The sequence below is a fragment of the Scomber scombrus genome, chromosome 18 (assembly GCF_963691925.1).
Source record: "Scomber scombrus chromosome 18, fScoSco1.1, whole genome shotgun sequence".
Taxonomy (NCBI): Eukaryota; Metazoa; Chordata; class Actinopteri; order Scombriformes; family Scombridae; genus Scomber; species Scomber scombrus.
The window spans coordinates 13,841,443-13,985,301 of NC_084987.1; the positions used below are offsets into that span (position 1 = coordinate 13,841,443).

At 39.5% G+C, this 143,859-nt stretch overlaps 9 protein-coding genes and 1 pseudogene across 10 annotated transcripts in view; 2 read left to right on the forward strand and 8 right to left on the reverse strand.

The window, feature by feature from the left end:
- Positions 1–1,303: 1,303 nt before the first annotated feature.
- On the forward strand, positions 1,304–59,956 carry LOC133999607 (ras-related protein Rab-26-like). Its single transcript, XM_062438849.1, has 9 exons — positions 1,304–1,641; positions 3,298–3,408; positions 22,636–22,677; positions 24,286–24,352; positions 30,667–30,719; positions 57,541–57,606; positions 58,423–58,479; positions 59,387–59,463; positions 59,851–59,956. Exons 1-9 carry the CDS (start codon positions 1,456–1,458, stop codon positions 59,948–59,950), a joined length of 759 nt encoding a protein of 252 aa, XP_062294833.1. The 5' UTR covers positions 1,304–1,455; the 3' UTR covers positions 59,951–59,956.
- Positions 59,957–61,784: 1,828 nt separating this feature from the next.
- On the reverse strand, positions 61,785–74,798 carry LOC133999313 (arf-GAP with dual PH domain-containing protein 1-like). The gene is made up of 11 exons (XM_062438505.1): positions 74,555–74,798; positions 71,387–71,517; positions 70,426–70,517; positions 69,548–69,630; positions 65,095–65,207; positions 64,556–64,702; positions 64,038–64,121; positions 63,472–63,534; positions 63,292–63,363; positions 62,923–63,151; positions 61,785–62,830 (listed from the first exon to the last, which is right to left on the reverse strand). Exons 1-11 carry the CDS (start codon positions 74,643–74,645, stop codon positions 62,802–62,804), a joined length of 1,134 nt encoding a protein of 377 aa, XP_062294489.1. The 5' UTR covers positions 74,646–74,798; the 3' UTR covers positions 61,785–62,801.
- Positions 74,799–75,747: 949 nt separating this feature from the next.
- LOC133999580 (RNA-binding protein with serine-rich domain 1-like) lies at positions 75,748–81,501 on the reverse strand. The gene is made up of 7 exons (XM_062438809.1): positions 81,453–81,501; positions 80,237–80,383; positions 77,658–77,843; positions 77,438–77,543; positions 76,542–76,695; positions 76,300–76,441; positions 75,748–76,173 (listed from the first exon to the last, which is right to left on the reverse strand). Coding segments are annotated over exons 1-7 (843 nt in total). The 5' UTR covers positions 81,455–81,501; the 3' UTR covers positions 75,748–76,067.
- A 95-nt stretch (positions 81,502–81,596) lies between these two features.
- On the forward strand, positions 81,597–86,913 carry LOC133999703 (uncharacterized). The gene is made up of 4 exons (XM_062438972.1): positions 81,597–81,733; positions 83,600–84,263; positions 84,422–84,535; positions 85,022–86,913. Exons 2-4 carry the CDS (start codon positions 83,622–83,624, stop codon positions 85,937–85,939), a joined length of 1,674 nt encoding a protein of 557 aa, XP_062294956.1. The 5' UTR covers positions 81,597–81,733; positions 83,600–83,621; the 3' UTR covers positions 85,940–86,913.
- Positions 86,914–87,853: 940 nt separating this feature from the next.
- On the reverse strand, positions 87,854–90,879 carry LOC133999536 (cytochrome P450 2K1-like). Of its 2 annotated transcripts, none has more exons than XM_062438745.1 (9): positions 90,682–90,879; positions 90,081–90,243; positions 89,846–89,995; positions 89,588–89,748; positions 88,952–89,131; positions 88,714–88,855; positions 88,380–88,564; positions 88,132–88,273; positions 87,854–88,041 (listed from the first exon to the last, which is right to left on the reverse strand). In XM_062438745.1, exons 1-9 carry the CDS (start codon positions 90,877–90,879, stop codon positions 87,854–87,856), a joined length of 1,509 nt encoding a protein of 502 aa, XP_062294729.1. The 2 variants fall into 2 exon arrangements, with proteins under 2 accessions (XP_062294729.1, XP_062294730.1); XM_062438746.1 differs by having other exon boundaries at positions 89,588–89,742; positions 89,840–89,995.
- Positions 90,880–91,642: 763 nt separating this feature from the next.
- On the reverse strand, positions 91,643–97,403 carry LOC133999534 (cytochrome P450 2K1-like). Its single transcript, XM_062438743.1, has 10 exons — positions 97,099–97,403; positions 96,256–96,503; positions 95,614–95,776; positions 95,266–95,415; positions 94,690–94,850; positions 94,243–94,422; positions 94,007–94,148; positions 93,637–93,821; positions 92,791–92,932; positions 91,643–92,702 (listed from the first exon to the last, which is right to left on the reverse strand). Exons 2-10 carry the CDS (start codon positions 96,466–96,468, stop codon positions 92,515–92,517), a joined length of 1,524 nt encoding a protein of 507 aa, XP_062294727.1. The 5' UTR covers positions 96,469–96,503; positions 97,099–97,403; the 3' UTR covers positions 91,643–92,514.
- Positions 97,404–100,608: 3,205 nt separating this feature from the next.
- Positions 100,609–103,645, reverse strand: LOC133999535 (cytochrome P450 2K1-like; annotated as a pseudogene).
- A 2,497-nt stretch (positions 103,646–106,142) lies between these two features.
- LOC133999577 (cytochrome P450 2K1-like) lies at positions 106,143–109,532 on the reverse strand. The gene is made up of 9 exons (XM_062438806.1): positions 109,323–109,532; positions 108,998–109,160; positions 108,586–108,735; positions 108,056–108,216; positions 107,631–107,810; positions 107,386–107,527; positions 107,053–107,237; positions 106,522–106,663; positions 106,143–106,425 (listed from the first exon to the last, which is right to left on the reverse strand). Exons 1-9 carry the CDS (start codon positions 109,530–109,532, stop codon positions 106,238–106,240), a joined length of 1,521 nt encoding a protein of 506 aa, XP_062294790.1. The 3' UTR covers positions 106,143–106,237.
- A 9,733-nt stretch (positions 109,533–119,265) lies between these two features.
- LOC133999578 (cytochrome P450 2K1-like) lies at positions 119,266–122,547 on the reverse strand. Its single transcript, XM_062438807.1, has 9 exons — positions 122,338–122,547; positions 122,026–122,188; positions 121,614–121,763; positions 121,084–121,244; positions 120,659–120,838; positions 120,414–120,555; positions 120,081–120,265; positions 119,550–119,691; positions 119,266–119,453 (listed from the first exon to the last, which is right to left on the reverse strand). The coding sequence occupies exons 1-9, from the start codon at positions 122,545–122,547 to the stop codon at positions 119,266–119,268; spliced, it is 1,521 nt and encodes a 506-aa protein (XP_062294791.1).
- A 1,851-nt stretch (positions 122,548–124,398) lies between these two features.
- abca3b (ATP-binding cassette, sub-family A (ABC1), member 3b) overlaps positions 124,399–143,859 on the reverse strand; it is a 26,903-nt gene continuing 7,442 nt past the window's right edge. Inside the window, exons 5-31 of the mRNA XM_062438805.1 lie at positions 142,753–142,918; positions 141,402–141,661; positions 141,191–141,307; positions 140,869–140,989; positions 139,212–139,385; positions 138,912–139,093; positions 136,904–137,050; positions 136,639–136,768; positions 136,384–136,538; positions 135,750–135,905; positions 135,436–135,646; positions 134,994–135,144; positions 134,478–134,576; positions 133,076–133,274; positions 132,632–132,938; positions 132,271–132,544; positions 131,763–131,967; positions 131,418–131,637; positions 130,931–131,089; positions 130,053–130,225; positions 128,778–128,912; positions 128,462–128,656; positions 128,129–128,316; positions 127,851–128,021; positions 127,504–127,700; positions 127,262–127,335; positions 124,399–126,806 (exon numbers count right to left, since the gene is read on the reverse strand). Coding sequence (XP_062294789.1) covers positions 126,675–126,806; positions 127,262–127,335; positions 127,504–127,700; positions 127,851–128,021; positions 128,129–128,316; positions 128,462–128,656; positions 128,778–128,912; positions 130,053–130,225; positions 130,931–131,089; positions 131,418–131,637; positions 131,763–131,967; positions 132,271–132,544; positions 132,632–132,938; positions 133,076–133,274; positions 134,478–134,576; positions 134,994–135,144; positions 135,436–135,646; positions 135,750–135,905; positions 136,384–136,538; positions 136,639–136,768; positions 136,904–137,050; positions 138,912–139,093; positions 139,212–139,385; positions 140,869–140,989; positions 141,191–141,307; positions 141,402–141,661; positions 142,753–142,918 — 4,698 coding nt within the window. The 3' untranslated portion in view covers positions 124,399–126,674. The remainder of the gene's footprint in view (positions 126,807–127,261; positions 127,336–127,503; positions 127,701–127,850; positions 128,022–128,128; positions 128,317–128,461; positions 128,657–128,777; positions 128,913–130,052; positions 130,226–130,930; positions 131,090–131,417; positions 131,638–131,762; positions 131,968–132,270; positions 132,545–132,631; positions 132,939–133,075; positions 133,275–134,477; positions 134,577–134,993; positions 135,145–135,435; positions 135,647–135,749; positions 135,906–136,383; positions 136,539–136,638; positions 136,769–136,903; positions 137,051–138,911; positions 139,094–139,211; positions 139,386–140,868; positions 140,990–141,190; positions 141,308–141,401; positions 141,662–142,752; positions 142,919–143,859) is intronic.

Sequence of the window (143,859 nt, forward strand, 5' to 3'; positions counted from 1 at the left end):
GCACCTACCGTTAACAATTGTTTGTTTGTCAGGGACAATACAAAAGAACAGTGAAACAGATGTGTTGCATATAGGGTTTCTAGCCAAGGCTAATTTGTGACCCCTTCCCCCTAGTGAGGCTTTTCTACTTAAAAATGGTCATAACATATCATCATTACCAAAAGTACATTAGTTAAATTGAGCTAATAATAAACAGTGACATTATCATACATGTGACATGATCATATCAAAATTGCAAATTTACATCTACATATACAAGTATGTGTGTGCACTTAAGCACCCTAATTACATTAGGGAACATACACACAAACATGCACTAATAAAGATCTACTGGATATGTATATAATAATTGAATTAAACTTATGTGACATGTTTCTCTAATATCTTTATCCACATCTTTTGTTGTTGTTGTTGTCACTTCTCTCAGGACTGCAGTTTCTTTTCAGTTTACTATAAAGCCATCTAATCTGTTCATATTCCTGTTTCACAAAAATCATTATCTTTTATGATAATTAAATGCTTAATGCAACTGCAATTAAGGAGACTACCGTAAACTGTTTTACAGTTCAACAGTTTTAGCGGTTAGGTTCATGTGACAATAATCCTACATTCTTATGTTGCCCTCTTGTGGTGAATTATTGAAATCACGTCTCCATCACGTTCCACAGGTGGCTGAGAGATATGACGTGATCTCTCTCCCCTTTATGTTTTAATTTATTTAGTTTTTCGTTCTTCTTCGGCTCCACCTTATAAATGCACAAATACAGATTTTATTGAATTCAACGTTTCACTTCCAGATAGAAGAAAATACGCTACTTTCAGCACAGTATTTGTACAGATGCAGCTGCTTTTCAGCACCATGGACAGTTTCGTGTGCCCTTATGATTATTTAGGCTACAGTCCTGTGATATCCATGTGATACAGATGCATGGATGCCTTTAAGTATCATGGAGATGTTTCATCTATAAATGTTTCCACTTTCTCTACAATAGACCAATAATATCAGCCTTGAGTAAAGAGGATGTTTAAAATATGAGGGGAAAGGGCTGTTGCTTTTTCTGAAGGTTCCTCCGAGCTGTGCACACAGTAAAGTGCAGTGCCCCTGCGCCCTGATTGATTTGCGCTTAAGGTGGATTTGTCTGCCACACCACATCTAATTGCTGCCGCTACAGCTCGCAGTACTGAAGCTGCTGCCCTGAACATAGCAAGCTGCCGGGAGCAGGAAGCGGCTCAGCAACAACGGAAGGGAGAGCGTTTCACATCTCGGGACAATTTCACTCCTACACAGAGCAGAGAGGTTTCTTTGAACATGCGTAAAACGCGCAGGTGAAAAACAAAACAGAAATTAAGTTCTTAGCTGCTGCAACTTTTCGACACTAGATTACGCAGATTCGGAGAAGATTTATTTGTTTGCTTTAGCTCCAATTAACAGATATACTTTTGAAATTTTGAGAGATGTCTCGCAAGAAGGCTACCAAAGGCAAAGCCGCAACCAGCAGCCCGTCTGCAGCCAGCCCCACCGGGAAAGGGACCGTGAAAGCTGCGAGGAGCAGCCCGGGTTTTGTTCAGATGAACGGTGTGGTCCATCCCAGCAGACCCTCCATCAGCAACAGCAGCGAGTTTTATGACATCGCTTTCAAGGTAAGCACCTGCTGTTTGGATACAGTTACACCAGTGCTAAGAAAGACAAACTCAAATCAAAGTAAGCTGCATTTTTACATTTTTAATGAAGAAATCATAATGATGATAAAATGGTATAAACTGGTGTACAATAGTGCCACAGAGGTCACTACGCTCACCATGAACCATCATACCAAGTCATGTGGACACTTCCTTTTTTGGCAAATAGTATCATAGACAGAAGAGCAACATACACCAAATAAATCTATTTGTGGTCTACTTTATTCTTTGCCAGGGTTGTTTTCGTGTTTAGCCTCGTATGTCTTCTGTTTTACAACCACCGTTATTCATTAAACAGCAGCAATCCCCTGACACCAGCTGTGTCAATAGACGATCGATGAGGTGCACACCGCCCGACACACAGCCAACAAACAAATCATTTGCTCCCGCGGTGCAGCTGGTTGAATGTATGATTGTCTCAGCAGTGCAGGTTATTGGGTTTGCATCTAGCCTGCGCTGAGATATTTTACCATAATGTGAGCACTTGTGTGAGTAGAGAGAACTGTCACCTCAGCACAACACAACACAAACACAGATTCACACCCACAGATTCTCCGTGTGTACTCCCAGCGTAGCTTCAAGGGACTTGTGCCACCTACTCCATTTTTTTGAAGCAGCTGTTTGATGTGAGTGCATGATGGCTTTGTGTTGCTCTTTTCTGTGCAGAACAATTGAGTTGTTCCAGCCGTTCCACTTCACTTGGCAATGGAAACTGTAGACATTGCTATCTATTTGTTATTTATTGGGTGCATGGATACCCCAGCAACCATAAAAATTTGAAAAAGCTGCATGCTCCAGTTTCTATCTGGCTTCAATCTTAATTTTTTGCGCTGACCTTTTCTTTTTCTTCTTTAGCACCATATTGATCCAATTACATTCCCCTTTAATTACTTCTAAAGTTACAACATTGGATTAAAATCCACCTGTAGCTTTACAAGTGTAGAACTGACTTTGACATCTGTTCAGCAACCTTGTAACATCCCTTCATTCTTCTTCCTCTGTCTTTCATCTCCTCATTGCTCTACTCTGTGCACCCAAAAGGCACTTTTTATTTCCCTGGTCTAAGGCCCACAGTCCCTCTGCAAACCTGATAACAATAATCACATCAGACCTTTAACGTCATCACATCTTGGAATAAAAAGAGAAATGCACAACAGTGTGCTCAGCAGGAATCAGTCCCAAACATGCAATTGTGATGTCCGCTAACATGCATACACAGAGCTGTAAGGTGGTTATATGGTGACACATACTAGTAGAAAGGATCTAAGGATGTTCACTGGCAATAATGATCAGTCAAAACACTCGTTCACATACAGTACACTGTCTACACTGGCCAGGCACCAAAATCACAGGACTAATTTAGATGAGTGATTCAAATGTTCTTTTCTCTGAGTCTGAATCAGACACTGATATAGCAATGGGTCCCTCTTTTTCATGCTTTCCTTGCTACTTATTTTAGTTTTGTCTGACATTTACCTTTTGTAGATCAGTCAGAGAGTCTGAAGCTTTCTTCCTCACACCTCTGGTTGTGCATTTTTTGCGCTTCTTAGTTCAGCCCGTCAGCCATTCCTGGCAGCTCCAGCTGGCTGACTTTTCCCCTATTGCTTTCCTGTGCAGGTGATGCTAGTTGGAGACTCTGGTGTAGGAAAAACCTGTCTGCTGGTGCGTTTCAAAGATGGAGCATTCTTGGCCGGCAGTTTCATCTCCACTGTGGGCATTGACTTCAGGGTGAGTTTAAATCAATAACACCAAAACCAAACGAGCACCCACAGACAAATCCTGCACATACATGCTCGCACAAACACACCTGCAGGTACACTTTGTAAAACAAGGTCATATGTACTAGTGGGATCTTTTCAAAGCTATTCAGTGTCTCTATATGCCCCGGAGCTACATCATGAATACTCACAAGATAAGATATTGATTTCTTAAATTAGTTTGACATGCTTTAGTTTTTTAGGCTCCCTCTGTGATAATCGTGTCTGTCATGTGCCAGTTTCATGGTCCCACATGGCCCAACCAGGAATGAATTTGACCATCTTTTTATAATGGTCCCTATCGGTTGTGTCTGTGAAGGTAGTCAAGTGACCCCTGAGACCCAGGACAGCAGAGAGAAAGAGAGACCTGACTCCAGCTCTCCAGTGGCTGCAGTTACAGCCTTGGGTGTTGGCTGAACTACTACTTTTAATTAGCAGGCCTTATGAGAGCTATATACCCTAGTAGCCCCATATCTGCAATGTTGGTCTCTTCCTCTCTTTTCTGTGTTAAAACAGCCTTCCTTTGTGTTTATTTTATCTATTTATCTATTTTTTTATCTTCTGTGAGCACTGTGTCTGAGAGGTGTTAAATGAACTCTTTGAATGCACATGAACATGAACATTTTGAGTGCCATAGTTTGTGGTTTTGTTGCATTCACTGTTTTTACTTCTGTTTACTTCATGTTAATGGGAGAAGTCAATGTTAACCCTAAAGACATTTACAGTTTTAACAATGATGAGCCGCTTATTTTATAGCCGCTTTTATTATGCAATCATGTTCTTGCTTATTTGTTGCACTGATGCACTTTATAGTCACATTCATATTTATTTCTTTATCTTTGCACTAAAATTTACCTGATTTTTTATTGTTTGATGTACTGTTGTCGTGTTTTTGTGCTTTGTAAGGTGTCCTTGAGTGCTTTGAAAGGCGCCTTTAAATAAAATGCATTATTATTATTATTATTTACCCAGTCATTCATTAAAAGGATGCATCTTACATCTTTCTTTCCCTCACCACTTTTACTTAATGTGTGACAGTTACTGACTTGTTCCCCCACCAGTCTTTATTAGGAAACTATTGTAAGGTTATTTTTTTAACTTGTTCCTTCAACCATCTATTAACTACCTGATTTGATTGGGTGCGTACGAAATCATTGAAAGTTTTAATGGTAAATATCCTTAGAAAAGTAACTTATTTTTAAAATGCTGTTTAAAGTTCCAAGGTTAACACATTACATAGAGTGTAAGTGCAACATTAGATCCTTCATACTCTTGGGAGGCATATTCGCATGGACTGTGTGTGTGTGTGTGTGTGTGTGTGTGTGTGTGTGTGTGTGTGTGTGTGTGTGTGTGTGTGTGTGTGTGTGTGTGTGTGTGTGTGTGTGTGTGTGTGTGTGTGTGTGTGTGTGTGTGTGTGTGTACTAAAGTATCCAACCATTGTATAGCCCTGTGTGTGGGTTGGATGAGTTTGTGGGTGGTTGAGCAGTTGATTTATTTACTTATGTAACATCTCTTATAACACTGTGTCTGTAGTCCCAATGTACATTTTGGGCCTATCTAAGCAAAGCAGAGACCCTCATCAGCTATAGTTGCCCATAGCATTTATTAATAATGGCGGGAATAGTACACAACTCATAAACCTCATTGCTTAGTCTTCTCTTATGTCATATTGACTTATTTAATTGGTGTGTGGCACAGAGCTGTGTGCCAGAAATTATTTCATTATCTTCCCCTAAGCTCCCATTCTCTCCTGGATGACTTATTGTCAAATTGTTCAGTTTTGAAATAGATCTTCATGTATTCATGAGGATATTTGCTGAGTCATTCTGTGGGCCAGTAATAATATGGCAATGATTTTGTTCTGCTAATTAGAATTATGGCTGAACAATTGATTGAAATTTTATCGAAATTAAGCAAAATGGCCTACTGCAATTTTCAAATCACATCTTTGTTTGGTAAAGGTCCCAGAAAAAAATCACAACATGATCATTTTAATATGATTTTAATGAAAATAAGACAAATTATGTAAAACTTATAATTCCCTCTAATATTACAAATGATATTGCAATAGGAATATTGGCACATCAGCATATCGTATAACAATTGCAATTATGTTTTTTTTTTTCAAAATCATTCAGCTGTAATTAAAATACAGACATAGTGTCATTTTTTTTCTATTTTGGTATATTTATTTTGTTTGGGTTACCTTTTGCCTGCAACTGAGAATCCATAAAGAATTAAAAACACACACATAACCACACATAGAAGACATAGCATCCACTTTATGAGTGCATACATGTGTTTATGTGGCTGCAGAAACCGCACAAGCAGCATGTTTGTTTGAGAAGTTGAGTGACCAGGACTGTTGTGTAGGAGCATATGAAAGTCCTTGGTGTTTGTCTTCCCATGGGAAATACCGAGAGAGAAACGGAGAGATGGAGACTGATCATTATTTTTAGGAAAAGACAGTTTTGATCCCTTTAGTTGGTGGGAAAGAAAGGCAATTTGCTTCGTATGGGGATTTGATCCGGTTCCCACTTCAAAGCTGCAGCAAGATGCCATGTTTTTTCTCCCTCTTGTTTATTGTAGTCTCATTTTGTTTAAGCCTCAGCATGTTCTCAGGATTACAGAGCTGTACTGGTGCCTTGTTAGACTTGAAAAACATTGAGTCAAAATATAAAACACAACTCCACACAAATTGCATTTAATTAAAAAATTACCCTTTAATTGGGATTATAAAGGGATCCACCTCTCTGGTTCATTCACGCAAGATTAAAGATGAGGCAGGATGAAGTTCTCTCATCATGTGAATTTGGTTGCATATTAAACAGATTTAGACATGCAAATAAAATGTAAAACTTTATAAGTTAAGGTCAGACTTCACACAACTAAGTACTACATTTAAACTGAAATATTTTCACAAAGCAATGATAAAGATGCATCATAAGCAGGGTTTTATTTCAACCAAATTTGGCTCTAGTAAACCAGAAAAATACAACACACTTTTCAATGAACACGATTCAATGCATCCAGGTCATCAGTAACCATAGTAATGCAGGTGCTAACTGATGGGCAGGTAATTGGGACTGGCAAAGCTGTCCTTGTTCTCGATTGCGCAGCCTCTAAAGTTCTTGTCTTGTGCAAGTCCGAGTGCTGGTGATTTTCTCATATTTTTAGTTTTTTGCTTCAATCAAGAGGTCATAAGCAGTATGTGACCGGCATAGGTGGGTGTAAATGACTCCTGCCGCTGTCAGTGCTCTCTTGAAGAAAAAGGACCTGAAGTATTCTTAATGCTTCAGCTTGCTGTTGAGTGTTTAAATGCTCCTCCATTTTTTCAGTTTCTCTCTGCAGTCTAACACACACAATCACCTCATGTAACCTCGCTGTCTTTTGACTCCTTCCATCTCCAAGGGATACTGGGTTGGGTTCATGTCCTGTCTGTGAGACAGCTGCCTGTCTCCTCTGTAAAATGAACCAAAAGCAGCTCTGTAGGACTTTTTAAAGAGAAACCAGCAATTACCTGTTAGAAGAGACCTCCAAGCTTGTTTGTTTTTTTAGAAGTTTTGGCACTGCAGGGTACAGCAGATTCCTGTCCCCATCACAGATAAAGACAGATAGTGTAGAGAAACTGAAGACTTATTCGTCGACCGGGATATTTGCTTCTTAGACCTTCTTAGTTATTGATACACATTAGATGAATTACGCATTAAACTCATTCAAATCAGATAAAGTGTTATCCAAATGGTCACAGAACAAATCAATCACATGTGTAATTAACTGTATTGAAAAGTTTTCAAAATGAGTGAATATATTTTTTGCTACAGCAGAAATCTTTCCATTCTGAAAGATGTAAACAGGTTGATACAAGTAATGACTGGACATTTTTTCCTTGTGAGATCAAAACCACAATACTTCTGCAAATAATAAAGATAATAAATAAATAGACAGTAATTTTACGTTCATTAGTTTCCCCATTAGTCTGACGAAGAAGAGGAAACTATTACTTTATTTTGGCTGGACGTTCATGCTTCGGGGTCTATTATAATTATTAAGGCCCAAACTGTTATTCAGTGTTTCTCCCACTGTCAACAAATCCCATGAAAATAACAAAACCACTAGTGTATCATTCTGACTCATTAATTCACTACTTCCATACCCAGTCTGTGGTACTCAGCATCAAGCCCACTGGCTCCTACTGAAATCTTTAAAACAGCTCGTAAATATAGTGTCATTATTCAAAAAGCCAAATCATTTCCTGAAACAGCTTGGCACTGTAGTTTTAGCAAATGTTACTTAAACAGAACTAAATATTGTCGTCAGCTGCGGATTAATGCACATTTGGTGCTCTGAGTATTTACAGCCCCAGGGTGATGTGAGTGGGACTGATTCAAAGTAAACTACAGTGCCAGTGTTTATTGTAAGGAACGACAATCTCACTGAATGCGATGCAGCTTATTGATGTGTTTTATCAGTCTTTGGGCAACAATGGACCCCTATGGCCGAGAGAAATAAGCTATATCAGGCTTTTGTTACAGAAGCATTACTTGTTAATAGGATCTACTGAAATTTGCTGACAAAAGAAAAATATAGAATATCATTATTCTATTTAGCAGTAAATATGTGCATATACCACACGTTGCTATTGGGTTTTAGGCTGAAAAGTCATTTATCTTAATTTCCCTGAAGCACCTGAATGCACCGTCAGTAAGTAATTGGTACTAACTAATGCCAAGAAATTTCAACAGGATGTTTAATGATCCTATGAAATTATAATGTTGGTTGGATTTGATATTCATTCCTGCAGATGGGCAGGGATGTTAATGTATATAGTGAGTGCTGTCCTTGGTGCTTGATGAATAAAAACTGCCAAGTGTGCCAATACCATTACCAAACTCTTGAAATATTTTATTCAGACAGTCCATCTCAATCTTCTGCAATCAGATTTCACAAACTAAGGGACCAATTTCAATTTTCCACTCTGTAATTCTTCATATCTATCATCCTTTTAGTTTGCTTCATTTGTCTGTCACTTTCCTCCCTGGCATGCATTTTTGCATATTCTCGCCAAAAATAATGTGTTGTTTATTCTTTTAAATGTTATAGCCTGAAGGTAAACATTTTTTCTCACTTTTAACTAAATCCCACAGTTACAAATAGCAGCAGGGAAGTTGGTAGATTTATCTTGGCTGTAAGCATAATTATAATAGAGTCCTAAATGTTATCTACTGAAAAATGATATTGTCATCTTCAGAGGGGATTCTGTTTCTGTTATCGTCTGGGTCAAAATGTCTTAAATTGGGGGGGAAAGGATTGAATGACTTTATCAATCATCAAGAGGAAAATAAGGAAGAAGAGAAAAAGAAAGAAAGGAATGCAGGGAACAAAGCAGAAAAGCAAAGATGCTTGGAGGCAACCCAATTAACCATAACTCCACACAACATGCCTTACTCTAATTTCCACCGTGGTAGAAAAACAGTCTTTCCTCCTCTTTTCCTCTTATCAATCACCTCATGACACCAGTGAGGAGATAAATGCAGTGGTGGAGAGAAGAGCAGCACTTCTCACCTCCACTGAGAGACAAGGGAGCCGCTCCCAGCTGTCAGTTGTGTCTTCTGTGCCCCGAGTGACAGACCTCTTATGCAACCAGAGATTTCACCTCCCTGCATCCCGGGAAAACATCGCTCATTTGACTCAGGGAGACAGATCTTGAAATAAATATGTGATGATGGATTATCAAACTTATGGCTTGTTTGCCTCTACAATGTCAGTCTTCCGGTCAGTTGTTCCATGACTATGGTCCAGACTGAAATATTTTAACTATGAGTTGAATTGACATGATTTTTTTGACTAACTTTTTCTCTTATGCTACCCACAGATAAAGGTTTTCATTTATTCTGTAAAATACCTCCAATACCTGCAATTACATCTCAGATAATGTTTGTTGCTTATTCAACCTTTTCTCATTTTCAGGTCCTTTAGCGTCTATATCAGACACACTGACAGAGCAACTGTCCAGACATCCATTCATACCAACATTAACTGACCGCGGCACTACACACTTGGACAAAATTTTTGGTACCCCTCTGTTAATGAAAGAAAAACCCACAATGGTCACTGAAATAACTTGAAACTGACAAAAGTAATAATAAATAAAGATTTACTGAAAATTAACCAATGAAAATCAGACATTGCTTTTGAATTGTTATTGAACAGAATAATTTTAAAAAACAAACTAATTAAACAGGCCTGGACACAAATGATGGTACCCTTTACTTAGTATTTTGTTGTACAACCTTTTGAGGCAATCACTGCAATCAAACGATTTCTGTAACTGTCAATGAGACTTCTGCACATGTCAACAGGTATTTAGGCCTACTCCTCATGAGCAAACTGATCCATTCTCAGGTTTGAATGGTGCCTTCTCCAGACGGCATGTTTCAGCTCCTTCCACAGATGTGGGACCGAGGATTTAGATCCGGGCTCATAGAAGGCCACTTCAGAATAGTCCAATGTCTTGCTCTTAGCCATTCTTGGGTGTTTTTAGCTGTGTGTTTTGGGTCATTATCCTGTTGGAAGACCCATGACCTGCGACTGAGACCAAGCTTTCTGACACTAGGCAGCACATTTCCCTCCAGAATGCCTTGATAGTCTTGAGATTTCATTGTACCCTGCACAGATTCAAGACACCCTGTGCCAGATGCAGCAAAGCAGCCCCAGAACATAACCGAGCCTCCTCCATGTTTCAAAGTAGGGACAGTGTTCTTTTCTTGGTATGCTTCATTTTTGCGTCTGTGAACATAGAGCTGATGTGCCTTGCCAAAAAGCTCCAGTTTCGTCTCATCTGTCCAAAGGACATTCTCCCAGAAGCTTTGTGGCTTGTCAATATGCATTGTGGCAAATTCCAGTCTCGCTTTTTTATGATTTGGTTTCAACGGTGGTGTCCTCCTTGGTCGTCTCCCATGAAGTCCACTTTGGCTCAAACAATGATGGATGGTGCGATCTGACACTGATGTACCTTGACCTTGGAGTTCACCTTTAATTTCTTTGGAGGTTGTTCTGGGCTCTTTGGTTACCATTCGTATTATCCGTCTCTTCAATTTGTCATCAATTTTCCTCCTGAGGCCACGTCCAGGGAGGTTGGCTATAGTCCTGTGGACCTTACATTTCTGAATAATATCTGCAACTGTTGTCACAGGAACATCAAGCTGCTTGGAGATGGTCTTATAGCCTTTACCTTTAACATGCTTGTCTATAATTTTTATTTCCAATCTCCTGAGACAACTCTGTCCTTCGCTTTCTGTGGTCCATGTTCAGTGTGGTACACACCATGTCACCAAACAGCACAGTGACTACTTGAAACCCTTTAAATAGGCAGACTGACTGATTACAAGTTTTAAGACACCTGTAATGCTAATTAGAGGGCACACCTTAGTTTAACATTTCCCTATGGTCAAATTATTTTCAATCTTTTCTAGAGGTACCATCATTTTTGTCCAGGCCTGTTTAATTAGTTTGTTTTTTTTAATTATTCTGTTGAACCACAATTCAAAAGCAATGTCTGATTTTCCTTGGTTAATTTTCAGTAAATTTTTATTTATTATTACTTTTGTCAGTTTCAAGTTATTTCAGTGACCATTGTGGGTTTTTCTTTCATTAACAGAGGGGTACCAACAATTTTGTCCACGTGTGTATAAGGTGTTTTAAGCATTAGTCAGCTGGGTGGACTGAAGGACTGAGATACATAACCACTCTTGACCTCAGAGACTGTTCCTTCCCTGCTCCTGGCTGATGTGTAAGCAAACTGTGTCATAGCTCAACTCATGTTGGCATACGCACCACAATATTAAAATTCGTCCATTGAGTTAGTCACCAATAATTTCTCCCCTGAGGATGGACATGCGTTTTATCTTACACTCTGGCAATGAAATCACTCAGCACCGACCACACTTTGCAGCTCAGGATAGATAAAACATCTCAACACTGCCTGCCTTCTCCTGAAGATTTACTACCAACACTCTATCCAGGAGTGGTCCATAAAATCTCCCAGACAAGTTAAAGACACATGGATCACATCTGACATACTCATTCATCTCACCCCTGTATCTTGCTGATTTACCTTTGCATTGCTACATTAAGGAAATTGTCTTTTTGTGCCATAATGAATGGGCTTGAGTTCATTACTGATTAATGGGTGGCAAAATCTGAACCATATAATGATATGGAAAATACCTTTTCATGTTTAGCAATTCAAAAACGAGTTACAAAGTGGATTTAAGTTCAGGAAAATGCAAAATATAAAATTTCAGCAAAAGCAAATGAAAATCCTGCTTATTAACACTTGTAATACCCTCCTCCTCTATGCGCTGTGCTTTTCTCAAGAGGTTGCCCTTCAGGTTCACATGTACATTAATGACACTCTGGACCCAGTGTGTCACATGTCCAATCAGAAGTTTCACGTCTCGTTGATGGAGTTGAAGCATGTAAAATCAAGCTTCCATTTTTAAGCACAGCAGGGTAGTTTCACACTTACCAGACAGCCTCATTGATTCAGATTTCACTTTGTTCTGATGTTATTTTTGGGTCTATTTATGGGTGGCGAGCGAATGAATCAGGCAATTGAAACATTTCATTAAAAAAAACCTTAATCGTTTGATTTTAAGATAATGTGAAGAGGAAATGCATTTCACCACTCTGCTGTTATTTAATAGCATTACAACTGTAACGCTGAGGGATGCATTAAAATAAATGTAAAAATCTTCGACCTTTACCCTCCACTGCCCTGGGGAAGACAACCTGCGCAACACTCTCCTCCTAATTAACCTTGATCAAAGCCAAATAATGACGCTGATTAGAGGATTTCCCACATTAACAGAAAGAACCCTTGCTATATTCTTGTATTTTTGTACACTAATGAGACACAGATCCCCATTTATTTGTGCACTAAAAAGTGAGTCAGTAGCTAGCGTTACAGTTACATATGTATCCAATGCCCTTTGTTGTCTTGGAGGAGCTGTCCAATACAGTTGCATCAACCATCATCAATTACTGATTTAAAGTTTATCCATCTATCTGTCTGTGCTGCTTCTCCACCATTGAAGCTCTACTCTACTCAGAACTAATGAGCAGCACCTGTTGATCTACTGTAAGACTGCCTTACATAATCTGCTTTTTCTTTTATGAGCCATCAAACATTGGAATATGCTTCCTGCTGCGCTTAAAACGTGCACACGTGGGGCAAAAAAAAGGATTAATTTGAGAATGATTCTGATTTTTTATTGTAATGAATTGCAATTTACCAGTTGTACTAGATGAATGTGCTGGTGTGCTTGTAGATTTGTCTTTATTATTGTTAGTGTGATAGAGACACATGGTTATATATTTGTTATATTGATATGGTGTTGCCTGTACTGAATGTTTTAGTAGCTGTTGACTGTTCTATGTGCACCTGCCCAGGTGCTGATGGTGGAAATCAACTAACGGCTACATATGGCATAGATCATAGCGGAGAGAGGATGGCTGTGTTCCAGAGATGAGACATTGGCAGCAGTGAGGTGGCAGGACAGGTTAATCGAGTCACAGAGGCACAGAATCAGCTGTCAATCTTACAGTCTAATAACCAAAGAGGAACCATAAAGTTGGCAAAGGGACAACACACACCAACACACACTTAACACACTTGCCGCACATGTTGCACGTTTTTGAAAATATAATGAGTTCAAAGTGTTGAGAATGTTCCTGCAAAAATTGTGCTGTAATGAAGGCCACAGTCACCTGAAAAGATGTATGATGAGGTAGCAGCTTCTTTCTATGTATCTCATCTGCTGGGGAGATTTTAATTTAGTTGTGAGTTTGTGTAGATCCATCAACACAGTGGAGATTGTGGGAAAAGATGCTTCCTCATATAATGACACAGGAGGAGTTACTGTGAATCCCACATTCGCTCCATGCAAATAAATGTCTGCAGTTGATATTAAGAATTCAACCCATACCCTCTTGATTTTTCATCAGATTTAAAATAACCACAGATATACTGGCATGAGACAGTGAAGTTTACTGTTTCACTGCATTGATGTCATTTTATACAATAAAGTCAATTGTTAAACTGTAAAAAATATCATAGGCTCCTTTACAAATCTTTGTCAAGTGTTTGATATCCACATTTGAAGGATCATTGCAAAAAAATGTGCATGTGTATTTGTATAGCACCTTTCATACAAGAAAATGTAGCTCAAAGAGCTTTACCACAAAGGAAATTACACATGCACCAGTTAACAAACTGATAACATTACCAGCCAGTATGAGAATCTTGTTATTACATAATATTGCTATCAGCCCCAAACATCTAGTATCAGTTAAGCCTATTGATTTGTCTATAATGATGAATGCTTTCACATTTGCTGGTTTTTCCTTTCCCATGATAAAATCGGAAAAAGTAGTGATACATTTTATGTTCAAAGAGGCAATAAAAGTCTGTTTGAAGCTGTATCTCCATATTGCTCCAAGATTGTTGATGTTCTTTGTCACACCAACTGAAATTGAAGCTGTAAATATTGATTTCTTGGCTGACCTCTGACCCCTATAATGCCAAGCCAATCACCGCAACTAGACATGCGATTTATCATGAAGGTTGTATTTTCTGTTGTTTGGTCATCCTCCAGTAAACAGTGTTTCATGGTTGCAGTGGAAACTCTTATTGTGTGGTCAATAGCACTGAAAGCAGCTTAGTAGTTAAATCGGCTGAAAACATGACCTCAGCTGAGCCCACAGCTGGACATGTTGATGTCACTCCAGGAACTGTGCATATGTGTAAACTTATATTTGTAAAGTCAGAAAATTAAACTTTAAAAGTCTCATATGAAAAATTAATCTGTAATGATTGGGTGGGGGCTGGGGGTGGTTTCCCTTCAATTTTATTTGGCCACACATTCAGCGGCACATTTGCTGTCACTAACATACACACACACAATAAATCACACTGATAACAATGCTCAGCAGATGTGCAAACTGTTAATGATACAGGGAACAGCCCGCAGCTTGTGTTATGCATCTGTCTCTTCTTTTCCTGTGTCTGTCTTCAGACTGTTGTCAGACATTGTCTCTCTTACATCACTGCTGGCATAAACATTTTGTGAACACAGGCACAGTCTGATTCATCTTGTTTTGGGATGCAGGCGGTGTGTTCAAATGCTGACAGTTTCTCTGTAAAGCTCAGAAGTTATTTGCTCCACTGCGTAAAGTATTGAAAAGGATTAAAAAATAAGAAACATGCTGTTAACTGAGTGCACACTGTTTACTGAGGTGTGGTCATGTGTGGACCTCAAACACACACACACAACACACGCATACACAGACTCTCTAGCAAGCTGATCGGCCTTCATCCTTTGCACCACTGACTCATGAGTAAGTCTATCCCTTGCAATGGCGCTCTAAAATAGATTAAATGACAAAAAGCATGATATGAATCACTTTCTCTTTTCTTTTTCTTTTAAATCTCTGACTGGAAAAGAGTGTGTGTGTGTGTGTGTGTGTGTGTGTGTGTGTGTGTGTGTGTGTGTGTGTGTGTGTGTGTGTGTGTGTGTGTGTGTGTGTGTGTGTGTGTGTGTGTGTGTGTGTGTGTGTGTGTGTGTGTGTGGTGATGGTAGACTTTTTAGAATACCTTATGTATACCTAGCATTTTGAAGTATCTGTGTTATGGCTGAAAAGCTCTTTGTTCAGAAGAGCATGAGGTCATCATCGCCAGACAGCATGTTTTTGAGAGTGACTCATGCAACAAGTGGACATTAGTCATCGTGTAATTGCTGCAAATCAGACGAAGGCAAAAACTAGATGTATTTAATTTTGTTTCAGCTGTAAGATTAAACACCTTAATCTGACTCACAGGAGGGTTTGTTACACAGAACCATCTGAGAAGTGCCCCTTATAAAAGGGAAGGCTCTTTCAAAAAGTACTCGGGCTTGTGTTTGAACCACAAGCGTGGTTCAGACACAAGCGAGTACCTTGAATCATGATGGATTGTCATGATCTTGCAAATCCAGATGCCTCACAAGGTAATAATAAGCCAGAGGTTGATTTCCCTTTTCAAGAAAAACACAGTTGAGCTTTTTTTCTCTCTTTAGAATCACCGTTGAGAGTACAGATCAGCAAGAGTCAAGACAAAGCTGATAACAGAAGTAGAGAGGTTGAGGTTGCTGCTTTGACAAGTTGAAGTACCCGTATGAAACAGTGTGTTGGAGTCCCTCCCACTATTGACACATGACTGGTCCAGTGATTCATCTATTCATTTATATTAGGAATGAGTGTGGAAGAAATGTGACTGCATGTTTTTAATTGCCTGAAGCCTTTCTGTTAATTTAATAAATTGTAGAGTTTTACAGATACATACATATAGAAATTAATGCAATTTTACATGTCTATCCATGATTTTAGCACTGCATGTTGACTTAAATTAATACTTTGTTTAGAATACATCACAATTTCTGACCCTTACTGCCATTAGCAATGTCTGCCATCAAAGTTTTTTACAACCAGCAAATTTCTCCTCATGGAACAATAAATATTGACTCTCCTATTTCTTCCAGTAAGTTCCAGTAAGAATTTAAAAAGTTGGACGTGCCTCTCTAAAAGCTGCATGATGCCATGAAATGAGTCTGTGTGTGTCTCTGTTGCGCATGTTGTAGAGAGAAACAGCAAATATGAAAAGAGATGGAAAATAAGGCAGCAGGGAGAGAGGCAGTTCTGGCATGTGAGAGAACGATAACGGGCCCATCATAAAAATCAAGCTGTGACATGATGATTACGTCTCCTTCGCTGAAAGCTTTCGCTCCTCTTTGATGCTTCCTCTGTCATTGTGGATGTCACTGACAATCCATCGTCTCACTTGTGACATTCTTTATGCATCTATCTTTCACTTGTTTTCAATTTCTAAACCTTCTTTATAGTTGGGGGAGAGATAGATGACTGATTTGTTCATTATCCACTCTCCTGCCTGCCAACCTGCCTGACTGCCTGTCCTTTCTGAGTGGGTGCAATTAAAGTGCCAAGCGTAATAATGCCAGCAAGTGGCAGTAATGGTTTTTTTTCCTGCTTGAAAAATGAATTGAATTAAGATGAAGCAGGAGCTACAGTGCAATGCAGAACTCAATATGTGTGTTTTATGATGTTGCATTACCTTCCAGCTATTTTTTTCCATCTCTCTTTTGTGTCAAGTACTATATTTACGGACGAGCTCTTTTGATGTGTGGATATGAAAAGCACACCCTGCAACTGTTGCTATATTAAAACTTGTTGGGCATTCAGCTTCAACTTAGATGATGGCTTTTTTTGTCCATGTGTGTGTGATGCATGTGTAAACTTGTGAGTGTGTGTGTGTTGGGTGTGGGTTGACTTCTGCCTAGAGATGTGTTTGTAATTAATGAAAGGCAGCTTCGCCACCTGCTACTTTAATGTCACTGGGATCTAGAGAGGCAAGCCCTGAGGAGCAGCATGAATATTTAACCGTGGCATGAGAGGTGGAAAGTGAGTTGTTGTAACATGGAAGCATCGCTGGACGAAGCTGATGAGAGATGGTAAAGAAACATAAAGCTACCCTTAGCTTTATGTTCCTTTACCATCTCTCATCAGATGGACATTTTCCACAGAGATGCAGAGAGACAGAAGATATAAGCAAGCCAAAAAATAATTTGAATGGATGAATATTCTGCAGATTTGGACACAGTTTAAATCATAAGAAATAATATTTAGCTATATAACTAGATTTACCAAAAGAAAAAAAAAAGGCCTGATCCTGTCATTTCATCTTATGAAACAGATAATGTGTCCCATTTCATTTTTATATTGGAGTTATTTATTCAAATATTCTCTAACAAATTAATTTCACAGCTGCAACTACAAAAGGCAGTGATCCAAGCTAAAACAAGAAAATGGAGAACATATTTTTCCATTAGCCACTACAACTGAAAACAGCTCTAAAACCATTTAATCTGCTACCCAAAGAAGATTGAGCTCCAAAAACCTATTAACACATTCACACATATTTGATTTGTTGTTTTTGTTTAAAATTTTGTGCAAATGCTCAAATACCTTTTATACATAAAAATTTTGCACCAACTGCTCGTTAAGTAAACATTAGCAGTCAGTACGGTCATCACACCCTAAACTCAATTAACACTAAATTCCACAGTTGTAATGCACTGGTATGGACATATCAGTGGGATGGATTCCCTTGATGCCTGGTCAGTATTTACGTCACATGTGATGTATCAGACTTCTGTGGCCTGACCCAGAAGACAGGACGTTGGTGAAGATGAAGTAGTGTGCTGTAATTTTTTATTTTTTTGTTGCTTACAGTTGTTGACCCTGTATAATTTATGGTGTCTTTGCTGAATATTCCTTTAGTGTTTTGAATTATGAGAGTCTACAGTCTGTGTATTTGATTTACTTCTGTGTGCCATCTGAGGGCAAGATTTGATTTAGGTGGAAGAGACTGTTTTTTGATAGAGTGCATACGATTTAAGTTTGAAGTTTGCACAAGTTAATGTGCTTTTCTTTTCTTTTGTGTTTATAGTGTCAAGAAAATGATGAATAATTTCTGTAAATGTGTTTCAGTAGTTGAGAAAAACTGTAATAAATCTGAGCAGCGTCAGATATTCCTCTCCAAGTTTGTGATGATATTGGAGCAAAATAAATAAATGTGCCTCTGAGAAAAATGAGGGATGGCAGAGGAGAGAGAGGAGAGAGAGGAGGAGACTTTGAATTTGGCCATCCTTATAGTGGTTGTTTTTGCTTGTGTTGCACGTGTGTGTTTCTTTACAGTGTAAGACATACTGCATACTGCATTTTGTACTGCACACCAGGGAGGAAAACTGACAAAAATTTGTTTTTGAAAATTGAAAGACAGGCCAGAGTTCCAGCCAACAGCTTGCCCTACAGCCTGCTCTGTCCTCTGAATAAGCCACAGAAGATTATTCACCACCGCACATGGTCACAACAAACACAACATATACTGTTATGTTACCATTTTGATTCGTATCACGCTGGTGTGAAAAGATCCTGGGCAAGCACTTCACAGAGGTCAAGGCAGCCTTCTCATGGCATTCAGCTTAATAATGGATATTTGATTACAAAATGCTGTTTTTTTGTGTATGTCTGTGTGAGTGTGTGTGCACATGTGTGTGCACATGTGGATGTACTGCCTACGGGCGTTTTTTGGAAGGTCTGCGTTGGTGTGAGTGTGTTGCTACAGGTTACAGGTAAAAGATCCAACACAAACTTGTTCAAAGAAGCAGCTTTAACTGAAACATGATTATATAAAAATATATTTTAGGTTTTGCATGGTTATCCAGGTATATTAGAGATCCTGCTTTAGGGAAGAGACCACTTCAAATTCGAATGCTTTATACAACCTGCAGCATAATTCTAGAAAGTTAACATGGCACCCAGCAAAATAGTAAGCACAATGCCACAAAGTGCACACTGCAAGGTGTTTTACCTGAATTGCGCCCTTGTATGTTTATATGTATCCATTTAGCTAATGCATGTGTGTTGACATTTTCAATGTAAAGAACTAGGACCAGTTTTTGTCCCAACCCTTTTCCTTCTCTCTGCATTTTAGCAGCAGTGCATGTTGGTGTGAAAATGCCCGAAGACCCACTGCTCTTTCAATTAGTCTCTGTTTTTAACTTCACCGGGTCACCCAAGTGAGAAAGTCAATAACAAGAAGGTTTCCAGCTATTACTGCACACAAGTTTCCAGGAAGCAGACTTTGCTCCATCAGTCAGCGCTGTGACAGATGAAATAAAACCTTCTTCTTTTGCCCCGCACATCCTCCCAAAATCCAGTTATGTTTGTGTTTTTAGTCATTTATTCAACTTATTTCCAACCAATTGAGTACATGGGCAATTATATCCAAGTGAAATAATTGTTACCACATGAGCTATGGCCTCTGTGCTAACTGTGCTGGGTCAGCAAATATCATCATCAATGACTGAATCCCACAGTGTCTATAGGTAGCATTATGTGTGTGTCTGGTGTAATGTGATTTATTGTGCTATCTCTGTCTCTGGGAGAATGTCCAGTGCATCTTAATGGAGAGTATTTGTAAAAGAGTGTCTTGTGATTTGAAAATGCTGATGAAGCAGAATAGGAAAGAAGAGAGAAGTTATCACAGGACAATATGAACAACTGATAGAAATGTCTGTAATCAGCCTCTTAAACTGCAGAGGTGGTACAGAGTGCCTGCTTCATGTATGCATAGATAATTATAATAACATAACAATTACACTAAGACAATAATTGGCTACACATGGCAAAAAAGCCCCCCAAAAACTGTGAATGCAGGCTGGTATTTCACTCTTTAGCTGAAGCTTGACTGCCACTAAACTGTATTTCATGAACAGTTCAAAGACTGCTAAGAGTTGAGATCCAATGCAGAGTAAGATAAAGATAGAAAGTGAAGCAAGAAAAGAGGTGTATTTTGAATTGACATGAAGTAATCGCAATCATCACCAAATTTTCCTTAAAACCTATCTAAAATCAGCTGTGTAAGCCTCTCTGTAGCAGGCAGGGTGGTGGAGGTTGAATATGTTTGTGTCTACAGTATGTGCGAGTGTGTGCATATGTCTGTGTCAGCACGACTTAGAAAACTTGACAGCCGGGAGTTGGGTTGACTGCAGAGCAGAGTGCTGCCTCTCTGTACTGCCCTGCCCTCAGTTATTTAGTCTATTTCCCCCACAGCTTTGATTTCTGAGGTATATGTCGAGACCAGACAGCCATTATGCACCAGTGAGTTTCCAGAAAAAAATGAAGGACATTGAAGAACACTACCATATAGCATCTTTCTCATTATTCTTATCAATCCTTCAAATGTGTCTCATACATAACCTTTTTGTTGCCATCATGTTCCGGTTCTCTGCCTCACACTGCTGCCTTTAATGTTTTATAGGCTCACACTTCTTCTTCTGGACCCTCCTGAAAGCTCCTTGTACATTTGTAATTTATGATCCGGGTGAAGTGCTATTAACAAACAGTCCTTCTGTACTGACTGTACCTTCTCGCTCATGTACCTTTAGAAGAATAAGATTAAATGACTAACATCCAGTGTCTGACCGGTAAGTAGAGCAGTTTGTGTTTGAAGATGTGTTCTGTTTGGAGGGTGTTTGTTGGAGCTCGGGGATTGAAATTGACCTGAAAAGTGCTGCAATCCTCCGAGCCATCCCCCTCTGTAACTCAACAGAGCTGAGCGGTGTCAGCTTCTAATGATGGTGAAGCTTGAGAAAGTTTTGAAAGTAAAGTGAAGACATTGCTGCTGTAAGTGTTGACAGTCTTTTATCTACAAATCCCCCTAGGTCTCCATGTTACCGCAGTAGACTTGGTCATATGCTGCACAGATACTTTTTATCCTGCTCAGTCAACGGTGCGCCATAAATAGGTCTTACAGTATGTCCTGTTTTGGTTGATTTTAAGTATTTACTCTACAAATCCAGCATAATTATCAGAGCAATCAAAATCCTATCATCATGAGCCACTAAATATTTATGAAGCCTTCAAGCACATTGTGGGATGTCTTTAGTGACAACAACAACAGGAAGAAAGTCTTTTGAGACACCAATTCCTATCAGAGCATGCTTACAAACTAGCTTGCAGCTCTCGGCATGCCCTTGAATATGTATGAGATTCTTCCTTTGTGACTCTCAGGGAGGTGAATCAACCGAACACATCAACAAAGACTGTATCTTTATCTAAGTGCTCCACTGGCAGATTAGTAGTATCTTGTTAGGGTTGAATATCTTCTGTTTCTCCTTGGGGAACAGGGAATTAGAAGGTCAACATCTCAGAGGGGATGATGATAGGAAAAAAGCTTTTCAGCGTTGTCGTGGCACCAGGTGATGTAATCCACATCAGCATACCAGGAGGCCTAAATTTGGGTCACTGGAGAACATCATGACCTTGTATTTTCTACAGCACTCACCATGTCACAGAAAATGGGATGCATGTGGTGAAATGCATGTGTTGATGTTAGCATTCAGGAAAGATAAGCAGGGCTGCTTCATGTTTAGTATGCATAGATTTTTTTTTCTTTCAGGGCAGTCATATGATTTAAAGCATTTCCTCTGAAGCTCAAACGATTGGTTGATTCACTGATTATTCAAGTGACACAGAATGAATCGTACGTGTAATTATTTTTATAATTAGTTTGACTCTTCTTTGACATATTTGATATAAATGCATTTTGAACTAATAGTTGGGTGAAACAAAGAATATGAAGATGCCACCTTGGGCTCAGGGAAACAATAATCAGAGTAGAGCTGCAAGGATTAGTCAATAAAGTAGTTGCCAACTATTAAACTAATCACCAACTATTTGGTTAATCAAGAATGTGAAGGGGAAAAAAGTTGAAATTATCTGATTCCAGCTTCTCAAATGTGAGTATTTTCTTGTTTCTGTAGTCTTTTATGACAGTAAAATGAATACCTTTGGGTTGTGAACAAAACAAGACGTTTGAGTCTACTGAGTCACTTCTTTTGATGGGTCAGCTGTACAAATGGGTTTCAAAGATCAGTGAGTCCATACTGTTCTGGATATTCCTCAAGATAGACTGCCCGTATACTTTGAAATAGTTTACCTCTTACTGTCAGGTTATCCAATCTAAACTTTTAAAAAGTTCTCAAAACTCAGCACCCGTTGAACTGATGTTTTTCTGTCTTTTGTTTTTATTCATTTACTTGAGCCAAGTCCATTCATCGTTTAGACTGAGGTTAATTGGATGGCAGGTTGTTTAACCTTTGTGCACCCAACACTCAGGACAGACTCCACCTCTGACCTGCACAGGAAACTGCAGGTCCACTTGGCTAAGCTTCACTGTGCTTTTGTGGTGGGGCAGATCGAAGCCGAGTTCAGAGGAATGTCTTTCCAAAGACGGAGAGACAGAGCAGAGGTTAATCCTCTGGAGGAAAGAGGCGAGGCTTCATCAAAAGAGGCCAAAGTGAGGTGGAAACATGCAATATTGATGGAGGGAGGGGAAGAGAGTGTGGTTGGTAGATGAGAGGAAGACACGGTTCAGACTTTTCAGTTGTCTGACCACAAACATAGACACACAAACACATGCAAATCACACCTACACCTGAGGTTAATGAGTTATAGTTGGCTGAAAAAAACACAAATGTAGACACCATCACTCATGATTTCTTGCTTTCATTTCTAGAATAAAGTCCTGAACATTGATGGAGTCAAGGTGAAGCTCCAGGTAAGAACTTTTTAATTTGTCCTGTGTCTCCTGCTAATCTTGATAAGCGCACTAAGATGAACCCATTTCAGCTTCTACCTGCTCATTGTGTTTTGCTCCACAGTTGACACATAATGAGATGAAATAAATCCCTGCTGGTTGCCTCATTTTGTGAGGACAATGATTTCTGCACAAATAGTTACATGTTATCCATCTCCATTAATATTCTCATTTTTTGACTTTGAGTTTTCTTCCCTACCACTGATTTCTGTTTTGAGAACTGGCACCCATACTGAGCGTTGTTGAATGTTTGATATTTCTGTCAAATAGAGCAAGTAATGATCATAATTAGGGGCTGAAGGATACTGCTGGTGTTATCCTCTGCTCTGGGATGTATTCATTTGGAGTTATTTTTCCTCCTGTAATTGCCATGCTTGATTATTTCCACTTGGATCCTGAGGGGGCGGCTGCCCCAGGGGACAATCAGGAGGCAGAGCCAGTATCAAAGCTGTCGTGTCAAAGACAGAGAAATTGGTTAGGTGTGCAAAGGGAATTGCAAAGCCAGAATCCAAACAGGTGAGGGCCCAGAAAAAAAACTGCTGAAAAATTGGGAATGTTTTTAATTTAAATTTTAAAAAAACGTAATGGGTGCAGTCAACCTGCACAGGCCTTCTCTGAGGTGAGAAGGAAATGTAATTGCCATCAGAGCCAAATTTTCATGAGAGACAGTGCTGCCTGATGGGAAAGAAGGAAGGAAAGAAGGACTTAATTAGCCTTATAACACTGTGGTCCGACAATGGGGTGAATGTATATCGACCACAGCTGATTTATATTCAATATCATGACCCAGGCAAAGCAAAGGCATTCAAATATTAATTAATGGCCTTTTACTGTAAATATACAATATGTGCTCTAACCTTAGACCTGCACTAATCAATATTTGTATATTAACCATGGATCAAATAACTAAATTTAATGTACTAAGGGTCACATGTATTGACTAAACTACAGATAATTATCACCCCATCTGCAGTTCCTCTCAGCTCTACAGCATCTTTCAGCATGTTTCAGCTTATTGTTTTGGTTCTACAGCCCACAACTTTACAGTGTCAGTGCTCCCTGCAACTACTTTCACTGTATTGAGCAAAAACATTATACATAATATATTATATTAGGAGTTGGTGGAGACCAAAACAAAGTTAAAAGGACTTATATTCATCAAGTGGACATAAACAAGTGATCCAAATTAATGCTTTTGTTAGTCCTTGTCGGCTGCTTATGTAAATGGGCAAACGTTCACTAACAGGTTACAACTTCATTGTGGTAGAATGGTGGTTATAAACCTATAATGATAATATGTTATAGGTCAGTTTGCTGTGCTCTCCCTAAGTGGTAAAAATAATAATAATATTGCTGCATTAATTATAGATCTTTTTCCAGTGCTGAATTCTTGAGACTATGGACAGTTCAATATTACCATATCTTTTTCCATATTCAAGACTTATCAGGTATCAATGAAGTAAATTAAATGGAGGACTTCACAATGAGCTTTAAGCAAACAGAAAACCTATTAAAAAGATAGAAACCTCTCTCTATTCACTGATTATCTTCCCCTCTCGTTCTCTGCAGATCTGGGACACAGCTGGACAGGAGCGGTTCCGCAGTGTCACTCATGCCTACTACCGTGACGCCCATGGTGAGACACTCACACTTGTATGGTCTTTTATGAATTTTATACTCCAGAAGGTTTATTGTTTTTAATAACAAGCAATCACTAATTGCTGTTCGCCCACAGGTATTTGACATTCAAGTCAGGCCAATGTCTCACTTTGCAGATTATGGCCCAAAGACAGTGTATTAGTGTTGTACCTTCATGTTCTTTACCACTTGATGCATACACAGGGGATGATGGTGTCTGTCATATGGTACATGGATTACATGAGTGTTTTATGACAGGTGGAGAAGAAACTAAAACCTATACACTGCATTTTTCTTTGTGTACTGTGAAATTAAGCCATGAATATAACGTTTTTATACCTAATGTTATTCACAGGCCTGTTAGTATACAGGACTTTTCTTTGTAATATTATTATTATATTATATTATTAATATATTATAATATTATAATATTATAATATTATTATAACCTCCTTTGATGGAAGGAAAACACATTCAGGATTGACAGGACCCTTTAATGCACAGTAATCAGTCGTGTGTGTGTGTGTGTGTGTGTGTGTGTGTGTGTGTGTGTGTGTGTGTGTGTGTGTGTGTGTGTGTGTGTGTGTGTGTGTGTGTGTGTGTGTGTGTGTGTGTGTGTGTGTGTGTGTGTGTGTGTGTGTGTGTGTGTGTGTTTGTAACCAAGGAAGAGCTGCTTTTAGTAAATGGCTTGAATCAAATGAGCTGCAACTAATGATGATTTTCATGATCAATTAATCTGCTGATTATTTTTCTCAGTTAAGTAATTGTTTTGTCTATAAACTGTCAGAAAACAGTGAAAAATGCCCATTATAATATCTTACAGCCCAAGGTGACTTATTGAGATCTTTAGTTTTGTCTGATCCATAGCCCAAAATCCAGTATAGAAAATTCAGTTTACTATAATGTATAGCCCCATTTCGACCAAATGTTCCAGATACTTTGGAACCGGAGTAACACTGGGACTAGAAAATCCCTATTTGCCTCATGTTTGCATTTACAGCACAACTCAGGCACCAGGTATATTGTGTAAATTAGACCAATGTGGAATTAAAAAATGATGGCAGTGATTAAAAAAACAGTATTCACATGAGAAAAAAAAATAACACAATCGTCCTGTTCTTCTTTGTAGTCACTGCTGCATGAGTTGAATGTTATGAATGAATGAAAAGGAGAAATGCAGAGAAGGGAAATGACACTGAAACTAAGTGCATCTGTCGCCTAAATCATCTGTTTAGTGTCTGATGGCTATTTATTTGTCCTTTAGAGTGTATTTTCCATAAAAATAATTTACTGGCTTTGTTCTCACTGCTGCAACATTCTCTCTTCATTCAGTCTCTAGCTTGCTCAACCACCGCCATACTGTCTCTCTGTCTCTGTCTATGTCTCTGTCTCTCTTTTAAATGAGATGGGAAGCTGATAACAAAGTCTTATTCTACATTTATTGTGAACAAATGGAAGAGAAGTCCCCTCCATCATCCTAAACTGGTCCTACATTGATACTAAAATACTTCCTTGTTTAATGTACATGCAGTTCGCAGTTTGGAGGGGGTAACCATTGCTAAATTATAGCAACTTCTTGTACATTTGGAAATAACTTGCATGCAGGTAGAGGAATTGAGTTCCTCAAAAGGTTCTTAGTCCCCGGAGGAAGTTCCTGTGGTGGAAATGCAGCTTATGAGACATAAAAGCTTCAAATTCTTACATTTGAGCAACTACAACCAGCAAATGTTTGACAATTTTCCATAAAAAAAATATTCAATTATAAAAATAGGTGCCAATTTATTTTCTGTCAATCAACTAATGTGTTGGAGCTCTGACATGCACATAACCTGTTGTTTGAAGCACAAAATCTGGATCCTGACCAAACATATAATGTGGTTTAGTTACTAATTTTTCATCTTTTTTCACTATCCATGAGAATTTGTGTTTGGAGAATACCAAGTAAAACACATAAAGTGTCTTTTAGCTTTATGCAGTGAAATACACAGCCATGTCCTTGGAGTCTTTTGTTCAAACTGACATTGCCATGGAAAAGCCAAGGACTCTGAAGCCATTATACAGGACAAGGAGTGTCTATACCATTCCGGCATGATGTTATCCCATTAACTCAAATCCACACAATGCTATGTAGCTTCATAGAGTAAGTTATTCAGTGACAGCATGGCATGAATTAACTCACATTGTCTGGATATTACCTTTAGTTCTTTTCTTTGAGGTGGTTCTGCTCCTTTTTTGGTACTTGGTATTCACATATTGCAGAAGTTGTCATTTTGTCCCCCCATATCTATGGAAAATGCATCACCTGGTTTGGTCTGTTTATCTCAGGGCAGTAAGGGAAGTTTTACCATCTCAGTGTATTTCTCCTTAAATCTATTTAAGTCTGCACAACTAAACTTGTGTGCGCATGCATATGGGTGTTTGTGTGTGCATACCTGATTTAGTGAGTGTAAATGATATATGTCTGTGTATTATCCTCAGTATGTGTGTCATGGTTTGGCAGTTAGCCTACATAAGGAAGGGGGAACCTACTTTAAATAGGTCCAGTTTCAGGCATGATGCTTGGGATCATGTCTTCCACTGAAAACTGCATCTATCATCTTTTTGGGTTGTGGCTTTAGACATTTCAGAGTTAGTGTCCGTGATTTTCCATTACTCTTCCATTACTACCATATAAAGCATATTGCCATTGTACTATTGATGCCACAGGGCAGGGTGTTTGATCAATAATACCCACATATCTTACTCCTTGGAGATGTGACCTTTTTAAATGCCAATCACCTTCCCACCTGTCTATTCTAAGAGCTGGAGTGAGAAAGGAATAAGAAGTAGCCCCTCAAGTTCACTGGAGGAACAATAAAATGTTTAAGATTTGTGTAAGATCTAAATATTCAACTTTATTTGTGGTCACTGTAGGATAAAACCTTGACAAGGTCATGTAAATGAAAAATATTTTAAAAAACGTATTTTGTCAATTCTAACAGGAATAAAACAGTCCACCCATAACTTCAATACCTATCTAGATTCCAAGCCTATAAATGTTGCAGATCAATTCCACTCTAACCTGAACAAACTCCTGTTTCAGCACAAGACTGTCAGTGAGCTTATGAAGTCTCTGAAGTGTCATACAAAAAGGTCTGCTACGGTCTATTTTTCCAGCTTTCAGGTTTATGCTCAAACAAAAGTACATATATTTTGATCTGCCTGCTTACCCTCACACGGTGCATACTCTTGACTGTCAGTTTCTCTGTGATTCCCCAAAACACTGAAAACAAAGTCTACTTTTTTGTCTTCCTTTTATCCAAAAAGAGAACTGATCATGTTACACCAGCAGTCATTGCAGGTTTTAGGGTAAGCCCTGGTGACTGTTTGTCTGCTTAAAGCCGGTACAGTACATTGATCTACATCAAAGTATCTCTGCAAAATGCCAGCTGACATTGGGCAAATTGCTTTGAATTGTATATACATATTTAACTGCTGTGTGTGGCAGACAGTAAAAACAAAATAATCAATCTTCAAGTGAACATTGTTTTCCTCTTTTTGTAGATTGGTGCAGCAAAATATGAAAGTGATATTTTCTGGCTGGACATTAAAATTAAAGGTGCTATAAATAGGATTGTGGTATCTGGTAACACATGATAACCATGATATATCTTCAGAGGTGTGATAAGGTGATTGAAAGCTAATTACTAGTCATTTCTGAGTAATTTATTAGTAATTTAACACCAAGTTAAAAGGAATTGCTTAACTGACTCTAGTTAAAAGTTTCAAATTCTCAGCCACACCCAACAGCTATGTCAAGGTAAACACTTTACATCTGAGAACTTCAGCAGGTGGAGGTCAGCAAAAACAAGATTTTCGGATGATGTTAAGTTAATCTTTAATGATTATTACACCTTGTGCCAAGATTTCTGCTTTTTGAAACTCTCATTGAAGCCTCTAGTCTCTGCTCTGAAACTGAAGCTCTTTTTTTTCCCCTCAGACTCTGGCCAACATTTAAATACACTAAAACTCAACGCCAACATAACATCATGCACACTCTTTGACAAAGTAATTGCCAAGTCTGACAGCACATCAAACTTTAAATAATGAATGATAATAACCTGAGGCCAGAAAGCTGCACAATATTTGACGCCAATGGAGACAAATCAAATTCTGCCTACAGTCACCTAAAAAAAAAGACTTTGGTCAACTATGGATTACTGTAGCTGTTATATACATGCAAAAAGATTCATGTTTTAACCTGTGATGGTGACATTATGACACACTATAGGATCCATACATAGCTCAATTTGGGAAAGGCTTGCTACAGTATCAGCACTTTCATGATCTTAAACCCATTTACACACACAGTGTTTGACATGTAAACAAGCATGCCTGCATGAAGCCAAAGCACAGTGTGATGAATGCAGCTAATTGTCGCTGCCAGAACTTTTTGGGGCCAGAGCAGAGCTGCAGGCAGAGAAAGTCCGGAGCTTAAGTGTCGGCGCCTCCAGGGAACTGATGAGTTTGGGAGGCTGGAGGGAGTCTGTGAGTTAGGAGACACAGTGAGAGAGAGGCTTGTACAGAGGATTATTTTAGATGTCAGTGGATATAAAATCTATCTGCTGTCTGGGAGAAAATGAGTAGACAGCCATGAGATATTTTCTCATCTGAAAATTCAGTGATTGTTTACAGTAGTTTGAGTTTTCAGGATGTTTTCAACAGTTGAGTGCTTACTTTGGTTTTGCCGATACGTTTATGTTGTGATAAAAGAAAAAAACACAGGGGAGATTTACTAAGAAAGATTGCTGGACAAAAACAAAAGGCTGTAAAACATTTCACCCCTCCAAAGCATCCATGATCCGAGTCACAATTTGAAACATAATCATTGGAGATGGTTTATATTTCCTCAATATGCCTGTAAGTCTCTTCTTTGCACAACAATTCATGTGTCCTATCCCAGATTGATGGAAGGCTCTAAATTTGATGCAGATGCCCCCAATCTCTTACTTTCACTTTGTCTTTGATCCATTTGCCTTGTCCTTATTTGACACCTTATGAATAAGCCAGTGAACTGGATGCAGGAATACAAACAATTTAATCGAGTTAACAGGTTACAATTCTAAAAATAAAAAATAAAAATAAAAAAGTACTTAACTAGTAAAAATAGTTAGGCAAAACTTTTCAAATCATAGACATTAAATGTTTGAGTGTGAATGGAAGAAAAGATGCACAAATACACTCTCATAATGAAGTTTTCCCCAATTCTCATAGCTGTTCTTCCATCTTTGTTTTTATCTTTCTTCCTCATCTGTGTCATCGTTTTCTCCTTTAAAATGCTCTTATTGAGCTCTTTCTCCTTTGTGTTGCCTGACATTTCTGTTCTTTCTCATCTCATCAACTCTTTGTCTATTCTGTGCCTGCAATCTGTTTTCATCCAAACCTCAATTTTACTGTTGGGCATGCCACTAATCTCACATATAATGAGACTTCTTGATTCATTCCATTGTTTCAGTTGCTTAAAAGAAAACACACAAACTGATTAGGTGAACTCATCTTCTCATGAATTACAACAGATACTAGGGGGAAAAAATTATGTATAGAAAGAAGAAATAGTTTTTGGAAAATGTTTAACACAGCGGGCAGAAGTGCACAGCCAAACACTTTTGACCAGAGTCGTAGCAGTTGATGATTTTCTGGGCGCTGACTTTCTCCATTGAGTGATAAAAGATAGCAAAAGAGTGAGAAATACCTCCAGGACAAGTCTGGCAGAACTGAGTTTTATTACACAGCTGTCAGTCTGCGTAATGTTCATCTCTCCTGGGCCGCCTCCTTTCTTAGCTGCACAGCCCCTCACTGTCTCTCACCTGTACTCACCCTGGGCGAGCTGCTCTGTAGACAGATATGGGAACATGGACTCATTTCTGCAGTTCAAAAGGCCCTTTCACTCTCTTTTTTCATTTTCATTCTTGCTGTTGAGTTGAATACCTGGAAAAATATACACATATACATGTTTCATAATGAACCACAAACATCACAGTGTAACATTTTATATTTGAAAAAGTTTTAAAAAGAAATGAGTATTTCAGGACTTTATCAGGCAAGAGAGAGACAGCATGGATTATTCAGCGTTGCCAGCATGCCCAGAGGGAAAATGAACTCAATAATCATAATGTCAATTCAATTTTAAAGGGAATTGATACATCAATACCAAAGATTAAGTTAAACATTTGCTGCAAATTCTTTCCAGAAAACCACTTTATATGAACATTAAATGATTTGCAGTCATGAACTTTTAAATGATACACTGAAATTTTTCTCTATTGCTTTCAGCTCTGCTTCTGTTGTATGATGTCACCAACAAAACATCATTTGACAACATACAGGTAGGCTTTTCTTTTTTGTATCAGCTGTTATTACTACTTTGAAGCCTCTGAAGTGTTTTTTGTGTTCGATCTAGCAATCTGTCAATTTCATTCTCTAGCTCTGTATATTTCTTACTAGCTTCCACACAAATCATTATTCCTTCGTAGTTGGAATGAAAAGAGGGAGAAGAAAAACAAAACAAATGGGAGAAGTAGGAACGGGGAAGATTGAATGTGAGGGACAGCATGGTCAGCTTTGAGCATCAGATTTTTAAATCTTTATGTTCTTTCTTTGGACTAAAGGGAATATTCAACTGTCCATTCATCTGGCAGACCTCCAGTCTCTCTTTCATCCCTCTCTTTCTCTCTCCACTGGAGGAAAAATATAGGATTATGAATCTGACTTGGTTTGACTATACTCCTTTGGCAGTCAGAGCCAGCAACATGTACCATACTTAGTTTTTCAGTATTCAGCATAAAAACCGTGTAAGAAATCCAAGATTAAGAGAGAGCAGTTGCTGTATCTCCTCTGTTCTGGGTCATATTCACTGCCCGGTCTTTTCATTTCTTTTCCCAGAGCACGTCTCCCAAATTAATTAAACTGAAAAAAAGGATTTTATCAACCAATTTAGTTGAGTTAAGTCATATATTATTAATCTTTATAAGGAAAACTGTCTTCTGCATTTGTCTCAGCCCAACTATTAGAGCAGTGGGCAGCCACACTTCAGCACACAGGCACTGAGGCCAGCATCTTGGTCAATACTAGAGGAGTATTCCTAAACAGCCTACTCACCTCTCCACCACCAAACCATCATGCAGAGAACATGCAAACTTGACACACAAAGGTCCCAATTGGACCTGGTGATGTTCAAACTGTGCTGACCACTGAGCCACTGTGGTGCCTGCTCTGCTTGTTTGGCACAGACATGTTCTGGCTGTATGAACTCTTGACAGGAGGGCTGAAAACAGATCAGATGATGAAGAATGAATCTGATAAGAATCGCCTGACCACTCATGTAAAGGAAGCCATTCATTAGACCAGGGAATTTTATTTCCTTCATAATCAGATTGACTGGATGCACCGCTTCATAAACAGAAGGCTTACATGAAAGATGCTTGTAGGGCATTGTGTGTTGTGTGCTCATAGCTTTATTCCTTTTTTTAAGGTTGGTTGATGCAGCACACAGCAGTTTACAAATCAAATCAATATCTTGGCTGCCTAGACATATTCTCTTTGAGTCAGTTAATGAAAAGAAAAGAAAAATCAGTTCAAGGGGAAGAAAGCCAACCTGGCACAAGGAATCTCAGATTTTATTTTTGTAATTTATTAATTATCTACAATTTTTTTTTTTTAATCAATTTGTAGCATGCATTGGCCACTATGAATACTTTTTGTTTTTGTATTTTATTCAGATAAGTCGGTTTTGTTGTGGTAAAGTTGCCTCTGAGATTGCACTGCACTTCCCTGATGCGCTTTTCCTCTCTGCTTTCGATTCAATTTTATTTGTATCCACAAAAATCCAAAGTGAGCTGTAAAATTATGGAAACAAAAAAACAAATAAAACTGATATAGTAATCTCTTGAGGCCACAGAAGAAGTAAAAACAAAAAAGATGCAGAGGAGTCAAACGGTTAGTACAATCTTATTTTAAAAAAAACAAAGAATAAATATCTTAATGACAATAACATAATATTTGCAGCCACATTGTACTGAATTTAAAAATGCTATTATCTTCCCTCATTTGAAAAACAAGCAAAACAGCCCTAATTGTTTAATGGATATACATCTTTTTTTACCAACTGTTAAAGGAAAATCTTTAGCATTTAGGATGGTAAAATGGCAGCCTTTCAGAAACATCCATCCCCTCAGTTTCCCACTTTCATGGTGCCACTGCTGTCAGAGGAAGTAAAGCTGTGCCAGCTCTTGTCACTATGCCATCACTCCTGCTGTTTCACTCTGTGTAGTAAATGTACCCTGCAACAGAAGGGGTGGCAACTTTCAACTGCTTTGATTGACACTAGCCATCAGTCAAAAATGTCTCTTTCAGACCAGCAAAAAGGGGCTGTTAAAGGAAAGAGAGGTTGTTTGTCACCAACCAGAGAAATATGATGTAACCATCTGTCGTGCAAGATTGTTAAAGGGCAAAATGTGCTTTTTCAGCTCCAGATGTGAACAGCAGGTAAAGGAGAGAGGGAGGGACGAATGTGCAGGAGGTGGCAGGAAGGATACTTATATGTTGGGCAGGCAGTAACAGAAGGGAGGGGAACTGTCAACCATCCATAACAAAAAGTCTCCAGCTCTCTTTATGGTGAGTTGGTGGCTCTACAAAGGACCTTCAGCCTTTGTTGTATCTCTCCACAATGCAATTCACAGTGTTTCAGGCTATGTTTTGATCTTTTCTGTCCAAAAATTTCCACCTCAGCCAACTGGGAGGACACCAATGCAAAGAGCCTGAACTGTTTAAACAAACTGTCCGTCACACTGTTGTGCCTCGAATTAATCAGTGTATAAGCTTTCACTGTTTACTGTAAACACAATGAACAGTGTATGTGTTGAATCCATCACAATTCCTCATAACCCAAGGTGAAAAATGTTCAAATTACTTTTGTCCAACCAACAGTCCAAACTGTTTTCAATTAACTTCATCCATGCATACCTAACCTACCATACCTGTACCACATTTACATTATAGTTCTAACATTATTGTTTTTCTTGCCTAAAGTGCCCGAACCCGCATGCTGCAACTTTTAATGTGAGGATGATTTCTCTGTCATGTCAGTTTTCTGTTGCCTGGCCTGAGGAAAACAGCTTTGACTCACTCGTAGCCGCTGGACTTGACTCTGTTCCACTCATGCAATGTGACATCCTCTCAAAAATTGCTTTACAGCCCCAAACAACAAAATAAACCACCTATTCAAAATTTTCTTGCATGGTACATCATCTCAACAGCATCTCAACTCCTGGCGTCTCCCGGGTGTGGCAAATTAAGAGTCAGCTCCATCCCGCTACACGAGACATCAGTTCTGACCCTCCAATAGTTATTTCCACAGCAGATATTTTGACTTGTCACAGTAGGAAAAGCACAGGTGTAAATAATAAAATTAACAATGGCTGAAATGCATCTAGCTGCTCCAGTTTCAGGGTTTTGGTACTGTGCATGCTGGCTCACTGTCATGGTTTATTAAGACACTTGAAGAGAACTGAGCCATCCATAATGTTTTCAGTAACATCTTTGCTTTTCCCGCAATGATTAGTCAAAACATTTGCTGTGAAAAAGATGCATCATAGCGCTAGTCTATTTCCTTATTGGCTGTATTTTGTTACTTCTAACCAAGGCAGTGACACAGCTTCCCCACTTTGCTGCTGAAGTTTATTATTTGAAACAGTTTTTACTCTCCCAGAGGTAAAATAGGGGTAATCTTAGGAGGCGCAGATTGACATGTCCTTCCCTGTCCTGCCCTGCTCAGCCTTCCACCCTTCTTGTCTCATCTCTGTATCCATCCACTGCTCTCAAGTTCAGTCAATGTCTATTACAGCAAGGAAATATGCTGGCGGCAAGCTACAGATTTCTTCTGGCACACAACTGCTTAACGAGCACTAAGTCATGTTAATGAACACTAATGGTGATGAATGCCACTCTTAAAGAGAGGGAGAAATGAGCGGGGCAAATCATTCTCCTCTTCCACCTTCAGACCCGCTCCGCTCTGTGCTGTATCAGTGTCTTCTCTGCAAGGAGGCATTTAGGCAAACAAAGCATGAACGTCATAGGAGCTGTCAATCATTGGAGAGAGAAAGACTTAACATTTAAGGCAGGAGAGGCTCAGTCACAACAATTCATCTCATGCTCTGACACGCTATCTTTTGTATAATAGTTTTTGAAGTGGTCTGAAGATAAGTGTCATTTCTTATAATCTTCAAAGTACTATTCATTTTTGTGAATTTCAAGCTCTAGCCTGCATCTGAGACAGTTCGAGTTATTGAGGTGTTTTCATGTAGTCTGTTGTGGTCAGTGCCATGAATCCGTTTTTGTTTATTGAATATAACAATATATAACAACAGCAAGTATTTGTTGGGTATAAGCCACTGTAGCAGAAATATATGAGCCACTTGGTAATGTGATGAATGTCCTCATGTAGAAGTAGTGCTTGAGGGAGACTATCAGAGCCCATTTAAGCACCCGCTGTAAATCATTTATCTGGGTTAAAAAGTCAGCTGGGCTCCTGCAGTGCTAGGAATCGTTTGCCTTTGATGGGAATCAGAGAGATGGTCAAAACAGAACATGGAGTGCTTATTGTCCATCAGCAGCTTCTGAAATGCAAAATTTAGCACAGTAGATTGGTTTGGTGATTAGAAAAATAGCCCGTATGCTTTGGGAAGTTAGTGTTGACAAGAAATGGTTCTCAACAGAGAAATGACAGCACTGGTCATTTACTCACAGGAAACTGCTCTTTGTTAATTGTTTACTAATGACTACAAATAGCCTTAACCAAGAATATTTTGTGCCCTAGAATAATTGAACCTTAACCATAGCAATGTCCTGTTCATTTGGGTGTTGGATCAGAAAGCATCCATAAAGACAATAGCAAATAACAGAGAAACTGTTTTATAGCTGAACCTATACTTTTGGCTGAATGAAAAAGGAAATATTTCCTAACAATGCTAATGTCATAACATTAAAATGAATCAGCAGTGAGGCACTGAACCAAGGGAGGCAGTTTTATAATGCTCAAACTTCTATATTGACTCTACGAATACATTCTCTATATTAAAATGTTTCTTATTGAACACTTACATGTGAAATGATGCATTACTGTGCTCTTAGACCTCAGACTGTGTGCATGTGTGTGCATGTCTTGATGTCCAAATGCTTGATCATGCTTTCGTGTCTGTGTTGTAGAAACCCAATAAAGGTGATTGAGAGAGATGATACCGTTATTTGTGTGCCTTCATTCATCTCTCTCTGTCTGTCCCCATGGGGCATGGACTGGCTTCAAATGAAATGGCTGCCTGCCTACCACATAACTGTTAGTTAAATGTCATGGCACCACCACGCCAGCTGGTGATGAGAAAGACTGTCATTAAATAGTGAAGTGATATAATTTTAAATACCATTCGTTTACAATCAGTAGAGACTCTGGCATTTTTAGAGGTGACTCATTTTTGGCTCACATGTTGTATGAAGAAACATTAGGTTTGATACAAGTTAGCAAGGGCATGACATGCTGTAATCCTCATTCATAGCCTTGTCACTCACGCATCACCTGTAATTTAGCCTCCTGCAGGGAGCATTAATAGTGAGTCAGCTCCATTTATTCAGTACTGCCTGTCCTCAGCTGTAGTTATATATGATGCAGCCAGGAGTGTGTTGGAGGGAAAAAAATTATCCACCGGTGTTCATGAAGCTCCTTTCTGCGGACAGTTCCATTTACTTTTATGTCAGCTGCAAGGTGACAAAACAGATGGGATGCTTATGTGCACACAAACATGGCAAGATGGATGAAGATGTCCTATAAGTTGGTTGTTCTCTGTTGCCAGAGGGAATACAAGAACTGTAATGCCTCTGTGGATGGATTCATATCAGAGGTGTTTGACTGCCTCCATGAAAATAATTTGTCAAAATAGTTTTAAAAAAAACTTGAATTCCCTCCTTTTTTGTTTTTGTTTCACAATTTTATTTCACTTTTATAGCTGTTTGCTCAGAGAAGGCTCCTCTTTGTTTTGAAGACCCTGGATAAAAGATAGCCATCTCTTCTCACTGCTCTGTGTTACATAACGCACCCTTTCTGCCTGCTCACCAAAAAAGTCCCTTTTATGTTAGTTGCAACTCTGCAAAAGGAAGCTCTTTACCTGTGAGGGGGCTGAAAGCTCTTCAGAAAATATGATTTTTGCCAACTCCTTCCCTTCAATCTCCTCTTTCTGCATCAACAAGCAACATGAGAACTATTTAAATTGAAGTGCTTATACTCTTATTTGGTCATTTGCAAGTCTATGATCTATATTATTTATAATTAATGTGCAGCTGTGGCTCAGGAGGTAGAGGTTCGATCTCCGGCTCTTTCTGTCCATGTGTTGAAGTGTCCTTTAGCATGACACTGAACTGCATGTTGCTCCTGATGGTCGGGCCGGCGCCTTGCATGGCAGCTCTGCCGCAATCAGTGTGTGGGTGTGTTTGAATGGGTGAATAAGAGGCAAGAATGGTGAAGCGCTTTGTCCGTGAAGGTAGAAAGGCTCTATGTAAGTGCAGTCCATTTAATATTTATTATATCACAGATTATCCAAAAAGGACAGTCATGTAGTTCTATTGTTCGGGCTCCCATTACCTTAAAATGTTTTAATGAGCTGATGATATTAGTGACATTTGAAAGGAAGAAAAGTTCAGAAAGCCTGTGTTAGGACAAAGCTTCTTTTGAGGAGCCTTGCAGGTTTGCAAAGTTTGGGATCTATAGTTCATCAAAAGATGCTGCATAAAAAGCTGTTCTGAAACAAAAATAAAAATGATGGACTATGGACGTCTAGCCAAGAATAACACCTACTCAGATGTTGCAAAACTTTGGCTGGGTGCTGTTTATTTGTTGCTTTTAATAAATGTAAGCAGCCAGCCTTTCCTGCTTCAGGAAAAAAAAACATTTTAAATATTAAATGAGAAAGTTTCCCGCATATTTGGTTCATCTTTATATATTAATTTATTTTTATGTTGTTATTTTTCCCAAAAAACTTGTAACATGGCCCATCTCATAAGCAGGGAGCCAAACGTCCTATATTATGTGTCTTGTGTCTCCATTTTTGCACAAGATGAGTCATCTGACCATTGACTACATTGTGTGTCTGATTCTGTCTTTTTGTTTTCAGTTAGTCACAGAAACTATTGACATTGCAGTTCGGGAGAATATGTGATCCCTTCAACACCCATTTCTGTAAAGCATCTTTCTTCTGTTTGCAGATAATACTCCCTCTTACTACTTTTTCTTCACAGTCATACTTGTGTGCACTTGGTTATGGTGTTGCTCTTTGTCACAAGTTAAACAGACAGACAAAAACAAATACTGGCCATATTTCATAAAAATGCTTTCACACACTCAAATACACAGCACATACACAAAAACCCTTTTGTTTTTCTGTCACTCTGTCTCTTTTGTCTTTTCTGGAGTGTTTTCTCTCACTGGCATGAACAAATGCAGAGGCGTCATTATTTTTGTTGTGGTTATTCTGGCTTTTTATCATATTCCTGCTGTCCTTTTCTCCTCCAGACAGAAAGACCTTAAACCATTTGTTTGCAATAGAAAGAGTGTGAAAATGGATTTCAATTATATGCAGAAGCAGAATAGTAAAAATGTGTAGGTGGCTTCTACATGAACTCATGATGAAGTGCTATTTGAACACTAACACTACTATTTTTTAAAGAAATCACAAACAACAATCTCAGCCACCCAAAACTATTTATTTTATGGATTATCCAGAGTAATTATGACATTGTTTATGGAACAGCATGTTGCTCGTGAGTTTTTCAAATGCAAATTTCCAGTGTTTCAAGCACCACAAATTAAATTCAAGTCACCTTGATTTTAATGGGCTATAGATGTCTCAGCTGCTGATGTCTCAAAACCTCTGAAAGACTGATTTTTGTGTGTTTGACTGTAACTTATAGTCAAGTTGTATGTGACCATGAAACATTAAATTACAATTGCAGCTATAGTAATATAGTTATGATGATGCCATCTTAGTGTAAGAGGAGATTTATTTTGTGAATAATTGTGTTAAAGAAAATATGATTTCTATGATAGTTAATGATTTGATAAATATATTCTTTATATTGTTTAGATTGGGGAACTACTTCTTTCTATGTAGTTTGTCCATAGGGTTTTACTGTAGTTAGATTGGGCGGAGTGATACGCCGCACACAAGAGTCTAGTTTAAGTGTGTTACCGGCGACAAGGGTGCCTCTTGTCTGTTTTCTTGAGCGGAGAATAAAACATATCCAAGTTGCTCTGAAGAAGCTGTCCCCGTGCTGTTCTTACCCACGACCCCACAAATAGACGGTATTAAGGTGACGCTAACTTACACCCAGCGTTACACTGGTGGCAGCGGGTTTGTGGACTGCTAACTTCAGCAGTGTTTTAAGTTTTGCCGGGGAAGCACCGCCGCCGAATTTTTTTTTCTCCTCACCTTGGCCTACTCCTGCTATCAGCTAAAGCTAAGCTAGTGACTCGGTCAGTGTACTGTGGATTTAAAAGAAACAAGACAAGTAACGGACTTTATCAGACTTTCAACCTCCAAGACAGCAACGAAGGACAACGTACATCGGTAACGGAGACTGGATACGCGACTGCAAAGTGGATGCTACTCTCTCTGCTCTCCGTGGATTGTCTCACTGCATCATATTGCGGTTGTGCTACATGTGGACTGATCTGCGCGGGATGTTACGGTAAAGTTGTGATCCTGCTGCTCTGGATGCTATATCATTGAAGAGGACCAGCCTAGTTAAACAAACCAAAGACATTGAAATTATATGTGAACTTTGAATGCACTTTTTTTTCATGTGTCTGGAAAATGAACTATGTCAAGTAACAACAACTTCTGGTACGAACTGCCTTTTCATTCTACTTCAACCAATGCTGAAATGTGGCAGTACTGCAAAGGTGATTTTCCTCATGTATTCATGGGAGATGGAAAAGAGGACTTTACTAAATGGTGCAGACGTTTTGAAGTGGCTGTTGAGGCTGCTCCAGATTATGATGAGGACAGTTTGGCTAAGCTGCTGCCCACACGCCTGGGTGGCGCTGCTTTTGCTTACTGGGATAGCCTACCTGATGCAACAAAATCTGACTACACTGCTGTAAAAGACAAACTAAAAGCTGTTTTTGGACAGACTGCTTATTTGTCCACATTTCAAAGTTACATTAATGCATGCACTCGCCTGCCTGGTGAGGCACTTCCAGTGTTTGCTGCTGAAATTAGCCGACTGGTGGAGGAAGCTTTTCCCACATATGGACAAAATGCTAAAGATGGAGAAAAATTCAGGCGCTTCATTGCTGGGATTGAGCCATATCTTCAGGTACGCTGTCATGAACAAGGATTGAACACACTGGATTCTACTCTTCGGTTTGCAATGCAGATTGAAAATGCTCAGCATGCTAGCAGGATGTTTTCAAACACAAACGCCCTGCAATGTTTTTCACAGACACAGGTCTCACCTGCTGTCTCTCCTTTGACATCTACTCACCTTCCTGCATCTTCCACGTCTCTTGGAGTTCACTCTGCCACCTCGGATGATCTTCGAAAAATGCAGACAACACTAGAGACACTTTCTGATAAGGTTGAGCAATTACAGCTAGAGGTGCAACGCCAGCAGAGGCACAACCTACGTGGTTCATCAGACTACAGATCTCGTCAGCGGAGCCTCACACCTGACAATGAGCGAGGCCGCAGCCATTATTATCCTTCAGACAGACGATCCTATAGGGACTCTTCGTATAACAGATACTCAGCTCATGATGGCTCCTACAGAACATCAAGGCACGACATGGACCCTTATGATAGACGGGATACCCACACTCGCTCTGGATCACTTGAGCGTTATGCACGTGGTTATAGCCCATCACCCAGAGACTACACACAGCGTGGTCGCTCACCTGACCGCAGAGAGGATAGACAACAGTCTCAACGCTCTCCAAGTCCTGGACATGTACGGTTTCATTCCCCTTCACACACCAAATCAAACAAGGTAAACTACAAGTAGTTGACAATGAGGGCCAATTGCCAACTACTGACTCCACCCAGGCCCATAAGGACAATGATGACTCACCTACTGATTTCACCAGAGACAGTTTATCTCAGGTTAATGTGTCATGTCGATATGTCTCAGTTGTAATTGAGAACACTGTTGTTCATGCTTTTGTTGACACTGGGGCAGATGTTTCAGTTATCAGTGAAGAGTTCAGAATGTCTATAACTGCACTTCAGAAGAAACCAATTGTTAAGCAGTTTATTCCTCTCACTGGTGTCACAGGTGATCCTCTTGATACTGTTGGTTCAATCACAGTCAATTTGAGTATAGCCCACAAACCTATGACACATGCTCTTCAAGTTGTCAGAAACTGTACCAAACCACTCATTTTGGGTTGGGATTTTCTGGTTGCTAATGGTATCATTTTAAACACTCGAAACATATCTCTCATAGTGGATGACAAAGTAGTTCCATTAGTCAGCCCACACCAGTATGTCCCTAAATTAACTGAGGTTACAGTATCTTCTACAGTTGAAGTTCCTGCCATGTCAGAGATGGTTATCACTGCTAAACTGGATGCGCCACTTAAAGGACTGGTACCCAATGGTTATGCAGGTGTGTTTGAGCCACACTACACTAACCAGTCCTCTACTGGTTTTGCATGGACTGTGGCAACAGCTGAACAGGGTTTAATATGTGTCAAAGTAGCTAACCCCTCAAGTGACAATGTCAGGTTTCATTGTGGCACACAGATAGGAACTTTTCATGCTACCTCTGGCAGTACCACAGATGAGTATACTGTGATGGAAGCTTCTGTTTGCAATGTCAATATTCAGATGCTTGTGGTCTCCAATCCATTTGAACCACATGATTTGTCACACCCTGACCTCACAAGTACACAACAAAAGAAACTGACAGAAACATTACACTCATTCTCAGATGTGTTCAGTCAGCATTCACATGACTTTGGACGAACAAAATTGGTCACACACAAAATTACAACCAACTGTGACATCCCCATCTCACAAAGAGCCTATCGTACCTCTCCTTCCATGAAAGCAGAAATCCACCGTCAGGTGGAGGAGCTTAAAGCTCATGATCTGATTGAGGACAGCATTAGCCCCTGGGCCAGCCCAGTGGTTATGGTGAAAAAGAAGGATGGTACATATAGATTTTGTGTCGATTTCAGAAAACTAAACTCAGTGACCATTACTGATGCACATCCCCTCCCTAGAGTCGATGATAGTTTGGATGCTCTGTCTGGCTCTCAGTTTTTTTTCCACCATGGACATGTCAAGTGGATACTGGCAAGTTGTAATGCATCCAGCAGACAGGCCTAAAACGGCATTTACTACAGGTGACGGTCTCTATCAATTCAAAGTGATGCCCATGGGTCTGAAAAACTCACCACCTACTTTTCAGAGACTGATGGAGCTTGTTCTAAGAGGTCTCCACTGGACAACGTGTGTCATTTATCTTGATGACATTATTTGTATGGGACTGAACTTTGATGATCACCTTCACAACCTAACAGACATTCTTACACGATTCAGACAAGCTGGGTTGAAGCTGAACCCAAAGAAATGTGAGTTTTGCAAACCTGCAGTCAAATATATGGGACACATTGTGTCACGTGATGGACTGGCACTGGCCCCAGTAAACAGCCAGCGCATATGTGAATGGCCTGTCCCCAAATCACCCTCTGAGGTACGAGCATTTCTGGGGCTGTGCTCTTACTACAGACGTTTTGTGCACAAGTATGCATTCATTGCTCATCCTCTTCACAGACTCACACAAAAACATGTGTCATTTGAATGGTCAGAGGAGTGCTCAGCTGCATTTCAGACTTTAAAAGATGCCCTAACCTCACCTCCTATAATGGCTTTTCCCAACTTTCATCAGCCATTCATTCTGAGTACAGATGCATCTAACTGCAGTTGGTGCAGTGCTTGCTCAAGTTCACAATGGAAAGGAACGGGTTATAGCATATGCTAGTCATGTTCTGACCCGAACTGAGAAGAAATGGTCCACATATGACAAAGAACTTTGGGCCATTGTCTGGTCAGTCAGGCACTTCAGACACTACTTGAGTTGTACTCCATTCACAATCATCACTGATCATCGCCCACTCATCAGTCTAAGAAAACTGGATGTCACACATGACCCTACAGGACGACGAGATCGCTGGGCTTTGGAGTTAGACCCATATCAGTGGACAATAATACACAAGGATGGAAAGAAACACACAAATGCAGACGCTATGTCGCGGATCCCTCTTTCACAACCTGATCCGGTGGTAGCAGAGCACACACCATCTTACCCACAGGATGACCAAGCTTCTCCTGTTAAACTGGACACTCCTTCTCCACTTCCAGTGCTGCAGAGTAAGCTAGAGGAGCCTTCCTCTGTGGCCAGCACAACAGCTCAGATTTGTGTATCAGACAGAGACAAATCTGTTGTTCAGACAACCAACACGGGTATGGACTTGTTAAAGCATACATTGTCAAGTCAGGGAAATTACATTGTAGCTGAACAACTTTCTGATCCCATTCTATCAGAAGTGTACTCCTGGGTACAACAAAACAAACGGCCTTACCTCAGACATGTTAAAGGGAAGCTGCAAAGAAAATTGTGGTGGCAGTTCTCAAAACTTGTACTGTGTCATGACTTGCTCTGTTGACAAGCTCACACAGCACCAGGGAAGCCTGTTGTGTTTCAAGTCCTGATTCCCAAAACACTCATCACAGAGACTATGAACATTTTACATGGTAACTCCTGCTCTGGTCATTATAGCGCTGATCGCACATTCAAAAAGGCTCTAACTATGTGCTATTGGCCTTGCATGCGGTCTGACATTGACAGTTTTTGTGAAATGTGTCACACATGTGAAGCTTATAGGAAACCTGTACCACAGCACAGAGCTCCTTTACAATCCATACAGGCAGAAAGACCATTTCAGTTTGTGTGCACAGATATTACTGAGCTGCCTCTCACTTCACAAGGACATAAGTATGTACTTGTAGTCCAAGACCACTTTACCAAGTATGTCAGTGCATTCCCTATGTCAGATCAGAAAGCGACAACTGTAGCGCAAATGCTGTGTGAACGTTTCATACCTGAACATGGTGTTCCAGAGGAACTGTTTTCAGGTCAGGGTCGACAGTATTAATCAGAGATTATCCAGACAATATGTCAGAGACTGAACATCAAAAAGAAAAGGACCTCACCATACCACCCCCGTGGCAATGGGATGGTTGAGAGATTTAACAGGACTTTGAAAGAACAGTTGGCTAAACTCATTCATCAGAACGGTGGTGAATGGGATCATTATCTGCCAGCAGTGGTTCTCTCATTTAACTCCACCCAACACTCCAGTACTGGATACTCACCTTATTTTCTTGCTCATGGCAGGGAGCCTCGTCTACCTGCTTCAGTGACTCTGTCCACGCCAGTGGTATCAATGACGCCACAGAATTATGGCACAGAGCTGGTGAAACGGCTTGACACAGTTTTCCAAGCTGTTCGCTCTCACCGTGAGGAACAGAGACTCAAACGTGAGTACTACTTCAACAAGCATGTGAGATTCAAACCATATCAATCTGGAGATCTTGTGTGGATGGATGATCCTACTACACAGAGAAAGAAACTTGATCCTAACTGGACTGGACCTTACAAAGTTGTATCCTCAGATAACCAGGGACTCTTGTACAAGCTGTTGGATTTGAGACGTCCTCAAGCTGGACCAAAAATTGTTCACTATGAGCACTTGAAACCATATCGATCCAGCTGGGATCCATCCTCAGCACAGGTGAACCAGGCTGGGGTTTCACAGCATGTGGACACTCCCCAGGTATACAACACTATCTGGGTCACTCCCCTTGTATCCAAGACAACCTGACACTGGACAGGCTTTTGCCGCTGCCTGCCCCTCGGTTCCCCTGCTAAGGAGACCGTCAGGACGGGTCTTTCAAGTACCCCCTCAACACAACCAAAGGCCAGATGCTGCTCGTGCAGTGTCTGCTAGGCTGTGTGACTCATCTACTACTCGTTCAGGACGGGTTGTTCGCAGACCTCAACGGCTGTTGCTGTGAAATTTCCCCTCCCACTTAAATGACAGATAAGGACTGTTTGCTCCTTATGTGGACTGATATGCACTTTTTTTATAAGGACACTGTTTAAGAAAAACTAAACAACAACAAAAAAAAAAAACTGTTGGGTGTTTGAGGTTGTCAAATTTAATAAGTTTACAGTACTAAAGGATGTTATGTTAATGTAGTTTCAAGGGATAAAGATTAAGTAATTCTGGCTTATTATGTCATATAAGTTCATTTGTGTTTTCCCCTATTCATGTGACTGGTATACTGTTTCTATTTGCCATTTGCATTGCAATTATGGTATTTTTTTTGGAGATGAGATTTATTTTTCATGAGTTTTGAAATGAGGACATTTCATTTGAAGATAGGGAAGAATGTAAGAGGAGATTTATTTTGTTAATAATTGTGTTAAAGAAAATTTCTATGATAGTTAATGATTTGATAAATATATTCTTTATATTGTTTAGATTGGGGAACTACTTCTTTCTATGTAGTTTGTCCATAGGGTTTTACTGTAGTTAGATTGGGCGGAGTGATACGCCGCACACAAGAGTATAGTTTAAGTTTGTTACCGGCGACAAGGGTGCCTCTTATCTGTTTTCTTGAGCGGAGAATAAAACATATCCAAGTTGCTCTGAAAAAGCTGGCCCCGTGCTGTTCTTACCCACGACCCCACAAATAGACGGTATTAAGGTGACGCTAACTTACACCCAGCGTTACATTAGCATAGGCTTTGAGACTTCAAATTTGAACAGAAAGTTTACATTGCAGAGCAGCGGGTTTATAACAGACAAGAAGAAGTGGCATTATGGGAAGGGTTGAATCTGCTGTTTTCACCTATACTCGACAATAAAAAACGGAAAAAAAATTTGTACCCCTCTAAAAAAATAAAACCTTGATTTCAAGATTGCATATTTACCCACATTACTACTTTATAGTTTGTTCGCTATAACGTGGGCATTATAGTTCATTCAGAGAAAGGAAAAACAGGCAAAATGTTCTAGGAAAAACAACATATTTCTGTGTTTTATAGCTTTGGGTTTATTATAACTTCTCTGCCAAAGGCAACAGACAAATATGAAGATTTCCTGCCATGTGTTAGGGGGGATGTTTAAGCATATCACTGCAAAGTTGTTGTAAAGGTTTGCTGTCTTTGTGTTTATAGAACACAACTTGTAGCCCATGGTGACTTTAATGTTAATAAGCGTTAGTAAGCCTGCAGCATAGTCAACATAGTCAACACATTAGCAGTGAATATAACATGTTGTTGTGTCCATAACAGCAGAAGTAAAGCCTTGTTTAAACTTAATTCAGCACACAAGTGTCTCACATTCCATAATTAGTTGGCTTTATGAATGGCTTTAGGTGTTTTGTTTTTTTATTTTGTCATGGCCAACATCACATTAACTTTAATGTGATATAAAATAGCATTTGTCTAGAATCAGTGAATACTCCTAATATAAGCAGCATGTGATGGTTTATAATCATCCTCTTTTGAATACAAAGACTGACAAGATATCAGCTTGATTGACAAGACAGCACTGAGCCCCACAACCCCCTCTGACACAGAGCATGTTTCTGGAAACAGCTGGCACAGATGTCACAGAAGATATCATGATAATGAGAACTGCAAATGTGCACGCAATCTCAAAAGCTGCCACGCAACTGGGAACCTCCTACTCTCGTGCCATGAGGGTAGATGGTATGTTGATCATTTTATTATAGTGAAAATGGAGCAAAGTGGCTGTGACTTTTGTTCTTTCAGTGCTTTCAGCCAACTCACACTGAATCTGCATTTTGCTGGCACTTGACATTTTCATACTCCTCACCTTTCCCTTCATAATATATTGAAAACCTTAAATTATTGATTCTCTCTTTTATATTCATATATTCATTATTCAGAGAAATAGAATCCATTTACAAGGTTGACAATATGACTTGCACTGCCAGGTGGTGAACTGATTGCATTTACATCTTGACTTGATATTATTGGTCTTTTACCTCTGCTTTACTCAGTGTTACAGTAAACTACATGTTGTTCTCGTAAGGTCCAAAGATTATGTAACAAAGTAGGTAAAGATCATTACTAGTTATGACAAGTAAATACATTAAAGTAAATCATCTCTGGAAACTGGGCTACAGACAACATACCACTTTTTCTTCATTTAATGTAACTGAAATGCTCAGACACACAGTGGAAAATCAGCTCAGTGGTAACAAAGAAAAAGGGAAGGTAGCAGTTCAGTACCTTGTTTTTTATTGGCACGAACACAGACAATAAAGAACAAGACTATAGAAGATTTTCTTAAATATCAACTATACTTTTACTAGTCTATATAAGATTATACTTTCTTGTCTAGTATGGGACCGCATTTACATCAGAATACTGCTAAAAAAAACTTGTATATGCATTGAAAGAATTGTGAAGCAAGTGACAAAAGTCCTCTTGAAAAAAAATATCTGTATGTGATGATGATGATTTGCAAGAATGTTCCCAGTGAAAGAAATTAAATTTACTTACTTACTTACTTACTTTGGGGTGAAAAAACTAAGACGAATTATAATATAATATTTTAACAAAGTATTTTTTAATTATGAAAAGTACACTTATAAGCTCACGTCTATAAGCTTCAGACCCTAAAATATGCAAACAATGAGCCATGTTTTATTAAAACTCTGTTTCACTACTGGATTTCATTTGGACTATAATAACTTGATAACTTTTTGTCATCTATGAACTTGGAGATACTTAAACCCTTAGCTGGTTAAATATTGATTACTTCCGTGATTTTAAAAGGTCGTAAGGAGAGAGATGCCCATGGTCTCTTGTAGTTTGAGAGCTACTTGGAAACCCAACTGAGGAGTGAAATATTTATAATAGTTGCAGTATTTTCTTTTGGTTTGTGTTCTCCCTTTAAAGAAAAGACCTTGATCTGCGATTCTTTGAAATGGTCTTGTTTTATCCTCAGTTTGTCAGCAATTTTTCTTCCTTTGGTAATTTGTACCTGTGTTTAATTGTCCTTGTGCTGTTTGCTCAGTGGACCACATTGAATCACATTAATATCTGTAAAGGAGATATTTTAAAAAACAGACAAACAAGGAGAAATTTATCTTGAGACAAAGCAATAATTTTATAAGCGTTGAAATCTCTTTCATCACAATGTTCTTGAAAAATATTTGCTTTTAGTTAAAAGTCTTTTCAACCGCAGGCTAAAGTGAAACTAGCATTCACAGACACTTTCCATTTAGCAAAGAGCCTGCATGTAAATACTTTCATCAAATGTATTAATGCTGTTCAAAGCTGTGTAAATATGTCTGAAAGAGATAGCCTTCAAAAGTGTGGACTCAGCGCTATGTTCAGCTTTTACAGCACAAAACAAATTGGAAGAGAGTATGGAATAAAATTAGCATCATAAGCTTTGTAGCTTTTTCTCACTATAACTGAATGTGTGAAAACATTTTATATGAATATTCAAATGTGTTCATTTGTTCAACGTTTTGATCAAATGAATTTAAATGTTTGAATACAAATGAAAATGAATATAAGAAATGTCTGAACAAGTAGATATAATTGTTGAATCTATAAGGAGATCTTTAGCTGTGAATGACATTTTGGGAACGTGAAAAAGATTTACACATGTATTTCAAATATGTGAGTGCATAAAGAAGAATTGCACAAAAGTTTTCAGTTACACATCAAAGGTTTGCAGTTACAAATTCCATCTGTTTGTGGATGATAAAAGTTTACATAGAACTCAATTGTATGTGTGAATCCCAAGTTAACAGCTAAAACTAAATATATGAGCACAAATCAAACCTACTGGTACAAGTACTTGTATCCCACATTTGATGCTTCCTCCTGAATAGCCAGTGGGAAAACTCAGATTAACATATAATTTCACTATCCAAATCACGGAGCCAGATGGGCAAGCCCTTCTAGCAGTTTTTTTTTTATGCAGTCTGCCAAGGGTTGAATCAGTATACTGAATCAGTAGAAACACTTTGTTTTAGGCAAGGCAAGGCAAGGCAAGGCAGTTTTATTTATATAGCGCATTTCATACACAATGGCAACTCAATGTGCTTTACATAAAACAAACATTTAACAGAAAAAAATGGAAATTAAAAAAAAAAACATGACATTTTAGACAAATTATTTTACCAAATCATTCACACGGCCCAACGGTGTATATTCCTCATGATCCCCGGTGCTAGCATACCTAATACCTAAGCTAATGGCTAGCAGAGCTAATGCCAAAACTAATGGTTAACCTTCACTCTAGAAAAGCCTCCCCGAAACCTATATTGTATGGTGTCATATTTTGTGAAGAACTTTGTAACTCTGGTTTGAAAGGAGAAACACACAGGCTTATGGCTTTCGTCTTTTCAAAACAGTAATGTCCATGTGTGTGGTTGTGTGTGTGCACATGCAGTAATGTTAAAAGTATAGATAATGTTGTCAGATATCTGGATTGCAGTTAAAGACCAGTGTTGCTGAATCATTGCAACCTTTTTTGTAATGTTTTTGTATCTGTTTCATTCGTTCACAAAATTTCGTGCACAGCCACAGATCTAATAGATTCATACATTAAATCTTTTTTTTCAGATCTTTTTAACAGTTAATATAAAATAGGTGCTGGCTTACTGAGTACCAAACTTGAGACCTATTAATAACAGATGATTAATCAGAAGACACTGATTTCAATAATGTATCTGCACTCTCCACAGATTGTCCGGTAAGAACAGGAATGATGTTGAAGGGTTAATGAATCCAGTTAACACACTCTCGTTGAGATGCCCCTCATTTATTGATGCATAAACTCTTCTTGGTATTGTCTGTGTGTGGTTACTACAATAAAGGAATAAACAGAAATGTGCATATTAATCATATGCAATATTAATAATAACAGAAATTACACAATGCAATAATAAGGTTATATAATGATATACAGTAAAAGAGGAATAAATGATAAGATTTGAGTCTTTATAAACTTAAAGGACTTTAAGAGACTGTCAACAAAAGCAACCTCTTAGCTCTGAAAGGCCCATATCTATTTCACTGGCATAGTGTACACAGAGGGCGAGACAAATAAATGTGCGACGGTCCCTTAATGGACGCATCAGCACGCTCACTACACTGCCGTGACTGGCTAATAAACACCTGAAGTCACAGCATTACACTATTAATCAACATTACTACATACATCAATTGGAATATTAAATCGGCAACAATTAACTAATACACAAGACACAGTACAGTACTGTCAACTAAATTGCCGAATAACACCCAGAATATAATTAAGAACATTAACAGAATGATAACTTATTACTCACACTCTCATGGACGCACAAGACGGAGCAAATCAACCAAAATACAAGCAAAAGTCCAGAAAACACAGCTGCAGGTTAAATAGAGTTCAAGCTGCTGTTATGAACAAATAAAATCCAAAACTCCCTCTTCATCGGCTCACGCGAGATACTTCTTCCAGTGCCGCAGAGGTCTCTGATTAGTTCAGCGCATCCTGCCATTAACCGTTCACGTGCGCTCCATGCATGTTCACGTGAACACTATGCCACAAATTGGCGATGCAGTGTTAAACTTCTGAACAGTTAAACATTTGAATTCATTTGAACAAAACATTTGTACCGGTTCACACATTTGAATATGTGCATAATGTTTTCATGCATGTAGATATGGTGATACACAACTACAATACTTGTGACCCTAATTTTATTCCATAGAAGAGCAACCAGAGAAGGCTCTGTGTGAGAAAGGTTTCTCTATGCATTTCTCACTTTCACTCATGCGCACATTGACTGTGGCTGCAGTTTTTCAAAGCACATCAGTCATTCAGACATGTCTCACACCAATTTTGCCTGCAGATAGACATGTCAGCTGCTCTTGAATAAATATAAAAGGCTTTCTCTTCATTGTCAGGCAACAGAAATCAGCTAACAATGCTGTCAATGTTTTGTTTGGGTTTGGGGTTGGGGGTTTTTAATGATGTGATGCACAACGTTTTATGACACAGAAGGTGTTTACTAATCTGTCTTTTATTGAGGATATTGTCTTTGACTGTAATATCTGCAGATGTAAACACATAAATTAGTTTCATAAAAGTCAACCAATTCATTTTTAAATTCTGATGCAAACATTATAAAGTTTTTAACTAAATATAGTTTATTGATTTGTGTATGCACAACTCGTTGTGTACCTGCATGAACGTGTGTGAGTGTGACAGGATTCCTCAGTATCTTCCTCGTGTGTCAGATGCAGTGTCACTCCATTTAACTTAGCTGCCTCGTGAAGCTTAAACTTCCTCTCAGGGGAGAAGACCTACTTTCTCCCAGCACTCCTCTTGGTTGGCTCAATCTTCTACCAGTCGTTGGGAGCAGACTTCTCCAATCTGTCTGTTGGTGTAATGCCCTAATCAAAGCTTTGCAAGAATAGCACTGTCACCCATAGCATATCTCCTGATACAAAAGTGCAACAGAGGGAAAGTTGGGTCATGTGGGAAGATGCTCTTAGGCACCTTGAGAAATTAAATCATGTTCACTACTTAAACTCAGTATCAGAAAACTGTGACCTGAGTTTTAACACGATGCAAATAATGCATTATATTTGTTGTCAGATAACAAACACTGAGGGGGATTTAAAGACAGAATTGTTTCAGATTATTGTATGTATTGTATTTTACCCAAACATAGGGAGAATATAAACAAAACATTATTGCTTCAGTGAGAGGCATTTTGATTATTTGAATACTGTCACAACTAATAATTAGAATGAGAATATTTTTGGAATCGCCTACAGTGAGACATCATTTTCTTTTCAATGTATGCATTGTATATATTGTTGTTGTGAAAAATGTCCAGTACTGTTTCCTTGAATTTTAGCCATAGCCTTAGCCATCCTAAGTAGCAAATGTTAGCATGCTAACATGCTAAACTAAGAAGGTGAACATGGAAAACATCAACATATTACAGTTGTCATTGTGAGCATGTTAACAATGCTGACTCAAGTATTTAAGTATTGGGTTCTCACAACTAACCTGTATGTGGTAAGGTGTGTCATTATAGGCAAACTGAACCAAAATGTTGATGCACATACAATTTTCTGCATAAATCATGGATTGTGTATCTAGCCTGTGCACCACAACTAAAAAGAAGAAAAAGTTGAGTGTCTTTGATCATTTATGTATTCTTTGAGGGGAATTTGACTTCAAAGCACCGGGCTGAAATGTAAGGGGGAGGCAAACAATACGACACAGTTAGGGCATATGATATTTTTCTATGCTAATGCTGATATGGAATCTGAGATTTATGTAGCAATGCCAAAATGATACCAAATCTTACTTTTTTTTTTTTTTAAATGGTTTTCTGCATAACCGTTTTTTCCCCCCATTATTTAACATGAATTTCCCTTTTGCCATACAAACTCATTAGGAACATTTTTGGGGGCTTAGTGTCTTCCCCAAATGCACTTTGACCTGTGGACAGGAGGAGCCAGGGACTGAAGCATGTTTAACCAGACATTGACAGTTTTTTGTACTCTAAGAACACATTTCAACAGTATTTAGATTCAATACCTAGCCCATACCACGACAACTCTAACATTTTTGAGGTAACCTGTTATACATGTTTAATGGTGGCCTGCCAGACAATCCTGAACAAGTATATAGTATATATTCCCTAGATATATTTCCACTCTATCAGCTGACCTGGTGAGTTTAGTGTCATAGGACACAGCCCTGCTTTCTCTTCTCAGTGACAACAAAAGGAAAACATAAACAAAGCAACATCAGAAGTACCCTCACATACCTCTGCCAGTGACAACTTGTCTCACCAGTGTCACAATCCAGCTGCAAGCAGCTGTCTGCCTGGCTTTTATCTTCCTTTCTCTGATACAGATCCTTTGGTCTTTGTCTTTTCTTTCACTGTCACCGTCTGTCTCTCAATCTTGCTTCCTTTTGGCACCCTCTCTATCACATCTCTCCCTCCATCTTTGACTGTGTCACATCAGTCTCTGTGCCATTGTTATCATGTCGTACTTTTACACTGACTGCGAACAGAGAAATCAGAGGTGCTGCTCATGAAATGGTAATCAAGAAGCTGAATTTGACTGACTCTGTTGTTGTTTTTGGATCTTGGAAACAACATTAAAGTTTCACCTGCATCTGATTTGCCACACTGTTTGGAGACTGTAATGCTATGCCATTGAGCCGAGAAATGTATTACTTCCTCTGACACCATGCCACATTGTCATTGACATTTGGCTCCCTGAGCATTTGGCCAGAGAGCCTGGTATTAGTCTTGAATAAAAGATGAGCCCAGCCCAGTTCCTTTAGCCATGGCCACTGAAGATATTACACTTATTTGAAGCCTGGTATTCATCAACTTGCAGAGCTGCTGTTATAAAGCGAAAAAATAAAAATGCATGTCCGCTTTTACACTGTTGTAGACATCTTTAGCAACTGGTCTCCACACCAACACCTGTTGGTATTTTTTAATATTCACACTAATAGTCGAGTTGCATATATTGATTGACAAATTAATTGACAACAATTATATTAATAACACTTTTTGTTAGCTACGAATTTAACTTAGTGTTGCACTTCCACACTGTGACCACTGGAGGGCAGTGAATGTTCTAATGATTTTAATAAGTCACTAGTCAACTCGCTCCAGCTTTCAAAATTAGATGCAGTAGCTCTACACAAGAGAAGAAATGTTGCAACATTTTGGGCTGAAATTTTGTCTCTTTGTTTCATTGTTATTTAATACTAGTCATATTCATATTATTGTTGTTGTTGTTGTTGTTGTTGTTGTTGTTGTTATTGTTATTTTTGTGCTTCTCTGTGTCTCTCTTCCCCTCCTTTCTCTTTCAATTCAACTGGTTAAAGCACATGGTCGCCCTCATTAAAAGGGAATTTTATCTCGCCGCAGTCGCCAAGTGCTTACTCATTGGGGAATGTTGGGTCTATGTAAATGACCTGCTCTATGTGAAAAGTACACTAAGATAACCTCTGTTTTAATTTGGCGCTATATAAATAAAAAATTGATTTGACTTTCAGAACAATTGATCCAGGAAGTGTTTAGCCTACCTTAGCTCAAACACTGGAGGCAGGGGAGACTGCCAATCTGCAACGGGAAAAAAACTGGTCTTGGATATGTTTTGTGTTGTAAGATAGCAGCTAGCCAAGTTTCAGCTGCCAAGACTTTGAGAAAGCCTGCGTCAAACTCAAACTATGCAAATACTCTCTACAGCTGCAATACAAACTGATATACATAATTGAGTGAATCTGAAGGGAAAGGCTACAGGAGCAACTGTGAACTAAGATGTGTGACAAAGATGAGAGATATAAATTAGGGTAGACAATGTTTAAAATACAGCACTAGAGAGCTTCATGTTTCCAGTTATTTGCTACAAACAATGAGTCAGTTTCCTTGTTTGCAAATGGATGCAGTACCAACAGCAGGATGTCACTGTTTGTTCAGGGACCCTTTGTTGGCTATTAATCACACTACCCTTATTTATATTTTGCATCTGTTTACACATCAAATATCACTTCCAAAAAGTGTATTGATCTCTCTAAAACAAGTAGATCATGTATGCTTTTCCTCCAAAACAAACTAGAAACAATATGTGCACTGTGCAAAGCTTGCTTTCCCACTCTTTTGTATGAACTTTAATTTCCAGTATGGTTTGTCATAAGCTACAGCACTACTGCTACTGCTCAAAGCTCCCCTTTCTCTCTGCACTGTGCACAGAGTAACAGAGGTAAATCGTTTCAAAACAAAAAACATCCAGTTATGAAGTGGAATACATGGTGCTAATTTTCCTCTAATTTTCCGCTAATTGTTCTCAAATGCACTAACTTGAACATATTTTCTTGAAATAACATCAGACATTGCACTCATCAACCTTCCTCCACCATAAAAAGATAATGGGAGGCTTTAATTCTCCAGGGTGGAGGTGACAAGCAGCATCATCTGGAATCAATGACTGAATCTGTGAAATGACCCATCAGGGGGGCATGCGCTATAAACAGCTGAATGATCTAATTACAAGCTATGGTTCATCAACAGTAATCGCACCATATGAAGAGAGTCACTTACAGGCAAGCTGTCAATTCAGGGAGAGTGTTTTATACTGTGGAGGTTTGAACAGACTATGTGTGAGAATGAAAGGTTGCAAAGTTTGAAGATAAAGGAACAATAGCCTATCCTATTAAAAAGCTATTTTGGACATACAAATTCACACAATCAGCTAGTAAGAATATTTAAGCACTGTGTTTGGAAATGAAGAAGTCACTATCCAGCAATGACCCGGATTAGTACAATATTACACAACCATAATACAAACTGCAGCATAACTCTCAAAGACTGCTCATCAAACATAATTTTTTTGGGCTAACTGTCGGGGAATTTTGTTGGATGGAGGGCTAGTTTGATTGACATGAAGCAACAATGACGAGCCGCCCATCATGGAAAGCAACATTTGAATAACGGGCTCCTTGACAAAAGGTTACATTATGCATGAAGCAGCCAATTAGCCACATGCAAAATGCTCCTCAGTAACTTTTCGCCCCCTCAGCACTATGTTGAAGAGCAATGGTGAGGTTGCCCTTGATAATTCTAATGCAAAATTCAAGCAACACAACCCAATCTTTTTCCAGCTTTATCAGAATAGCAGAGGGCTCCGTCAGACCTTTCTGTAAAGTCTCTAAAGGTTTCTCTGAATCAGTTATCTGCTTCTAACAGGTGGGGCTTCAGTGCCTGATTAAAGAAACCTCAGAGCCCTGTCTGGTTTCTCAATTCACCAAGCCTCTCTGACCTCTTTAACACCAAAGCACATCAAAATACAAATGGGATTCAGAATTGATACAAAGCCAACACTATAAATGAAAAGACTGGTTAGAGGTTAAAATGCATATTTACAAGTGAACAGTGTACAGCATGCAATCAATCATTGTTTTGTTGAACATTGCATAAAATAAATAAAAGCAGATCTCGACATTTTAGTAAAGCTTGGATTTTTTTTTTGTTTAATCATTTAAACAGCCAGAATGTATTAATTCGATTGGATTGCTTTACTTCTCTCCCTCAAATCCTGCTTATATAAACTAACAATTAAATGGAAGGCAACATGTAGAGAAGTATTTAAAGTAGCCTCGTCCCTCTTGAACATTAAGCCTTCTAACGTTCTTCATGAAAGTGAGTGACTTACTGCTTGAGTTCAGTTTGCAGTTGGGTTGATGAGATTCTGATCTGTTATTAATATACACCTGTGTGTGTGTGCGTGTGTGAGAGAACAGGGTCGTATGGTGCTTATCAAGTGCTGTAGTAGGCCATTCTGTTGATGTGGGGCTGAGTGAGACTCTGAGCTTCATGGTTTGGATATGGGAGGATTTGACAGCTGCTGAAGCCTGAGAGACGTTGAGTGAAGGTTTTAAAGATGATGTGGATTAGTTCTAGATGTTTTTATAAATTTGATAAAATTGCTTGTTCTGTCTATTTCCAGTAGTTTAATTATATCAAGCTGATTATCTTTAGATTTTATTTGATAGAAGGAAACCTGCAAATACTGAAATCTAAGAACGTAGAATGGATGATTTGGGCATTTTTTCTTTAAAAAAAAAACTTTCTTTGTTCAGGCTCATTATTTTTTTTTTATTGACCAACAATCTGATTAATCAAGTAATCATTTCTGCCCTAAAAGTACTTTTAAATTAAGTTTGAATAAAAGTGTATCAACAGCCATGCTAGCAGCCTGCAAAGCTATACTCAGGAACTGCAGTGTTTGGAGCTACATGCTACCACCGGTTACATCTTCACAATGGAGATATGAACACACTGATGTTTAGCAGCTATGTTGAAGTGTCACGCTGTTGCTGTTGCTTGTTGCATGTTAACCATCAGTGTTTTAATATGCTAAATTTGCTAATTAGTACTAAACCCAAAGAATTTTATGGCAATTAATCCAATAGTTTTTGAGATATTTCAATCTGGACCAAAGTGGTGGACCACCATGCTTCTAGTGTGGCTGAAAATATCCATCTTATTTCAGTATTTATCAAAATAATTTAGATCCATGTTATCGTATCAAGTAACATTCATATCGACACACACCTACTGTATACAATAGACTACAATTGACACGTGCATATAGTCTACTATAACTACGCGCATACACTCTGACATGCACAGGCAGCACTGTCAACACACTTCCTATCTCATCTCCTGTTATTTAACATGACCTTTAGCTGGAGGTTACCCCTGTGAACACCTTTTATACTAGAATTAATTACTACAGAGCTGCCAAAGGGCAGCTCTGAAGTACATCTGCAAAAGAAAAGGGGGGATTGATCACAGACCAATCAGAAATCCAATGTGGAGTAAGTCACGGTGGATACAAGTAACCATTGTGCTGAGATTAGGGATATTATTTCAGCAGGAGGGCTTTGCAGGTGTCTGCCGGTGCTGATTAAATGCTCATTAACAGTGAAAAGGTGGTTCAGGTGCTGTCAGTGCTTGTACAGTCAGAAGTGCTATTTGTTCCCTTGGAAAGCTTTATCTTCCCCCTGTGTATGGACTATACTTAAGATAGATCAGACAGTCTTGATTAAACTGAGGATGATGACGAGTGTGTGTTACAGTGCTTCTTTTTCTCACAGTGTTTCTCATTCTTGCATGCTATCTCTTGCTTTTATCCCTTTTATCTCTTTGTCCTTGCCTCTGCTAATCTGTCTGCACATTTTTCTCCCTTCATCTTCTAAATGCCCTAGTCACTCTCACTTTCCTCCTCCTCTTTATTCACGTTGTTACATTTAATCCTCGGGCTTGTTCTTGTGAAGTCCTGGACAAGGTTTTCTTTTCCTGAAGCCCTTATTATGTGTACTACACGATTCTTCTTTCTTGTCTCTTATCTCGGGTTGTTTTACGTTTTCACACTCATAATTGCCTGCTAACATATCCTGTCTTCTGTCTGTCTCTCTCTTATCTCTTTGTCCTGTTTTGTTACCAGGCATGGCTGACTGAGATCCATGAGTACGCCCAACAGGATGTGGTGCTCATGCTGCTTGGAAACAAGGCAAGGCATTATGGGAAATATTTCTGATTGTAGGTGGAGGTAGAATGGAAGCAATAAATCCTGCAGATACTTCATATGCACAGTATCGCTAGATGTCAAACTTAAATGCTTATAGGTCCAGACTTTAGCTCTCTCGAGTATCATGACTGTTATGTAACGAATGTTTACACTAAATACTTACTCACTTATTCTTTGATTAGAAAAGCCGTAAATAATATTTCTAACAAGTTCTTGTTTGGCTGCTTTGCATTAGGAAAGACTTCAACTGTGATGTATTTGAGACGTATGGCTTCTTTTGTTAAATCAAAAAAATGTATAATAGAAAATCATTAGAAACTCATGCATACCCAGTTTTAATGCACACATGCACAGTATCAAGTACTACATATATATATATATATATAAACATTTAAAATGTAACCAAAGCAACTTTCATTGGTAACTATATTGGCTTTAAAAGGTTTAATATTATTCCCAGAAGTAAAATTTTCATTTCAATTACACCTACATCTGATAATATCTGTCAAGTTGCTTAATTGCAAATATCTGTGGTGTACATTTTTTCCGTCCCTCTCAGCGGAGAACAGATGTCTCTGCCTCAGAGCTCTGTCTACTTTTACTCCATATCAGCCCTTAATTAGCATCCTAACAGCCAATTATGACTCATTAACTGCCATCAGACTTAAACACCACCAAAGGCTTGTATGTAAACTGTGGACAAACAGCAAACAGATCTCCACAGTTGGTGGGTGTATGTTAAGGTTTTAGTCAGTGATGTTTGCATGTGTGACCTTATTATTCTCCCTGTCTCGCCAGGCTGATGCCAGTCATGAGAGGGTGGTGAAGAGAGAGGATGGCGAGAGGCTTGCTAAGGTAAAGAAATCAGAATAATAGAAAGAATTTTTAGTGCGCATATTCCTGTCCTGCAAAGTTACTGGGTTAGAATAAGAAGCAGCACCAGAAAGGCAGCTCATCTTGTAGGTGTCTATATACAGTATTTAAATAATTTATTGCCTCCTTAGTAAAGGATTTGTATGAGTGATTGAATTTCTATGGCGAACGAGAACACTATGAATATTACAAAAATGCGGGATTGTCCAGAGATCAGCTCTCATTTTTGCTTTTTATCTTTTCACACAAAAAGACTGATCAGACAAAGAAGGGGAAGACATATATAGATAGATACATAATAAACAGTTGAAAATGAATGTTTACTGTATATATTCCTGCTTTGCTGGACATAATCTACAAAAGTTTGATGAGCTTCTGCAAAACATTCATTCAGCATGTCAGTTATAATCACTATCTTAGTGCTGGGTTCTGTGATAACCTTCAGTTTTGAGTAGATAACCACTAAGTACTGGAACAAGAGCAAACATTTCTTTTTATCATTATCCTCGACTGTTGCTTCACAGCACGGCACAACAAATAGCATACAGCCAGGTGATTCTCTCCAGAAGTGGGAGCAATAAAGTGCCACTAAATAGACCTAACTTAAGGCTCAGCCTGGGAGGGTGAAAAAAGCACACAGTTATTATCACTGTGGGCTGAGACAAATCCCCCCTATAAAAGAAAGGATGGAACACAAATTTATCACAAGTGAGCCTGAGTTGGATTAATCTAAAGTAAACAAGCACAAGTTCTGCAAAACTGTATTTTGTTCTTAATTCACCAGTTAAAAGGTGTTAAATTATTATATATATGTATGTGTCTTCTGGAGATGACAGGTTGAAGCCCAAAAGATAGATCTCCATTAACTGCTATTACTTTGACTGTGCAGGAGTTTGGAGTTCCCTTCATGGAGACGAGTGCCAGGTCAGGTCTCAATGTAGAGCTGGCTTTCACTGCTGTGGCCAAGTGAGTACACCTACCTCTGTGCAAGTGTTGATGATTGGTCTAATTAAGAGAATGTATTACTTAAGAAGATAGAGCAGCATTTCATTGTCAATAAGTAACATAAATGCAGTTGTAGTTGTAATAACATCTACACTTGAGATGAGCTTGCTTGCTTTTCCCAGAGCTTTCAACTGCATTTCAGGTTGAGACCTCTTAGAAAAAGCCACTAAGCAGACTTTTAGTTCAAAATTGCAATGTATGAAATTTTGTCCTTAAGTTACAGTTTCCTCATTCAATTTTTGGACCAACATATTGCATAAATCAGCAACAAGTGGTGTTTATGGTAGGACATCAGGAATCTAAAGAATGTTTAGTTTATTCTCGTTTTATGCTCTTTCTTCATCTCAGGGAATTGAAACGCCGGTCTATGAAGGATCCCAGTGAGAACTTTAAACTACAGGAGTACGTAAACAAGGAGATGAAGGGCACCGGCTGCTGCAGGTCTTAAAGCCTGCCTGTCACTCTCTGGACGTGCATTATTGTGTGTGTGTGTGTGTGTGTGTGTGTGTGTGTGTGTGTGTGTGTGTGTGTGTGTGTGTGTGTGTGTGTGTGTGTGTGTGTGTGTGTGTGTGTGTGTGTGTGTGTGTGTGTGTGAGTGTGTGGACATGGAACCAAATTGTATCATTCATCATTCATCTTTGTACATTATGTGTTTGTATCTGTCCTAGAGGAGTCAGCTCCAGCGAGGTATAAACCTTTTCGTCCTTCTCTTTATCCATTTTCATACTTCTGTCTCAGTACACAAAACACTCCATTTGTTTTACACACTACAAATCCCACAGCAATCCTCTATCATGTGTGTCCTACTTTTCCTCACTCACCTCCTTTTGCAGCTGTGAACGTACCCTCAGATTTTAGTTGGTAAAAGAGAAAGTAAAGCACTGCACACATCAGTTATTACCCTGTTAATTGACATTCTCATCCATAAATACAGCTGCATTATTATCTTTTAATCTAAAGCCTAGCAAATACCTTTGTATTGTCTTTTGAGGTCATTCATCCCTCACATCCATTAAAAATGTCTGTGAACATTGTCATTTTGTCTGTTCTCTTCTTGGTCAATGTGTAGATGATATTTCCTGTACTTGTTGTATAGTGATGTGTCTTCTGTCCAGTGTTCATGTCAGTAATTCAACAGGCTCTTTGGAGCCAGTTTAGCTCACCAGCATAAACTCAATCTAAGCATGTCCATGATTCAGCTGTGGATATTTGGGAATATGTATTTCTTCTTTTACGTAAAAGTCAATGGGTGTTGCTATTTTGTATGTAAAGAGATGAAGAACAGGACGGTGTCATTATCCATATAAATAATTTTTTTAATAGATTTGAATTCATGCTAGATGCACAATTGAGGTATACAGTATTTAAAACAAACCTTCAGAAACATGACAGTGCATGGGTCACAGAGCCTAAAATATTTTACTGACATTAATGGAGGGGTTTCAACAATAAAGAATCAACGTTGTGTCTCAGAGAGCTCAAATGAAACCTCTCTTCTTGATAATGTATTAGCGTTTGAAATGATGTGGCAGACAGTCAAGCATACTGTATGTAATCTGTATACATTGGGGTTTTGACAGACATGGTCTAAACACTTCACACTTTTTTCTGCATGTACAAAATGTTGGGATAGGGACCTATAGCACTTTAGATGGCGAATCCGAGAGTGGGTGGGATTTGGGGTGGTTTTGGGGGAATAAAGACTTACAGTATGTTGACAATGTTACCTTAAGTATTGTATAGCAACAATAATATGTTTATTGTTCAGTTTTTATTTTCCGTTTATTTCTGTTTCCAGTGCAAACATTAGGCTGATTTTTCTGTTCTGCTTATATTTTCCATACATGAATATATAAATGGGGTATTTAGTGCCATTTTTTCTTAAAATGTCTTTACATTTTTGACCGGTTTGTTTCTTATAATCTATTAACAGTATTTAACCTATTCTTCATAAAGTAAGCATCTTTTTATATGACTGTTGCTTTGGTAGATTTTAGTTAATTATAGAAACCATAGAAACTGAATATCTCTCTGTACAGTATTTACTGTACATGTTTTTCATGTTTTTCAAATCTAGGTCAGAGTGATGTATTGAGGGGTTATTTGTTTGTTTTTTCTCTCTCCTTTTGGTTTTACTACTTTTCAATGTGCAACTTCTTTCTTGTAACTGAAAGTTAACAACAATAAAACAGACAGTAATGTGTTTTTTTACTCTTTTTAATGGCCAACTTCACCACCTTTCAGATACACTTCCAAAAATCTTCTTACTCGACTCCACGCAAGTTTAGATTAGATCCAATGTTTTGTTCAGCGACACTTTGGCGGCGGGCATGCTGTCACATGGTTTGTATGAACACGATCAATAATTCACAATAACATGGTTTGCTTCAACACTTGAATAATTTACTGCACACACCTTCAGTCAGTGGTTTAATAAGTGCCTCTGGAGGTGAGAGTAAGTTTTAAACCTTTCCTTTGTCTCCCTCTAGAGGACAACTAATCATATGACATGAGAGCAAACAACTTTATCACAATTTTACAAAAACGAGAAAGAAATGCAAGGAAAGTGATAATGATCATAAAAAGTGCTTTACATTCAGCTGCTTGAAAATACACAGAATGCAAAATATAGCTTATTGTGCTTGCAGTGCTTGACATTAAAAGCTGCAAATAGCAAATTAGAAAGTAACAAATACATTAAGAATCGGATATGGTACTCATACATGGAAATAAATGTGAGTATGTATGTGAGTATCTGCAGATCACATGTATAAATACTTCCTACCAAGATATTATAGTCCTGTGTCAGATAATGTTTGCTTTAGTCTGCTATAACTGTCCAGAAGGCTGGTGTTTATACTTGGTTGACATCTGCAAGGTAAATTCAGTCGTATGTTGACTTATATTACTTAGAACAGAGAAGATCAAAATCTTATCTGAGCAACAGTTCTGACTCCCACACACATACGTAACTTCTACACATTCAGGTCAGGATAACTGACCTCTTTCAAGTATGTATGTCACATCATATGACAGATGAGTGAGTTAGACTAACATTCATGAGCTCCACAACATAAATTTAGGAGTTATTGTGACTCCCTTGACTTGAATCTGGCACAACATTTGGGAGAGGTTGAGCAGGACGACAGGGCAGCTTAAAATGAACTCTGTGAATGGTCACCCTTCAGTTTTTATAGCGGCTTCCATTGTAAAATGCATCTCAGGTCCATCACCTCTTCCTCCAGCTCCACTTCCTACCCCTCGTTCTGTACCAGTAGTTATTCAAACACTAAGACAAGTCACGGTTTGTGCTTAAAATAGGCCTCCACTGCAGACAAAAGGGAAAAACACAATATCAGAGTCAGCAATTGAGAAGAATGAAGCTCACAATGACTCAACATAATCTGCTGTGTAATTTACCTGCATACTCCTGAGGAAGCATCGGTCGGTTGATAACAGTCCTAAATGCAGCAATCCAGTTTTTCTGGTCCTCTTCAATCTCGCATGTAAAAAGGAACTTCCTGTCTGGGGTTACTATGGTGATTCCAAACTGCCAATGGAAGCCCTGAATGTTGGGAGGGAGGCCAGCAAGCACAGTGTAGCTGTTTTCCTTACCACCGATGAATACCTCACCTCTTGCATAAGCGTCCTGAAACCAGATAGCGAAACACTTTTAACCATGTAGTTGTTTTATTAAGTAACACTGGCACAAGTCTGTAAGAAACAGCAGCATCTGATGGTCACACTGTACATCTACAGAAATGTCTCCAGGACGTGCAGCTTTAGTACCAATGGATCTTTGAAGTACATGAGCCTCCTGTCATCCATTGTGAACCACCTCTTCTTGAAGCCCTCAGTGTGCTGTGGGACAGAAACAAAAAAAGGAAATAAATATGTTTGTTTTCATGTTACGCACTTTATATAGTGGAAAATTGTTGCCAAAAAACAAACAAACAGAAAAAACATCACCTTTGGACCAGTTTTCTCCATATAACCCTCCTTTATGTAGTTTCTGGTTAGCTTTGGCAACAACTAACCAAGGAAAGAGCAAAGACTTATTAATTGCTGATCAACTGTGTGCGCGCATGTAAGTCCTTAGCAAGAAAAGTCCCCCAACACATCCTAACCTCCTTAAGAAAATTCTGACCCAACACAAAAGGAAAGTCTCTCTTATTTTGATTGTTTTCCCCCCATTAGTTCAAATTATATTTTCTTTTATTGCCTATAATGAAGGTCTAAATACTGCTTCAAGTCCTTCATCATACTGCAGGATTACAATTCTGGTGGAGAAAAAGGATTTTTTTTGTTTTTAGTTTTTTAATTTGTTGACTATGTGTTGAAAAGTAATCACATGTAAATACCTAGCATCTAGAGATACATAGACAATTAAAAGAATCGCCATGTATATTTTTATACTGCTTAATATAATCTCCCCTCACACATTTCCATAAAGAAATATCAACTTCATGGTCTCAGTGCCCTCAGGTAACAGCTGAGGCTCTTAGCTGTTTGTTTGTATGCATGTGTGTACTCACATCAGATGTGAGAGCTCCAGGAAAAGCCACCTGCAGGTAGTGAAACCTGGCTGCCCTGATGGCGTTGAACCAGTCCACCATTTCCTTTTGGACAGGATATCAGGAAGTTCAGTGACTGACCCATGCTGCATTACCTCCTTACACACATCATCAGCCCTGGTCCCCAGTTAGCCCCCACTCTACACACACTGCTATCACTATGAGAGAAAATAGCTTTCATAAATGCCATTTGCACTAGAAATGCCATTTGAACAAACAAACAATATAACAGTATTATTTCAGATTAGTAAGATGATCTAGCCATTGATTATTGCTGAAGACATTGTTTCTTTCTCCTATTATCTATAATTCATATAAAGGATTATTCAAATAAACGTATATTACACAGAAGCTTGTAGTTACAAATCATATCCACCAGATGGACACATTTGCTTTTTATTTCCTGCTCAGTAGGCTCAGACACATGCCTGCACATTATATCCAACCAAAACACCAACCCAACAGGTATTGCACCTTACCTTCCCATCCTCATGGTAAACAAAGATATTCCTAGTACTGTTGTCCTTTAAATACGTTATCTGTAGGGCATTGGCAGTGCCAATTTTTTCTGGCTGGAAAGTGGCATTCACTGTATTGATCTTCATTATCGCTTTGGGCTCTCTGGCCTGCAGAAAAGAAATACAATTTTCAAAAAAGTCAATGTACAGTCTTGACTCGCCTTGGTTTATTATTGAAATGATCTAAAATGTATATGAAATAGAAAAGGGATGCAGAGGTTTACCACAGATCAAAAATAGAGAACCTACAACATGTTTTTTATATCTGTACACATGATTCGGCTCTTTTTCTTTTTTATCATTGCAGTTTTTAGAATAAAGGATACCATAATGTCTTGAATAAATGCTGGATCCTGTACTTATAAAGCTATTGATGATCAAAATGTGCACATTTGAAGTTGAATGAGATCTCCAGAGCCAGTTTTTTTAAATTTTTTTATTAAAAGTTTCAAACTGAGATAAGCAACTCAGATCAAAATTACGAGAGAGAAAGCACTCACATCATGCTTGTTGAAGTACTTCAGAACACCCTCCCGTTCAGACAGAATAAATTTTCGGCTGAGGTACTGTCCATTGTCTCTGCCTCGTTTCCATAGAAACCCCTCTTTGTAGCCTGCCAGGGAGGGAGCCACAAGGGTCCCGTTACATCAACACAGAGCGGGAACACAAAGAGAGAAAACAGAGTCATAAAACTAAAATGTTCAAATGCCTTGTGGAGCAGAGCTGCACACAAACATACTTGATCAATTTTCTAGATGTAAAAATATTGATTTGCGCAGCTTAAATAGGCATAAGTGATATTATCATGCCAGTAATCAAGTAGAAAACTCCTTATACATGATCACCCCACAACATTTTACTGGAAATTGATAATAATGATATACTTTGTTGCTTACATATTGGTTATGATAATTACATTTTCCCTATATGCCAATTCTTTCAGTATATAGTGAATGCACTAAAACAGTAACATTACTTTATGCAACAGTGGTCACCAAAACCGTTAAGACATTTAAAGTCTCACATCAGAATACAGTCAGTCAAGGCAACTGAAGGCTACTGAGAGCTTCAACATCACAGAGATGTAATACTGGTATATTTGACCATATGTGTGAATATATGGTGCACATGTGTCTCTCTGCTGAGCATGTGTGCACATTTTTAGCTAATGTGGTCAGTACTGGTGGGAGACAGCACCCATTGCTTTTACCACATATAAATAATTGAGATTCAACTGACTTGCTCTACAAGAATGAACCTCACAAAAAAAAGTCCTTTTCCCTCTCTTCCTCTTTCTCACATACCCACACAAACACATATATAAAGACTTTTTGATCAACCAATTATAATTTTATTTTTCTGACAATCTAATTAGTGCCAGTGAATGAATCTATGTTTACATGCATTTTATATGTACTCTTTTATTCACTTGCGTTACTCTCCCTCTCTCTCTCTCTCTCTCTCTCTCTCTCTCTGTCTCTCTCTCTCTCTCTCTCTCTCTCTCTCTCTCACACACACACACACACACACACACACAATAGGATCTTGTTGGCTCTGTTCCTGGGCCTGTTCCTGACACTGGCCTCTCTGCCCATATTCAGCATGCGCCAACAGAAACAGCACTGCAGGAAGAAATGCGTTGTCATTATCTTAAACACACCAAGCCAACAAATGCACACACACACACACACACACACACACATGCAAACCTACACTCTTGTACAGACCGGCAATAAAACAAAATTCAACAGTAAAATACCTGAATTGTTTTTTTTCCCCGATATCCGCAACCTACATCTCTCATATTAAAATAAACTAAACATGTCAATGTTCAATTTTAGCTTCACATTTTGACTTCTTCTCAAGAAATGTTGGCAGCTTCAGCCACCAAGCAAATACCTGACAGAACACCTGTTTAAACAGTCACAAACCCTAGAAGTAAGAAGTTAACTTTTTTTCAGTGCTTTCAGTGTGGCTTTAATTTGAGAGTACAAGTTTAAACTAGCTATTCTGCAACTGTACCTCATGTATCTGCAACTGTAAACCATGGACACAATTATACAATATACATCAATTTCTCAATAAGAATTAAATTGCAATAAATGTCCTCAAAACTAGTTAAATCAACTGCAGCAACCCCAGTGATGTTGCAGTCATGGCACACACATATAGCCTCACATATAATAGCACTTAACTGTATTCTTTTGACTACATGTCAATCGTCATAGATTACAACAGAAACAACTGACAAACCACTTCCCCTGCAAGGAACTGTAATAAAAAACCCTTGAAATCCATAGAAAGTGACTGAGCTAAATTCCAATGCAATAAAGAGCAGAGATCTGAGAGAATAACTTTGAATCTTTGCCTTTTTGACCAACAATGAAGTTGTCATGGTTTGTGCCTCAGGCAATGGTGAACTCCTGGTTGAGCAATGACTTCATCAATTATTCATGAGTCAGAGTGTTTTGTTTCACCACAGAGAGACAGAGTGGTCAGCCTGTCCACAACAACACAACACAGCCGAGGAAAAGAAGAAGAGAAGTCATTCACTGTAGCAAGGGGTTGTCAAAAATGTGCAAACACTTGGGAGAGCAAAGCAAGTTTTTTGACCGCAGCATCTGTTGTTCTTCAGATCCTCTAACAGTTCGCTGCTTAGTTTGTCCAGCTCAAAAATCTAGGAGCAATTTTATATAGAATATTTGTACACAAAAGAGGCCATTCTTCCTCCGTGGCAGAGACATGCAGCCACATGCTCCTAAACCTCTGCACAGCACAACACAAGACACCATTGACAGAGAGGGAGAAAGACAAGAGACACTCAGAGAGGAAGAGTTTGACAGTCATGAGACTGTGATAATAGTTATCTATCTGGTCTACCTTAGGGTGAGATATTGCTTTCAGTTTCTGAATGCATATATCACTTATGGAACGATGTTATTGCAAAGAGTCATTCTGCATTCTGCCTTTTACATACATTCAGTGTCCCCTGAGAAACACTTAATTTTTCCTGAAAAAGATGAGAGCACTTGATTCAAAATCTCCATTTCTGCAGTATTGCAAAAGCTGCTGTTTTAATCTTCTCCAATATAGTTCATTTTTATTTGTCCTTTTGTAAATTTGTTTATGTTTGTGTTCAGATTTTAGCTCTTTAGTGCAAAATTAAGGCATTTCATAATTGCCTAATGTTTCAACTGCAAATACAACAGGTTATTCAATAGGATGCCAAGTGTAGTTAAAAGGGGAACTGTGCTGATTTTAGAGATCACTATCTGTTTTGTCATGCAGACTATTAGTAGCATAAGAACATGAAACTTTCGCATGAATTTGACGCGTTGTAGGCACCTTGAGCAATGACATCACTTTACTATCAATTTAAAGAGATAGTCACGCTCATAGCCTCCACAGGAGGGGTGTGGGATAACACAGTCTTTGTATGTGTTACCAAAAAGCATGTTTTCCTTCAGGTTAAATTAAATTTATCTGAAGCAGCTAACTATTTCCATCACAGAAGTCAGGAAATAATCAATAAAACCTGAAAAGTGCGCTTGGGGACCATCTTTTCTTATATGCAAAACATACAAGCTGAATTGACAGCTTCCCTTTACCCCTTAGACTGTGACCTCAGCTTCTCAAAACTGTGAATTTGGACTTTGCTTGGTTATGAACTGAAATAACCGCTCAGGACTCCTTTAGATTTATGCATAAGTACTGCATGTGTCACCTCTCATTCAGCAACAGAATAATTATTTGAACTAAGTTTAAAACTGATTTTAAACTAATGGTCGAAACAGAAGTGGCTTTTGATAGGGGAGGAAAAAAGGGAGAACAACGTTTGTTTCAGCTAATTTATGGATTAGCTGGATTGTATTCAAAAGTCAGTCTATTGCTTTCACCATGGATACAGTTCCAAGGTTTTAAAATGTTATCCATTATATTAAGAGACCATAATGGCCTAATCTTGGCATCTTGCATACTCATTGCCAGTCAGTCCAGAGGGCAATCCATTATTGATTGAGTCTGGTCAGGTTGGTGCCACTTCCTCTCTTTTAAAGAGGCTGCACATGGCAATTAGCCAAGAGTCATTTGTCAGACAGAGATAAAGACTGTGTGTAATGTACCTTTAACAAGTGACTCAGAATAGGATAATATCAAAAATATTTCATACAGTCTCAATAGGGAGAGCAAAGTGACGCAAACTGTGACTGGGCGGAAACAGAGGTCGATGTAGAATAAAATTTAAAGTTGAGGGAGAAAAAAAAGGCAGCCAAGAGTAGTTTTCTTCCCTTGAAGACCAGCTCTTGTTTCTCAAACCCAGGCTGATAAACTGTCCATCTGCCGAACCACCTAACGAGTAGTCTAACAGTTTGACTGGCAGGCTAATTGGGCTGGACTATGTAAATGAGCAGGGAGTAATGGTGCCTACTGAGCCATGAGCTGCTTATTAATACACTCTTTGACAGTGTCATGCTTTCACTGTCATGCCATACATTGAACCCCAGCAGATAAATACATTTTTTTCAACAAGATCATCATCAGCCAGTTGGTGAAAAAGGAGGAAGAAGTAGTTTGTATGCCCTGCTTTACTTTAGAACTCATTTTATCTTTTTTTTTTGTAGTTTTATATCTTTTGGGCAGAAATCTTGGATGCAGATAAGCAACAAAAGTGCCTCATGTGGTTCTGAAATAAATGAAGATTTGAAGAATTGTGATTAAATTTATGGACTGCTAATGAAACATGCAAAGTGAGGTGTGAGATGATGCCTCTTATTTGGATGTGATCAGCTGTTCCACTCATAAATGTTGGTAATGCTAACTGGATGATGCTCATTCAGCATTGAATAGGTGGTACTGTGTGAGACATAAATAATGACTTGTTTTCCTGAGTAAACAAGAAGTATAAAGTATTCAGGTGCGTATTTGTAACTATACATGGACATATTTCATTCTTACCTGCCGAGTAAGGCTCCTGCCTTTCCACACTCACAAACTCCTTCCTCTCATACTTGGCTCGGATCCATTGATCCCGCAGAAGCCTGCACAAAAGTTGGTGTTAGACACTCAAGCTTTGAGCAATTTGGAAACGTCTCATTAACTTACATGAATATCGAGCCTCAGGGCAACATTTCATGCAAAGTCTCAACAGGGGCAATTAAATGTTACATGGCTCATCTTCTAAAAAATCATTGTTGAGCAGATACTTTTCAAGTCACCAAGTTTAACCAGCTTTGACTCTTTCAACAAATCAACATCACACTCTTTAATGTCTTTGTAAAACTTTTCCCTAAGGGCTCATAGTCCTTCATTCTTAATAGATTTGCCTTTTACTCCATTCCTTTGTACGCTATAGTCTACAAAAAAAACAAGAAAGGTCCATTCTAAAGTTAACTTCACAGCTCAGTGTTTCATCGTCATGTATTGGGTTAGGGTTATTAATATCACTGGACGGTTAAGAAGAAACCCTTCTACTGAAATGTTGTTTCCTGTTCATACTGCAGGAACTTGGCATTCTTATCACTGAGGAATTTCTGTGTCAGCCTGGCTATAAAAAACACTCGATGTGCCTATTTCACTGAAAGTACCATTCTGTGGGATTTACAGTTAAACGGTGCTACAGGTGATATTTTACACAAAATAACCACAAAAGATATCAGCAGAGGTTTTCTTTAAAATCAGAACTACCTAAAGCCAGCATAAGGGAAAGGATGAGTTTTTAGAGTGCCATAGATATGCATTCATCCATCTTATATTTATAAGAGAGCACCTGTTAAGAGGTGGCAGAAACATATGGATCAGACATTGGTGAGGGTGGAGGAGGACACATCACTTACATGCAGTCTTTGTGTGTGGGCTGGTGGTAGAAGGCAGGAACTATCTGTTCATATTTGGCCTTTGCAGCATTGTTACCCATCGAGTCCATGAACTGCAGAGGGGAGGAAGAGAAACACCTCATGTTTGTAAGTGATATCTGTGCGTGTATGTGTGCGCTCAGTTGCCTAATCGCTGTGAGTGCATGAATGTGTATTTGGCTCATGAGGTCAGGTTGGCCGCACACACACACATGCATTCATACATAATGAGGTGCTTGCAGCTCAGGGTTCTTGTATCTCCATGCCCGGAGGGATGAAGCCTCTTCTTTTTTGCCTCTGTATTAAACAAAAGTTCATGGCTCAGCATGCAAGGAAACTACAAATCACATAAAAATACTTGCACACAAACACACACACATCAAGGCAATGAAAAAAAAGAAAGAAAAAAAGGGACACAAAGAGAGAAAGAGCAAAAACAAAACAAAACAAATCCACAAACCATTTTTGGTGGACAGCAGTTCATGAGACTAGACTACATGTATAGAACCAGTTCCCTTCACTTCATTCCTACTGGGAATAATTCTGATTTAAAAGAGAATAATAAAAACAGAGTCCAATGATACAGCACACACACACACACACACACCAACATCCACACACAAAGATCTTGGTTGTGTCTGCCAGCTGCTGGCTCATGCCTTTCAGGCCACACTGAATTGAGACTGATGACTTGTCATATTCTTCCAAGCAGGGATGCAGGGGCAGAGCGACAGGATGAGAATGATGCTCACAGTGGAGCAGGGTGGGTTGGGTGAGGGCGAGGCCAGAGGCTGCAGATGTTATTTCAAGTCATGCTTTGGTCTATAATCAATGCTTGACCTTCTCTTGCAAAACACAGAGCTTTCTACTTTGTTCAAGGTTTTGCATGGATACTTTAAAAATGTCCCCACACATTAGTAAACAACAGACAGTAAGGTCTCACCTCCACCTCAAACTTGCTCCAAGGATCCAGCAAAATAGATTTCACCTTGCTGACCTGGGCAATGTTTCTATGGAGGGCAGAGCAGTTCTGACACACAAACACACCCAGGGTGTAGGATGCCCACTCCGGATCTGAAAAACAATATAGAGACATGTGTAGTGACACACAATCACATCCACTTTGAGCTCAAAATAACTGAACGCACTGTAACATTTCTGAACTTCCTTCTAAAAAATGTTAATGACTGTAGTTATATTTGAATCTAGTTGAACATAGCAAACAGCAGGTGACCAAAACAGTGGCTGACAGGTTAATTAAATGCAACTGTATCGCTGGGGGAATGCAGTACTTTTCACATGTGTAGGTTTTTACATCATTCCTGTGGTGGGTTAAAATGCCTAATAATCACACTGAATTAACTGGTACCTTCCAGAAATGTTGCCAGAAAAAGAAGCAGAGACACTTAATGAAAGAAACCTAATTCTGTCTTTAAAACAGACCTTCTGGTTGCTTTTTCAATTCTGTAAGTCATTTGTCCCCATATCTTTAAAAGGAAGGTATTCTCACTTGAGTGAATACAGGAAGCAGGTCAACCAGAGTACAGTGAGCTTCTGTCTGTGCCCTAGATTTAAAAACACTGGACTGTATTAAAGTTCGTGTGAGGACAGAACTGAGAGAGGTCACTGGGCACCACTGATAATTCACCTTGAATGACCCAGGCAGGGTAGTGTTGCATAGAAACTATTTCTAGAGACACAAAATATGTGAGGAGAAGTTCACACTTAATACACTGTTTACACAACAGCAGCCCACATTAGCTGTGCTTTGCAGCAACTGAGCATCACTTGATTAGAAAACATTTCCCTCAGTGTTAGTGTGTTATATCCTGTTATATCAGTGACAGACCTATAATAAATATTATAATATACATAGACATACATGTACAATATATCTGTCACTGATATAATATGATTATTATTGCAATGGTTAGGACTACATTAATGAGCGTCCTCACAAGGATATGAAGACAAACATAATACACATACCCCATTTATAAATGTTGGTACATCAATTAATATAAAATATTTCTAGTGTTTTGTGAATAATGTAAGTTCACAGATATGTAAACTGTATGTATGTACAATATGTTATTCAACTTTTCAACTACTATTCACACTTTGCATTCACACTTTTTTGCGTGCAACTCATTTGTGACTGCTACGTGCCCACTCCCCATGTGCCCCAAGAAAACACATCCTGAAAACATTCATCACAGACTGAAAAAGCTCCTTTTTGTAGCATGTCACCCAGTTATTTTCAGCATTCATGATATTTTGCATCCAGTGAAAGGTCAAGACCTCACACAGTTCAAACTGCTCTTTGAAAGGAGGCGCATGAGTGGAGAAGGTGCAGCACAGCAAGCATCAATTCATTAAAAAAAATAGCAAATGTGTTTTCAGCAAAAAGCCAGGAAGTAAATAACATAGTTTATTTTTGTTTGTTTCTTTGTTTTTTTCTGACAAGATACTGTAAATGAATCCACTTGAATTCAGACCCACGAACAGACACAGAACCGGCAGCAGTTGCAGAAAAGGTGTGAATAGCTGGCTACATAAACACACACACACAAACACACACACAAACACGTTTGTCTTTGTAATCCTTGTGAGGACACTACTTGACATAGTGCATTCCCTAGCCCCTTAACATTAACCATGATAACTAAATGCCTAAACACAACCCTTATCCTAAACTCAATTGTAACATTAATCATAAAACCAAGTCTTAACCTTCAGATGGCTCTTTGAAGTCGTGAGGACCGGCCAAAATGCACTCACAACATGGAAATGACCTCACAACAGCTGAAACTTGTTCTCTCTAAGATAGAAAGACACCCACACCCACACACATACATACATACATACACACACACACACACACACACACACACACACACACACACACACACACACAAACAACTGATGAAGCAAATTTTCATTTTCATAATCATTCCTCTGATCAATGCAAGGTAAGATTACAGCCGCTGTGGTGAAGTGAAGTGAACGAGCAGAGAACTGGGACAGAGTCAAGTAGTTTTTATCAGCGTGCTGCAGCCCTTCAACCGCAGCTAATGAAGACTAAGTGAGCACACAGTGCACAAATAGCACAAACAGCATGACAAACAAATAAACTATACTACTTCCTTATGCATAATCACAAAGCTACACACATGCAACATTGCATCTGTGCGTAGGAGACAAGGAGCTGATGTGTAGTTAACCACTCCCATGTTTTCTGTATTATGTACAGCCAGTATCTGCAGCATGTTATATTTGAGATTATCAACTAGTCCAACAGAGAAGTCACTCTCCAAACAGCTTTAAATCAGTATTTAATTCCATCATCAAGATATGAGTGTGCATCATTCAAGAAATCGGAATGATTATAATTTAAGACAGCTAAATGTATTCTTATTGGCATAGGAGTATTGTGTATTTATTGATTATGCTGCTTCATCACATTGGATTTACAACAGCAAAATAGTAAGCAAAGCATGACAGGCATAATACAGTCAATACATTCTTACAGATTCTGACTTTCACTCACTATTACAAACCGCACCTTTTTTTCTTGTATGCTCATGTACTTAACTGCATATTTCATAAACCCGCAATGTGTGACCATTAGGGTGTGCGACTACATGTCTATATGCAGAAGGAAGTCAGCCACCAGATTTGGCCCCTCAACCATAAGTATGAGAAAATCCCCCCTCCACGGAATTAAGAGCATGAATCACTTTTCAACTTTAACGACGTCAGATCTGAAAAGTTGCAATCGAAAACAATGACATGAGTCTGATAGTCTTATTTATTTATAAAGTTATATCTGTAAGTCCTCACCAAATGAATTGTTCTCCTGTGTCAACTGTTCTGTATATTATAACCATGCCCAGACTACATCGTGACTGTCTGAAAAAAGAAACTGAACGACCTTGTAGGTTCCAACGAAGAACTAGAAGCACATTGAGAAATGATGGTACAGTTATTATTTGTATCTTATTATCTCACGAAAGGTTTAAACAGACTGATTTAAGTAGGAACATATCATTATTAGGCAAGTCCAGCATCTGTCACTTATTCCCCTCCACCTGATCACAAAGCAGCCTACCTGCAGCTCCGCAATCGGCACAGTTTCCATTCCCAGGTTTGCTCAGAAGCTTCTTCAAACATTGTCTGTTCTTGTTTGTATCTGAAGCCATACTGCAAATTATTCTGCTCGGCAGCTGAAATCCTCAAACTGTCACGCATCGAAAGTAAGATTGCTGCCGGGGACGCAGTAGACTGAAATGAAAAGGCGCGTCGTTACGCACCTAAACAAGTAATGACTGTAATTTTGGGTGGAGGGTGGATGGAGAGCGGAGCGCGGTCAGCATGGTAGTCGCTGTAAAAACCCACAGTCTACAGATGCAACAATGCATGTATTTAAGTTATCTGTCTGTTTGGTGAGACCCCCCAGCGGACACGATGGTAGGAAATACGCTCGCGACACTCCCACACTATGAAAACACTCACTTTGACCCGCTCGCACTTCATGTAACACTTGAACCGGGCGCTTTCTGTCCGTATGGGGGTTATTTTGAAGATAGAATAACTGCGTGAACATGATCGTTTGTTTACCGCAATGTCTTTATAATAGCATGCCATAGCAAGTCACGATTAAGTCCAAATTGCGCCAGCAGCACTGTACCCCACCCAAGACATTATTACAAGCCAAGTATACTCTTAGTATACTCTACTGCTATTATATTCTGTTCTATCATGTACCTGTTATATTCTTTTTTTATTGGGTCAATTTTACACTTTATGGTTTGCTGTCAGGTGTGTACTTGTAATGCAATTTAATGTCTTTATTTTGTGTTGCGTAAAACAGTCAAATTTTGGGGTGTTTTCATTTGTGATTTGACTGGTGCTTAAGTTAAGGTGAGTAAAACAATAAGCCTTTTTCAAACTTTTGACAGATGGAAAAGCACTGGTCAATATTTAAATTAATGATACACCACCCTGAGCTCACTACTAAGTAACAGACAAACTACAAAGGATGACATATTAATGGGTACAAGACACAACTATATGTAAAGTATCACAAGTTAAATCTTAGACTAAATATTTTAAGCTTTCTTGTGAATTGTATTGTATCTATATTATGTTCCTAATATTTTGTCCACTGCCTGTAGTGTTTTCACTTTATAGCCATCACTACATATATCATCTGCTGTAATTATAGTTCTCAACCTAGACTTCCTTCAGGATGTTGACCTGACAGATACAAATTGAACTCACATACTGCAAATGTTTCAGCATTTTTATTTTTCAAAATGTCTAAAAATTCAACAGAGTCACAACTTGAGCTAAATCTTGATAGATCTCAGAGCTCAAACTCAGCATGAAACAACACGAATACTGAGCCAGTTTGTCAGAATCAACGTAACAAAAGAAAATATTAAAAGAAACTCACATTTGCACATTAAAAAAAACCTGGCCGCTTTCTACATGCAGGCAGATGTTTATGTTGGCTACGATGCAGAATTTTATTTTTCTGGTGAGTCCATAAGGTCTGAGAAAACAGGAACTCCAGCTGATCTGGTGTCAGATCACTTGATATCCAGGGGCCGGAAAACCATCTATCGGGAGGAGTTAGAGCTGGAACGAGAGCGGTGGCGCCTGCGACCAGGAGATCTGGAGCGAGAGCGGCGGCGTGCTGGGGATCTCCTCCTTGGGGAACGGGACCTGAAAGGACATACATTTTTTTCCCCCAACTTTAAACTTAGTCATGAAAGGACAGTCTGAATCATGAAAAAAAATCTTTCAAAAGTAGAACATATTTTTAGGAAATTTGAATGTCATAAGACTGACCTTCTCCTCATGCGTGGTGGGCTGCGACGCCACATAGGTGGTGGTGGAGGCATTCTACGAGGGGGAGAGGGTCTACGAGGTGGAGGACGGACACGTTGAGGCAGCACAGCAGACGCAGTGATTTCCTGACCATCAATCTGACCTATTAATGAAAAAGTTATCACAGAAAATTATTCGACATAAACACGCATGTCCACGGATATCAGACAGACAGAAGAACTAAATTGAACACAATCGCCTACCTCCGTCCATGTGTTTGAGGGCCTTCTGGGCCTCCTCAGGAGTCTCAAACTCCACATAGGCGTAACCCCTGGACAGGTGTGGGTAAAGCCTGTCCATTGCCATGTCAACCATTTTGATTTTCCCATATGTAGAAAAGATCTCCTGGATGTGTTCCTGCACACAAAGAAAAATACATGGTATGCTTATCAGAACAGTGGTACCAAAAACCTCATCTGTGGAAAAGTGTTATTGATCAAGTACAAAATACAAAAATACAACCGCAAAGAACAAGACAAAGGAATTGTCTCCCGGAAGGATGATCAACAGGGCTCAGACTTCAGAGAGCATTAGAGCACTGCACCCCTATTTCTCATTTAATACATTAAAAATGTTGACACTAAAAACTTACACTTAAAATAATGTGTCTACACAGATACTGATTCATCCCAATCATTCAGGAATGAGTAATAAGTCAGCACATGTTATCAATCCTCTTTTTTATTTTTTTTGTCCAAAAACCTTTTTTGTCCTCAAGATTCTGACTTAATGTCATTATGTTCAATCATGAGCACTGGGACCTGAGAACAACCCAAAATATTTTTTAATGGCAAGGATTCATCAAAAGACTACAGAATTAAATTTTGTAATTATTGAATAACGGGGGATTCATTGTCAAAATACATGTTGTACTGCACGCACATACATTTGCATTATTCAGTATTTTATGCATGAGACTCAATGTTGGCAAAACCACTGATTTGTCCTCAGAGTTACAGAAAAGACAAAGGTTCTAGGTCAGATTTAAGTCCACAAACTAAGCTTTGGTGTCATCGGTCATGTTCATTTAAGGCATCAAGGTGCTTCTTTACTGTATTTGTGTTTTGCTATAAAAAGCTTGACCATTTTCTTAGCTGACCTTGGTGACATTCCTGGTCAGCCGCCCTAAATGAACTTTAGTTGGTTTGGGACTTGGGCTTCTTTTCCTTCTCTCCTTATCGTCTCCCCTCTTCTGTGTTTTGGACCTGCAGAATCACAAACAAAGCACTGATTAACTTCATCATGACTTAAACAAGTATAAATACAAGAGATGACTGTGTATTTAATAATGTGTAATTGCATTGGATGAAGTGACCCACGCTGAGCGGGAGCGTCGGCGGTTGTCATGGCGTCGGCGGCTGGGGCTGGGAGAGCCAGAGGAGCTGGAAGAAGAGGAGGAACGAGAGCTAGAAGAACCAGAGCGGCTGGACCCAGATGAACTGGATCCACTGGAGGAACCTGAGCTGGAACCAGAGCTGCTGCTTGAAGTAGAGCTAGATCTGGACCTGGTTATTGTCAAAACAAATGAAAACAGGTTTGTTAGAACATATGTATATTTGAGACTGCTCTTATTACCAATATCAACTCAAATTAAAGCTGCAAGCAGCGTTGGGCGGGACCTCGCCCCCTTGCGCAGGTCGGGCCGCGGCGAAGCGGAAAGGTTTCCGTCAGGTGCATTTAGACGCATTCAGACCCGGGATTATTATTGGACACTGCAATAAGTAGATACACGTTACACACACAATCTCTCTCTCTGTCTGTGTAGACATTTAGACTGAGCAACTGAAATGAACTGCCACTTTGATGAGTCAAACAGGAGAGGAACTTATTTCCAGTGAAACCTGTAGATATGTTTGTAGTTCATGCTCATGTAATTTGTGTTTGATCTAGACTTTGACAGAAATGTCAGTGAAATAGTTGACAGACTGCACAGATATCTAAAATCATAATAATACAGTCAATAAACTTGAACTAGAATCAAAAAACTTCCTTATCAGGTATCATGACAAGTTTTCTCCACTGGGTGGCACACTAAGACCACAAATGAACCTGGCTCAGCCAACACACAGTCGTTGCCATGGTAGTTAACGACTGCAGAGCATTGGCAGACGTGTGGGATTGAATGGGAGAGGAACAGGGTGTCCGCAGGTCAAAAAGTGTAAAACATAGCCGGACCAAATTACACACATCTATAGATGAGACTTGTGGCTACATTTCGACGTTTGAATGAAGTCTATAGCTGAAAGTATGCAGGAATAATATATATATTTTGAAAAAGCCTGAAAAATCGTCCAAAATCATACATTTAAAGGCAAACTGTGCACTTCCTGTTGGATTTAGGTCAGTGGTGTCAGCGTGTGATTTGTAGGTCTTGATAAGACAAACAATTGACTTTTGGTTTGATCTTTCTACAACATTCCTATCAGGCGTAGTGGCCGTTTTACTGTTTCTAGGTGGCGCTAGAGAGTTCGACGTTGTTTGTTTTTCCATTTTATTGAACTTATGGCCAGACCTGATGTGCATTCCACATTTGGTGAGTTTTGGAGCAGGTTTAGGGGGTCAAATTAAGGCGCAAAGAGGCGGTTGAAGAAACATAATAATAAATGGCACACTAAGACCACAAATGAACCTGGCTGAGCCAGCTGCATACACACACACACAGTCGTTGCCATGGTAGTTAACGACTGGAGCACATGAGGACAGAGCATGCACAGACAGCAGGCAGAGTACAGATTGAATGGGAGAGGAACAGTGTGCATATGTGGGGCCGCAGATCAAAAAGTATAAAACATAGCCAGACCAAATTACACACATCTATAGATGAGACTTGTGGCTACATTTTGACGTTTGAAAGGAGGCTGTAACTGAAAGTATGCAGGAATAATATATATATATTTTGAAAAGCCTGAAAAATCGTCGAAGATCCCACATGTAACGGCAAACTGTGCACTTCCTGTTGGATTTAGGTCAGGGGTGTCACCGCGTGATTTGTAGGTCGTGATAAAACAAACAATTGAGTTTTGGTCCAATCTTTCTACGACATTCCTATCAGGCGTAGTGGCCGTTTTACTGTTTCTAGGTGGTGCTAGAGCCGTTTTACTGTTTCTAGGTGGCGCTAGAGAGCCCATTTTTGGCACTTTTGGGGTTCATTTTTCCATTTTATCAAATGTATGGCCAGGCCTGATGTGCGTGTTGAATTTGGTCTGTCCTGGAGCATGTTTAGGTGGTCAAATTTAGGGTCAAAGTGGCATTAGACTATCCTCCCATTCATTGTCTATGGGAGCGTTTTGGCGAGGGTTTTTGGGCACTTGACCTTTGAGGGCTTCTAAAATCAAGGCCGGACGAGTAATGAAAAGGTTGTTCAGATCGTTTGTGCAGCAGGGTGTGCTAAGTCAGCTATTTAAGTTTGAAGCCGCCACGATGAACGCCCTCGGACAAGATAACGTTTGTAGCAGGCAGAGAGTCGTCAAAAATTCCACATGTAACAGCAAATTGTGCACTTCCTGTTGGATTTAGGTCAGGGGTGTCAGCGCGTGATTTGTAGGTCTTGATAAGACAAATTGAGTTTTGGTTTGATCTTTCTACGACATTCCTATCAGGCGTAGTGGCCGTTTTAGTGTTTCTAGGTGGCGCTAGAGAGTTCGACGTTGTTTGTTTTTCCATTTTATCGAATTTTTCGCTAGACCTGATGTACGTTCCGAATTTGGTGAGTTTTGGAGCAGGTTTAGGGGGTCAAATTAAGGCTCAAAGAGGCGGTAGAATAATAATAATAATAAGAAAAAAAAACAATACAAATTCAATAGGGTCCTTGCCTCCAGGCAAGGGCAGGACTCCTCTGGAGTCCTCGCCCTCTTGCCTTTCGGCTCGGTCCCGAATAATCTCATTGTTGAAAACAAACCTGCTGCTGCTGCTGCCAGTAGAAGCGCTGCGGCGTTTCCTTACTTTATCCCGTCCTCTCTCCTTGTCTCCATCCTTGGTACTAGTCTTTTCTTTGCCTCTGTCTTTTGTTTTTTCCTCCTCCTTCCGCTTTGTGGGTGACGGTGCCCTAAAGTTGGAGGCAAATGATTGTTTCTTTGAGATCAATATAAAATGTGGATGGCACAAATCAGTATATGAAAATGTGTGAAACTCATGAACTGAACAGTCATACATTCTGCCATTGTGTTACTTATAAAAATGAATTATTGTAAAAAATAAATTGCTTTTACTGGGGACCTCCTCAAGGACCCATGGGGGCCCCAAAAAACCCAATTGAGAAACCCCATTTTAGAACAGGGTTGAGAAGGTTACTTTGGAAATGTAATAGATTACAGACTACTAGTTAACCCATTTAAAATGCAGTAAGTAATGTAACTATTGTAATTACTTAATCAAAGTAATGTGACTTATTACATTTGATTACTTTTCTAATGTACTAACAAATGTTTTCAACTGTTAGGTTAAGTGTACCCATTAAGCCCATCAAAATCTAAGTTCAGCTATTTTTCATGGATACTGACATGATTTATAAGGGAAATCATTACTTATAAAGCAAGATTTATCTCTCATTTGAAAATGTATTGATTAGTTCATATAGAATTTTTAATATTAAAATATAGATATTTTATGAAAAAAGTCAAAGGTCTGGCATGGGCTTAATTGATACTGTGACACCATTTAAGCCCATGCCCAACAAATGATTTCGAATAATTAAAAACAGCAATACATGTTTTACAGTAACATGTTAAATATTAAAAAATGAGGAAAATCCCTCGTCCTGAGCAAAATCTCAAAGGTCTGACTTCAAATGTAACCTCCTCTGTAATTATCAACATTTGCATAAGCAACTGTAATTTAATTACACATTTTTTTCTCAGTAACTATAACGGATTACATCTCAATCGAGGTAACTTTACACAGCAACAAACTCTCGTACAGAAATCCGCCGCCATTAATTTTCATTCACTCGTCAAAACAAGCAGCAGGAAGCCACGGGGGCTGCTGTTTGTCGCTAACTACTCTCTTCATGAAGCCTATACACGGCTAAAAAAAACGGCATGACTTTTTGCATGTAACAAAACATATTATGAGATAACATTTACTTAATAAGAGCGCAATAAAAACGCAGAACTCACATTTCTTTCAATTGAGGCGCTTTAGCTTCAATCGCCTGCTCACGGCCTGAGAATGTGTCGCTTAGTGATGACAAACCGGATGTTACGTAACAACCTGAGCGCCACATACAATTCATTTGTTTATTTATGTTGTCGTTATTTTAAAAAAGAAGAAGAAGAAGAAGATGATGTTTAGATGTGTGTCATTACCTCTCAGCAATGCAATGACGAAATATTTCACCATGGTACATAGGATTTAATCGGATAGTAAGCACCAATCGATCGTATTTCTTGCCGACAAGGTGAGCGCTTTACTTTATAAGATAAACTGTTGTCGTTAGCTCGCTAAGCTAACGTTTGGTACTTCCCAGATAAATTGGATCACCACTGGGCTACAAGCGTATTTCCGCAACCACGACCAAAGTTATCTTTTTTCCCAAATTTGCAATTCAACCATTACATGATTATTTAGCTAGGCTTGTCTGATGAAATACTTAAATTAGCGTCAAAATGAAGACATAGTCATTGCGACTGTGACCACTCTGGATTTGTTCCATTACCCATATTATACATTAATTACTTTGTAATTTGGACAAGTTTGTATTTATGTTAATGATTCCCTCCAGACATATTTTAAGATGTACATATAATACTCTAGTGATTAATATTTGTGTCTGATATGTTTTTTCCACAAATAAAAGTTCAAATTACCATGTTAAAATCCTTAAAATGGCATCTTCTCCTTCTCCTTTATTAAAAATTCCTGAATCTCTCTATACATATATATATATATATATATATATATATATATATATATATATATATATATATATATATATATATATATATATATATATATATATGCAAATATGTTTAGTTTCAGAAGTTCAAGTGCTAGACACTAGATGTCTCTTACTTCACTGCAAAGTCCATCCTCAGTGTGTGTGCACTGGAGGTTTCATGTTTCCACATCACACATGTGTAAGTTGAATATTGTTAGTATAAATATTGTTTATTGTAATAAACTAATTGAGATGTCACAAATCATCCTAGCAGTCCCACTTAAAAAAAGCCCTTAAAATCCTACTTTTAATCAGTAAATAGAAACGTTCCACTTGCAGCAGATGATTAAGTGAAGCTCCCACATTCAACAGTAAGAACAAGAAGAAAAACACACTTTAACCAGTAACCACATTGCCTTGTAACTCATGTATCAACTAAACTATGTTGTGACTGAAAAATGAAACCGCTGTGATCTAGTGTCTCCACATGTGGATCAGTATATTTTAATACTAATACTAATAATATGTGTCTCCTCCCAAACACGGAAGCTTAATCTAATCATATAAAGAAAGCATTATACATTTTTTATAGACGATGTAGGCTACAATAGCCTCACATTAATTGACTGTATCTTTCTCATTAAGACATACCGTATAATGTATGTATGTCATGTATAATAAGGAAAGCTCGTTTTACTGTGATATTTTGGTATTGTGTAATAAGAGTTTCTGGATATGACAAGATAAAGTAATACATTGTTTTGAGGACAAAAGTTTCTTGTTAAAATTGAATGATTTGGTATTAAGTCTGCAACTGATTTTTTTCAATATTGCTTAATCTATTGATTGTTTTCTCAATTAATCAAGTAGCTGTTTGGTCTGTAAGCCAGAAAGTGGTGAAAAATGGTGATCACTGTTTTCAAGAGCCCAAGGTGGCCTCAAATGTCTTTGTTTGTCTTTACCAACAGTGCACAACCCAAACATATTCAATTTACTATTATAGAAGAATAAAGAAACCAGAACATATTCACATTTAAGAAGTTTGAATCAGATCATTTTCTCACAAAATGAGTCAAAACGATTAATTGATTATCTATATAGTGGGTGATTAAATTCTGTCAATCAATGAATCCACTAATCTTTGCAACTCTATTTGGCATTATGTAAAAAATTATAGGAGTAGATTAGTCTCTATTTAAAAATTTACAACTTAATCTGTTGAGATCCGTAAAGAAACTGCAAATTTCTTTTACTGGTGCTACCAATATGCTCTTGTATTACTGGTATTTTCAACTACAAGAAGGCAACCATAACTACAGCACATTTAGTCACATGATTCATGTATCTTTTTTTTAATGACTCTTTAAAAACTGACAATTTTCACAGAGTTGCTCTGGATTGAGAGACCATGGGCCGGCTAGATGATGCTGCCAAACGCAAAGTAGTGGAGCTGCGGAAAGCTGGTCTGAGTTTCCGTAAGATCAAAGCTGTGCTGGAGCTGGAGAACATCAAGGTGTCAGCCCAGGCCATCTACCTGTTCCTGAGGGAGTTTCAGGGGAGGCCACCAGGTAGGGTCAGACCTGGGGAGGCTGGAAGCAACACATTGTCAGCACAGGTGCATATTCCTGCTGGGGGAATACGAGAGAGCTGGAGTAACATTCATCTCCAAAACCTACTACAGGAGGCATGTTACAGTGCTGGCTTTCCAGCAGCTCCAGATGTGGCCAAAAAGTCATCCACAAAACCAGGTACTGATGCAAAACCATCTGGGTCCGGGGAAACCAGTGGACGCAGCAGGATAGAGCAGCAACATGAGGGAGATAAGGAAGAAAATGACATCCAGATTGTTAGTGTCACCTCTCTTGCGCACAGCAGCCAACAAACAAGTCCCCAGTCCACTGCGACAAGACCAGAGGCACATGCTGTGTCTTCCACAGGAACAACATCTGCAGCATTCATGAGGAGGAGAGTTACGCCTTCTCCAGCAACTAATTCAATGTTGGCAGCTCGTAAAAGGATTCTGGATAAAGCTCTGTCACACAGGATGAAGGTACCTACCTAGACATTATCTCTGTCTCTGAGTGTCACAATCCCAGTTGTTAGATTTGTACTCATTGTCTATAAAAGCACCAAACGTGTGTAATTTATTGAATACCATATGCAACAAATTGTCACTTAGTCTTACATGTACAACTTATTTTTAATCAGACATTCCACCAGGTGGCAGCATTGGTGAGGAGAGATCACTCGGGTGTCCAGGGTGCTGATTTGAGGAATGCAATGCAACAACCGTCTGAAATGTATGATCTGACCACTGAAAAGGTGAGAAAAGGCCAAACCTCAAATTTCCAGCAATTATCTATTTATTCTTAATTAATTACAGAGAAGCTCCATGCCTTAGTTAATGACAGACTACAACGTTAAATTAAGGATTGTGTTTACATAGTGGATCATACTGTCTTCACACCAGTTCCTGGATCTGTCTTTGAGTCATGCTAAGTTATTATTTTTAATGCCTTGTTCCACAGTGTGGTGCTGTGTCAAAACTTACTTTTAAACCACCTAGCATCTGTTTGAGGTTGGTAAACTTGTCCTCAACCGAAAAAAGCACAAACTAATTCTGACTGTATGAAAATGTGAATTAGTACTAGGTATTTCAGCAAAAAGTTGCCAAATTACTCATGGCCCGTAAGCAAAAAATTATTGGTATATTGCCCTGTGTCTGGCAGCCATGTCATGTTATTCTCATTTTTGTTAATAAGATTGCATTATAACTTTTTATTGATTTGTCTTTTTGGAATTTAACAGACTGTTGTGGAATGTCAGCCTGGAGGAGGCGGTGTCCCGAGGCGTTTTTTTGCGGAAAGACCAGATGTGTCTGTCCGTTCCCTTCACCCTCCCCCTCGCATTGGAATTAGGCTTCCTAACCGGCCACCAGCACCCTCAGCTCCTGGGGGTCCTGTCATTCGGGGTGCCACTCGCAGTGAGGGGAACCCAAGCCCCCAGCAGGCAGTCCAAGACCCTGGAGTGAGAGGTGGTCTCCAGGATCAGATTCAGACTCTGAGCTCTGAGGTGCGCAGCTTGGGACTGGCCATGAAGATGCTGGTGGAGCAGCAGTGCCGCCAGGAGAGGGAGCAGGCGCAGCAGACACACATTCAAAAGCAGATCCTCAGCACTTTACAGAACCTGACTTCAAAACTGGGACATTGTAGCAGAGTTCAACAACAGCACAACAAAACGCCATCACCCTCTGCTTTGCAGAGCGCCTCTGCATCTACCTCCTTCAGCCAAGACACCTTTAACTTTAGCCAAGGCGCGTACACTCAGTGCAGTCAAATACAGCCAAGCTATAACTCTTTGGAGAGTTTAGAACCTGTAGAGGCCTTTAAACTGCCAGGGCTGAGTCCTACAAGCATGAATGGGTTCCCACCATGTAGCAGTACTGAGAGCCTCCCACTTAGTCACAGTCCCCCTCAAACACAACCGTACACATACCCACAGCAAAACAGTCAAACAGTCATGCCATCCTACACACAGTCATATGTCTCTACATTCAGCCAGTCACATTCTCAGACATACAGAGGGTCAGAGAGTAAAACATCTGATTTCCCAAGCAGCTGTTCAGGGAGGACTCTGCAGGACTGCAGTGTGACGCAGCAGGTGATGAACTCCAATCACTCTCAGCAGGATCAGGAGGTCAATATTATCAAAGTGGAGGGACCTTAGAGTTCTTCAGATTCCACACAGGCCTGGGTGTCTCAGTTGTTGTGGGACCATAAGGGCTTGGATGCGTTTTATATAGGGATGCACCGAAATGAAAATTCTTGGCCGAAACCGAAAACCGATCGGTGTCGGTTGGGGGAGGGGTGCGATCGGTGTCGGTCTAATAAGCAGCAACACAGAGATATAAGGACGCTTTGCTCTCACACGCGCTGCATTTATAGTCACACAAACACACACACACGCAGACACTCTCTAGCCTTTTTCTGCGCTCTGCTCTTCTTATCCTGTGCTGTGTGCTTCTCCGTCTCCAAGCGGGTTCTCCGCATCCATCGCGGCCTGGATCATTTCTCGTGCGCGCTGCTTTAATCCCACATCCAAAGTAATGATCTTTATAACGCGGATCAAGTACAGTCGCGATGAAGTGCATAGGATCGAAATAGATCTCAGTGAAATGTGTGCTGACAGACTCTAAGAGTGTACTTTTCATAGTTTTCATTCCGTGGTCCATCTCAACCTCTTTGCTTAGAAGACACTTTAGTGCTGCAATTAAAGAAATAACGTCTGCTACAGATGCATCAGAGGAGCTGATCTCTTTAGTTAGCTGTTTCAGTGATAAAAATATTTCGACCGAAAAAAATTTCGGTGGCCGAATTTTCGGTGCATCCCTAGTTTTATAGTCACTTTAGTCTAGGAATTTAAGACACAAACCTTTTTACAACATATACTGTAGCATTTTTTTACTTAATTTATTTCCAAAGTACATTTTGACTGAACACAAACAACAACAGAATGAAGGGACAGTGTAGTAATAACGTGGTCATAACTAGGCACTGCCAGACTGAAAATGACAATTATGTGCAATTCTTGTTTATTTTGTATCTGTTTAATTTGTATCGCTAGGAATGGCATTTTGAACTGTTAGTTTTCATACCTCTATGCTAACTGCAAAAAAAATAAAGAGATGGTTATGATCCAAAGTATGTTCCTCTATTTTAATGTTTCAGGCACTGTGAGAAACATTCTCCATATGAACACATAGTACATTTGATGTCGTTGTTATAAAGCTGTGTATATAACTTTAAAACATTGAGATCATCATTTTGACAGTGCAGAACTGAAGAGAGCGAGGTTCTTAATGAAGCTTGCTAAAGGTACAGTTCATTACCTGAGTGCAATGCAAGAACTGCAGGAAACAACAGAAGCACTTATCCAAATAGCTTCAAATAGGATGACCAAATCTACACCAACCAAGCTAAACTAAATAAGATTGAGAAACAAGAATTAAATATCATGTGTATATGAGCTTTAGTCACTATAAGCATATTTTATGAGTAATCATAATTTCTCAGTAGGAGGTAGCAGTCTGTTTAACATCATTAATGTTTGTTAGAACTCACTGATACCACACAGTTGATTTAAAATTATTTTAAGTCATCATAATAACAGCTATATTAATCTTATTGGTTGGAGTAATGATAATAGTAGTATAAATGTGGTGATTATGCAGCGAGTAAGCTATCTTTTGTAAGGGTTACTGACTGACCAGAATAAGTGTTTTGATGCCATTGGCACCAACATTTTTGTCATGACAACAACTACAAAATTGGGCCATGAAAGCACAAGTGTAATTTCCAGTTCAATATAGCAAAAACATATGAATCATTTTTGCTCAAGTTTTATTGTCAGTAAGGCAGGTTTTGATTGAGATCACATAAGGTATACTGTAATGACCTGTCCTGGCTTGGTTATAGTAAAACTGCCCTGATTGACAACATCAATGTGCCTTTGGTCTATTTCTTTGATTAAAGGTATACACAGCATTCTCACACACCACCATCTGTTCATGACATGGCAGTTCCCTCTCCTGCTATGCCATAAAAACACTCAATAATATTTGAGAAGTTCAAGCTCTCATCTTCATTGTCGACTGACGGCACAAAGCTCATGAGGTGAAGGGGTAAGGGTGAAGCCCACAACTGGTGTTAGATCCAGCTCATCTTCTGAAACTCCAGGTGGAGGAGTGAAACGAAAGCGCTGAAGGAGGGAGGTGAAAAACAGAAAGATCTCCATCCTGGCCAGACTCTCTCCGAGACACACTCTGCGACCTGCGAAGAATTAAATTAGATCATGTCTTTACATCCATAAAATATCTGCGATCTCTAAAATACAACAAAAAGTTTCCAATATGGTTCTACCTGCAGAAAAGGGCATGAAGGCATCTCTCCTGATAAATTTACCCTCCTTGTCCAGGAAGTGGGAAGGGTTAAAGGTGTGTGGGCTCTCCCATTCACTCTCATCATACAGGACAGAAGTGAGCAGAGGAAGCACAGTCGTCCCCTGTATGCAAAGAAGAGAACAGGTTTATCATATAAAGTGTCAGAAACTATGAAAATATCAATTGCATTTCTGTGTATAATTACAGAAAAATCTATTAGTTACCAACCTCTTTGATAAAGTAGCCTTGGAAGGTGACGTCTTGGCTGGTTTTGTGAGGAATTGCCATGGGGACAATGTTGGCGAATCTTTGTGATTCATGGATGACTGCGTCAGTGTAGGGGAGGTTCCTTCTGTCCTCCACCTGGATTTGACGGCTTCCAACCACCCTGCTCAGCTCCTCCTGAACTTGATCTGGACCCACATGAAATAAGAATTCAAACCAATGAATATGTAATGCTTATCACACACACACACACACACACACACACACACACACACACACACACACACACACACACACACACACACCTTTTTTTAAGTGGATAGATGTGTTTTCGCACCTTGAATATGAGGATACTTTGCCATAAAAACTAGAAACCACTGAAGTGTATTTCCTGTGGTATCCGTTCCAGCTGCAAAGAGGTTCATCACACTGTAGACCAGGTTTTCATCATTGTAGTATGAATCCTTGATTTCAGACACCTAGTATAGTACAACAAAGAGGGATTTTACTTTATATTTGGATTAATATTATTACAAGTAAAATAATAGTTTCACTAGAGTTGGACACTACCTCACCTCCAGATTTTGCTGACAGTTCAGGAATACATCAACAAAACATCTGCACATCTCAGGGTTCATAGTTTTCCTCAGATCTGCTATTATGCTGTTTGTTTCTTTTTTGTTGTCCTCCACATTCTTCATCAACTCCCTCCAGTTTTTCAACCAAGGGCCCAGCCAAGGAAACACATTGTATATCTATAATGAAACAATACATTTTCATTGAGAATCATCAGCTTTGTATTATGTTTTTATTTTGTGTCATTTCTTAGAAATATGTTCAATGGCAATTATATCTTCGACATTTCCCAGGGAGAACAGTGTAAATCAATAGGGCTGCTAATTGCAGTGTTGAATTGTTACGCTTCCTACTAAGTAATTCTAGCTGATTGCTAATGTGACATGGAGAGTTTTTTAGTTGGTGCACCACATGTCAGCTCCACAAAAATATGAAATATGTTTGCAGGCCAGTCAATTATAATAAAATAGAAAAATATTAAATAACCAGAACCTGAATTAAGTAGCCAAACATCTAAATATTTACTTGGGTTTAAATGGAGGAGTAATTTTTTTACTTTCAAATTTTGATGCAAATGTAAAATTCTCTTGTAATATGGGGAAGAAGTCACTTAATCTGAAATCACTTCATTGTACCTGGATGGAAGCTGATCCAGTCAGATGGATGGACTCATGGTCTCTTTCCACCATGGCTTGGAAGACTGGATCTTTGTATTCAAACCTTTTTCCAAACATGAGAGCTGATATGATATTTGAAGCTGCATAATGAATTGTTTGGGTGTTGTTGAAAGCTTTACCTGAGAGAAAAAGATTTATGAACAAGAGTTAGAAAGTGTAAATTATCCTTGTGACTGCTGTGTAAACTGCACAATACTTTAGGACATATACTGTTACCATCATGTTGTTCAAATTCCTCAATCAGGTAGTGACATTCCTCAATGATTTTCCCTTCAGCTAACCTTTTGCCCATTCCAAAATCTCTCAGCGTAGTAAGAGCAAAACGTCTCATTTCTTTCCATGTGTCACCATTGCAAAATAATATGCCTGGAAGCAAAAATGACAGCTTGTTTTGATAATGGCAAAAACAGAGAGGACAAAAACAAGCTGGACAAAACAAATATGTCTTTACCATGTCCTTTGTTGAAATCATAGAACACGGGGGTGATCTCTCTTTCCCCAAACTCTTCAGCATGGTTGACTAGAGCCTGTTTGACTGTCTTGTATCCTGCCAGGACTACCACCTTCTTAAGGCCGAAGTAGACTGTGAACACAGGTCCATACTTTTTGGACAGCTGAATAGATGAAAGTAGGACAAATTAAGACTCAAAGTCCGAGATAACAAATGTAACTCACAAGAATTAACTGTATATTAAAAACACATTTACACATAATATAACTACTAAAATAAATGATAATAAAAATAATTATATCCATATAGCAATTTTCATCTCAATGTTACTAAGTGCTTAACAAAAAAAAAGAAAACATAGAGACAATAAAATGAATAGCATCAATTAAATAAAACGTTAAGTCAGAGATGTGCTTCGATGCAAGAGCATTTAAGGATAATATTTTTAAATCAATGTGAAATTTAACAGGGAGTGAACATAGGGAGGCAAGCATGAGAATAATGTGACAAGATGTTTTGCCTCTTTATTCCATTAATAAGTCTCCTATCAAAGCACTCAATGTAATCTTATTGTTTAAGACCAAAAAAGCACATTTCTCACATCAAAAAGACAGCTGTCGAGTCTCTTGAGATCCACCTGCAGCAAGTTACCAAGCAGAGGAAGAGGTTTGGGTCCTGGAGGCTCAGTCCTCTTTTCTTGGGAGCTGAAGCTTGAGTAAAACAAGTGGATGACCAGCATGCCGACACTAGCACCCAACAGGGAGACTGAAGTGTAGGACTGGAAAAGATCTTCCAACATGATTTTACAGTCACCACAAAGTGTCCGCCTGACTCCTTTTAGTAAATCAAACAAACTTTATCTCTGAAAACCTGTCTTCAATCTTACACACAGGAATAACTGCTCGGTTGTCCAAATTGCACCTTCCTGATAATCCTGCACCTGTCTGGGCGTGGCTGTAGAAAGGTTACCACCTTCTTTTAGTAAGGTTTCACCAATCAACCCAAGCTTATCTCTTCAGTAGGCATGTTGGAGCAGCTCTGTCATGCAATCACAGGTTTAATTAAATTGGCAATCAGGATTAAAGAGTTCAGTACTGGAACCAGATCTGGAAAAATGAATAGGATAACTGAATTTGTGCCAAGTGCCTGTCAGTAGACCTTGATTTAGCAAACATTCCCCTTTTCAACAACTTTTCAAAAGCAAAACAGTAACAAAAGAAATGTAATCTGTTCTTGGCATGCATTTTGGGGAACAGAGATGTCAAAGAAACTGGCTAAGCAGCTTGTGTTCATCGGCCCTGAAGATGTTAAACTCCATTCAAAGCTCAAACTGAATTTTTCTTTGAAAAGACTCAAATAAACTGAGATGGAATCACTTAACAACAAGCTGAGGATTGTTTCCACAACACTGTAGGTTGTCCAAGGACCAATGTGCTAAATACAAGTTACTGTATGTTGTAACCCACTGCAGTATCTACTTTTTTTCTTTTACAGCTCTGCTAAATAATACTTTCACTCAAACATAATAAGGAGCAGGTTTAATGTGGCAAAGACTGATTTATTCACATGCACAAACAAACATTAGGATGTTGTTCAACTAATGACAACCCTGATAAACCAACTGATAAAATCATCAATAAGTTTAAATACAATTTTATTTTATGTCTCCATTAAAACACCCTGTAGACAATTTAGAGAAAGAAATGACAGGGACAAGTAAAAAAGCTCCAATATTTTGCAGTAAATAAATTGCATGATTTCTACCTTTGTCACAATATAAAACACCAGTCAAAAAATGTGAAAATGATTGGAAGTGAAAGAATGGCAAGAATATATGCATACTGTAGCAGTTGTGGACTAAAAAAAGGTGCGTATACGTATATAGCTAAATTCTAACAAGCTGTTTATCCTATTGTGTTTAAATTAAAATTAACAGGTAAAAACATTCATACTAGACACTGGAGCAGGATATGCAATTTTTCCAGTAAATACGTTTCGTTTGAATGTTTTTAAGCCTGTTTTTCACTATCGAAAATTAGCATTAGCATTATCACAGTTAATCGACTGTAAATGCACCATGCTAACCAAGTTAGCAGCTGGCAGCTAGCATTAAGGTCAGCGCCACCTTCTCGCCTATGTTCAGAAATCAGTTTCATCGAGAAAAAAATGATACATTTTCCAAAATATGAAAGAGTGTATAGAATCTAAGAGACACTGAGCTGCTTTTAACATGATTAATATGACTTATTACACCCCTGTAAAATGTAATCAAATTAATTACCTATGATAATTATAACACGAAAGTTTTATATCTACACATCCCTACTCAATATGTAAATTGGAGTGGTGAACTAACAAGTAAAGAAGTTACATCCTGCGTGAGGGTGAGTAAAATAAAAATCAAAACATCACAACAGACATTGACAAAACTTTCTCATTGTCGACTGATGGCACACAGCTCATGAGGTGAAGGACTGTAGACGAGGCCCACAGCAGGAGTCAGATCCAGGTCATCCTCTGTCACTCCAGGTAGAGGAGTGAAATGAAAGTGCTGGAGGAGTGTGGTGAAGAAGAGGAAGAGCTCCATCTTGGCCAGACTCTCTCCAAGACACACTCTGCGACCTGTGAGAACAAAAAGTTGCCAATCATTTCTATACAGTAAAGGGCTCTTCAATCCTTTGAGACTAAAAACTTTCCAAAGTTGTTTTACCTGCAGAAAAGGCCATGAAGGCATCTCTCCTGATGAATTTACCCTCCTTATCCAGGAAGTGGGAAGGGTTGAAAGTGTGTGGGCTCTCCCATTCACTCTCATCGTACAGTACAGACGTAAGCAGAGGAAACACAATAGTCCCCTGTATGCAAAAGAAGAGGACAGGTTTATTAGACTATATACAGTCTTATAGCACCTAAAGGCTGCAAGATTTCAGCAATCTTATAAGTTTATTGAAAGTCACACAGTGTGGCATACATTTAGTTAACTTGGGTACAACATCAAGTTTAATCTATAAAGACTGTACAATGATCACACCTAATAAATCATCTAGAACGGATGTCCATATACAAGAAACGTCATCAGCATGTCATCCATCTGCGCTGATATAGGAATTAATAGTGAAGCTTAGCAAAGCCCTCATAGCGGGATCATGATAAAAGCTGGAAGACACATCATACAAACTTCTGCTGCCATAACTCAAGAAGATTTTCTTCTTTGTTGGAATCACTAACATTTTGTTTTCCTAATTTTTACCTCTATCACTGTTGATCAGGGCATCATTTAATTCTGCATTCTTATTGGTTGGTTAGCAGACGTAGTTCGTAACAGCAGTCACATTGTAAGATGGTTATCCTAAATTTCTGACCGGTCAGAATTTGCCTGGTCTCTGGTCACAAGATCGTGACAACAGCCATCTTTGAACCTCTCACAGTGTGATGTAGGACATATTTTATCAGGGACAGCCATATAATCACAAAGTGTATAACTAGCTTTTTCAGAGGTGGATGAAAATATCTACAAACTCATGTTGTGGTAAGAAGTCCAATGCCAAGAGCAACTGACCTTTTTGATAAAGTAGCCCTGGAAGGTGAGGTCTCGACTGGTTTTGTGAGGTAGTGACATGGGGACAATGCTGGCGAGTCTCTGTGTCTCATGAATGACAGCGTCGGTGTAGGGCAGGTTTTTACGGTCATCTACCCGGATCTGACGGCTTCCAACAACCCTGCTCAACTCTTCCTGGACCTGGTCTGGAGACACAAAATAACAATGTTAATCCTCTGTTCACTCCAAAAACATGCATGTATTCCATGTGTATAGTAGAAGCATATATTCCTTTGTCCTTCTCCTTATCAAGTATTTCAGGCCATTCACAGGTGAAAACATAAATGCACACCTATAGGGAAATATTCAAAAGCTTCATCTCTGTCCTTACTTTGTATTTGTGGATATTTGGCCATAAAAAGCAAACCCCATCTTAGTGTAGTTGCTGTGGTGTCAGTACCAGCAGCAAACAGGTTGGTCACTGTAAATAACAAGTTCATCTCATGGTAGTGAGTTTCTGTACCGCCTGATTCCTAAGAGAAGAAACACCCACACTGTGTATTATTATAAAATAGACCTGTGAAACATTGCCGCAAAAAAAACAAAAAACAAAGTTGTTGTTCTTACCTCCTCTTTCTGTTTCCTAATCAGAAAACAGTCCACCAGCCCCCTGCACATGTGAGGGTTCAGTGTCTCTTTCAGATGTTTGATCAAATCTTTGACATCTCTGATAGACATCTCAACATTTTTTAATATCAGCTGCCGGTTTTTTATCCAACTAAACAGCCAGGGAAACATGTTGTAAAGCTGTCACAAAATAGTAAAAACAGTACAGATGATGTAAGAAGATGTTAACAAAACAACAATCCAAACAAATACATTTCATGGATTTAAAACTTCATGGAAACATACAGTATAAAATGGAAATATATATTCTGGTTTGATTTGTTCTATGTGCCACATGAGTGTAAAAGCACATATGTTGTGAAAGATTAGATGGAATGATTCCATGACAGACTTGTATACATTCAGCATTTGTATGCTATTGAATAAAAAATCAAACATCAAGCTTACCTGGATTTGTGCAGAACCAGTCATGCGTATGGTCTCGTTGGCTCGTTTCACCAACTTTTTGAATCGAGGGTCACTGTATTCAAATCTGCTTCCATACACAATAGAGGAGATAATATTGGATGTTGCATAATTCACTGGACATGTGGTATCAAATGGTTTCCCTGTAAACACACAGCAAGAATCACTGAAGTTACAAATATAAAAATGGTTGCATTTAATTAGATGGAAAAATGTGGTTTCTGACTGACCTGACAACTCAAACAGTCAGTAAATACGGTAATACACTATGATGGTATTTTAAACTGCAGTCTTCTAATATTGAGAAAAACCTCTGCATTACTTATAATAGCAACAGAGAAATAATCAGATTGGATGATGACATAAACACACCATGTCTATATCTGTGCAAGTGACCATTTTATGAGCACGATAATGCACTCAGAGGTGTCCTGTTACAAAAACTCAAAGACCCAGTAGAAGAAATACCACCTTACCTCACCTCCAACCCAAGGCTATTATTGTACATCAGAACACACCATGTCATGGTATTATCACTTATATATATTAACTGCTTACCTTGATGCTCTTCAAAGATTTTAATCAGATGGCAGCATTCCTCTAGGATTTTATCCTCAGCAACTCTTTTGCCCATCCCAAAGTCTCTCAGGGTGGAGAGAGCAAAACGTCTCATCTCTTTCCAGGATTCTCCATTTGCAAACAGAATTCCTGTTAAACATGATGTACAAATTACAAGTAATCTGTCCTAGCATTATATGTCTTAAAGTCACCAGAAAAGAGTTTTTAAAACATGACAAATACAATGTGATTTGTGACTTTGCTTGTACTTTAAGTATTAATGTCTAGTATTTGTTTGTGTGCTAATCTGCAAACATATATTAAAGGCTTTGTAAAGGAGGGTCATACCATGACCTTGGTTGGCATCATACACAAGGGGGGAAATGTAACGATCTCCAAACTCTTCTGTGTGGCTGACCAGAGCCTCTTTTACTGTCTTGTATCCAGACAACACAACCACTTTGTTGGTTCCAAAGTAAACCTTAAATACAGATCCGTATTTCTTTGAAAGCTGGAAGAGGATGAAATTCATTGAGATATTTGATTTTTGCAACAATGTGTAAACTTAGGGACATTCAACTTGTTGGAACTCAGTTTATTAATGTAAGCTACTAAAATGTCTAACCAAGAAGTGACCAGGTTCAGGCACTTAGCTTTTTTCTGTAACCACACTCTACTATTTGCTTTGTGATGCATTCAGTACTGAATCTCCAGGTTGCAGAATAAGTCCTTTTACTGTTTTGCTTCAATAAACCACACAAAGAATGTACAGCTTGTCAAATAATCTTTTAGAAAGCCAAAGCCTTTTCCATTACTGGGAGCAAGAATGGACGACAACAGTGACTGCATTATTGCAATAAAAAAAACAATAAAAACTGAGCCTTAGATACCCAAATGTACACAATAAATTACAATTAAATCAGACATAATTTGGTTCTTACACAAATTGATTGAAAGGGGTTATGTTCACAATAGTAGTGCTATACTTACTTCACACAGGGTTTTGTCGGGTCTCTTGAGATCCAGATGCAATAGGTTGCCGAGCAGGGGCAGAGGCCTCGGTCCTGGAGGCTCCTTCACTTGTTCCTGTGAGGTGAAACTGCCGGAAACAAGACAAGACAGGACGAGCAGGACTGCAACAGCCCCCAGCAGAGTGGTAGGACTGGAGAAGAGGAAGAAAACTAAATCTTCCAAGGGAGACATTTTCTCCTCTGTTGATAGTAGTCCTCTGACTGTGCCTGACAGTTAAAGCACAGTGTTGTTTGACATTATTATCATCATAAAATGTCCCTGCACCTACAGAATTATTTATCAAAATTATTAAACGAGCTCAATCTACTCTTATAGTTTTAAGGGGCCTTAAGAAGTGAAATCATCCAGTATTTAACAGGCAAAAAAGATAAAGAAAAGTCTAATTATATGCCCTAGATTTTTTTCCTCTGACCCCAGTTAAGAGATTTGTTTTCTCCTCTCATTTAGAGAAACTAATGATCACAGTTTTATATGTTTTTATGTTATATGGATCATCCTTCGCTGTCCCAGTAGCGTCAATCTTACAAAATAACTATCTTACATAACAAACAAAAAAGAGACACGGCAGTCTACAACACTATACAAGCACTATTCAAATATAAAATAGAAGTGGTCTGCAACACCATACGGCCTATTCATTCAAAGTAAGCATGGAGTTTAACAACAAATTAATCTGACATTTTGACTGATAGCCTATCTTCATCATGACCAAAATCAATTTTAATATCAAAATTAATATTAATTACGGATATTTCACTCCCAATCCCTGGTCAGTAATATGCAAAATAATTTAAAACAAACCTTGTATATATCACGGCTCCTTTTTAAAACGTGATGCCTCTCTCTCTTACAAACCTGCCAACAGCTGACCTTGTCAATAATTAACTGAGCGATGTCCCATTTAACACTCAGTGAGGTTAGATAGTCCGGTCATCCATGCACTAACGCAAATAGCTCCCAATGAGCCTCAGGCGGCTGAAATTTCGCCTTGCGAGTTTCATTCATCACTAACATTAAAAAAACAACAAGAATGTCTCCAGTTTGTGGCTAAAGTTTCTAAAGTTTTCAGGGAAGTTAGTCAAACACTCAGAATCACTGCTTCTTCACTTCCCGCGGGGATAACGAGCAGAAATACAAACAGCGCCACTCTAGCATTGCAACTCACGTTGTGGTCAAATGGGGGATTACATCCGTAATGATGAGAACTACCATAGAGAATGAATTCAATGAATCCAAATATATGGAAGATGATTAGAGCCACATGTGAAAAATGTATTAGAGTTCTGAAGTCAAAATTCTGAATACAACTCTAATAATTTTTTCACATGTGGCCCTAATCCTACTCAATTCAGTTGTCTGTCTATTGAGGACAGTTTTGGTCATAATTCAAATTAAAAGTCAAATGAAAAAAGATAAAGTTAAAAAGATTATTTTACTACACTATTACGAATAATCAGGCCATAATCAAACTTTAACAGAAAAAGGAAATTGAAAAGCTGAAATGGAAATACTTAAATTAAAAGCTTAAATTGAGAAAACAAAATATATTTATTATTAGTTTATTTTTTTGCATTTGCACTTTACAATTTGGTATTTGAAATTTTATCTTTTTCGTTTTCCATTTGGCATTTGAATTTTGTTTTTTTCAAGCTGTATAAAAGAAGAGGCATGGCCCAACAGCTGGAGGGACAGTTTGAAACGGTTGGGGTGCAGAGGCCAGACAACAATTTAGACCTGGCATTAACATGCATCTCAGGTGATCCGATCACAACTGGACAGCTGAGACACACTGCTGTTTACACCTGTCTCTATTATGTGTCTATTTCGTTGCTGCCCCCATCACTTCCATGAGGAGGTCAAATGGCCTCACACATAGTTATAACGTTAGTCAAACACGTGCCAGATTTGTTTTTGGTGCAGGCTAAAGAGCTAAGTACTAATAGAAATATTTCAAAAACTAATATAGGCCTACATGTACGGGCTATTCCAACCATTCAGATTACTCCAAATGTGTACATCTGTGCACCTCTCCATTCTTTCAACCATTAAGCAAAACAACCACCACACTGTGCATTGATGACATATTTTCCTATCATGTCCTGACGGGGAACACATCAAGACGCATAAGCCTTTACACTACAAAAGATATGTGATCAGATGCGTCTCAGACTACCTCGGCAAGTGGTCTCGGAGGTCATTTACACTTTAATTTAGCGCTGTTCAGTTGTGGTTCACCTGGGATGCATGTTAATGTTTGGAGAGTATTCCACAGACTTCTGATCAAATGGTCCTGGCAACAGACCTCTAATAATATAGATAAAGGATTATGATTTTTGACATGTATTCAGCTAACAGTATTGTCTATGTTGCCAGAGCAGGGACAAAGTCGATTAGGAATAGACTCACAGAACGGTTTTTAAACGCTTCATTCATAGAGACTGAGGACTCCTATGTTTCATTGTTAAAACTGGGTGGAAATTAGACAGTTTAAAAGAAAAACTCTGCATTATACAACAATCCAAAATCTGTAGGGTGGACCTTCATAGTGGAGTGGTGACATGCAGTTCACTATGTAAGAGAATGGGGAGAGAGGATAATTTCTGCTAAAGCTTGTCCTTGACCACAGGGGTGTAGGCCTATTATTGGCCATTCTCACCCCTGTTCAAACAACTACCATGCATTTAGCAACACCCAGAATTTTGCATGCTGAGAAATCCAATTTGTCTGTTTTGCTAAACTAATTAGGACCACATACCACTCCACAGACCACTCACTAACTGGGTCAGACGACTTCAACATGGTAATAACCAGTGATCTGTGTGAGCAACCATGGTCAGTGGACAGACCTCAATTGGCTACAACTCCTGCTAAGAAGTTAAGAGAGTTAAGCTATTTCTGCTACGATTTCCCAGTTGGATCGCTCACTACATCCACAGCCAGGCCCCTAGATCATTGTTTATTATTGGCTGGCTATCTTTTGTGAAATACACAGTCACTGATTCAAGATGAGGACGCAAGTGTGCATGCACAGTTCGGATTATACTGTGCTGCACATAATGCTATGATCCACTTCCTGTTTATGAGTTATCCTGGGATGGATTATATTATAGTGTTGAGATGGAACAGGACTTACATAGATGATTTGTTCACAGGAGGGAGAGCAAATGAACCCCAAATGTGCAGCGAGCTGGTTAAGGACCACATGATTGTGCCTGCAGTCTCCTTTCAGTATCCCATTAGGTGTTTAGCGCAGTGTCAGTAATGACTGTTTTTATGTAACAGGTGCATTGGAGGTGAGTGATACTTTTAACATTTTAATTATGCATCTGAAATGAATTACAAAATATTTCTCCTCCACACGCAGACCTCCAACTGCTGTCACATAGGCAACTGATTGTGCTAAAGATGCAAAATATGTAAATGTTTAATGTATTAACTTTCTGTTGTTGCAAGGACATAAGCTATCTGTGGCTTTCTTTTCCAGCACCATTTACATTTGTAGTTTCACATGATAGTGACTGATACGTAATCACTTGTTAATCAAATACCAATTCACCTTTCTTCCTTTTGGTAGTTGTGTTCGACCATACACCCAGGCTGACACTTTAAAATTCCAGAATGGGGCTGTTTCATGCACTCATGAAAAATGGGGAAGGTATGGCGTACGTTTTTTATAATTATACACAATGCATTTTAGGGGGGGTGGTCCAGACTTGTTGCAACAGCGGCTCTGACCCCTCCTGGTCATCATCTAAAACTGTCAACTGATGACAATAAGTTCTGATAAATCATCTCGCTCAATTTATTTGAATACTAAAATGCTTGGTAGTGGTATATAAATGTAGACTCCTTTTACTGTATCTTGGGATGTTAGTGAATCTAAACAGGGAGGTGTTAGTATACAGTAAATTACATGATTTGCAACACTTCCTGCAATATAAAAGGCAAAGTATATATAACAAATCAAACCAGTGACGAAAAGTGAAAATCATCTGTGGCAGAAAAGCCGGAATATGGTCTACTGCAATACTGTATTAATAAGTGCATATATACCTAAATTCCAGCAAGCTGTTTGGACTATTGTGCACAAATAAAAAAGCAAATATAAGCATTAGGTTCTGGACATTGTCCTAACTCTTACAGGTAACTGACTGTTTCATGATCTGTCTGTCGATGGTATGTGGCCAGTGTTCACTGATTCTGGTCTGATGTAAATCAAGGTGGTGAACATACAAGTGATGACATTTCTGCCTGTGTGACGGTGACTAAAACAATATTAAAGCCATTTCCACAAGCAGGGATAAAGCTGCCTCATTGTCGACTGACGGCACACAGCTCATGAGGTGAAGGACTGAGGACGAAGCCCACAGCAGGAGTCAGATCCAGGTCATCTTCTGTCACTCCAGGTGGAGGAGTGAAATGAAAGTGTTGGAGTAGTGTGGTGAAGAAGAGGAAGAGCTCCATCTTGGCTAGACTCTCTCCAAGACACACTCTCCGACCTAGAGGAACAAGAATTGGCAAAGAGTCAAACTGGATCAATCCTGTACAACCATAAAAGATTCTTGAATTCTGTAAGAATAAAAACTGCATAATTGTTTTACCTGCAGAAAAGGCCATGAAGGCATCTCTCCTGATAAATTTACCCTCATTATCCAGGAAGTGGGAAGGGTTGAAAGTGTGTGGGCTCTCCCATTCACTCTCATCGTACAGTACAGAAGTAAGCAGGGGAAACACAATAGTCCCCTGTATGCAAAAGAGAATCTCACACAGGCTCTATCCTCCCCTGGACTCTAAGGGGTAATACATTCCAATAATGTGCATGAAATCCCCCACTTAGAAAGTTCTAAGACCAACTGACCTTTTCGATAAAGAAGCCTTGGAAGGTGACATCTCGACTGGTTTTGTGAGGAAGTGACATGGGGACAATGCTGGCGAGTCTCTGTGTCTCATGAATGACAGCATCCGTGTAGGGCAGGTTTTTACGGTCATCTACTCGGATCTGACGGCTTCCAACAACCCTGCTCAACTCGTCCTGGACCTGGTCTGGAGACACAAACTAAGAATGTTAATTTTCCTTTTCACTCCAAAAACATGCATGTATTTCATCAGAAGCATACATATTCCTTTGTCCTTCACAGGTGAAAACATAAATACACACCTATGAGGAAAGATTCACAAGTTTCGTCCTTACCTTGGATTTGTGGATATTTGGCCATAAGAAACAAACCCCATCTCGGTGTAGTTGCTGTGGTGTCAGTACCAGCAGCAAACAGGTTGGTCACTGTAAATATCAAGTTGTTCTCATGGAATTGAGTGTCTATAATGCGTGATTCCTAAGAGAAGAAACACCCATACTGTGTATTATTATAAAACAGACCTGTGAAACATTTCTGTAATCTTTTGTTGGCTGAAAAACACCAAAGTTGTTGACCTTACCTCCTCTTTCTGTTTCCGAATCAGAAAACAGTCCACAAGCCCCTTGCACATGTGATGGTTCAGTGTCTCTTCAGATGCTTGATCAAATCTTTGACATCACTGATAGTCCTCTCAGCATTTTTTAATATCAGCTGCCGGTTTTTTATCCAACTGAGCAGCCGTGGAAACATGTTGTAAAGCTGTGACATTATAGCAGAAACAGTACAGATGAGTTAAAAGATAAAAGCATACACTAAAATGAAAACCCAAAGAGATACATTTCATGTATGCAAAATTTCGTAACAACAACACATTAAACAGTAAGATTTATTTTATGTGCCACATCAGTCTACAAGCATATATTTCATGAAGGATTACATGCAATGCTATCATTACAGACTCATGTATATTTAGCATTTGGATGATATCAAGTCAAAAATTAAACATTGAGCTTACCTGGACTGTTGCAGAACCAGTAATGCGAATGCTCTCGTTGGCTCGTCTTACGAGGTTTTTGAATCGAGGGTCACTGTATTCAAATCTGCTTCCGTACACGATAGAGGAGATAATATTGGATGTTGCATAATTCACTGGACATTTTGTATCAAATGGTTTCCCTGTAAACAGACAGCAAGAAAAACTGAAATTATTAAAAATGAAAATGTTACATTATAGCAAATGATTTGGTTTCTGATTGACTGACTTGACAACTCAAACATAGTCAATAAATATGGTAATACACCATGACAGTATTTTAAACTGCAGTCTTTTACTTTTGAAAAATCACCATATCTTTCTTTGTGTAAGTGACCATTACATGAGTACAATAATGCACTCAGAGGTGTCCTGTTATTGAAAATAAAAGACCCAGTAGATGAAATACCACTCATAATGAATTGTTCTTTACCTCCAAAACATATTGTATGATTTCTATGTATTAGCACACCATGTCATGTTAGGTTATAATCATTATATTAACTGCTTACCTTTATGCTCATCAAACATTTTAATCAGATGGCAGCATTCCTCTAAGATTTTATCCTCAGCAACTCTTTTGCCCATCCCAAAGTCTCTGAGGGTGGAGAGGGCAAAACGTCTCATCTCTTTCCAGGATTCTCCATTTGCAAACAGAATTCCTGTTAATCATGACGTACAAATCAGAAGTTATCTGTACTGATTCTATGTTTAACACTAATCAGAAAAGATTCCTATTAAGCATGACATGCTTGTTAAAAAAAATTGTCATGTATATCTGTGTGTTATTAGATATAATACTGAATCAGAAAAGATGACAAATACAATGTGACATATGGTTTTGCTTATTCTTAAAGTGTCTAGTATTTGTTTTTGTATTTATCTGTAAACACATATTAAACGTTTTGTGCAGGAAGGTCATACCGTGACCTCGAGTGATGTCATAGAAAATGGGGGAAATGTCTCGGTCTCCAAACTCTTCTGCATAGCTGACCAGAGCCTCTTTGACTGTCTTGTATCCAGCTAACACAACCACTTTGTTGGTTCCAAAGTAAACCTTAAATACAGATCCATATTTCTTTGAAAGCTGGAAGAAGATGAAACACATTGAGATATGTCTTAGATAATGTAAAAAAAATAAATTTAAAAAAAAGGTATTGTTGCAAAAATGCATAAATGGAGGGAAATTCAAATAGACTGCAAACTGTTACAAAATGGGTCATGTTCACAATAGTAGTGCTACACTTACCTCACACAGGGTTTTGTGGGGTCTGTTGAGATCCAGCTGCAATAGGTTGCCAAGCAGGGGCAGAGGCCTCGGCCCTGGAGGCTCCTTCCACATTTCCTGGGAGATGAAATTACTGGAGAAAAGACAGAGGACGAGCAGGACAGCAACAGCCCCCAACAGAGTGGTAGGACTGGATAAGAGGAAGAAAACAAAATCTTTCAACTGAGACATTTTCTATTCTGTGGATGGTTGTTCACTCACTGAGTCTAAGACAGTGGTGTTTGTCTATTGACATCACCAATTAATGTGCCTGCAGCTATAGGGTTAATAATTATCTCCACGCCCCTTTTGGGCTCTGTTCATTCACAGGTGTGAGAAAATTTTAAAAGGAGAGAAAACTTGACAGTTTAATACCAATGACTTCTTTGCTAAAGAATTCATCCTGTTTTGGCAGATAGACCTAACTTCCACAACAAATAAGCTCAGAGAATAACAGCCATATCATCACTGATTCAGGTACAATTAGATTCAAGTGGATGTGACCTGTAATGTAGGTTAGAAAGCCCTGATAGATGGTTGAACTGCAGACTTACCTAAACTTTGAGGCCCCTACAAATTCAGACTAGTGGTTCCCAACCTTTTAAGGTCTCCCTCCAATCCCTTATCACATGTTGTACATGTTTATGAGCTTTAAGGAGTTCAGCCTTCTCAGATATTTTTAGGCATGAAAAGGTGAAACAATCCAGTATTTAACAGGGGGAAAATGTAAAATAAATAAATGAATAATAATAATAATAATAATAATAATAATAATAATAATAATAATAATAATAATAATAATAATAATAATAATAAAAACAAGTCTAATTATGTTTAATAGAATGCCTCAGATGTCATTTTCACAATAGACTTAATCTGATTACTAATTCGTTTCAGATTTTATTATTGATCTTTAACGCGGATGAAAAGATGGAGACTGAGAATATAGGCCTACAGTATTTCTCATTAATATATGTGGGATTTGTTTTGGGAAACATCAAATGTTGTTTGAAACACTCAAACAGAACAAGAATTCAAAGAGTTCTTACCAAAAAAAAGCCTTGTGAATGTGATAAAATAACAAGTGAACAAAAAGGCACAAACAAGACAAGGTTTTTATATATTTTGTGGCTCTGTGGTTTACTCACTCAAAACGCTGTGTTTTAATGAAGCTGAGTGGGGTGATTTTTCTGTCTATTTATTATCATTCATCACTTTTAATCAAAATGCCTGAATTTACCTGGGACTGTACATCAATTATTTTACTTTGATTTCAAGGTGTCTATAACTGTTTATTATTATGAGCTGGCTATCTTTTGTGAAAAACACTGGCCCAAAACTCAAGATGAGGTTGCAAGTTCAAATGCAGTTAGGACTATACTGCACATACAGTAATGGTATGATCCACATCCTGGTAATGAATTATCCTAATCATATTATAATGATTACATGGAACAGGAGGTACTGTACCTAGAGGTGATCATTTTTACAGTGGTGAGAGCAAATAAACCGCAAATACACAGCCAGCAGGTTAAAGGTAGGACCACAATGAAGTCTAAGTCTACAGATTGTGCCTGCAGTCTCCTCTCAGTAGCCTATCGGGTTTTTAGTGCGGTATTAGCAATTACTGTGGTTTTGTTTGGCATCTGCGATTAGTTACAAAATGTGTCTTCCACCTCGTTGGCAGCCCTCCAGCTGCTGGCATCAACTGTCTTTGCTAAAAAAATTAAATAAAACATTTTAAAACAGCCCTGAGTTCATTCCCAAGATATGTAAATGCTAAAGTTGCTAACTTTCTATTGTTGCAAGGACATAGTAGGTTATGACTGGCTTTCTTTCCCAGCATCTCGTCTATTTGCTGTTTCACATGATAATGACTTTGACACTAATCACTTATTAATCAAATACCAATTCACCTTTCTTCCTTTTGTTAGTGGTTGTGTCAGCTACACACCCTGGCTGACCTTTACAATCCAAAGTGGGGCTGTTTCACACACTTGAAAAACTCAGTGAAAAATGGGGAAGGTATGTCATGACAGTAAGTACCTTTCTATAACAGACACAATGCATTTTAAGGGGGTGATCATGCTTGTTTGAACAGCGGCACTGACCACCACCGAAAACTGTCAACTGATGACAAAAAATCCTAATAAATCAACTGATAAAAATGAGTATAAATTAGTTTTAAAAGACCTTTTCCTTATACCCACAACAAAAAGACTAAACTGAAAACTATTGGGTCCATGTCAAGATTTTTAGAGACAGAAAAGGGGCAATGGTAAGATGCATGATGGTGGAATATGAATGTACTTTTATTGTATCTTGGGATGCTCATGAATCTGAAAAGGCAGGTGTTAGTTTATTTATAGAAAACTATATGATTATACTACTTGTTTCAATATAATAGATATGTATATATATATATACACGCACACACATATGTATATATATATACATATAACAAATCAAACCAGTGACAAATAGTGAAAAGCATCAGTGGCAGAAAAGCAGGAATTTGGCTGACTGCAATACTGTACATATACAAACAAAGTGCATATACACCCAAATTCCAACAAGCTGTTTCAAATATTGTGTACAATTACAATGATTAAATTATCTGCCTGTTGATGGTATGTGGCCAATGTTCACTGATCCTGGTCTTAAGGATGGGGCTACTCAACATGTAAATCATGGTGGTGAACATACAAGTGATGACATTTCTGCCTGTGTGACAGTGAGTAGAAGAATATTAAAGCCATTGCCACAGGCAGTGATAAAGCTGCCTCATTGTCGACTGACGGCACACAGCTCATGAGGTGAAGGACTGAGGACAAAGCCCACAGCAGGAGTCAGATCCAGATCATCTTCTGTCACTCCAGGTGGAGGAGTGAAACGAAAGCGCTGGAGGAGGGTGGTGAATAAGAGGAAGAGCTCCATCTTGGCTAGACTCTCTCCAAGACACACTCTGCGACCTAGAGGAACGAGAAGTGGGTCAAACTGGATCCATCCTGTACAACCATAAAAGATTCTTGAATTCTGTAAGAATAAAAACTGCATAATTGTTTTACCTGCAGAAAAGGCCATGAAGGCATCTCTCCTGATAAATGTACCCTCATTATCCAGGAAGTGGGAAGGGTTGAAAGTGTGTGGGCTCTCCCATTCACTCTCATCGTACAGTACAGAAGTAAGCAGAGGAAACACAATAGTCCCCTGTATGCAAAAGAGAAAAACAAGTCTATCTCACACAGGCTCTAACCTCCACTGGACTCTAAGGGGTAATACATTCCAATAATGTGCATGAAATCCCCCACTGAAATGTGCATGTACTTAGCTGGTCAGTCAGGATTCACCTATTGATTACGTTTGTCTCACACACTATATGAGCAGCGTCTCTATATGAGCAATGTGCATGTGATTGGAGGAGAGTTTTACCCATATGGTCCAGTGGTATAAACCTGTGCTTGCATAGCTAGGGTTACAATATCATAGCCTTCTGTCTTTCATATATCTTCTCAGAACCAAAGCACTGTTTAAGGAGTGGTCAGAGGTGGATGAATATATCCACAAATTATTGTTAGAAAGTGCCGAGAGCAACTGACCTTTTTGATAAAGAAGCCTTGGAAGGTGACATCTCGACTGGTTTTGTGAGGAAGTGACATGGGGACAATGCTGGCGAGTCTCTGTGTCTCATGAATGACAGCATCCGTGTAGGGCAGGTTTTTACGGTCATCTACTCGGACCTGACGGCTTCCAACAACCCTGCTCAACTCGTCCTGGACCTGGTCTGGAGACACAAACTAAGAATGTTAATTTTCCTTTTCACTCCAAAAACATGCATGTATTTCATCAGAAGCATACATATTCCTTTGTCCTTCACAGATGAAAACATAAATACACACCTATGAGGAAAGATTCACAGGTTTCGTCCTTACCTTGGATTTGTGGATATTTGGCCATAAGAAGCAAACCCCATCTAAGTGTAGTTGCTGAGGTGTCAGTACCAGCAGCAAACAGGTTGGTCACTGTAAATATCAAGTTGTTCTCATGGAAATGAGTGTCTATAATGCGTGATTCCTAAGAGAAGAAACACCCATACTGTGTATTATTATAAAACAGACCTGTGAAACATTTCTGTAATCTTTTGTTGGCTGAAAAACACCAAAGTTGTTGACCTTACCTCCTCTTTCTGTTTCCGAATCAGAAAACAGTCCACAAGCCCCTTGCACATGTGATGGTTCAGTGTCTCTTTCAGATGCTTGATCAAATCTTTGACATCACTGATAGTCCTCTCAGCATTTTTTAATATCAGCTGCCGGTTTTTTATCCAACTGAGCAGCCGGGGAAACATGTTGTAAAGCTGTGACATTATAGCAGAAACAGTACAGATGAGTTAAAAGATAAAAGCATACACTAAAATGAAAACCCAAAGAGATACATTTCATGTATGCAAAATTTCACATTAAACAGCAAGATTTATTTTATGTGCCACATGAGTCTACAAGCATATATTTCATGAAGGATTACATGCAATGCTATCATTACAGACTCATGTATATTTAGCATTTGGATGATATCAAGTCAAAAATTAAACATTGAGCTTACCTGGACTGTTGCAGAACCAGTAATGCGAATGCTCTCGTTGGCTCGTCTTACGAGGTTTTTGAATCGAGGGTCACTGTATTCAAATCTGCTTCCGTACACGATAGAGGAGATAATATTGGATGTTGCATAATTCACTGGACATTTTGTATCAAATGGTTTCCCTGTAAACAGACAGCAAGAAAAACTGAAATTATTAAAAATGAAAATGTTACATTATAGCAAATGATTTGGTTTCTGATTGACTGACTTGACAACTCAAACATAGTCAATAAATATGGTAATACACCATGACAGTATTTTAAACTGCAGTCTTTTACTTTTGAAAAATCACCATATCTTTCTTTGTGTAAGTGACCATTACATGAGTACAATAATGCACTCAGAGGTGTCCTGTTATTGAAAATAAAAGACCCAGTAGATGAAATACCACTCATAATGAATTGTTCTTTACCTCCAAAACATATTGTATGATTTCTATGTATTAGCACACCATGTCATGTTAGGTTATAATCATTATATTAACTGCTTACCTTTATGCTCATCAAACATTTTAATCAGATGGCAGCATTCCTCTAAGATTTTATCCTCAGCAACTCTTTTGCCCATCCCAAAGTCTCTGAGGGTGGAGAGGGCAAAACGTCTCATCTCTTTCCAGGATTCTCCATTTGCAAACAGAATTCCTGTTAATCATGACGTACAAATCAGAAGTTATCTGTACTGATTCTATGTTTAACACTAATCAGAAAAGATTCCTATTAAGCATGACATGCTTGTTAAAAAAAATTGTCATGTATATCTGTGTGTTATTAGATATAATACTGAATCAGAAAAGATGACAAATACAATGTGACATATGGTTTTGCTTATTCTTAAAGTGTCTAGTATTTGTTTTTGTATTTATCTGTAAACACATATTAAACGTTTTGTGCAGGAAGGTCATACCGTGACCTCGAGTGATGTCATAGAAAATGGGGGAAATGTCTCGGTCTCCAAACTCTTCTGCATAGCTGACCAGAGCCTCTTTGACTGTCTTGTATCCAGCTAACACAACCACTTTGTTGGTTCCAAAGTAAACCTTAAATACAGATCCATATTTCTTTGAAAGCTGGAAGAAGATGAAACACATTGAGATATGTCTTAGATAATGTAAAAAAAATAAATTTAAAAAAAAGGTATTGTTGCAAAAATGCATAAATGGAGGGAAATTCAAATAGACTGCAAACTGTTACAAAATGGGTCATGTTCACAATAGTAGTGCTACACTTACCTCACACAGGGTTTTGTGGGGTCTGTTGAGATCCAGCTGCAATAGGTTGCCAAGCAGGGGCAGAGGCCTCGGCCCTGGAGGCTCCTTCCACATTTCCTGGGAGATGAAATTACTGGAGAAAAGACAGAGGACGAGCAGGACAGCAACAGCCCCCAACAGAGTGGTAGGACTGGATAAGAGGAAGAAAACAAAATCTTTCAACTGAGACATTTTCTATTCTGTGGATGGTTGTTCACTCACTGAGTCTAAGACAGTGGTGTTTGTCTATTGACATCACCAATTAATGTGCCTGCAGCTATAGGGTTAATAATTATCTCCACGCCCCTTTTGGGCTCTGTTCATTCACAGGTGTGAGAAAATTTTAAAAGGAGAGAAAACTTGACAGTTTAATACCAATGACTTCTTTGCTAAAGAATTCATCCTGTTTTGGCAGATAGACCTAACTTCCACAACAAATAAGCTCAGAGAATAACAGCCATATCATCACTGATTCAGGTACAATTAGATTCAAGTGGATGTGACCTGTAATGTAGGTTAGAAAGCCCTGATAGATGGTTGAACTGCAGACTTACCTAAACTTTGAGGCCCCTACAAATTCAGACTAGTGGTTCCCAACCTTTTAAGGTCTCCCTCCAATCCCTTATCACATGTTGTACATGTTTATGAGCTTTAAGGAGTTCAGCCTTCTCAGATATTTTTAGGCATGAAAAGGTGAAACAATCCAGTATTTAACAGGGGGAAAATGTAAAATAAATAAATGAATAATAATAATAATAATAATAATAATAATAATAATAATAATAATAATAATAATAATAATAATAATAAAAACAAGTCTAATTATGTTTAATAGAATGCCTCAGATGTCATTTTCACAATAGACTTAATCTGATTACTAATTCGTTTCAGATTTTATTATTGATCTTTAACGCGGATGAAAAGATGGAGACTGAGAATATAGGCCTACAGTATTTCTCATTAATATATGTGGGATTTGTTTTGGGAAACATCAAATGTTGTTTGAAACACTCAAACAGAACAAGAATTCAAAGAGTTCTTACCAAAAAAAAGCCTTGTGAATGTGATAAAATAACAAGTGAACAAAAAGGCACAAACAAGACAAGGTTTTTATATATTTTGTGGCTCTGTGGTTTACTCACTCAAAACGCTGTGTTTTAATGAAGCTGAGTGGGGTGATTTTTCTGTCTATTTATTATCATTCATCACTTTTAATCAAAATGCCTGAATTTACCTGGGACTGTACATCAATTATTTTACTTTGATTTCAAGGTGTCTATAACTGTTTATTATTATGAGCTGGCTATCTTTTGTGAAAAACACTGGCCCAAAACTCAAGATGAGGTTGCAAGTTCAAATGCAGTTAGGACTATACTGCACATACAGTAATGGTATGATCCACATCCTGGTAATGAATTATCCTAATCATATTATAATGATTACATGGAACAGGAGGTACTGTACCTAGAGGTGATCATTTTTACAGTGGTGAGAGCAAATAAACCGCAAATACACAGCCAGCAGGTTAAAGGTAGGACCACAATGAAGTCTAAGTCTACAGATTGTGCCTGCAGTCTCCTCTCAGTAGCCTATCGGGTTTTTAGTGCGGTATTAGCAATTACTGTGGTTTTGTTTGGCATCTGCGATTAGTTACAAAATGTGTCTTCCACCTCGTTGGCAGCCCTCCAGCTGCTGGCATCAACTGTCTTTGCTAAAAAAATTAAATAAAACATTTTAAAACAGCCCTGAGTTCATTCCCAAGATATGTAAATGCTAAAGTTGCTAACTTTCTATTGTTGCAAGGACATAGTAGGTTATGACTGGCTTTCTTTCCCAGCATCTCGTCTATTTGCTGTTTCACATGATAATGACTTTGACACTAATCACTTATTAATCAAATACCAATTCACCTTTCTTCCTTTTGTTAGTGGTTGTGTCAGCTACACACCCTGGCTGACCTTTACAATCCAAAGTGGGGCTGTTTCACACACTTGAAAAACTCAGTGAAAAATGGGGAAGGTATGTCATGACAGTAAGTACCTTTCTATAACAGACACAATGCATTTTAAGGGGGTGATCATGCTTGTTTGAACAGCGGCACTGACCACCACCGAAAACTGTCAACTGATGACAAAAAATCCTAATAAATCAACTGATAAAAATGAGTATAAATTAGTTTTAAAAGACCTTTTCCTTATACCCACAACAAAAAGACTAAACTGAAAACTATTGGGTCCATGTCAAGATTTTTAGAGACAGAAAAGGGGCAATGGTAAGATGCATGATGGTGGAATATGAATGTACTTTTATTGTATCTTGGGATGCTCATGAATCTGAAAAGGCAGGTGTTAGTTTATTTATAGAAAACTATATGATTATACTACTTGTTTCAATATAATAGATATGTATATATATATATACACGCACACACATATGTATATATATATACATATAACAAATCAAACCAGTGACAAATAGTGAAAAGCATCAGTGGCAGAAAAGCAGGAATTTGGCTGACTGCAATACTGTACATATACAAACAAAGTGCATATACACCCAAATTCCAACAAGCTGTTTCAAATATTGTGTACAATTACAATGATTAAATTATCTGCCTGTTGATGGTATGTGGCCAATGTTCACTGATCCTGGTCTTAAGGATGGGTGTACTGTTCTCTCTATGTGTTTTACTTCTAAAGTGTTGACATAGATAAACAGCCAGCCAAACTCCTTTTCAAGAGCCAGGAAGTGAGCGTGCTTGCTCCTTTATTGACTTCTTAAACAGCAGGTAAGTCAGGATGACAGCATTGAATCGGAGTGAAACTAGAAAAGAAAGATACAAAAAATGCTTTGATGGACTGCTATGAAATAACAGGTAAGTATATGATGGTACAGTTGTCTTACAGGCTCCAACACATTACACTGCTACTTTCTTACAAACTTAGAAAACATATCAGTAAACTCGTCAATATAAATCAATATAAATTGTTTAACATGTAAAAAATGTATAACACTTACAGTCATTGCTTTCTGAGGGATACACACAAAGGATTACTCAAGGATTAACAGCCATGAGATGGTACAAACATGCCATCATTTCTTCTCACTGTTTACACTGTTACTTCCTGCTTCCTGTAACTATGTTGCTTTCAAAATAAAAGCTCCACAATACCTTTGCAACAATAAAACGTTTCAACAGTCAATTTAAGTGTCTTTTAACATATAAAACATATTCAGGGCAGAACACTCCCCGTCTGGCAATTACTGATGCCACTTAAGACTTAACTTTCCTAACTTGACCTTTGACTTTCCTTTGCCAGGAGTAAGACCACATCTGAGATAGGCCTTAAGAATGTCTTTATTTTGTCTTGCGATGTTGTCCTGACCTCGACTTTGCGGACCTTCCCATCACCACTTGGACTGGTAGAAGTGACCAAACCCATTGGCCACTCATTGCGGGGTGATTGGCTCTGTTTAAGTAGCACAATGTCTCCAACTTCCAGGTTTCGACATGCCGTGTGCCACTTACGCCTTGGTTGAAGGGTGTGGAGGTACTCATTTCTCCATCTGGTCCAAAACTCATTTGCAAGTGCCTGCACTTGTCTCCACTGACACTTGAAGAGATCTTTTTCATTGAAACTGCCGGCTGGAGCAGGCACACCTGGTTTCTGGGTCAAGAGCATAGCAGGAGTCAGCAGCATTGGTGAGGAAGGATCAGAAGAGACAGGGACTAATGGTCTGGCATTGATTATCGCCGACACCTCTGCCATTAGAGTACAGAGCACTTCGTGAGTCAGGTGAGTATGTTTAGTTTGCAGGAACATGGAATCAAGTATCCTCCGGGTTACGCCAATCATGCGCTCCCACACGCCTCCCATGTGAGATGCGTGCGGGGGGTTGAATTCCCATGTACAACCATTCTCATGTAGGTACTTTAATGTGTTGGTTTGACTTGGATCATCTGGTCTCATGCCTAGTTCCGAACTGGCTCCAACAAAGTTTGTACCTCGATCTGACCTCAGTTGTTTCGCTGGTCCTCTTAAGGCAAAAAACCTTCGCAGGGCATTGATGCAACTGGATGCATCCATGGACTGTATGACTTCCACATGCACAGCTCTAGTGCTCATGCATGTGAAAAGTATGGCCCACCGCTTACTCTGAGCTGCGCCACCTCTAGTGCGTCGGGTGACCACCTCCCAGGGACCAAAAACATCTAATCCCACATATGTGAATGGTGGTGACAAGCTTAGACGTTCTGGAGGGAGGTCAGCCATCTTTTGGACCTCGAGTTTTCCTCTCAGCTTGCGGCAGGTGACACAGCGATGAAGGATTGAACTTATCAGCCTCTTACCAGCAACAATCCACAGGCCTGCAGCTCTTATTGCACCTTCAGTGAATTGCCTTCCTTGATGTTCCACCTTTGTGTGGTAATGATTCACCAGTAATGTTGTGACATGACTTTGTTTTGGGAGAATGATTGGATTTTTCACCTCTGGTTCAATTGATGCATATCTCAGACGTCCCCCAGTCCGTAAGAGACCATCACACATGAAGGGATCAAGGTTCAAGATTGCACTTGATCTCGAAATTGCTCTGTTCTGTTGTAGTGCAGTGTACTCTTCTGAATAAGTGTCTCTTTGTACAGACTTGAGTATGGCCCGCTTGGCTGCTGCCAGTTCCTCTGGGCTACGAGGTTCATTGCACTGATGCCATCTTTTGCATGTAGTCGGTGAGTCAGACCTGTATGAATGAGTTTGATGGATCAAGAAGGAAACTGCTCTCAGCAAAGACTCCCAAGTGGAGAAGCGCTGGAAACGTCCTGAGGTAAGTTTACATTCACTTATGCGAGTAGCAAAGGTGGTCAGCTGAGGTCTCACATCTGTATCTGTTTCAGGATCCACCAGCTTAAAGGACTCATTTGTTTCGGCCAGAAGTGGTTTGTGAAGGAACTCTGGCCCTGTAAACCACATACTGTTGGTGAGCTGTGACGCGGGCACAGACCTGGTGGCCAGATCAGCTGGGTTTTGATCCGTAGGCACATAATGCCACTGTTGGGGGGAGGTTGTCCTGCGTATCCGGTGAACACGATTGTGTACATACACAAAGAATCGCTTAGAGTTATTGTGTATATAGCCGAGGACAACTTTGCTGTCACAGTAAAACCTCACTGCGTCTGGCTTGTGGTCAAGCTCGTCGAGGATCAGTTCAGCCATCTCGACGGCCAGCACAGCGCCACATAGTTCGAGGCGAGGGATGGTGGGCTCTGGTTGAGGGGCTAGCTTCGCTTTCCCGAGCACAAAGCCAACTCTACACTGCCCATCTGTCAAGACAACCCTCAAATAAGCTACTGCTCCTATAGCCCAGCTAGAAGCATCCGAAAAGAGACACAACTCTGTGTATGTGGCACTGGATAGAGACTGTTGTATGTATGAGCGGGGAAGATGGAGGCTACTCAAATCCTGCAGTGATTCTTTCCATGTTTCCCATTTGTTTAACTTGTCTGAAGGAAGTTCAGTGTCCCATTCATGAACGTCAGCAGAAAGTTCTCTGAGCAGTGCTCGCCCCCTGATGGTCACTGGTGCGACCAAGCCCAATGGGTCAAAGACGCTATTGACGGTGGATAGCACTCCACGGCGGGTGAACGGCTTGTCGTTGACTGCAACTCTGAATGTGAAAGTGTCAGAGTCTATGTTCCAGCACAAACCAAGGCTTCTTTGTACTGGAAGCACTTCTTCATCAAGGCCCAAGTCTTTTAAGCCCGCAGCCAGTTCTCCAGGTGTGAAAGCTTGCATCACTGCGACACTGTTAGAGGCGATTTTATGCAGTTTAAGATTTGATTCTGCCAGTGAAGCTTGAGTGCGCTTGAGCAGATCAATGGCTTCGGCTTCAGTTGGGAGGGAGATGAGCCCATCATCCACATAAAAGTGTCGCTCGACAAAGTGGCGAGAGTCAGAGCCGTACTTCTGTTCACCTTCCTGGGCAGCTCTCCGAAGGCCATATATAGCCACTGCAGGTGAAGGGCTGTTCCCAAACACATGGACTCGCATTCTATACTCTGCCACCTCCTTACTAAGATCGTTATCCTTGTGCCAGAGGAACCTTAAGTAATTTCTGTGGTCTTCCCTCACCAAAAACCCATAGAACATTTGTTGGATGTCAGCGGTTAGGGCAACAAGCTCCTTTCTGAACCTGAGCAGTACTCCAAGGAGGGAGTTGTTCATGTCGGGGCCTGAAAGCAAGACGTTGTTAAGGGAGATGCCACATTCTTGTGCACTCGAGTCGAACACAACCCGTATCTGACCCGGCTTTTGGGGGTGATACACCCCAAAAATGGGTAAGTACCAACACTCTGCATTCTCGGGGACAGGGGGAGCTTCCTCAGCATGTCCGTTTTCAAAGAGCTTCTCCATAAAGGCAACAAACTGTTCTTTCATTTCAGAATTTTTGTTCAGTGTACGTTGCAAGGAGTGGAGGCGAGAGAGGGCTTGAGCACGGTTATTTGGAAGGCGTGGTCTGGGTGACCTGAATGGTAAGGGACCAATCCAGCTGTTCTTCTCATCTCTCTGGAGCTCTTCCTGCATGATCTCCAGAAATGTTTCATCCTCGAAAGACAAAGCAGGTTTGTCATCATTCTCTGTTCTCCTGAACACACTGCATCCAAGTTTGTCTTCGGCAGGCACACTGTTGGCAGAATAGCTGGACTGATGGGAAGAAAGGCCGTGCCTGTGCTCCCCGCCGTAGCTCGCTTTTTCTTTAACACAGATGTGTTTCTGACATGGTGTTAGAAAAGATGGACGTCCATTCTGCAGGACGTTGGTCTTAAAGACAGCTACAGTGGGCTTGTGAGCACTGTCAATGCAGACCTCCCCCACTATCACCCACCCTAAATCCAAACGCTGGGCAAAAGGTGCATTGTGTGGCCCATTGATTTGTTGTCTCACCTTGTGAACACGTATGAGGTCCCGCCCTAGTAGGATCAGGATCTGCGCCTCAGGATCAGGCTTTGGGATGTGAGGTGCCACAGGTCTTAAATGAGCATGGGAAAGAGCAACCTCTGGTGAGGGGATTTCTGAACGATTGGTCATGATCTCATTGCATTCAATGAGTGGCGGTAAGTCTAAACACACTTCACCATTCATTGCTTCTATCTGAAAACCGACTGCCTTCCTTCCAGTCATTTCAATGGTACCAGCACAGGTTCTCATCAAGTAGGGTGAAGGGGTTCCTTGGATGCCAAAGAGCTGGAAAAACTCAGCTCTAGCCAGGGAGCGATTGCTTTGGTCGTCAAGGATAGCATACATCTTGACTGAGCGTTCCTTTTGTCCCTGTGGGAAAACTTGCACCAAGCATATCTTTGCACAAGATCGTGCTGGGAGGCCTTCTCCACATACCTCAGTGCACCTTGAAGTTACCTCTGGAGGTTGGTTGTTTAGCTGCTCTATGTCTGGCTCAGTCGCAGGTGACACTGCTGGTGAGAGGCTAGCGTCTGGATGCATGGCCGTGCAGTGTCGGTCACTCTCACACTCATTACATTTCAGCTCCACAGGACATTCTCTGGCCATGTGAGTAGCAGAGCAGCACCTAAAACATCGTCTGTGATCTTTCAGCAATTTTTTGCGGTCTGTCAGCGGCTTCATTTGAAAGGCTCTGCATTTTTCCAGAGGATGAGCTTTATTGTGAAGTGGACAGTATTTAGCTGGATCACCACTACTTTTCTTCTCCATCTCTGCTCTATACGTCGAGCTTGAGCCTGCTGTTACTGACACGTCTGTCTTATGGACAGATATAGCTGTCTTCACACCATCATGCTTTGCTATGGGCCTTTCATTACGGTAATGGGTACGGCTGCTGTTCATCAAGACAAAGCTGGGATCATTTCTGGCCTTTGCCTCACTGCTGACAAAGTCAGCAAAGAAAGAGAACGGGGGATAACAAACTCTGTAATGTTCTTTATACCTTGACCCAGTAGACAGCCATCTTTCTTGTAAGTTTGGTGGCAACTTTTCAACGATGGGGTTAATGCCCCGAGGTGTGTCAAGGTAACTGAGTCCAGGTAAGTACCCGTCTTCTTTAGCTGAGAGCAGCTCCATGAGCAGGTCACTAAGTTCTCTTAGTTTAATGTTCTCCTTTGAAGTGAGACGAGGAAAGTTATCCAGCCGCTTAAATAGAGCACTCTCTATCACTTCAGGGGTGGCATAGCACTCTCTGAGTCTTGTCCAAGACAGCCGAAGCGCGGCTAGAGGGTTGGTGACGTGTACTGCTCGAATTCTTTTAACATGTTCAGATGATTCCCTTCCCAGCCATTTTACCAGTAGATCTAACTCTTCCCTAGCTGATAGGTCTAAGTCCTGAGTGGCGTTAAAGAAGGAGGACTGCCACGCTCTGAAGCTCTCAGGCTGATCATCAAATTTAGTAAGACCTGTTGTTATTAACTCCCTGCGAGCCAGATATTTAGCAAAGTCTATCATGTTAGAAGATGGAGTAATAGCAGAGCCCTGTGGGTTGTTCCGAGGAGAATGGTCTGAATAACTTGCATGCCTGAATGGAGAGGAGGGTTGCTCCTGATAGGGCTTATAGGAGGAATGAGGGTGTGAGCTTGGGTGCTCAGGCGGGTGTGTCTGGTGCACTGGTGTTGATACGTACTGTCTTTGGTGTGTGTGTCTTGACGTTGTGGGCGAGCCATCATGGTGGTAGGCGGGACTTGATTCAGGGACCTCCTGCCTTGTCAGTTGCTGTGTCTCTGCGATATGGGGAGGGGGCGATGTGTCTGGGGCAGGTGTGTTAGGATTGAAGCTGACCTGAGCCTGATGTTCCAGATATGCCTCTGTTCGCTGTCGAATTGACTGTGGTGAGACGTCGCTCCTGATGACGCTGTGCATGTCCTCACATTCTTTTCTTGCTGCAGCCTCTAAAACTTCAGCCTCTGCGTTGGCGGCAGCAGCTGCTTTTTCCAGTTCTAGTGCTTCTAGGTTCGCTTCTAGTGTAGCCTTTTCCAAATCTAACTTGGCTTTCTGTTTCTTCAATTCCAACTCTTTTTGTGCGAATGTGACTCTGGTGCGTGCGGCTTCAGCTGTAGCTCTGGCCTTAGCAGCGGCACTAGCCACTGAGCACTTGGAAGAAGATGTGCCCTTGGAGCTGGACTCTGATGATGCTTTTTCATCCCTTTGTGTTGTCTGGGCTTCCATAACTGTGGCAGATGAATCCTTCTGACAGTATGACTTTTCACTGTACTGTTCTCTCTATGTGTTTTACTTCTAAAGTGTTGACATAGATAAACAGCCAGCCAAACTCCTTTTCAAGAGCCAGGAAGTGAGCGTGCTTGCTCCTTTATTGACTTCTTAAACAGCAGGTAAGTCAGGATGACAGCATTGAATCGGAGTGAAACTAGAAAAGAAAGATACAAAAAATGCTTTGATGGACTGCTATGAAATAACAGGTAAGTATATAATGGTACAGTTGTCTTACAGGCTCCAACACATTACACTGCTACTTTCTTACAAACTTAGAAAACATATCAGTAAACTCGTCAATATAAATCAATATAAATTGTTTAACATGTAAAGAATGTATAACACTTACAGTCATTGCTTTCTGAGGGATACACACAAAGGATTACTCAAGGATTAACAGCCATGAGATGGTACAAACATGCCATCATTTCTTCTCACTGTTTACACTGTTACTTCCTGCTTCCTGTAACTATGTTGCTTTCAAAATAAAAGCTCCACAATACCTTTGCAACAATAAAACGTTTCAACAGTCAATTTAAGTGTCTTTTAACATATAAAACATATTCAGGGCAGAACAATGGGGCTACTCAACATGTAAATCATGGTGGTGAACATACAAGTGATGACATTTCTGCCTGTGTGACAGTGAGTAGAAGAATATTAAAGCCATTGCCACAGGCAGTGATAAAGCTGCCTCATTGTCGACTGACGGCACACAGCTCATGAGGTGAAGGACTGAGGACAAAGCCCACAGCAGGAGTCAGATCCAGATCATCTTCTGTCACTCCAGGTGGAGGAGTGAAACGAAAGCGCTGGAGGAGGGTGGTGAATAAGAGGAAGAGCTCCATCTTGGCTAGACTCTCTCCAAGACACACTCTGCGACCTAGAGGAACGAGAAGTGGGTCAAACTGGATCCATCCTGTACAACCATAAAAGATTCTTGAATTCTGTAAGAATAAAAACTGCATAATTGTTTTACCTGCAGAAAAGGCCATGAAGGCATCTCTCCTGATAAATGTACCCTCATTATCCAGGAAGTGGGAAGGGTTGAAAGTGTGTGGGCTCTCCCATTCACTCTCATCGTACAGTACAGAAGTAAGCAGAGGAAACACAATAGTCCCCTGTATGCAAAAGAGAAAAACAAGTCTATCTCACACAGGCTCTAACCTCCACTGGACTCTAAGGGGTAATACATTCCAATAATGTGCATGAAATCCCCCACTGAAATGTGCATGTACTTAGCTGGTCAGTCAGGATTCACCTATTGATTACGTTTGTCTCACACACTATATGAGCAGCGTCTCTATATGAGCAATGTGCATGTGATTGGAGGAGAGTTTTACCCATATGGTCCAGTGGTATAAACCTGTGCTTGCATAGCTAGGGTTACAATATCATAGCCTTCTGTCTTTCATATATCTTCTCAGAACCAAAGCACTGTTTAAGGAGTGGTCAGAGGTGGATGAATATATCCACAAATTATTGTTAGAAAGTGCCGAGAGCAACTGACCTTTTTGATAAAGAAGCCTTGGAAGGTGACATCTCGACTGGTTTTGTGAGGAAGTGACATGGGGACAATGCTGGCGAGTCTCTGTGTCTCATGAATGACAGCATCCGTGTAGGGCAGGTTTTTACGGTCATCTACTCGGACCTGACGGCTTCCAACAACCCTGCTCAACTCGTCCTGGACCTGGTCTGGAGACACAAACTAAGAATGTTAATTTTCCTTTTCACTCCAAAAACATGCATGTATTTCATCAGAAGCATACATATTCCTTTGTCCTTCACAGATGAAAACATAAATACACACCTATGAGGAAAGATTCACAGGTTTCGTCCTTACCTTGGATTTGTGGATATTTGGCCATAAGAAGCAAACCCCATCTAAGTGTAGTTGCTGAGGTGTCAGTACCAGCAGCAAACAGGTTGGTCACTGTAAATATCAAGTTGTTCTCATGGAAATGAGTGTCTATAATGCGTGATTCCTAAGAGAAGAAACACCCATACTGTGTATTATTATAAAACAGACCTGTGAAACATTTCTGTAATCTTTTGTTGGCTGAAAAACACCAAAGTTGTTGACCTTACCTCCTCTTTCTGTTTCCGAATCAGAAAACAGTCCACAAGCCCCTTGCACATGTGATGGTTCAGTGTCTCTTTCAGATGCTTGATCAAATCTTTGACATCACTGATAGTCCTCTCAGCATTTTTTAATATCAGCTGCCGGTTTTTTATCCAACTGAGCAGCCGGGGAAACATGTTGTAAAGCTGTGACATTATAGCAGAAACAGTACAGATGAGTTAAAAGATAAAAGCATACACTAAAATGAAAACCCAAAGAGATACATTTCATGTATGCAAAATTTCACATTAAACAGCAAGATTTATTTTATGTGCCACATGAGTCTACAAGCATATATTTCATGAAGGATTACATGCAATGCTATCATTACAGACTCATGTATATTTAGCATTTGGATGATATCAAGTCAAAAATTAAACATTGAGCTTACCTGGACTGTTGCAGAACCAGTAATGCGAATGCTCTCGTTGGCTCGTCTTACGAGGTTTTTGAATCGAGGGTCACTGTATTCAAATCTGCTTCCGTACACGATAGAGGAGATAATATTGGATGTTGCATAATTCACTGGACATTTTGTATCAAATGGTTTCCCTGTAAACAGACAGCAAGAAAAACTGAAATTATTAAAAATGAAAATGTTACATTATAGCAAATGATTTGGTTTCTGATTGACTGACTTGACAACTCAAACATAGTCAATAAATATGGTAATACACCATGACAGTATTTTAAACTGCAGTCTTTTACTTTTGAAAAATCACCATATCTTTCTTTGTGTAAGTGACCATTACATGAGTACAATAATGCACTCAGAGGTGTCCTGTTATTGAAAATAAAAGACCCAGTAGATGAAATACCACTCATAATGAATTGTTCTTTACCTCCAAAACATATTGTATGATTTCTATGTATTAGCACACCATGTCATGTTAGGTTATAATCATTATATTAACTGCTTACCTTTATGCTCATCAAACATTTTAATCAGATGGCAGCATTCCTCTAAGATTTTATCCTCAGCAACTCTTTTGCCCATCCCAAAGTCTCTGAGGGTGGAGAGGGCAAAACGTCTCATCTCTTTCCAGGATTCTCCATTTGCAAACAGAATTCCTGTTAATCATGACGTACAAATCAGAAGTTATCTGTACTGATTCTATGTTTAACACTAATCAGAAAAGATTCCTATTAAGCATGACATGCTTGTTAAAAAAAATTGTCATGTATATCTGTGTGTTATTAGATATAATACTGAATCAGAAAAGATGACAAATACAATGTGACATATGGTTTTGCTTATTCTTAAAGTGTCTAGTATTTGTTTTTGTATTTATCTGTAAACACATATTAAACGTTTTGTGCAGGAAGGTCATACCGTGACCTCGAGTGATGTCATAGAAAATGGGGGAAATGTCTCGGTCTCCAAACTCTTCTGCATAGCTGACCAGAGCCTCTTTGACTGTCTTGTATCCAGCTAACACAACCACTTTGTTGGTTCCAAAGTAAACCTTAAATACAGATCCATATTTCTTTGAAAGCTGGAAGAAGATGAAACACATTGAGATATGTCTTAGATAATGTAAAAAAAACCTGTATTGTTGCAAAAATGCATGGATGGATGGAAATTCAAATAGATTGCAAACTGTTACAAAATGGGTCATGTTCACAATAGTAGTGCTACACTTACCTCACACAGGGTTTTGTGGGGTCTGTTGAGATCCAGCTGCAATAGGTTACCAAGCAGGGGCAGAGGCCTCGGCCCTGGAGGCTCCTTCCGCATTTCCTGGGAGATGAAATTACTGTAGAAAAGACAGAAGACGAGCAGGACAGCAACAGCCCCCAACAGAGTGGTAGGACTAGATAAGAGGAAAAACACAAAGTCCTCCAAAGGAGACATTTTCTCTGCTATTGATGGTTGTCTTCGCACTCCAAGTCCTAGGCAGTGGTGTTAATGGATTAACATCACCAAGGAATGTCCTTGCACCTATAGGGTTACTAATTATCTACCCGCCCTTTTGGGCTCTTGTGACAGATAAGTCTCAAAGGAGAGAAAACTTGATCGTTCAAAAAGAAGGACTTGTTTAGCAAGGGATTAGTCCTGTCTTTGCAGGTACACCAAACAAGTTCAGAGAATAACAATTTATTGAGTCATAGCATCTCTGATTCCAGGTACACTGGTAGGTGACTTGCACTATAGGTTAGAAATCCCTGATTGTGCTGCAATATATTTGCTTTATGATTTACCTGAACTTTGAGGGACCCTGTAAGTTCAGACCAGTGTTTACCAACCTTTTAAGATCAAGTCCCAATCCCTTATCACATTTTGTACATGTTTACGAGCTGTGGAGTTAAACCTTCACTGATATTTTTTTAGGCCTGAGGTGAAACAACTCAGTATTTGACAGAAAAAAAAAGTCTAAAAAAAAAAGTCTAATTAAATGCAATGTATTTTGTACCCTTAGAAGAAGAAATACACATTTGGGCAGAGGTGTGAAATAAGTGACTCCTGGAAACATCCCCTTGACCATTACTACCCTCTGATGATATAATCTATTTCTTCTGTCTGTATGTAGAACTCCCTCCTGTTTTTAACCTTTGCAGTTAACAATTGTCATCTGACCAACAGAGAACCACCTCCCCTCACTAAGTTGACCCTTGATCTTGCCTGTGTGTCACACCGTAAAGTCTGAGTGAAAATGTCCTCCTTTCCTGCCTTTTGTTTCATTTGCTGATCACTGCCTTGGTCTCACTGTATAAAATGCATCCATTTCATTTGCTGTGGGTCATCAATAACCTGGGCTATCAATAAACACCAAAATCACAGCAAACTTTAAACAAGAAATCACTGAAGTGGAAAGGGTTAACATCTTCAAGTTCGTTGGCGTCTACATCATTGAGGTCTTCACTTGGACCCACCATCTCATTCAGTTGATAAGGAAGTCACAGCAAAGTCTACTTCTTGAGGATGCTGAAGAAATTTAAGTTGCCATTAACATTCCTCTGCAACTTCGCAACCATTGAGACCATTCTCACCAGCAGCGTCATAGTATGGTACAACAACAGCACACAGGTAGACCCTAAACGCCTGCAGAGGGTGATCAACTCAGCCCCGCACATGACAGGAACGGCCCTCCCATCGCTGCAGGACTTCTACCAGCAGAGTCCTCAGAAGGGCCAAAAACACTATCAAATACTCCACCCACACCCAGCACCACCTCTTCACACCCCTGTTGTCTGGCCTTATGGCTTAAAGACAGTTTCTGCCCCCAGGCCATAAGGCTGATTTACATGTCAAAGCCACTGTCCCCGCCTGCTCCTCCCCTATATAACCAAAGGACTTAATGCAACTTTGCACACTGAGGAATTTGTCTAATCTATATACACCTCGTTTGTCATTTTGCACACACTATTTTACTGTTTTTAACAACTGTTATCAGCTTGTCTACCACCATATGTATGGGTGTACATGACTGGTGAGGGGCTATGAATTTGTGGGTATGTGTCTATTTATTTGCCCTTAGTTTACAGTATATTTTAAAATACAGTAATTGCACCACAGACATAGCCAATTTTGCACACAACAATAAAGCAGTTGAATCTTGAATCCAGAGGACCTCTCAAAAGGTTAGTTTTGACACTTTTAACAAGGATTGCTTCATCAAAAACACATATTCCCACTTCCCCTGTGCATACAAATAAAGTGTTACTTGCAAGAAAAATGAAATGAGACAAAGGCAATTGCTACCATTTGCATAGAGCATTATTTAATTTAAAAAGAATAACGATACATATACAGTTGACAAGGTCAGTTCCATGGTACAGTACAGTACACAGTTACATGGATGTAAATTCCCCTTTTAAATATGATACACTGTATTTCATCATACTCAGTCCTTCAATATCAGCAGCGCAAACCTCGCCTTTTTTTTCTTCAAACCACTTATTTAACATTGCAGTTGATTCAAGTCGTACATGGAATGAGACATGAATTGTGCAAAATATACAAACAGATGTCACAAAAGTCAAAATTAAGAGGTTAAACCCTTTAAAGACAAATAAGCCACATACAATATCAGTGTCTTTCTGGAATGTCAGTCTCTAATTTTCATACATACACACACACACACACATACACACATAGTAATATTTTGTCATCCGCTAAAGCAAGCGCTGCAAAGCATATCAAGCTGTTAATAAAGTTGATTAACATGAGTGCTTTCTGCTTATGTGTAAGACAGTAAATACATTCATCTCACTTCTGAGAAGTCAGGGCTATTTTTCAAGAGTAGGATGTTAATTCATCTCAGATTATAATATTGATCTTTAACATGGATGAAAGCAGGAGACTGAATATATTTGGGATTGGTTTTGGGAAATATCAAATATCATTTGTAGTAGTCCTACAGAATACATACATATTTTTACAAGTTCGCACAAGTAGAAAAAAAGGCTGTGGGAATGTGATAAATAGACGAAAAAAATGTACAAAAAGGAACAAGCAATCACTCTTCCTCAGAACAAGGCAACTAGTTTTATGCAGAGGACTGACTGAAGTTTTTCTATTCATACCACTGTTGGGCCTTTTTATTGCATTTCCTGACATTCTCTGAAGGAGCAGCTCTATGTTAAATATGACAAAGCCATACCGTTTGTAGACTGTACATTCACAATCTCTTAGTTTTAATATTTAAGAGCTATCATAGCACTGTTTCAGTATAATGTGGATGAATTCAGAAAACGTGTTGCCATTCTCTAATACTCGCTCTCTTTGTTATACATACAGGTGTACCATGCAAAATGCATAGCTGCAGGAAAAATAAAAAAACTTTTTGTACTAAAAAAAACCTCAAAAGGTCATTGCAGTCTTGTTCTAAATCAAAGTCAATCACATACAGTTAAGTACAATTTGCTTTAAAGTCAAGACCTCTGTTTCACCTCAACAGCAGCGGGATGTGAAAATGATCTGCTGTGTCACACAATGATTTCAGTGTCTTTCTAGTAAATATCTCTGTAAACTATGATTGCTGGATATTCACATGGTGACACACCTGTTGCTGTAACTTGTTTGGCAGCAAAAACAGTTGAGGTGCCAAGAATCATTGGTTCACACGAGCTAAACAATTGAGATGGAGTATATGTACTCAGACTGGACGAAAAGTACTCTGAGGACTAATCCTCAATAATGACGGTCTTCAAGAGTTTGCTAGCAGCTCTCTGCTCGCCCCGCTATCATGCACTCTGCAAAACGTATTTTATGCATGCATTCATTAATGTGCCCAAAACAGTCTTTAAATGAGTAAACGTTCTGCTCTGGCCTGAATGAGTAAGTGGTTTTTAGTACCATGAACACATCACATTATTTACATCTGGCAACAACATTAAGACGCTCTTAAGGATAACCAGGCATTTTGTATAGGGTGACCTAAAGAAACAAGAACCTTCATTAGTTGGATAAGGCGCAAAGGTGTGCAACAATTTCAGAAACATATCAAATTCTCTCGTGATGATTGATGGTCACAAAAAAATCCTTGGAAACATAATCACATTATAAAATAAAGTCATAAATAACAAAAAAGACAAGCTGTACACACATACGTGCACCCACACAAATAAACCCTGTCACACACAATTCAGAGTAGTGGTAGTATCTCATGAGTGGTGTCATTGTCTTTGACCTCACTAAAAAAGGTGCAGCATAGAGAGTTCAATCCCACCTCAGTCCCTGCATGTCATCATCCCAAATTACCCACTTTCTCGTCACACAACAACAATAATAACAATGGCATTAATGAACCAACAAAGAGACATGACATAGAAGTAGAAATGCTGAAGTTGATGTTTGGGGACTGGCCCAGTGTGTGTTTGTTTGTGTTAGTGGTCAAGGTAAAAATGGAGCTGGATGGCCAGAGGACCGCGCCCAGCCTGTGTACACACCTGCTGTGTGACTGAGGCAAGTCCATGTACACTGGTCATACACAGACACTGTAAAAAATGGACGATGGATGGACGGATTTCTCACTCCTCTTACTTCCTCTTGCTCTCTGTGCAGTGCTGGAACTGGGCAAAGCTGAGGAACACCTGCTCCAGTGATATCTGGCTCACACAGTAGTCTTCAATGCAGTATTTCTCTTTGGCTGCCTCTAAAGTGCCAAACACCTTTGTGGGAGAGGAGAGAATGCAAGTGTGATTAAATGTATCTCTAGTGTTACCCAAGACTTTATTTCAAGATCACAATTTTAAGCTATAAAATGCATCTTTTGAACATCAAACCCTATGCTGTACACACAGCTACTGTGCATGATTTTTCATATCAGCATTTCTTTTTTAAAGGATGGCTTTTCAGTGTTTGGGGTATTTTTAAGTATAAACCACGAGTATTGTAAAAGTAAAGAAGGATCAAATGGTTAGTATTTAATTTTAACAGATGATTGTGAATGTAAGATCACTGTTTTTACCTTGAAACTGTGTGCATTTGCAGAGCTACTGTGCTAAAGTGTAACACAGAACTATTTTGTCCACTAGAGGGAGTTCTAACAAAGCACCTGTTTGACCAAACCATGTAGTTTTTCGTTTTTTGAAATTAGTTGTCAATTGTAAATCAGTTACTGTACCTGGGCCCAGGTTAGTGTTTTGTCAGTCAAATGATAATGCACCATTCCCTGGTGTTCGTCCTTTAGTTGACTTCCTGTGGTGAGAAAAAAAATCACATGGTTAAATCAGCTTTGATAGCCTTTAAGCAGCAGAAGTTATTCAAGTTGTTCACCAGAGAAAGAGCAAAAAAATACATTTAAAATGTTTTATAGCTGCATTCATCTTTATAGTTACCACTGTTAATGTTAAAGTGAATGTTAACCTGGAAAGGTGCTTTCAATAAAGTCTTTAAAAAGCTGCAGGTCACTGTCCTCCACCTCAGTTTCTATATGAACTTTAGCCAGCAGGGTGTAGCCACTGCCAAACTTGCTCTTCAGGTGCTGCGGACTCCCGAGGCACTTGAACTGACCATTGACCATCACTGCCAGCCTGGTGCACAGGGCCTCACACTCCTCCATACTGGTGAGGGAACATATAAGAATAGGAAAGTGACTCTGTGAATCTCTGGCTTTTATTAGAAGCAGTAATACAACATTTTTAAGCTGAATGCAGTTCAGATTCACAGGTAAGCAACTGTTAACCTGACATTCAAGATATTATAAAGCTCACCTATGGGAAGTAATGATAATGGCCTTGCCAGACTCCCGCGTGCGTGTAACAGCATCCCACAGCAGCCTTCTGGCCACAGGGTCCATCCCAGTCGAGGGCTCATCCAGGAAGATGACTGGAGGCCCACCAATCAGAGCCATGCCTGCACTCAGCTTCCTCTTGTTACCGCCACTGCATATGTTCATGGTGACATATCGTTTACATACACTTGTTCAACAAAATATGGACTGTATGGCACAAAGCAGAGAGAAATGTGAGCCATTTTATTTTCTACCTACCTGTAGCTGCGGACCAGTTTATCAGCATGAGGCTCCAGCAGCAGTGACCTCAGGACATTCTCCACGCAGCCGGACACATACTTCTCTGGTATTCCTCTGAGCCTGGCATACATACTCAGAGTTTCTCTTCCTGTCATGTGGTCCAACACAGCGTCAAACTGAGGACAGTAGCCAATACGCTGCTGCACCTGCAATACAGAGATAAATGTTCCCTTTCAAATCTCTGTGCCTTGAAAGCAGTGAGGCAGGACATTGAAGATTTACTCAATTCAAATCTTAAAGCTTTTGAATTCATAGAAATGCCCCTTTCTCTCCATCTCCCTCTGCTCCTACCTTCTTAATATCCCTTAAGATACTGTATCCATCGATGTAGGCGTCCCCAGAGGTCACACTCTCATCGCCTGTCAGCATCTTAAAGGTAGTGGTCTTTCCTGCTCCATTGAAGCCCAGGAGGCCAAAACACTCTCCTTTCCCCACAGCGAGAGACAGCCTGTCCACGGCCAAAAGATTCTCCCCACTGCTGTATACCTGAGAGGGAGAGATAACAGTTGCATATCTCACAGAGACACAAATAACAGACATATTTCAACACTGAGGCATTCTGAACCTCAAAAAACATTCAGAGTCCAGGCATACAAGTGTTACCTACCTTGCTGAGCTCTTGCAGAATGAGGGGGCTGCCAACCATGGACTCCACCATCGGCTGGCACTCCAGAACCCTCTTCCTCTCTTCTGCCACATCTCTGTCCTCTGGAAGCAGCGCTGCATCCTCTATTAGAGGTAACTAACACACACACACACACACACACACACACACACACACACACACACACACACACACACACACACACACACACACACACACACACACACACACACACACACACACACACACACACACACACACACACACACACACACACACACACACACACACACACACACACACACACACACACACACACACACACACACACACACACACACACACACACACACACACACACACACACACACACACACACACACACACACACACACACACACACACACACACACACACACACACACACACACACACACACACACACACACACACACACACACACACACACACACACACGACGAGTATGACAGAAAATGTAAACCGCAAAAAGTAAGACATCATAATAGTTTATAATATCACAGTAGTTTACAGGGAGTACATAATATAATCATATGTACCATGTACGAACTGTAATCTTCGACGTATAACTCTATTCATTAATTAATTTTTCCAACTCAGCTCCACAAATGTGTTTTCTTAATCTTAAACTCCTTGTAGGGGGTTCAGTCCTCCGGACCAGATATGCAATTCTTAAATGTTAAAGTTGATGAAAGCAGAGCTTGTTGCTTTTATTGAATGATGTAATCCAGCTGGGATTATGATTTTGATAAATAAAAAGGTGTGATATACAAAACTTTGTTAACAGATGCACTTAATGATTTGGCTTCTTTGCAGGAAGTCTCATGTTGCCCTGAAAATTCTTAAATCAAAGTGCTAATTGCTCAAAACTCTTATTACTAACAAGTGTTGCCAGCTGGCATTCAACCTGATATGAACCAAACTAATAGCAGTATTTCTAACTGTGACTAAGTTACTTCAGAGTTAAAGTTTTCCTTCTCAATAAGTGTTTGTGTACATTTAAACACATCTGCTTATCAAATTTTTTTGGATCTACAACCAATACTCAAGTTGTCTTTAGAGATTTCCATTTTTATAGGCCTCAGTTTGAATATATTTAACCACCCTTTCAAAATAGTTTCCCAGAGAGAACTCCTACACAGCGCAAGCTGTGGTTGCTAAAATGTCTGATGAAACTGGAACGTTTCCATTCTGACAGAAAAAAAGGGACAGAGACAAACATTAGACAATAATCTATACCTGTTTAGGTCCTCTGCACAGAGAGGTTAGGAGTCGCTTGAGAGTGCGGACGCACTGCAGCTCAATGACAAACAGCAGAATAATGTAGACTACACCCTGCACTGAGAAGGCCAAGAGGAAGCGTCCCACACCAGGCTCCGACATTGAAAAGTAGTTTGTTTGGTATGTGATGTCTAGAACCAGAGAAACAGAATCATGTTACAATAAATCAAGTGCATAAGTATGCAGGGGTTACACAAGAAATATATGATCTTTGTGATTTATCAGTCTTTATTTTGGTTATTAAAAACTGGGAACATTTTTTTTTTTTTAAACAACAACACAGAAAGTCAGATGAAAACTAGATTATGAAAAGACTATTTGCAGCCTAAATTGTATATAGTTAAATGGTTTACTGTATTTTTTTTTTAAATTCAATTGAGGAATCTGGTGCATACTGCATCTCATTTGTATTCCCCCCATTTTCCTCTTTACTCTCCATTACTAAAGTATTTGTTTAGCTGTCCTTGTCACCAGAGGACCTACTTTTCTGTCGAAAAGTAGAAAAAAAACAGTAAAATACAACTTTTGTTGTGTGGAGAAATCGATATAGTTATATCAATGATGATCCTATTTTTCCTTTAAAAAAGGATTCGAGATTCAAGAAGGATTCAAACATTGTCACTATAACAATGAACCAGCACCATAATTGAGATTCAGTTATATTGCTGCCACCCCCATTATGACTCATCATTATCATATATCTCTTATCCCACATATGCATCATAGTGTAACTGGTAAATGTAGGTAGTACATCCCATTCTTACTGTTTTATACCTGAAATAAAGGATTGTGCCACCTCTACAGCGAAAGCAATTACTTTTTTAGGCAGTACTTACTTAAATACTTGCAGACCGTCTCGCTCAAAGGGTTCGAGGTGCAAAACGAGATGAACTCGTAGTTCTGATAAAACTGGCTGAAGGACATGCCGAGGCAATAGTTCGGGAAGATCAGGAACACCTTATCCAGTAAATGTGACAGATTCTGCAGGTTCAACTCTGGAGAGGGACAGACAGACAGTGTGTTTTTCATCTGACAGTAAGGACCTTCCTAGGTTCTTTTCAGTAAGCTGTTAGAACACGGTCCCTCACAAGCTTGCCATCCCGACGAGGGACACAGCAAAGCCAGACGCACGGATGTTGATAACTGAACCAAATCCTCTGTTGGGTGGGTAAGTGCTTTTTCTCTATGTGCCATCCATGCACTGTGCACTCAAGATGCATTTAACCACACAAATACACTGTTTGACTTTTCAAACACCTAAAATTTGCATGTAATTTGTAATTTGATGTCTGGCCAATATTGGCTGCCAGTTTCTCTTCTCACCTGGGATAGTCATGATGGTGACAGCCAGAAAGGTGGCCGTGCCAGAGATCATGTTGAAGATGGTGAGGCGAGTGTAAGCAGTGGCGGCGGTGGAGAAAAAGAAGCTGAGCAGGTACATGAGAGGCACAACAGCCCAGCCATACAGCAGCAGCAGCAACAACACATCTACCAGGTGGTTGTCAGCTATAAAAGCTTTGACTCCGAAAGCCTGGAATACCACCTGAGAGAAAAAAAACAATTTAACATGTTAGACTCAAGTGCCATAATGCATCAGTGTCAGCATCTGTCTGCACAGATGAGATCATAATCCTAATCTCAACAAGTGATATCAGATATCTAACTGACCAGCATGAGGAGACAGGGCAGAAGGAAGTTGACCAGGTCCCACAGCAGGGCAGAAAACCAGAAGTTTGACAGGTAGACGCCGCTGACCTGCTGCACATGCTTGGACTTAATAGACGACTCTGTAACAAGCAGCAGGGCGAAGGTGCTAGACAGGGAGGCCATACCATACATCAAGTTGATGGCGATGGCAAAGCCTGTCTTGCTCCTAGAGAGAAAAGAAAAAAGCGAGATGGTTAGGAGAGAAAAAAAAAGGAGTTGAAAAGGGGTTGATGACAGGAGGAAAGCTAACAATATTGCGCGACAATAAGAGATGTGAATACACAACTGCTTTCTTTGGAAAACTACTCTTTTTAAATTATATGTGTCATGATGGTGCTTGCCCCCAAAATCATGTTAGCACTCATGATTTTTGCACTCTTTTCTACACAAACTACAGTACCTCTAACACCTCGATATTTTTAAGTTCTAATTTCAAAGCAAATGCTCTCCTGCCCGTCCCCCCACTCACTCCGTGAGCTGGCTCCGGGCGCTCTCAGACAGATTGCGTGGCATGGGGTAATTGCCTGTCTGGATGGAGGCATTTGGCCCTGCAAGAAGTTTGAACAGAGCATTGTCCACCATCATGAGGGCTGTGGCAGGTGTATGGTAACCCTCGTTGTTGAAGTAGGCTGTTGCTTCGGCAAACTGGCTGCTGCTGCCAAGGAAAGCAGCGCCCAACACACAGCGTTCATTAAAGCTGCCACCTTCCTCCTCTGCCTGGGTCAGGATGTAGTCAGTAAAGTCTGATGGGAAGGAGAAAAGGGAAAAATGGTCAGTAAATACTCACCAAAACAGTCAAGCCAGGACCATGTCTTTCTCTATACGCCTACCCGTAATGTTAATGAGCTGGCCTAGCTGGGCAGAGAGCTGGGAACTGTATTTATTTGCCAGGGCGGAGGCCAAGGGACCCGCCCCAGGCTGCACAGCCACAGGGACCCTGGTGGGACCATAACGACTGAGTGCCAGCTTCAGTTGAGGAGCATTCTGGTGATTGGGAAAGGTGCGTGCCACAATTAAGGCCATAACAGTGAAGACCAAAGGAACCAGGAACTGAGCCACCATCACCTTCCAGTTTCTCCAGCTGTACAGCGCCCTCTTCAGGAACATAGCATAAAACTGTTGTAGATGTAGTCTGACCTGTGGGAGAGAAAAGTGAGTTGGCAACATAAATAATATACAGAAAAATACTGAATCCAGTAACAGAGACATTGTTGCACATTATGGACCACATTCATTTATGCCCCCTCTCTATATAACATCAGTTTACATCTCACCCCAGTGTTCAGTTTGATGTTGGAGCAATCCTCTGAGATGAGTGTGCCACTATCTGTGAAGTCAGTGACATCGGTCATGCCACTGATGCTGCTGGCATCGTCTGTGGTCCAATCATGAGAGCGTCTCTCATGTTGGTACTGAAGGGCGGGCAGCTGGATAGCCTGGATGTCCAAACTAGAATCCACCAGTTTTCCCACTCTGAACACACAAATTAATTATGTGATAGTTTAACTTGACTGAAAACAGTACCAAAAGGTAATTTCAATGTAAGGTTTTCAAATTTGAAAGCAACCAACCACCATTGATAGCACATTATTTAAGTTCATAAAATGACATGTTTTTGTAAAATGATGATGAATTTCAGGAAGCAGAACATCTCCAAAATGTATATACATAAAACCAGATCTACAGCACCTCTTCGGTGTCACTTGCTGTACATCTGCATCCATTCTTATCATCTTCCATTTAAGCAGCTCAGTGAGGTGACAGAAAGCAAATCTTCTTGCAAATAAACCTATTTCTGGGCCTTACAATTCATTAATCAGTGAAACCATCCAATCAAGGCACCCGCATATGAGGGTACATCCAACTATTATTATACACCCTCATGTCCCAAGATGTAGTAACTTGTGAGCCTAGTTTCATCCATCTGAACGTTCGTCAGTATATCCTTTTCACACATGTGGAATTAAATGTTAAAAAATAAGACAATGAGATAATGGCATTATAGTGGAAACAAGAAGTGCATATTATTGCATTAACAATAGCAGCATTACTACCTTAAATATTTTTTGGGGTTTCTTGGCTGTAAAATAATAAGCACCAGAGGGGAGCACCACATGTACAAACAGCAGCTTCTGTTGTTGTGTTTGATGTTCTGTGTATAAATAGAGTATAAGGCCAGAGCACACTGATGGACTCTTAGTAATGAGGCCTGTGAGACAAACATTCTTGGCATCATCAACTACAGTGTCGTACTCTTGCACTAGCTGAAATAGCATGCAGCGTTAGTCATCTGCAGAGGAAGCACTCCTGCTCGTTGCCACAGATACACACATTGAGTCCACAGGGAAGCAGAGATAACTACTCGGTAAGCAGCAGGCAGCCAGGACTGAGATGTGTAAGCACAGTAAACAGATTTATCAGCCAAAGCATCTGTTTGGACCATAGTCTGTGCAGTCTATTGTTTGCATTTAAACAACACTGAACACTGATCTTTTTACATTTGTGTGTGGTTCAGTTTTAAAAATTTAAATAAAAAAAAAATCTTTGTTGGTTGTTGCTTGAAATTACTGCTTAATTGAAAATATGCCAAGCAGAAGAAGAGTTGCTCCCCGAGTCAGATCCCACTGTTATGGAAAATTAGAAAGACAGTAACATTCTCCCGTGTCTTATTCTTACCTGAGGAAAACCTCTTCCATAGTGGTTACTGAAGCTCCATAGCTGGCAATCCCTAATTCATCTCTGTTCATCTCCAGCTCAGCAAACAGAAGCTCAAACCTGAGAAAAAACACAAAGTGCATCAGGAAAACACACGACATCACAGTGGGTTCACTCAATATTACAATATGAGTTTTTGATGAGTGTAAAGCTGCCAAATTTCTCACTATTCTCTATCTTTATTGCACCATTAGATCTGCCATAAATCCAAACTTACAACAGCAGTAAGTGTCACTGTGAAATAAAAATCCAATTTATAGGAGGAACACATATTGATTTTCAGTATATAAAAAGAACATAAAACAAGCTAAAACAGGAGAGATTGTTATAAAAAAGAGAAATAACCACAAAAAGGGTTTTTTTGCAGTTCAGCGGGGGTGATTTCTGAATAAGGATCATTATAACAACAAGGCCAACTCATAATATCCACTATTGTTTTGAGTTCTCTATGCATACACAAAGACATGATGGACTCACCTGCTGGTACTTTCTTTGGGCAAGATGTAAGAGAGCTCAGCCCCGGCGCTGCTTTCCAGTGTGGCATTAGGAACGTACATGTGAACAAGGCGGGTGATCTCGGACACGTTACAAAGGGCATCCTTTACTATCACCATGTGGTAGCCAGCACCTGGTGAGCAGAGGACAGGAACAGAGATAATCATATATTGTGATTTTGTCTATGCCATTCCCGGCAACGTACAGTTCAGCACTAGAGAATTATATGTTGGGTTTTCAAACATTTTTTTTTTTTAAGTACAACAACTTTTAAAACAGAAAAACATGACTATAATAATGTTTATTACTCTATACTGCTATCATTTTTGTAATAACTGTACATGCTCTTTTGACCAGCCATACAACATACACAGAGTCTGAGTCTTGTACACTTTTTCTCCACTTCACTCCTATTTTCACTCACCATATTTGTTCTTAAGGAAAAGTGGTGACCCGCAGCACTGCAGTTCCCCTCCTGCCATGATGACGATGCGGTCACCAAGCAGGTCAGCCTCGTCCATAAAATGCGTGGTGAGCAGGATGGTGCGACCGCGCTTCTCCCCTTGTAAAAGGTCCCAGGTGGCACGTCGTGCTGATGGGTCCATACCCGATGTGGGTTCATCTAACATCACCACCTGGATATAGATAGAATTAGGAGGAGATGAGAGGTGGTTAAAGGGGGGGAGGGGAGGTGCATGGAGCGAGAGTGAAAAAAAAAAAAAAGGGACTGATGCTGACCTTGGAATCTCCAATGAGGGCAATGCCAATAGAGAGTTTTCTCTTCATGCCACCAGAGAGGGTTTTGGAGCGAGCCTGTCGCTTGTCCTCAAGGTTCAGGAGACGGATTATTCTGTCCACCTCATCTGGAATCTTGTCTTTGGAGTAGCCTTTCAGCTAAATTTAAGACAGACAAACATACTGAACCCATACCCTCATCTAAACTACCAGTTTCTAATTCACATTAATGTCAATGAAGCTGCAAGCCTGACGGAAAGCACCTTCACCTCTCTTGTTCATAGAATGGTTTATTTTCTTCAATTTTTTTTTTGAGGAAGTTTGAGTGCTTTAGAGGAACTGAGATAGTACAGTAAGCTGTCATGACTTGCAACTCAGATGATGAAGCATTTTTGTACTAGTATAGCAAGAAAAAAAGAAAGAAAGGAAAGAATGTTTCTAATAACACTCAACTGGACAAATAAAGGTTAAACTAAATCTCAATTCACTGGCACAGGAAACGAATGGACATTACACAGTAAACTTTCACTCATCATTCATAAAACATCTTTGTAGACAATGAACTAGCGGGGAGAAAAAACAACAAATGAGGGCGTGACTGTAAGTAGATGTAATCAGTTGAAGAATAAATGAATACCTGTGCATAGAAGAGCAAGTGCTCTCTCACAGTAAGGTTATCAAACAGCACGTCATGCTGGGGACAGAGCCCCAGACTGCGTCGGATCAGAGCCATGTCCTGACAGATGTCATAGCCGTTGATATAGGCTCTGCCACTGGTGGGGGGAAACAGACCTGCACGTACAAAGGAAGGTGGGTTAGTACAGATGTATCATTAAGGTGGCGTGTGTGTTTGTGTGTATTGCTTGCTTGCAAGGGTGTTTAAGCTGGTCACCTGTCAGCATGGACAGTGTGGTGGTCTTCCCAGCACCGTTGTGTCCTAGCAGGACCGTGACCTGTCCCTCGAACATGTTCAGCGTAAGATCCCGCACAGCCTGACGTGTCTTGTTGCCCATTTTGAATTCCTATTAAGGGGATACACCAGAACACATATATGTATTACCGTAGCAAAAAAGGTGTGGGGGTTGCTTAATTGCCATCTCACTATTGCATTTTTTGGTAATTTTCCCTTGAGGCCCTTGAGGTGTTCTGCAGCTCACCTTAGCGAGATGTTTAATTTTGATCCCAGAGACTAGTCCAGCTGGTTCCGCCTCTATAAACTCTCCTTTCAGAGCCTTTTCTGCATCCTCCTCTTCCTCCTTCTCATTCACCAAAGCCATGCGAGGGCTGCTGCACCAATATGAAGGCTGCAGGTAAACAGAAGTAAGATAAAGCACAGTAATTAGAGGATATAACGAATGATGCTGAGGAACTCAGTCATACATCAAAACACATGAAAGAGAGAGTGGGCCGACATTAACATTGTCCATATACACTCTACAATGAAGGCGAGTGTTTCCTAAACAAACCTCCCTTTGGTTCCCTTCCTAAGAATCTGAGTAAACCTCCCTTTGACCCTGAAGAAACAGCATTTCACACCCACACACACACACAATGGACACACAGTTAAATGCGTCAACATTTAATCCACACCCTGCTGGCAGTCTCTTGATTTCCTGACTCCTGGGAAATGGGTTAGCAAGAGTTTATTTTTGCGTATGTAACAGCACGCCATTTCATGATCGTCCATAGTTCTTATATAGATAACCCTCATTTGTGTTGGCTGGACAGACTCAGACATTTCCTATTATTCCAGCTAGCTGAACTCAAAGACTTCCTCTGGCCATCATGTCGTGGCCTCACGTTCTCAATCCTCTCCGCTGTCACTGTGTCAGAGCCACTTTTACAATATAAAAGCAAACACAGTAAGCAGGGCTCACAGGTGGGAAGCCAGAATGGGGTCATGTCCTTTTTTACTGCAATAGTAGTACTAAGTATCATATCCCTAGTTGGGTGAATGAGTGAGAGTGTGTTAATATGTCTGCCTCTTTCAAAACATTTAAAAAAAAAAAAGCTACTATCTGAATCCTTATCATTATCTTCAAAAGTTCTGTCTTAAAGTGTTCACTATTGCAGCATACCTGTTACCAGTGGTTTCTCCACCAAACTATGAATAGTCCTGCAAATATTTACACAAAATGATTGATAAACAATTCTATCACAAATTCTTTTTTTTAGATTATTATAAACACCACAGTCACCAAGTCTCTGAAATGCCAAACACCAGTGAAATTCATTGGAAAGCCCAAGGGGAATAACTTTCAAGTGAATCTCTACACCAAAAACTGATAAATAGTATATTTCTGATATGGAAAAATCCCCCTCCACAAGTGTACTATACATCAAGAGAATATTAAATAATTAATAGATACTGTTTTACATGTTATAAGCAACATGGTGAACCTGGAGCATATACAGTATTTTAATCCAATGTGAAAGATCCAGACATGAAAACTCATTACACTGTATGCTGCTGAAAAAGGAGATTAAAATGACCAACCTTGATTTTATTCACAAACAGCTTCCCACAGCGTTTCATGTTTTAAAATCTAAATGACAGAAGGAACAAGCTTTTCTGTATGTGAATGGTAAATGGACTGCACTTAAATAGTGCCTCTCTAGTCTTCCGACCACTCAAATCGCTCTACACAGCATGCCAACATTCACCCATTCACACATTCATATTCCGATGGCACAAGTTACCATGCAATGTGCAAAATTGCTCAGAGGGAGGACAATCTAATGCATTTACCCACACACTCACATTTTGGGGTTCAGTATCTTGCCCAAGGACACTTTAACATGCAAACTGCAGGAGCCGGGGATTGAACTGCCGATCTTATAATTGAGGGACGACCTGCTCTACTTCCTGATCCACAGCCAGCGCCACCATGTGGTCTGACTAGCTGACACAAAGCCTACTGTCTAATGTAGAGACTACAATCTGAGGGATTTTCTGAGATGAAATTTGTTGCATTGGTACTGCTAGCAATTATCTGAAATATCCAAATTAGTTTTGACTGCATCATCTATTCATACTAACTGTATATTCCACTAATGCATGTTTATTTGTGTTTTGGTTGGCTTTTATTGGCTTTTTTTTCCAATTGAAGCTGAAGTGTATTTGAGGGTCTGTGCAAGTGTGAGCTGCTTAGCTCTGTAGCGTACCAGTATGAAGAAGTAGGATGGTAGAGGCACTCCATACTCTCCAGGAAAAACTGCCTCCATGTACCAGGCGACCAGCCCGTACAGTATAGAGTCAAACAGCAGCAAGCCCAGAACCTGGGCCATGGAGAAGTCATCATCCACCGTCACAGAATCAAACATGTTAGACCACTGAATTCCTGTACCTGCAGAGGAAGAAAAACAAAACTACAGTTTTAAAAAGCAAATACACACCGAAAGAAAAAAATACTTATTAATGTATGTGCCGTTGGTGACAAAATTGACCAAAACCAGCAGGCTCACCTTTGCCTTCAAACATTCCTATAAGCTGAGCTCCCATGGCCATGGCCACATTGGAGATAAGGCAGGCGGACACCTTCTGAGCATGGCTGAGTAAGTCGTAGCGAGGCCACAGGAACAAATAAGGCAGGTAGCTCAGGAAATACATGAAACCACCCGCTGCTGCCGCCACATTGGCTAATGTTGGAAGGAACAGAAAGAATGAGAGGTTGAGGGGATGCCGAACAACGTCCAGGCTCATGTAGCCTTCGATAATATAAGATTTGACACACACACAAAAAAAGTCAATTAAAGAGTGCAATCACAGCTCTTGTATAGTTGTTTGTTGTCATAGTTACAGAGTAAGACAAGCACAAACACACATACATGCATTTTGCAGATGTAAACTAAAGCTGACAGGTAAATTACTATGAGAAAATAACTACTTTTGCTGAGAAACCCATTTCCCTGATTGACAGAACGAGTCTGTGAGTTTGCTAAGATGAATCATTATGGAGGACAAATGAGAGATGGGGGGGAAAGTGGAGGAGAAATTTGAGCATTGTAGATGAGGAGAAGACTTTCAGGGCTGCTTCCATTTCTGCGCTGTATGACAAGACCTCTCAGTAGAGCACTTGTTGCAGACAATGTGACATTTTGAGCCTGAGTGGAATGCAGTGCATTGATTAAGTGCCATTATCTGTTCCTAAAACGTACACCAGTGGGTGGGGAGAAGTATCCGGAGAGCTACTCACACAAAGAAAAAAAAAGCACATATTTGTTCAAAAATGGCCAAGGAAGGCACCGAAGGATTCTTTCTCATGGTTTGGCATATTTCTAATAATAGCCTCTCATCTCAGCCTCTTTCCTCCTCCATTCATCCACATACCATCATTTATAACCTACCTGGGTGTCATTATAGGATAACCTTTGTGTCTTAGCAACTTCATGTCTATGTTCAGTATCACTGAAGCCTTTTTAAGTCTCTTTTCTCTTCTACTCGGCCCCGTGTGAACAAAAGGCTTTTAAGGCATAATCATAACCAATCATAATCAAGTTCAGTTTTCTTATCATATTTGAAAAAAGCTAACAACAACATCAAATTGAAAGCATGGCTGGTAAATAAGTACTTGTGTGTGATTGTGAAGCTTGATAAGCAATCTGAGCAGCTTAGTTGGGAAACTGGGAAGGGATGGATGCCGGTTTGAATGAAAAGCTCTAAGTAAGTGAGAGTGTGAAGAGGAAGAGAAAGGAGAAAGGAATTTAAACAGCTTTTTCAATTTTCAGCCATGTGAAGTTAACCCTGTCGGGGGTGAACAACGACGACATTAAAGAAAATGAACTTGCTAACTTTTAAAGTGAGAAAAAAATGTGTCTTCAAGAAAAATAGAGGTTCCATATATACTCCTATACAGACAGACTATCAGTAATTACATGATTTTAATATTTACACTCTTATAGTGATGTGATTATTGTGTACATGCATATATACACACTGTATGTAGCTTTGACTAGTCAGGAGCACTAATCCTCTTTGTGCACACTCTTTTTATGCTTTAGACTAGTTAAGAGCCCCATTTGCAGTAGATACTGTACATACTGTACATTTCAGCAAACTTGGGCAGGAGAATGTACTGAGAAAAAGAGTGGACAAAACTCATGCATACACGGAAAAACACACCTCGTGAAAAGAAGGCACTAATCATGAAGCTGAAGTTGATTGTGGCCACGGTGAAGACGAGCAGGAAGACAAAGACCAGGGTGGGGTCACTGTAGCTCAGCACTGCTCCATTAGGGCTCACCTATAACAACAAAACAAGGAGTTCCAATCAGCATTCAGGTCTGACTTGTTGCTAAATAAGTAAGTCATATTGTATGAGCTAAACGCTTAGCAAGACATTTCTACATTGTATGAACACGTAATGCATTCATTTACAGTGACTATTACTCTTTCTCATGATAGTGTATTGCTCTTTAAATTATAATTTGTAAGACTCGCTCACCTGAATACAGAGGAGCAGAGTGACAAAAAAGATTGAAATGGAGAGGAAGAGGAAGAACATGAGGAACCAGGCACTCCAGTGGAGCCAGTTGCTGAGACCCATCATCCTCATGTACTCCTGAGACGCACAAAAACAGCAAATGTAAACAAACAGCCAGACAATACTGAAATTACATTTTGACCAACACTTTCCTGGAGACGCAAAGACATACCTTGAGCTTCCTTTCCTTCTCCTGCACCACAGCTCGGACTATGCTGAGGGACGTATAGGTGAAGCTGAGCACCAGTAGTAAGGGCAGTTGGTTCTGTATGGCCAGGATAAAGACGTCGTATATAAAGGCAGGGTAAGGAAACCGAGAAAGGACCACTCTGGTCTGCCCCAGCAGAGAGTCAGCAGCAGTTCTGTTGTAAGAGCGCATGATGGCTCGGTCCACTGCTTGCTGCACCGTCAGGAAGCCCTCTCGGAAATATCCTAAAAAGAGAAGAGATATTAACACTGAAGGGAATTTGGTAATACGGCCATTTCAGTAGCGTTAACCTGGGTTCACCAAATGACTCGTTTCAAAGTCCTGCTAACTTCCCTCTAAAAGTTAACATGAAAAACATGAAAATGGGTAAGAGGCCTTGAGAAACAAGTGGAACAGCAGCCATGAGTTATTATGCATGTGGAGGTTGGAAATCCATATTCATGTGACGATAAAAGCTTGTCGGTTCTATTATGCTGTTAGAATGACTTCATCTTTTGGAGTATGTCAGCATTATAGTCACACTCAACCTTAAAAACTTCATTATGAAAAAGGTCTGGGTCTAGCGGGGGCCGGCAGAATGCCGTCTTCTCTACACTCTAATTCATCATCATCACATCATTTAAACCTGACAAATCAAATAACCAGAGTGACAAATGATAAAATAAAGTATGTGGTGACACCTGAACAATGCCTGACACCTCATAAATGCCCCATGAATGATGTGAGGGCACAGTGTATCCTGATAATGCCAAAACTAGATAACACTGATCAAGCCAAAGATGTGCAGGGGTGTGGTTGCCATGGAAACACAGCCAGCCAGAATAGAGGACTCGCTCTAGAGCAGTGGTCTCCAACCCTGCTCCTGGAGAGCTACTGCCCTGCATGTTTTAGGTATCTCCTCACTCTAACACACCTGATTCTAATAATCAACTCGTTATCAAGCCCTTTGACGAGCCTCAGCTGCTTGATAACGAGTTAGAGTGAGGAGACACCTAAAACATGCAGGGCAGTAGCTCTCCAGGAGCAGGGTTGGAGACCACAGCTCTAGAGACTGTGGAAGTGCTTTTCATCGTCTAAGCAGTTGTTTGTCTGACATTGTTTTGTGGCATTTTAAAAAGAACCAATGCCTATTTAGACAATGCCTGTTCCAAAAATGTCAGGTTTTTAAGAATATTAATGATGTTTAGTATGCTCAATGCACACAAGATGAGCTGCATTACATGACAGAAAAGTTGAAACAAAAAGAAAAAAAGAGAGACAGATAAAGACACATAAAAGGGAAGGAGGATTAGAGAGAAAGAGGAAGGATTCTGACCAGGCGTGCCCCCGTCCTTGTCATACTGCTCCCTCGGCCCCGGCAGCTGAAAAAGGGGAAAGAGGCTGAGCGTGTGCCAGTCCAGGTCGCTGTTCGGGTTCAGCTCCGACCTCTCCTTGGGAGGGGCATTGCGCGGGGTGAAGGTAAAACGCAGATGGTAGCTCACCTGTATAAGGGACAAGGAAATGGTAAAAATAAAAGAAGAAAGATCTTAACTGTTAGAATCAACAGACCTCACACTAATAACTAAACAAATAATTAAATTGAATACAGTATACATAATTTATTTTTTATTATTTTAAAGATTTATTTTTGGGCTTTTTGCCTTTATTTAGATAGAAGGTGGCAGAGAGGCCAACAGGAAACAAAGAGAGAGAGAGAGGGTTATGACCTGCAGCATAGTTCCCCTGCCGGAATCGTGCCATTATGTGGCATGTGCGGTAACCATGCGGCTACCAAAGCAATCCCATAATTTATGAACAAATCCAAATTTAATGGTTAGTGGGCAATTAGACTTATACAAATGTTTGTATTTATTTTGTACAATAAAGAGAATAAAAGACTGAATGAGTGACTGACGTGGAGACTGACTCTGCCCTCAAAAAACAATACTTTGGCTCCTCTTTATTAAGCTGATCTGTGCACTAGTTTAAATATGAAGCCATTAAGAGGTTTCTAAGTACACATCATTTTGTTTTAAGAGGTCATGTGCTAATAAGCATGTGAGCACTTGATCTACAGAACTGAGACAAGCAGAGGGTGAGACATAAAAACAAAGAGGAAGACAGCAGCAAACAAAAGAGCGACATGAAGGATCGCTTGTGTCTTGTGTTTTGTTTTATCACCTACTGTGTATCCATGTTTGTTGTTTTATGTATCTGGCAGCAGCAATAATAACTTGATAATAGACGGGCACAGAATAAGAGTGAAGAGAAATTTGGTTATGAACATGGGGTGATGAGTCATCCTAAAATGTGTGAGCGCATGATTCTCTCCCTTGTAGTTCAGTGAGCTCCAGACAGTAAAACCTGTGAAGAATTTTCTCTCACATCCAAATAAAGCTTTTCCCATATGGAATCACACAATACAAACCTGTGAATTAATCTG

Coding starts and splice junctions, on each gene's coding strand:
- LOC133999607 (XM_062438849.1), top strand. CDS start 1,456: ATGTCTCGCAAGAAGGCTACCAAAGGCAAAGCCGCAACCAGCAGCCCG. Junction 24,353..30,666: donor CTACTACCGTGACGCCCATG/GTGAGACACTCA, acceptor TATTGCTTTCAG/CTCTGCTTCTGTTGTATGAT. Junction 57,607..58,422: donor TCATGCTGCTTGGAAACAAG/GCAAGGCATTAT, acceptor CTGTCTCGCCAG/GCTGATGCCAGTCATGAGAG.
- LOC133999313 (XM_062438505.1), bottom strand. CDS start 74,645: ATGGCTTCAGATACAAACAAGAACAGACAATGTTTGAAGAAGCTTCTG. Junction 64,703..65,094: donor AGTACTTCAACAAGCATGAT/GTGAGTGCTTTC, acceptor TCTTTTCTGCAG/GCCAGAGAGCCCAAAGCGAT. Junction 62,831..62,922: donor GCTTCCTCAGGAGTATGCAG/GTAAATTACACA, acceptor TTTTGTCTGCAG/TGGAGGCCTATTTTAAGCAC.
- LOC133999580 (XM_062438809.1), bottom strand. Junction 77,844..80,236: donor ACTGGCAGCAGCAGCAGCAG/GTTTGTTTTCAA, acceptor GACAATAACCAG/GTCCAGATCTAGCTCTACTT. Junction 76,442..76,541: donor CCTCAAACACATGGACGGAG/GTAGGCGATTGT, acceptor TTTCATTAATAG/GTCAGATTGATGGTCAGGAA.
- LOC133999703 (XM_062438972.1), top strand. CDS start 83,622: ATGGGCCGGCTAGATGATGCTGCCAAACGCAAAGTAGTGGAGCTGCGG. Junction 84,264..84,421: donor CTCTGTCACACAGGATGAAG/GTACCTACCTAG, acceptor ATTTTTAATCAG/ACATTCCACCAGGTGGCAGC. Junction 84,536..85,021: donor ATGATCTGACCACTGAAAAG/GTGAGAAAAGGC, acceptor GGAATTTAACAG/ACTGTTGTGGAATGTCAGCC.
- LOC133999536 (XM_062438745.1), bottom strand. CDS start 90,879: ATGTTGGAAGATCTTTTCCAGTCCTACACTTCAGTCTCCCTGTTGGGT. Junction 88,565..88,713: donor AAAGTATCCTCATATTCAAG/GTGCGAAAACAC, acceptor ATGTGGGTCCAG/ATCAAGTTCAGGAGGAGCTG. Junction 88,274..88,379: donor AAGGCTACTTTATCAAAGAG/GTTGGTAACTAA, acceptor CTTTGCATACAG/GGGACGACTGTGCTTCCTCT.
- LOC133999534 (XM_062438743.1), bottom strand. CDS start 96,468: ATGTCTCCCTTGGAAGATTTAGTTTTCTTCCTCTTCTCCAGTCCTACC. Junction 95,777..96,255: donor CCGACAAAACCCTGTGTGAA/GTAAGTATAGCA, acceptor ATCCTCTTCCAG/CTTTCAAAGAAATACGGATC. Junction 94,423..94,689: donor CTGGTTCTGCACAAATCCAG/GTAAGCTTGATG, acceptor ATTTTGTGACAG/CTTTACAACATGTTTCCCTG.
- LOC133999577 (XM_062438806.1), bottom strand. CDS start 109,532: ATGTCTCAGTTGAAAGATTTTGTTTTCTTCCTCTTATCCAGTCCTACC. Junction 107,811..108,055: donor CTGGTTCTGCAACAGTCCAG/GTAAGCTCAATG, acceptor ATAATGTCACAG/CTTTACAACATGTTTCCCCG. Junction 106,426..106,521: donor CTTCATGGCCTTTTCTGCAG/GTAAAACAATTA, acceptor TCGTTCCTCTAG/GTCGCAGAGTGTGTCTTGGA.
- LOC133999578 (XM_062438807.1), bottom strand. CDS start 122,547: ATGTCTCCTTTGGAGGACTTTGTGTTTTTCCTCTTATCTAGTCCTACC. Junction 120,839..121,083: donor CTGGTTCTGCAACAGTCCAG/GTAAGCTCAATG, acceptor ATAATGTCACAG/CTTTACAACATGTTTCCCCG. Junction 120,556..120,658: donor TTCGGAAACAGAAAGAGGAG/GTAAGGTCAACA, acceptor TTCTTCTCTTAG/GAATCACGCATTATAGACAC.